General features: G+C 41.9%; 1 protein-coding gene and 1 pseudogene across 3 annotated transcripts; one reads left to right on the top strand and one right to left on the bottom strand.

Annotated features, from left to right (window-relative positions):
* Positions 1-18268: 18268 nt before the first annotated feature.
* KITLG (KIT ligand) lies at positions 18269-123660 on the top strand. Of its 3 annotated transcripts, none has more exons than XM_090042654.1 (10): positions 18269-18451; positions 55645-55758; positions 82846-82908; positions 89322-89492; positions 94736-94898; positions 98491-98574; positions 113627-113736; positions 114407-114483; positions 116715-116797; positions 119216-123660. In XM_090042654.1, the coding sequence occupies exons 1-9, from the start codon at positions 18437-18439 to the stop codon at positions 116752-116754; spliced, it is 837 nt and encodes a 278-aa protein (XP_089898780.1). In that variant the 5' UTR covers positions 18269-18436; the 3' UTR covers positions 116755-116797; positions 119216-123660. The 3 variants fall into 3 exon arrangements, with proteins under 3 accessions (XP_089898780.1, XP_089898781.1, XP_089898779.1); XM_090042653.1 differs by having other exon boundaries at positions 18270-18451; positions 119212-123660; XM_090042655.1 differs by lacking the exon at positions 82846-82908 and having other exon boundaries at positions 119212-123660.
* LOC149865913 (uncharacterized) lies at positions 72440-74791 on the bottom strand (annotated as a pseudogene).
* Positions 123661-129243: the final 5583 nt, after the last annotated feature.

Genomic DNA, 129243 nt, shown 5'->3' with positions numbered 1-129243 from the left:
TGCGGCCGGGGCTACAACTCCCACACACCAAGCGCCTCTCCAGCACTCGTCATGCTGTGCCCACTGTGACACTGCTCACTATGCCCCCGCTGGGCACCGGGAACCCCCAAGCTACTGGGGAGCCCCCATGAGGCCTCCTCGCACCCCTACAGCCTCACCCGGTTCTCCGGTATAACGATAACAAAACGATGAGCCAAGCAGCTGCAACATAAACAAGAAGCCTACCGGCTCATAGCACAATCATAAGCCCCCGAGCTCATAAACCCAGCTCCACTCTATGCTGGCTCTGTCTTACCTCCGTCAGAGTTCTCTTTACCCCTGCATCATTGCAGCCGGTCAGAGTGGTCAGGCTGCAACCATCGACCCGGGCTGCTCTGCTCTGCTCTGCTCTGCTCTGCTCTGCTCAGCGCCCCTGCCCCTGCCCCTGCCCCTGCCCCTGCCCCTGCCCCTGCCCCTGCCCCTGCCCCTGCCCCTGCCCCTGCCCCTGCCCCTGCCCCTGCCCCTGCCCCTGCCAGAGGGGAACTGCTACTCTGGCTCCGGCCTGGGCTGTTTATAAAGGCCCGGCCCTGCCCCCTTCTGGTCACCTGACCTGTCTGGTTGCTGCGGCAACCAGCACCTGAGCTGCCCCTGGTGATTGGCAGCTCCTTAACCCTATATTAGTCACAGGACACAATGACATAAACAAGAAAGGTCTAGAAAAATCAGGATTCTCAAAACGGGGAGCACAGTTATTAACTCCTTAACTTTAGTCAATATTATAGCAACTGTCCTGAGCTTTTCTAGTACCAACAGTCTTTATTTTGAACTACTTATGCAACAGAATCACCATACCTCCTGCCTCAAAGCTATGATAGCAATGGATTACAACCACAACTCAGCCTCCTTGCAGTTTATTATAATAGTCTCAGTCTGTGCAATTTACCAGAGCACAGCCATTTCAATCTTATCTCTTTTAAGCATTACATGAGGAATGTGATGGTTTTCTCTTGACTGGTCTATTTGTTTTCCTCATGTTCCAAGAGGAACCCTTAATGGTTAGGATTATTGATCTCATACAAATACACATACAATTGCTCAAAAAGGTGTTTAACACAAGAAAGAATGTAGTGTAACGTCAGTTACATGAGGGAGGACTCCAATTCTTTTAGCAGCCTGGACTTGGTCCCTCATATTTTGTCATCAGGTGGGACCACCAAGAGGGGACCACTGCAGTTTGTAAGATAACTGAATTTTAAATTTTACAATCAGTAACCACATCAATATTTCAGTAAATTCAGTGCCACACATGTGAGAGGGCCCACTTTAGTTACTATCCACATCAACCAGTAAAATGAGTTTGGAACTAGTAAATTTCTACAGGCACTGGTTTCAGTGGATCATCTGAATGAAATATTTTGTCTCAAAGGATGTCTTTACACATGCTCCAGGGTGTGTGTGTATGGGGGGTGGTGCTTTAATTAGATGGCTCTCGGGATACACTGTAATTAAGCACCCACAGCATCTCATGTATTCAGCAAACGACACTTCAAAATGGTGGCAGAGGCACTTTAATTAAAGCTCATTTGATGAGCATTAGTTAAAGCACCCTCATAACCATTTTGAAGTGCAGATAAGCTGAATATATATGATGCTGAGACTGCTGGAGCATGCTAATTAGCAAAATCTAGTAGACTCAATTAATTATGTCTGCTTAGACATATTCTAATTAGAACACATCAAACCAGGCATTGGGTATGTGTATAGGTGCCCAAAGTTCCAGAATCCCAAACCAGGTGAGCTCAACAGCTGAATCCCACGTGTGCCCAACATCACTGACCAGAACTTGCAGCCTTCATCTTGTGACTTAGCCCACAAGCCCATGGGCTAGGGAAAGAAATTACACATAAACTGGTATAAGTGATTGGAAACTGATTCAAATCTGTAACACAACAGAATTTCAGTGCACACAAACTGCTTTCAAAATGGCCTAAACCAATTTAAGATAAACCTGGATGAGTGTAGCATCAGATTTAGGTTAAACAGTTTATTAAGCTTCTGTCCCAGATCCCCTCCAGATTCAAGCTGTCTGTTGCAGCAGAGCAGGAAAGCATGCTCCAGTGCTTCCTGGCTTCTTGCCTGGGCTACTACAAGCAAGTAGCTGCGTTTCTAGCATCAAAGGTGAATGCCTGTTCACTTACTTATAAGTTTTAGCTGTGAAGCTTAAACTAACCTGTGAAGACTGAATCAATTCAGCCTTGGGCTTTTTGGGTGTCTGTACTTAGCCATGGTTATTAGTGGTAGATCAGGGCTGTGCCATGTACAGGTCATGGACTGCATGAGTTAAATTACAGCCTACAGGCTCCCATCCAGCTGTCATCTCCCGCCCCACACACTCCTGCTACTATCAGGGTCTCTGTGTTCCCCTTCCCTCATCTGCTTTCTTCTTCCCGATTCCACTGTATTGGTGTGGCAGGGTGGCACAACACAGCCCACACAGCAGGTGGGCCCACACAGCCTCTGTATCAGGGGAGCACATGGTCAGGGAGGGTCTGGAAAGTCCATGCAGTCTGTTCAGCATGCAGCCCAAGGGAGCTGTAGCCCCCACACAGCATGCAGCCCCCAGCCTTTAAACGGTTGGACAGATCTGTAGCAGATGATGCATTCACTCCTTATGTGCCTACTGCAGTGTACTACTCCTGATAAAGTTAAAGCATACATAGAAAGAGTACAAATCACTTTTCCTTTGACAGAAGTAGAGTGTAGAAGGACAAATAGTACTATTAAAGGGAAGACTACTTGAATTTCATTGTAACGGGATTAATCCTATCTAGTATAGCTCCATGCAGCAAACTACTCTAGAAGCCTATACAGAGAAATTACCTTTTTCCAACAAAAGTATGTCATAAGGGAGTGAGAGGATAGGAAACAGAAAAAGGAAGAACAGAAGAGTAGGCAGAAATAAATAGGAGAATGCATATAAATTATCCAACAAATGTTTTCCATTCATAAAACAGAAAACTAAAATATATGCAACAAAGAGTATTTACTCTATCTCACTCCCAGAAGTTTCAGGCAACACAAATCATTCAGGTCAAACAAATAATAACCAAACTATATTTTTATTTCTAGAATATTGTTGTTTAGTCCTTATTATAATGTATTCATTTGAACTGGAAATTTTGTGTTGCCTACCATTTTGCTTATTGGATGTGATATATTAAATAATGTATCTATTTTATTTAAATATTAATATGTCAAATATATTACAATATAGAAGAATTTTAAAATTGTCTTATTTTCAGTGGAATCAAAATTTAGGATGTGATAGATATACATGTGTAGATAACACGCAGGTTGCTTACAGTTCTTCAGAAATGTGTATATATAAATATATAAATACACACAGACACACAAACACACAAATGCATTTATTTGATATTTGAGCATTTCAGTCCAGCTAACAAAAGTATGTGAATAATGTCAGCCCTATCTACAGAACAGGAAACTGAGTCACAGGAAAGATGACAAATTCAAGTTACAAGATGAGTATGTACCACTGTAAGAAAATTAAGCATTTTGGTTAGTAGTATTCCCAGTAGGAACAATGTGTCTCTATTTGTTCATAAATATGCTTGACGTATCATAATACAGAAAATGTAAAATGAATTTTATTGCACAACATTTCATTAAGAAAATATAATAAAAGAATATGATAAAGAAGGGAAAATAGCCTGAGGGAAAGAAACTATTCAAATCACAAAAAAATAAATAGGCATTTTAAAAAACCCTATTTATTTAACTGAAATTAAATAATTACACTTTGCATTTATCTAGAACCAAATCTTATTGCGTAATGTGAAAATGAAGCTGGACTGCAATGAAGAAAAAGTATTCTCTGCAGAACTCCAGGTACTACACTACCTATTTAGAGGTATAACACCACAAGAGCTATAACACTCACCTGACAAATAGTTTTTAAAAAATACAGGCAGTCCTCGACTTACAATGCTTTGAGTTACATGGTTTCACACTTACGACGTTTATAAATTAACACCGTTTCAACTTTGTGACATCAGTTTTGACTTACAATGCTTGATCTGATGCAACTCCACGCCAGTGAACAAGTTCATTGTGTCACCATCTCTCTGGAGAACATCTATCCAAACTTGCTTGGACACTTTTTTTAAGAAAGCAGACAAGACGTCAGAAGAACTTGCAGCCAAGACTCCTGAGAAGACTCCAGCCACGAACCCTTCAAAAAGTCCAACCAAGAGCCCTTCAAAAAGTCCAGCAAAGTCACCTCAAAGAAATCCTTCCAAATCAATGTGATTGCTATTTACAATATAAATACATTAATGTAGCTATATTACTCATCTATAATTGATTAATTACAAAATTGCTGGGTATTTCTGGTGAAAATAGGGTATCAGGTCTTGGTTCAGGAACCAATCCCATATTTATAATAATTGTTTCTTATGAGAAAATTGGTTGCGAGTTACAATGTTTGACTTAAGACGCAGTTTTCAGGAGCCAATTGTGTCATAAGTCCGAGGACTGCCTGTAATCAATATAAGCCAATATAAGCATCAGTAACACAATATTCAATGAAAACAAAAGACAAAGTAAAATACAGACAATAGAAATATGTTGCTCTTCACTAAACAGCGTCCTGCCATCAGCATTTTTTCTCAAAAAAGTTCCCTCACGAAGATAAGATGGGTAGGTTACCACATACCTTTAAGGTTAACACATTCAGATTATTTCAGATAAGGGAGGTCAGGTCAGGAAAGAGCACATTCCAAAAGAAAAGGTTATCTCTGTCAGGATCTCATCTACATCATTCTTTTGTTTCTATCAAAGAGTTTTTAGTTTAAGTGTCTCCTTTACTTAGCTGTAGTAGTCCAACATAGGGTAGAGGCAGTCCCTCAAGTAGATAGATCCCAAGCTATTTAGAGCTTTACTAGCACTGTCAGCTTCAACTACAAACCCACAGGCAGGTAGGACAGAGCCCGGAGCATTCGTTTAATGATCTCTCAGTCACATTCTGTGCCAGTTTCACTTTTTTTTCCGAGAAGCGCAGTCCCAAATAGAATGCACTGTAGTGGTCCCAAATTAAGATCATGAAGAATGTATCTGGATGGAGAACTCCTTATCAGAAAAAAAAAAGTTGTAGAATAAAGCTGTCATTGGTAATGATAATACAGGGTCACCTAACAATAAGAAATTCCCAACATGGTTAACATGAGTAAAACACCTTTCCAAAAGGACAGATTTTTAGCTGATCTTCCTGTTATTTTACTGAACTTATCAACATTACTTCTGTTTTATCTGGGTTGAGGCTCAAGCTACTCAGACTGTGATCCCCACTTCTTTATTTTATTTTGGTGTAGAAATGGCTTTTTGGTGTTGTAGCTGTTCCTCGCAGAATGAGGTGCTACTCCATGAGTGTGAAAGGTGCTAACTGCATTATCTAGATTACTGAAGGCAGAGGCATGCATTTCGATACACATGGCTCATGAGCCTTCGTTAACTGTCCAATGGCCTCATATTTTCATCAAACCCAGGAATGAAGTTATGCAAAATCCCACAGGGGGAAAAAGAGGTATTATTGTCCAAAGCCACCTTTTGAGAATTCCCCAAAAGAAAAGTAAAAAAAAAAACATTTGAGTCATCCCATTAGCTCCTGCAGATGTCCACAAATAATAATTAATGATCAGCAGTATCAAAAAAACTAGATAAAGCTAATATTATCAGCAGTGTGGTTATCTGAGCTTCACACATTGTTAGGCCACCAACAAAATCAATATCCAAAGGAAATACAGTATTCATATCAATATCCAAGTAAATCTGAAGCACCAAGATGCATAATTGTCTAAGCACCTTTTCTGTCATATTTGATCTCAAGAGGAAGATCTGACACAGAATGATAACTGACCAGACTGTCAATGTCATGTGAGTTTCATGGACACAGGTTTTAACAATGGTTCTTTTAGAATAGACACACCCTGCCCTTCTTAGGGAGGCACTTCCAATCTCCATTAACTTTGGGCTGAACACTTCCCCATTGGCTTTCACTAGTCAGGAAGAAGACATGAGTCTGAATAGAAAAGGCTATCAAACAAATTTCCAGCACAACAGTCACTAGTTAAGAGAGTGTTATTGACTGAAACTTGAAACTGAGGTGATGATGACTTTGTCTCCACAGCTGCAGCAAGCTCAATTCTTCAGAAAATAACTAAAAATTTCTTGGTAGAAGATACAGCAGCACCTGAGTAGGGACACCAGAATTTAAGCTATTCTTGACTCAAACCAATGAGCATTTTAGGATTAGGATCCTAGTGTTTATTTAAAATTTGTACAGAATACAGACAACACACAAGCTGCAGTGATGTTTACAGGCTCAATTGCATTTATTATGTTACTTTTACTACCTTATTTGCACACTCCTGCTAATCCATTTCCACAAAAGTTTCTATTAATATTCAGAACATTTGACTAGCTTCAACCATGTTTCTTTTCTGTAAAAAACTTGTCAGAGAAACATCTCCTTGCTTCTCCACACCCCAAAATCATAATTCCTGACACAGAGAGCCAGCAAGTATTCAGTCCTGAAACACACCTAAGTATTGATATTTGTAAATGTCAGTATCCAGTTCATAAATATGTAATTTCAAAGAGCTTTTAATTAATTTATTACATTTTTCCAAATAATACTAATAAATGTATTATTTACAAAAACATTGTATATGTGTAAATGACATCCTTTGGCTACATTTATCTATTTTTTTTGCAATTGATGATCTATGTATACCTAAAGCTAAAGAAAAAATACCACAAAACTAAAGGTGCTGGATGGAGAACTCCTTATCAGAAAAAAAAAAGTTGTAGAATAAAGCTGTCATTGGTAATGATAATACAGGGTCACCTAACAATAAGAAATTCCCAACATGGTTAACATGAGTAAAACACCTTTCCAATATCAGACCAATGTATTTGTACACCAATGGGGCTGATAATTTGGCTAATAAATTCCCCCCTACAGCCACAGCACAGCATGGAGCAGAGCTGGCAGCGTGGAGAGCTGCCTCCAGATGGTAAGTCAGAAGGGGAGTGGGGAAGGAAGGGACATGGTGTGGGGGAGATCAACAACCCCCCCTGTGGTAAGGGAGTGGGCAGGGGCAGGAGCTGCCCAGCCAGGCCAGTGGGGGGGTGGTCGTGGGACAGAGCCTCGACTTGTGGGGTGGGTGTGGGTCTCGCCACTGTTTGCACCCAGGAAGGGTGGGGATGGGGAGGCACGTGCCCTGGATCTGAGCAGCAGGGTGCGGGCTACAGCTGCAGGGTGGAGCTGGAGCTGGATCTAGTGCTGCATGGTGCTTTTCTTGCTAGGGACCGGTCTAAGAGTGGGCTCTGGTGGCACTAGGAGGAGGCTGCAGCCACCCCAAATTTTGCCACAACTCAGCCCAGCCCTGCACTGCCACCCAGTGCAGCCCTGACTGAATGCCCCTCCACCACACAAGTACCAGGAAAAGCCATGGCTGTGGCAGGTGATGGCGTGGGGCTCAGAGCAGAGCTGCAGCCAAATTTGGGGTGGCTGCAGCCTCCTCCCAGTGCCACTGGAACCCACGCTGAGCCCAGCCCCATGCAGCACCTGCTCTGAGTCCACCTTGCAACTGCAGCCCACTCCCGCCCCCCACCGTGCATATCCATGGGCACATACCCCCACACCTCCAACCTCCCTGGGTGCAAGCAGCAGTGGGAACTGCCTCTACCCCACAAGGCGTGGCTCTGTCCCACACCTTCCTACCACCCCAGCTGGGCAGCGCCTGCCAATACCCCCTCCCTCAGCGTAGGGAGCATGGATCTGCACCCCAACACCCCTTCCCTCCCCTACCGTCACACCAGACTTACCACCAGGAGGCAGCTGTATCAGATATCAGATCAGTATCAGCCAATATGCCTCCTTAAATATCGGCTATCGGTATGAGACCCCAAAATCTCTATCAGTGTACTCCTAGTAATTTTACAATAAGTATACAGGTTGTATTTTACCAAATATGCTTATTAAATGGATGGTTGTATCAGAATCTTTTATTTCCAAAATAGTTGTTTGATTTTAATCTTCTCTACTTCAAATTGGTTTAACTTTGTTGACACTTCTGGAATTAATTTATGATTCACACAGTTGTCAGTGAAGTAAAATCTAAATCAAACAATATCTTTGTTCAGTGTTTAATCTCTCACACTAATGAAATCGTTTGAGGAAGAAGATGTATTGATTGGCTCCAGGAAGAATATATTAATTGTTTATTAAAACTGATCATTAAACTACACCCAGTAAAATAAAGTTGCTAATAATAAGACGTTATCTCATGTAACATATATGAATAACTATTATCTAAGTGTGGTAACTGTAATTTTATGTTATAAAGTCATTGCTTAGCCTTTCAGCATATAACTTATGTTCTGTATACACCTTATGATCAACTTGAATTGTTTAGAAAACTTGTGAAAACCTTTCAATTGTGACCCAGATAATCTTTGGACAGGTTTGTTAGGTTTCTTACTTTCAACTTTTAAAACCATCTTTAACTAAGATCCTGATGAAAACCGTTCCCTTTAAAATGCCTGCAACATAAACACTAGATTCTCTCTTGAATACATAGTTCTGGTCTAGTGTTAGAGATTCATTGCTGAAGCATAAATCCCTGAAATAATTCAACCAGAATACATTTTAATCTTAACCACACCTTTGTCCCACCTCACTTCTAAGTTGGATTCTCAGGACACTTTCAGGATAGCTACGAGTCCTTTTTTTAAATGCTATGGGAAGCCAAAAAAGAAGAAGAAAGAAAAGAAAAGAAAAGAAACCTACCTTGTACACTTTACTGCAGAGTAGACTAAATAGCTCTGCAGTTGTGTCACCATCTACACATGTACTGGTATTAGGGCACAGTAAATTCATTAGCTCTGCCATAAGACAGTGCTGTTGGATAGTACTACACTGAAATGCATATGTAGACAGTGACCGGGGATAACTGGGGCATAAGGGTGCTAAAGTGCGGGGGCTGCTTGCCACTTAGCCCTGCACTTCAGCACCCTTGTGGCCCATCCAGCCCCTTTGCTGCCTGATGCTGCAACCTGGAGCCCAGGGCTGACCCCCTGGGTCTCCTGACAACCCAGGGCTGCTCTGCCCCAGCTCAAAGTGCTGTGGTCCTGGGCGCACATGTAGATGTTGCATCTGGGAGCAGCTGACTCCAGTGCAAAATGCCCAGAGTTTATTGTTCAAAATTAATAGCACATGTAGATACACCCCTCAGATGTTAATTTTGTCATGATTCTTTTGTAAATGTCAGCTTTTCACTTCTAACAGCTCTGAAGTGCTTCCCAGAGCTCAAAACTTGATGCTGGCCATTTCTACTTCTGTGGTTCATACCAGCCCTCAAGGAGTAACAGTCTAAAAAAAGTGATGCATGCAGGAAATAGTATCTAAAATCATTAAAGCATGGATTAAATAAAATTAAACAATCTTAAAATTAAGATCATTAATCTCAGTTTTCAAGCATCACAGTGCAGGTTTTGGATCACACATTTAAGCTTTTCTTTTTTCTACTGGGGAAAATCTGCTGAGACCATCATTTCTAGGCTGAGAAACTTTACTTGTTTCCCTTTTTTCTCTTTTTTTTTTGCTAATACAGCTGAAGTAAAAGCTAATAAAGTCCTTATATGTTCCATAAAAATCTATCTTGCATGAAGATGTAAAAATAATACAGGGAATTCCACAAAAATATTGGCCCACAAAAATTCCAAATAGAAAGTCCTGCCCACTCACAGTTTCCTCTAAGGGCAGAAAATATATGTCCCTAAGACAGGGGCTTATTCAGGAGGCTGCAATGGCACAGTCAAACCTCCCTTTGTTTCTTGTGCTAGTGTAGGGAGGAGGATCTCAGCATCTCATTGGGACAATAAGGCAAGGTGGCTGTGAGCGAGCTGGCTTGACTCCCCAGGGCTTTCTCTGACTCCCTCCCCTAGGTTGTCCTTAACTCAGCACTGGGTATAGAGATCTACTTTTTCTCTTTGGGCAGAGTAGGGTGGGAGTGGGGGTCTCAGGTGGTCTCATGGACCACCTGAGACCCACTGCAGCATCATTACCTGACACAGCTTGAGCTTCCTGCACTGCTACTGTGGTGCAGGCAGGGGCTTGGACTCCTGCTGGGGGACACTAGGGACACAAGTGGGGTGTTCATTCCAGGAGCTGATTTGGAGGTCTGTGGAAATGAGGACCCTGTCCCCCAACCACAGCAACCAGAACCTGCATCCTGCATCCATGCCACAGCAGCAGTGCTTACCAACTGTGCCTCACCCCCACCAACCATCGTCTGAAGGGCAGTGCCAATGGCGACTGCTTCACCTCCTTTTTCCACATGCTGGATCCACCCATGTGCATATACATATGCTCAGATGCTTTTTGAGCTGGTTTTGAATTGCATCTCTAAGAGGTCTGAATGACAAAAACAGATGACATATTAATGACATTCATTAATGAATCAAAAGGGACCATTTGCAGGACCTTAGTGTAACCCTGTAGTTCACAGTGTGTGTATCTACACATGCATTATACTGGAGGGTTGACTAATTGGCTCCACAGTAAAATGTTACAGTCTACACGTGCACCAATATTAGGGCACAGTAAATTAATTAACTTCACTGTGAGGTAGTAATGTCGGGCACAGTGCTATATTACAGAAGAGTAATTAAGTGCAAAGAAATGCATGTGTAAGCAGTGACAGGGCCTGGTTGGGGCACAACAGTGATAAGTATGGGGGCTGCCTGCTGCCTACACACACAGCTGTGCAGGTTCTGCACTCTTGTGCCCCAGCCAGCCCCTCTGCCACTAGATGCTACCAACTGGAGCCTGTGGCTGCTCTGCCTCAGCTCAAAGTGCTGCTGTCCCAGGTGCATGTGTAGATGCTGCTCCTGGAAATAGTTAACTCTGACTACAATAGCTCCAGAGTTTATTGCTTTGCATTAATTGAACATGTAGATGCACCCAGTTTTTCCTAATTCTATAGCTCTATTTTGATTAAACATTGTCCCCTTCAGAGTTGTATCCAGCTGCCTCCCAGATATGTAGAAATATCATTCTCTTCCTTCCTATCATGTAAGACAGAGGTTCCCCAAATTTTTATTGCATACCCCATTCCAGATTTACCAGCTGCCCACGTACCCCTTCCAGCATATGGTTTATATTTTAATCCCTTAAATAACAATTATTATTATAATGAAAATTAAATCTTCCATTACACAATTCAAGGGTACACGTACCACAGTTTGGGAACCTCTGACATCAGAGAAATATCTTGATTACTTTAGGAGAGGAGAAGTGTTCTAAAACTTGTGTTTAAGAGTCATCGTCACTTTGTCTCTGAATTCCTATATCTTGTTTGACAAGTTATTTTTTCCCTTTCATGTATTGATGGCATTTTCATTCATTTAATTTATTTCAGTATATTTGTACCTCAACCCAAAAACACTTCCAATATTTTTATTCTTAAAGAGCAAAAGTGAAATTCTGACTCTCAACAAATTCATCTTTAAGCTTCCATTGACTGCAACAGGGCCAGAATGTCACTGTAAATTTTCAAGAAGAACAAGACAAACATTGGTGGAGTTTATCTGAATATACAAACTTCATATAAGTCATGTTAACTGCTCTTTTTCTTCTTTCCTAAGTCTGTATAATGCGGTAATTTTACTGTCTTCTGTCTTCCAATATCTTTGCTTGCAGAGATCCTACCTCAGCATGCAACCTGCCAGGTAATATTCTGCTTCTTTTGTTCAGAAGTAGAAAAATATATCTGCTAGAACATAGGTGCTGGAAAATAAGAAATAGTGTCATCTTATACCTTCTCTGCTATTGTCCTTACTGTACCTCTTGTTCTGTAGTTGATGAACACAGCATTCTATGAAGTGCAATGTTCTATTCTGCCTTTTCTCAGCTGAAAAATCATTTAATGGCGAAAGTGTACAAAGTTAAAAAATGAATCATGTTCCACTTACCACAGGGCGTAATGTTTAGTGGAATCACATAGTAGAGTTCAAAGTGCTCAGCCTGCACAGAGCATATTTAAAGATTTTTTTTCTTTTCATGAGGTGGAAGTGGAAAACTGAAAGAAAAAAATCCTGCTGTTTAGTTAAGCTAATAAAATCTGGAGAAGTACTTTATTTCCAAGAAACCTTATCTGATCTCATTCATCCTGACCCATTTGCGATTCTTACTTAATGAGGATGTGGTAGTTGTGACTTTTAGTTTGTTTGTTCCTGTTAACATTTCACTCTAATGAGTCTTAAATCATCCACCTATATGCTATAAATCAGTAGCTGTAACTCACAGCCTCACTGATTCCAAAAGAGACAGCTAAGGGATCTTACAGCCTCTGACTCTCTGATTCTCTGACTTCTGGGAATGACACAAAATTTGTCTGGAATGCAAAACTTTGTCATTTGATCCCCCCCCTGAACTAAACAAGATCTTGTGCTAGATGTGTCTGGCACTAGATTCCATGCAATTTTGAATACTTTTATTTTATTTTTTTTTACAGTTGTGCAGTTCTGAAGTTTTTCAATGCCCAGGGTATACTAAGGAAGAAAGAAGCATTTGGCAAGTATGTTTCAAGAAGCTTCTATATTGCTTTCTTTTGCTTTCACCCTCAACCCCATCCCTAGCTGAATTAGAACCCCTCTCTTCATAGATTTGAAGAAGTCAGAGGAAAGAGCAAATATAATTGTTAACTACTGTACATCAATACGTTCTCATTACTCAGCTGCTCTAATTCCTACTGACTTGTGACATCCTCCAGGGACTAGGAAGCCAGCTGGGAACTGTCAGAGAGCAGTGAGCTCTGACTGTGCCATTTCACTCTAAACATCTCCCATGTACCACCCATTCTAGTGCAGCTGAGATTTCTATCCTGCTACTGAAATCCAATGGAGGCCCATTTAGGATTATTTTATGTCCCCAAGAACAGTGTAAAGGAGTTTTCACGTGGGCTAGAATGTGGTAATTTATTTTTAAGCAGTTAGAAACTACTTTTACAGTGCCCAGGCACTATTAGAAGTTTGTGCAACCTCCTGTTTTAGCCATGTCCTAACTGGCAGCAATCTGTGTTATTACCACAGGATAACTAATGAACACTAACTCTTTTACTGTAAACCAGAGACTTGGGCTACATCTTCACTGCAAGAAAGGTTAGGTTTTTGAAGTAAGTTAATTAATGTGCATTAGATAACCTGCCCTAAATCACAGAGGAGACAAGGCTCTGTAGTTTTGCCGCAAAGTACATGGACTCAAGTACAGCATAGGTTTCAAGGTAAAAATCACAGTTCTTCATCTCAATTAGGATTTTAGGGCAAAATAACCAATGCAAAATGGTTACTCCACCATTTAAAAAAAAAAACCCAGCACACACCCTTCTTATTATGAAGACATAGCCTAATACTCTGTTTTTTTTTATTTGGTTTCCCTCTTCATTCTAATCCAAATGGGCATCACAGTTACAAAAATTTCTCCTAATTCCTTCCATGATGGCTATATAAGCAGTTTGGTTGCTTTTGCAGGCACCTGGATCTGCTCCCATTCCTTGCATCTATGATTTAATTTCTTCTTCCCATTTCTTAGCTGGTTTCCGCAATGCATGCCCTTTTAGAGAGTCATCATAGCATCCCCAGAGCTATTGAATTAGTCTGATCACTATTCTAAGAATTATATATACTAATATTATTAATCTTTTTAAAATTTTACTAGTAGTATTTGCCCAGAGAACTATAGCTGTTACCATTCAGCCTGAATTCTTACCTAAACTTAATATTAGGATCTTGGTGGTAGCACTGAAGTCATGGCTTGGACACAAATAGTCTGTTCTCTGAAGAAAGTATTTATCAGGTACAGCCTTTATAAATTTTAAGCCAGAAATAACAGAAAACTTTGCCTAAGTTAATACACAACAGAAACTTGCATAAGTCTTGCATGGGTTGAAGGGAGCTTGAGAGCAAGTAGGGAAGGAGAATAACCCCCACTGCCACCACAGCTCTGGGGCCATAGGCTCTGACTTATTTTTGCTGGGAGGTAGAGGAGAGTGGGGCCTAAGATGATGGACACATGGAAAGTTTTATTCATTTCAGGTGATAGCCCTCTTCCCAAGGGGAGCCAGGATCCTTGGCCCCCCATGTACCTGGCGCCTTTGTTCTTTACCAGTCCCACACTGATGTTTATGAACCTGCCCTTGCAATCAACCAAATCCTACTATATTATCCTTTGTGGATGAGATATTCACTTGTGTGTTCTGCAGAAAAACTAGGAGCCCATGAGTACCATTAGTAGCCCCTAAACAGTTTGAAAGCCTGTCATTTAAAAGCCAGCTATTATTTCAGATGTGAAATCCATGACTTAAAGTAAGTTATAGAGTTAGGACGTAGTTACACCATACATTTCTCACACACTAACTCTTGAACATTTGGGCAGTGTTAAAGTTAGCATGTGTAGCTCTGACCTGCCACTACAGAGCTGGAGAGCATAGACGCGACTAGGAGCTGACAAGTCTGCTTCATGTCTGCCCAGCTCACTGGCCCTCTAGCTGCAGTATATATCAGAGGGAATTGGGCACTGGGAGTAGGGGAGAAAAAGGGGTAGTAGACTGTTGTTCCCCCCTGCTGCCCAGATTGCTCCCCCGAGTACTTAGATCACCACCCCACTCATAGCAATGAGTCTGTGGATGCTCCAAAAAAAATTAGCTGGTGCTCAGCACCCACATCAGGTGAGCTGGGTTGAAGTAACATACTGCCTTTTCTAGGCATGTGCAGGGCTCAGTGTGGGAATGAAAAAAAAAATTTTGCCACTGGCAAAAAAAAAAGTAGATGCCTATGTGCAGTGTGTAGAACCAGTGTGGTGCACCCAGAGTGGGGAGTGGAGCTAACATGAGCAGTGCAGGCAGCAGGCAGGTCCAGTCCAGCGCATGGACTGCATCCAGCACTGACACTGGACTGACCCTGAATGCTGGATCCAAGGCCAATCTGGATCAGGCCCTTGGACCAGCCCTGCATGCTGGATCCAGTGGACAGGACCAATCTAGCATGAGCACCACATGCAGCATGTTCCCAGACCCATCCTGCCCACGGGCCCAAATTAATTTAACACTCCTGCTTTAGGGGACCAAATTTCCTTTGTCCTGCCATGGTTCCTGAAACCCAATCAACCAATGTTAAAACTGTCATATCTTCCCAGCTTTGTTGAAGGTATAACAAGAAAATAAAACCTTTGGAGAAAGAGAGCTGCTCATATAGGCTCACAGAAACCATTGAGGACATGCTGGGTAAGTTTACAGTAATTATTGCTGTAAAAGAAAACCTAAATTCTTTCCCCACTGCCCCATATTATTCCAAGATGGAGTGTGATGATACAGTTCAGTATGCAGACAAATGTAATTTTCTATAAGGTGAGTTGCTACTTTGACAGATTGTTCTTCCATATTTTCCACTGCTTCCTTCTAGGAGGCTAAACCTGCCATATGTTTTCAAGAGGAAATCTGCCATAACATTTTCATTTCCTGGCCCACAGTATTTGTCAAAAGTGTAAGCTGTAGATGCAACACTGACTGATCACCTCTAAGTGATCTAAGAGACACTTTCTTTCATCAAGCACAGGCATTGATATTTTATTTATAGGCTTCCTCTCTCCTACACTTTATCTTGTCTGTTTAGATTATAAACTCTTTGAGGCAGAGACTGTTACTATGCCTGTGCTTAGCACAACAGAGCCCCACAGGCAGAAGAATGAGACAAATAACAACTCTATGGTACTCATCACACTAGCATCTGACAAACTAAGACAGATAATGAATTTGTCCTCCATTCACTACTCTGAAGCAGAGTGGTAGGATTGAGAACTGAGGCCCAGTCTCTAATTAGATTATTTACCTAAAATACCAAAAAAAGCCCCCAAAACAACAACAAAAGAAGATGCAAATCTGGGAATAGATCCCATATTGCTTATATTCCAGTTCAATGCCATAACAGACACGTCCTTCTCTTGAAAAAATACTGTGCTTTCTGAAGGCTTGAAGTGAATTCTAGGTTACTACTAGAGAAACGTCTGGATTCTGTTACTTCCTCTGTAGTGGCACTTCTGATCTCCCTTGGAGAATAACTTGACTTCAGTAGGTTATCAGCATGGATCCTGATTTTCTCTGATTAAAAAAAATCCCCAATTTTAGGTTAAAAAAAGTAACACCAAATCCACATTTTTTCATATAATGGTGTTTCATTTAAATCATGAGAAAATGTGGAGGGGTTACTTTTTTAACTGAAAATTAGGGATTTTTTTTAAATCAGAGAAAACCAAGATCCCTGGTTATCAGCTAGTTTTATTTCTCTTCAGCTGATGCTAATGTGATCTATGGCCACCATTAAAACACATCTCAGGAAATGTTTATCCCATAAATTCTTCCCCCCTTCTAATGTTCAAACTCTGGGACCCATCATTCCAGATGGAAATTATGGGATGGAGTGCCCAGCGTCACAGACATTTGGCAAGAATCAATAGAGTGAGCTAGCATGCCAGAACTGATCCCATCATTTTAAAAACCTATACATTTTGGGTGTGTGTACATGTGCGCTTTAATGTGCAGTAACCTATTCTACTGTGCATTAAAGCATCACATCAAAAGCAATGCTAATATGCAGTAGAATTAGTCTACTGGGCATTTAGCATCTCTAAATAGGCATCGGCTTTTGCTACTGAACATTAGGGCAGCCTAATGTGCCTTTATGTATTCCATATTAGACAGTGCAGACAGAAGGGAGTGACAATTTTTGCCTATCTGGCCACAAAAAGCAGTTTATAGACATGACCAAACACAAATGCACAGCTGCAAACAGCTTAAAAAATGGCCAGTAAGGTGAAAATCTGACCTCCTCATTGCATGAGGTATAAGATAAACATGTTACAAAACATAGTGTCTTTTGTAAGGTGTGTCTGTGGAGCTCCCTGCCTGTCTCTGTTTCAGAATGGGAAAGGGGAAAGTGAGCAGAGAGAGTTGTCTGTGGGTTTACCAGCCCCTCCCTGAAACTGGAGCAGGTGTATTGTAGCTCCCCCAGGTTGCGGGGCTCCAGTTCACCTAACCCACCCAAAAAAGGTGTAGGGCCCAGGGCAAATCAGCACATCCTGCCCCCACTCCAAACCCATGTGCCCTGGACCACATTGGCGGTTGGGGGGTAGGGTAGCGAGTGGCTAGATGCAAAGCTGGTGGTGGTGCAGAGTCACCACAGCCACTCTGCCCAGCTCTGTGGGGCCCCCCAAAGCACGGGGCCCAGGGTGGTCCCCGATTCGCTCCCCCCACTAGGGATGGCCCTGCCTGGGAGCTGCACGTCTCTCTGCACCCAGCAGTACTAAACTGAATGCTCAGTAGCAGGACTTTGAAGGTGTATTCTGGACCTACCTGCAGGTTCCCCTAGAGATGGGCCTGCTTAATTCAGCGCTGCACAGCCTTTTTGGACTCCCAGCAGCCCTCGGAAAATGCCAGTTCTACTTTTCAGGAGCGGGAAAGAAAATAACAGAGTCCTTCTGACCTGGTGGGGAGGCAAAGAAACCACAACAGATCGGGTGGGTTTTAACCCTTCAAGATTCCTGCTGGAGACCTCTGGTTTTCTGTCACCACCCAGCCCAGCAATGCTGCCCGCGTGTGGCGCTCCTGAAAGAAGTTCAAGGCACCTCAGGGCACCTTGAGTATCGCGGGCTTCGTGACTTTTTCTGCCATGAGAGGTGGGCGAGGAAAGGGCGCTCGGCTTTTCTTATTATTAACTGGCTCGCTGCCTGGCTTCTTCTTGAGAAGGTCATTAAGAGCCGGGAGACGGCAGGCAGGGCTTTGCCAGGTCGGGACGGGCATGGGGCTCCTCGCCAGGCAGGCGAGTGCCAAAGCTGGGGGCAGCCCGGCTCTCCCGCGCCCGCCCTCAGCCCGCTCCTCAGGCTTTGGGATGCTCGAAACTTCCTGAAAACTTGTTACAAATTCGCTCCTGGGCACGGGGGGAAGGGGGCCCCGGGGCCGCAGGACAGGCGTGCACGCGCCCCGCGGGTTCCCGTCCCGAAAGGGCGTCGCTGCCTCGCGCTTCCCCCCGCCCCCGGTCCCGCGGGAGGCGGGGAAGGGCGGGTCTTGCCGGGGCTGCGGCGACGGCGGCGGCGGCGGCGGCCGGAGGCGGCCGGGGTATAAAGGGGGCGGCGCGGGCTGCAGCCGCCGTCTGTGCTGGCGCGGCGGGAGTGCGGGGCGCGTGGGCACGGGGTGGGGGGGCGCCGGCTCCGGGCACCGCCGATGCGTGGACTATCCGCTGCTGCAACATGCCGGAGCCACGGTTCCGCTGACCGGAGTTAGCACACGGCGAGCTGGGCTGGACTGCAGCGCTGCCTTTCCTTATGAAGAGGACACAAGTGAGTGGGGAGCGGGCGCACGTGCCCTCCCGGGGGCTGGGGCGGCGCGGGCCGGCCGGCGGCGGCTCTCCCGGGCACACACAGGTGGACACAGGCGCAAACACATGCACATGGACACACGCCCTGACGGGCGCGCACACAGGCGTGCGCGCACAGGCACACACCTAGACGCACACGGTCATACACGCACACAGGTACACGCAGACAGGCATGCACAGCGGCACACAGGCACACACACTGGCATACACACATCGGCGCGCACACGCACGCACACAGGTTGGCAGGCGCGCACAGGCTGACAGGTACACACACACACACACTGTGCACACGCACACAGGCGCACACAGGTTGACAGGCGCACACACCGGCCTGCAGGCGCACACGAGCTGACAGGTACGCACTGGCATACACACACAGGTGCGCACACGCGCACGCAGGGTGACAGGCGCACACAGGCTGACAGGTACGCGCGCACACACGTCGGGACGACTCTGTTCCCTGCCTAGGTCCTTGCACCGCCACCCACGCCGCGCCGGGTGCCGGGTGCCGCGCAGCTCCGCCCGCCTGGCCCGTAGCTGCGCCGCGTTCAGGCGCGGGACCATCACCGGGGCGGCCTGGCGGAGGCCCTCGGCTGTCCAACGCGAGGACGTGGGTGGGACCGAAGCGGCGCCTCCGCCCCGCGGGGCTCGGCAGGTCGGCAGCCGCGGGTGGGAGCTCGGCTAGTGCTTTCCGCGGGCCGAGGCGATAGCGGCACCAGGGCTTGGCCGGTCCTGGGAGCCTCGCGCGGGACAGAGCTGTTGCGAGGGCCAAGCACTCGTGTCGCTACTCGGGCTGAGATGGGGGATGGCTTGAAGAATTCCCTTCTCCCCGCTGCACAGTGCAGCTGGGAGCAAAGCTCCAGTACATGGGTTGGGATGAGGCTCTGATCGTTGAAGCTTTCCGCTAAGAACCTGACCCTAATAAATAAGTTACATATGTTGCCAGCCATGCCCTCATTAGATAGGTATGTGCTAAACACAGTGGACCTAAAACACCAACTAAAGAGACAGACATATAGCTCGGTGCTATTCTGATTAGCTTCATTCAAGCAGCTTGTACCATACAGCACTCCGTAAACATTTTCCATAGCTGTTTGGCATTCTTCCCCTTGCCCTTCCTCACCCTAGTAATAAAGGATTGCTCTGTACAGATGTGGGACTTTGTGCCATTAGGTTGTGCATGAGATTACAATCACTGCACTGTGTATATTTTCAAAAGGGGGAGGGGGAGCATAGTTGGTGAGAAAGGAGCAGGGAAATAATTTCACAAGCCCCCAGAGCTCTGTCAGGAGTAATGTCTGAGACTGTAAGATAACAAGTGCTTGTAAAAGTGCCACTGCCTTTAGTAAGCATCAAAAGTGCTCAATACCTCTAAACTAGTAGAAAAAGAGAGAGAAATACTAATAGTGCAACAGCAGCCCCAGTACGCCTAGGGGCTGCTTCTGTTCTGGATGTGCTGCTACCTATTTCTTCTTATCTGAATGTTTCCTGATTTGGTCCTGGTAGCTCACTTAAGGTGCATAGCTTAAGGTTTTGGTGTATAGCTAGGATTAGTACAATAAACTAATATTAAAGATGGAAAAAATAAAAGGAAAAATAACCAGAAATGTGCCTACCTGTTCTACTAAGCAGTCAAAGTAGTCTACCAAGCAGACCAAGTAGTCTTTCAAAAGGAGGGACTAGGAAGCCCTTGTCTCATGGGGCATTTAAAACAGGATTGGACGAAACCTGGGGAAATGCATTTCATAGAGAACACTTGTGTAGCAGCTCTAGAACTCAGGGGTCTGTAATTACTGCAACATCTTATCAAAATGAAAACTCATATAAAATGGATATCTACAATAAAATGATCAGCTAACATTGCTATAACTAACACTTGAGATGATCGGGGTGGCTTTCACCCCTTAGATATAGTTCCAGCCCTTACATACTCAGTACAGATGATTATTTGGAAGTTCCTTTGCGGCGTAAGGGTAGAAACTTTAAAAGTATATACCGTCATTTACATAGGAATTGCTAACAGCAAAACACTAATTGTAACCTAGCCCAGTTTACTCTTGGATGCGTGTATGGGGAAAAGGAGTGGTTAAAAACTACCAAGTAAGGGGATTTGTGATCCTTGTCCAAGGACATGTTTGACTTATAAAAACTATCAGTTATCACTTATAAATAAATATTCCTCCCCCCCCAATTCACAAATGCAGGGCAAAGCAAACATAGTGGTTCCACCCATTATACCGGAAAGCCAAGCAGTCTGGCATTCTGCACCATATGGCTTAACTCAGGGGTTCTAAAAAACGTGGTCTATCCAACTGTTTCTATCGCAGCAGTAAAGCATCTGTCAGCCTTCCAGCAGTTACACTTCCTGCTTGTTGGAGGTAGTTATACAGGTTTAGGTTTCTAGAGCCTTTTTCTCAGCTATCTAACCCTAAAAACAAATACAAGAATCATTAAGTCTCCTTCAGAGTTGTTGCATATTCCTTCTAACACTTTTTGTGATCTACGATGGGTTAGCAAACACACAAGAAGCCAAAAACAATGAATCATTCTGAAGAAACTGGAGTATGAGAAACTAAGCAAAATACTTTTCATAAGGCTGTGTCACATGAAGGAGAAGAAAGCAAATAACACAATTAAAGAGAGGGGGTGTAACCAAAGAGTAGAAATTGGTATCTTGATATTGCTTTATTATGACTGTGGATTATGTTTGTTGCAAAGAAAAGGAATGGAACTGGCAGTCTAGGAAGGAAGCTGCCCACTAGATCTTTAAGAAACAGATGAAATTCCAAAAAGTTTGAAAGGCGCTACCTTAGCGGAATAAATTAAACTGATCAAGATCAAATAGCCTTAAAAAACTATACTTAAAATGAAAGAATCCACATTTTTGTTGTTTAGGATAATGTTCTACAAGTCATTGTGTTTAGTTGTTGCAGCGAAATGACTGATGAAATGATGATACACATCTGCAAGTGAAGTCCTGAAGGACAGTGGAGGAAAAATAGGATTTTTTTTTTTTAAATATATGTAATAAGCCAAAGAAGCATCTTGATAGTTTAAATCCTGAAATTCCTTCAAAACATGTGCAGTTAAATAAAAATGTAATTCCCTATTGAAGTATAACTATAGCTCCTACCTACGTAAAAATAGAATAGCAGTTTCCTCGATTATTAATGGTATGATTAAACATTCATATTCTTAATAATAATATGATTAAACATTTAGGGTCTAGTCCTACAAAGTTTTTACTCATAGGAACAATCCCAATGAAGTAATCTCACTGAAGGATTACATGCATGACGGGGTGTGCAAGATTATGCATTTAGTAATTAAACCTTAATACTAGAAGTGAGTTTGTACTAATAAGCAAAAAAATTACTGATATCAAAGAAATCTTTGGAATTTGAGGGAAATAAGATAATTGATGCTGTAATGTTTCCAATTTCCTCATTCTTTCTTTGTTTAAATGGCAATCTAACAAGTGTTGCTCGGTTCATTCAGAAAAAATACTGCTAAGGGAGTCACATTCAGAACTACCTAGAAACAATAGTGAGAGTAGCATCAACCAGCAGCTCTTGTAATTGCTAATTGTTTTGGAAAAGACACCTGACATACTAGGCTAGACATACAGCTTCTTAGAAATATTAGATCTGGAAAAGGATTGAGGGGCAGAACATGGCTTTATTCACTGTTGAATGGATGTATTCGTTGCTGGTTACATGACCTTTTGGGCTTGTGTAGAGGGAATCCTTCGTTCTTGCCTCTGGACAGGAAAGGGAGTCTGTCTGGAAATTACAAACTATATATGAAGGAAGTCAATTGAGATCAAATTCAAGGAGAATGAAAATCTATGTATTTGTCTTGCATAGCAGAAGGTTAAAATAAAGAGTAAAATATAGAACTGTTGCAAAACTATGCATGCTGAGCATATGCAGGCACTGTCTTGATGTAAATACCAGCCAATGAAAATTAAATTCCAGCTCAATTTTCTCCTTCTCTAACAGGTGTTCAGGGGACAGTTTGAGTTGGATTGTGTAGACCAGTGGTTCTTATACTTTATTGATTTGAGGCACCCCTAGGCAACTGTGGCACCCAATTTCAAACATTTAAATTTATACATAACAGGACTCTGCTTTCTTGCAGAGAGGCCTGGGAGTGAGAATGGGGGACTGTCCAGGCAGGGACAGGCCTGAGCCTGGGCTTATCTGTTTAGTTTATCTTATCTTCTTATGCTGCACTTACCTCCTTACTCCCCACACCCTTCAAAAGATCTAGCAACACCCCAGGGTGCCCCGTCACCCTGGCTGAAAATCACTGATGTAAATTGTATAGGGTGCCACAACAAGAATTCTGTAAGCACAGTTTAGGCACAGATTTCTGTAAGCCCTGCTTATTTAGGAGAAAGAAGCTGTGGAAGCCAGAAGGATGCCATGCCATAACCAGTTAATAAAATAGGTCACTCCACAACCCTGCTTTTGTGTTTGCCTCTAGAAGATTAATTTGCTTAGTTTGAAATATTACATTTTGAACCTCCTGAAATGTGTAAAAAACCCCAAACAAACAAAAAAGCCCCTTTTAGAGGTAAAACAGTAGGATTGTCTAGATAACTGCAGACTGTGTGAGGTGGATTGGGCTATGTAACATGGGGATTTGTTCCTGCTTCCATTTCATGTATTAAAGATTTCTATATTTGTAGCTAGCATAGGGAGCAGCATTTTTGTAACTTGAAATGTGTCAGTAACCTATTTCTGATATGTAATCCTGACCTTATTTTTCCAAATTGTTGTCCTTTTTTGTATTGTATTTAAATTATTGAGATGCTACGTAAAAAGATGTTCTCCGATCAATGGTTTAAAGTTGCGCTGGCTTGCGTAGTCACCGGTTATGCAAAAGTTGGAGTTGGCCAGATGTGCTGGTTGGCTTAGAGTAGGCAATGCTAAGTATGTAGTATATAAACACAGCACCCATTTATTTGAAGCAGATCCTGAAAAAAATGTGTCTGTACAAGTCTGTTGGGTAGTTTTGGAGCTGACATAAAAATGAAAGTATTTTGTTCTAAACTCACCCTTTGGTATGCAAACCCCCATATAAGTTAAGTTAACTTTCCAGATCTGCCACTTTTCCTTGGTGTACGGGTAGAAGGAAACTGGGAAGAGGGGAAGGGATCACATTCTTATTTTTGTTGGCTGCTCATTAATTAAATTTGGGTATTTTATTTAATTACATTTATGAATCTTTATTTTTCAAGTTTTCATATATTGTCAAATCCCCAAGTGCAGTTCACTGATGTAGTAAATAAATTTACTATAAACCATAAGGTTATTGTACTATGAGGGTCTATTTTACAAATTGTAACTGTCAAAATTATCAGAAGTGTATTAGTTTAAGAATGGAAATTGGAGGTACAGTATATTAAAACTGACCAAGAAAAACATCTGGGTAAGGTGTTTAGTTAATTAAAACTGTGACCTTTAGAGTTACTTACTGAAGGCTGATAAAAGAATTATTTCCATTGAAACAAATGTCCAATTTGGTAACATAGTTTAATGGACATTTTGGGCCATGCTGTTACAGGTGACAAAATTTACAAGGTGAATGAATGGTTGTTTGCTTATGGAGTCTGCTCTCAGGTTCAATTTCTTAGGATCGGTGCACACCAGATGTTTGTTTATCTTCCGATTCCATCATTACTGCTAAAACTACTGTATGGGGAGAAAGTTAAAATACTTGAGTCTCCCTGACAAAGTACATTTCATCCATAAGTTCAGGCAAAAATAGCATGTGTTCCCAAATCATTCTGCATCCAGCCAAAGTATAGGCTGTAACAAGGTCCAGGAACACATTTCCCACAATCTATTCTTCACAATTAAAGAATATTTTAAAGGATATTGTAACCCAATGAAATGAGTACCTCCTATCTCTCTATCTGTCTAGCTATTAGGGCTGTGTGAAGCTTCGGTCTCTGATTCGATTCAGCAGAGATTCGGCTTGATTAGGCAGCCAAACCTCCAAATCCAAACTGAATCAGGAGACCCTTTAATTTCTCCGAATTGAATCGGACCCCCTGGCAGACCCGGAAGCACTTCCAGTCCACTTCCAGATTCACCATCAAGCACATGGAGGATCCCCCATGCTCCTGTGGGATGCTCCATCCTCCCTGCCATTGTTGTGTTCATGAGCTGCGCCTGGTACCTCAAAGTGTGTAGAACATTTTTTTAAAGCTGTGGCCAAATCACTGATTCTCTGAATTGGCATTGAATCTTCAGATTTGGATTTGGCTGAATCAAATCAGGACAGTGATCCAAATCAACAAATCAAATCACTGCCCCTGATTTGGGCTGAATCTGAATCGAATATGGCCCATTTTCCACACCCATCTGTCTGTCTGTCTGTAATCCAATGAAGAGAGCTCTAACTCACAAAAGCCTATGCATCTCTGATTAATTTAGTCTATAAGGTGCATTTCTACCTTGTTTTTATCTATCTGAGGTACATATGGCCCCCATTGCATGGGTGCTTCATGATCTTTTATTGGATATATCTACACAATATGAAAAGTAGGAATGAAGAAACAGAGAAGGTTTTTAGATTTTAAAGGTATATAGATGCCTAGTCTCATTAATTTTTTTTCAATTACATTTAATCACCTAAATAGAATTTTAAAACCTGTCCCTGAATTTTCTAGGCAGTCAAATCAAAAGTGATCTAGGCACTTATGTCCATACCTGAAAAGATACTTAGGAGTCTATATACATCTTTTGTGTTCAGAACCACCATGATACTGACATGCTTAAAACCATCACTTAGCTGCCATCTAAGCCCTATAGGTGCCTTGTCCATTAGTGGGCCTCTCAAGTCTGGTATCACCTCCCTAAGTAACAAATAATTCTGAGTTCTAATGCTAGTCAGTCTCAGAGCTATGTAGTGAATCTGGATTTTCAAGACTAACATTAGCCCGCCTATCATATCAGCAGGGCCCAATCCTGCTTTGAGCACACCTGGGTGTGTGTGCATGTGTGTCTAAGCACTCATTTAAAATGTGGAACACTCAGGTTTCAAATCCCTGGTCTGGGGGAGGGACCTGAACCATAGTCTTCCATGTCTCTGGAGAGTGCTCTAACTATCAGGTATTTGCTGCTCTAGGATGAATTGTAGGGTATGGACATACATAACACAATATCGTAAATGTTGTTTAACCTTGAAGCAGACAGACATACACCTCTGTAAAGCTGGTTTAAATCTTCTTGGAATGGTTCAAAGCTGCATCTAGAAAATCAAGTACTATTTTGAACTTGTTCAATGTGAACTGTTATGTGGACATCCAAGTGACATGAGTGTGGTCAGTCCTCCAGACATTTCCCTGCTGTGTTGCCTTTCCTTCCTGCCACCCAAACTGTTATAACTGGCAACTCTGGTATGTAGCCAGAACTCTACCCCTTTCTTCTTCATGTTAACATTTCTTATCAGTGATCTCCCTTGCATTGCTTTTCTTTCCCTCCCCACCCCAAATCAGGAAAGCATAGTGCAGACTCTTGTCACTTGCAGGCTATTGAGGTTTACTGAACTCATATTTAGAAAATAACAGAAAATTGACAATGCTTCAAACCACAGGGCATCCACCCCTAAGACTTCCAAAGCATGGGGCCCTTTCATGCTAGGCTTGCTGGGCTGAGTGCTCACTGCCACCCCCTGGTGTCAGAGCTATAGTACATCAAATAAGTGTAAGCTGGTTCCCAATCAGTGATGTTTCCGAATGCTTTGGTTGTTGTGTATGTCCACACCCTTAGTCATTATTCCACTTGGTATAAATAATTCATTGTTCACTGGGCCTGAGAGAATTAAAATAAAAGTTAGGTCATACAGCTGGTATGTGGAGGACTAAGGTTTGTGTTCTAATTCAAGCAGCTCAAGATATAACTTGGCTGTTAACCCAAGCCCCATTCACACAAACAATATCAGCTTGAATTTTTGTGGCCCTTTAAGGTTGAGCTAGATGGCTTGTTGGTCATATTGACTGAAGCTCAAGTGCTGCTGCCAGTTGCACAACAAAATGTTACTTCCGTCATCACCCAGAGGAATTCAGGTAAAGCTTTTCTGTGGAAACACTCAGACCCAGATTAATTAAATCCAGGTGCACAAACTTTGTTCTCATTTATTGTGTACTAAAGACATATCTGAGATGTGGATGTTTTCCATTCTGTACCATTAAAGACATAGGTCAGAAGGAATATTTGTATTATTTTAGTATAGTAGAAATTCCTAGCCTAACTTTGGTGTATTGAGCATAATCTTAAATAACCAGTTGTCTCTGGGAATTTACCTTCAGTATCACTATTTTTTCTGATGAAGACAGGAATTCAGTCTCAAAGTAAACTGTTAATTGAACTTTTTGAGATTTGAGAAATCCAGATAAAATATTCTTCAGTTTTTAAAAAAATAAGTTTTAGGATGATAACTGAACTGTAAATATTAGATCCAAAAATTGTCTTTGTCATCCTTTTAAACAAGCACAACGTTTATTTCTTTCCTGCCAGTAATATAACTTTGTTAATGGCAGATCAATACATGTTTGCCACATACTTGCAGGATGACCTACAGCTATTTTTTCTGAATATGTCCTTGGATTTATTTACTGCCACTTGACCTTTAATTAGTTAGGTCATATACTTTATTATAATTTCAAATATTTTTGTTTTATTCAAGCCATAAAACTGGTAGTTGTTTTTACAGTTTATTCCCCTTTTCAAACACCGAATTGACTCTGCAGACATTGTAGTATTATATAGTGTGTTCCAAAGAATATAACAGTAGCTTCTGTATTAACAGGGTGAACTTATATAAACAACATACACTGAAGCTCTTGGTGTCAAATAGGAATAGCCCATTGATATATCAGACTAGTGTTTTAAAATATAGTATCACAGTGCTATGAGCCTGTAGATTTTGGTGTATTAGATGTATATTTGTTAATTCTTTGTACTTATCTACTAAACTTCCCTGTACAAAGTACAGACTTCATATTTCTGTATAAAATGGGAATAAGATGTCAAAGAAACTAACACTGACTTTTACAGCACAGCTGTGGTAATGGACTGTAGTTATGCAGCGATGAATCAGATTTGGTATGTTTAAATTAATAATGTACTGCATACATTCAATGTAAATGCATAAATGAAAAGAGGTGCTTGAAAACTCAGGAGGCTGAGATTTTACTTTAAACGTGTTATTGTTTTGTTGCATACATGCCTTAAATCCTAGCCCCCATTCACTAACGAAAATGTAAACCCAGGATTTTGTCATGCATTTAGCTATGCTATTATTAAATGCAACATTATGCTTCTAGCTTTTCAACTCTTATGATCTGGATGTCAACTCTTGTTTGAGCTGAGTTATGTGAACAATTTTTTTTTAATGCACTTTGAGTCATATGTAGGAATGTGAACAATAGGCAGCCAACTTAATTTAGAAAGCTTGTATAACACTACTTGGCACAACACTCTTACTTTCTGAAAGCTTAGTTTTTATCCAAAGAAACAGTAAACAAAATTCCTATCTACAGACTCTCTTTTAGAGAGGAAAATTGGTATCTTTATCGTGTAAAATTGCTATCTAGTTCTGCTCAAGAAGTCTGTGCTGCCTATATTGCATGTCTTTTCTAACATCAAGAACTACCATTACACAATGAGATGCAAGCCTAAATGAGACTTGCAAATAGTATATTTTTGTACATGCATATTCATCTTTCTTATTTCCATCAAAATATAGGTGTGTACCTGTTTATGCTTTTAAAAAGAATATTTTTGTTTTCTTAAGTACAGTCTCTTTCTTAACTTGGTTTGATCCTATCTTATATTCGTAGTAAGGGAATACAGCCTAGGTTTGATTTCTAACTGCTAAAGCACCGGATTTATTTAACCTGGCTATACCATCTATGGTTAGTTCCAAACAGTATTGACTAATCACTTCAACGTTGGTTGATCTTAATTCTATAAACCTGGATTCTATAAACCTGGATACTAAGGGCTCTGACCTGATCCAGCTGAGGCCTTTCTACATCTTAATCTTAGGTGGCTCCTGGACCTCTTAACTCTTGGATTGGCTACACATTAACACCTGAAACTAGATTTAAGCACACTTTAGGTGGCTTAAAGTTACATCACTCCAGGGCAGGTTTAGGTCTGATCAGTGTTATCAACCTTGTGTTTCACTGATATGTAGCCACTCGCTCCCAATGAGCTGCCCAAGTTGCAGTCCTTTAGCATTCCAGGATACAGTGTCCCCTCCTCACCCTCATGTTGTGTGGACAAAATTTCTACTTCCTGAATTCTTCTGCCCAGGGGGAGGTTCCAGCACCAAGCCAACTCCCCCTCCTACCCCCGTGGGTGTGACCTTCTCATCTCCAGAGGTGCAACCCCATGCAAACACTCTGTAGAGCATGTGCCAGCTAGCCAAGTTGCATGGGTCTAGGAGGGGTTGTAGGGGAGGGGGACAAGATAGGGAGCCAGATTGTGTCCCCATGAGTTAGAACTCCCAGGCCAGATGCAGTAGGTAGCTCGTGAGTGCTGTCACGCACCACTCCCAGCTTTTAACCACTCTGGAAAGCATGACCCGTACATCTCATACTCCAATTCCAAATCCCAATGTCTTAAAATATGAGACTTGCTTTAATTTATTTCCCTTTTATTTCTTTTTAATTTTTCTTCTTATTTCACACTTCAATATCCTTCATTTCACCACCCTTCTCCCACCTCCATTTCCTATCCTCCTCCCATTTTATTACCTACTCCTATCCCATTAACTCTCCTCCTTCCAGCTTCATCTTCCCACCCCACTCCCAACCCATCTCTTGCACACCCCCATCTAGAGCAGGGATAGAAGTCTGTCCTGGCTCACCAGCCCTGTAGTGGCAACTCACAACTCTAGTTCCTAGATTGCCAGCCCCCAGTGGCAAGCCACAGTTGTGCAGATGGGGGACAGTCAGAGAAGGTTTTTAGTCTTAAGGTGTGACTGCTCCAAACTTGAGCTAGAACTAACATTGATTAACACGTGAGCAGCTCAGAATGCATGTATAACAGGGCCCTTACAGTTGGCAAAACTCTCTTTCTGTCTCTCTCTCTATCTATATCTATATCTATATCTATATACACACACACACACACACACTTGAATCTCCTCACTAGCTGCTGTTATATTCAGTTCAAGTTTCTCATCTTCAGTGACATCTCACACCTGTTATATCTCAAATGCCAAAGCCAACTTCTCTTTACTTCTCACTTGGATTTATGCTTTATTCATGTTGACTCCTGCAAGTAACCAGCTCCCCTCAGTCGTTCTTTGAAAACCCAGTTATATGATTTGCAGTCATTATGACTTTCTTACCAGTGTCAATACTTCATTTTGTCTGATCCATATAAAATGGAATAGTCTCAGGAAAAAGTATAACACTGCACACTTATAGAAGAATGTGCTTAGTAATAACGTTCTTATTTATTGTACTTATGAGGCGCCTGTTATCCTAGTACCGGGGTGCCATTTTTGTAGTTGACTTTTTTCTATATATATTTTTATTTATATGTGATACTGCAAGCTAATTTCCAAACAGTCACTTGCTAAGAAGCAAAAAAAACCAAACCATTTTAACGAATTTTGCATAACTTTTCTGTACTACTGTACTAGAAAGAATGAATTCAGGTTCCTCACTGCTTTCTTAAATCTCTTGAGCTCAATCTATTATTTTCTGAAATCTTATTTTTCCACACCACACTTACTTTAAATATCTTCCCACAACCAAGTTCTTGTGATTACTTGGAAAACTGCCAGTATTGACCAGATTGTCTACAGTACTTACAAGTATTTCCCACTATGACAAAATGGTGTCCAGTTTTACATGTCACCCTGAGACATAAAGCAGACTTAAAACAGTAGGTTACAAACTGGATTATTTGTATTGCTTCATGAAACCAAACGCTTCCTGCTTGGTGTGCTACCATCCAGGAATAGTACCCTGTATCTTGATCTGTGTTCTATATGCTTCATGTGCTAGATGTTGAATTAGTGTGCTAATTATCAAATTATTTGCTAAATGTCAAATCATGACTATATGGTATATGGTTATTAAATTGGTCGGGTTAACTCCTTTTTGCCTCTTATTGCATGTACTTCCAAGGCTAACATTCCCTATTTTCAAATGAGCAAAATTCCTAAATTTTAGAATTACAGAAGTTTTTCTTTTTTGTAGCATTTATCATCTTGTGGCCGAGTAAACACAATTAGAAAATAATTCCCAATAAAAATATCTCACTCAAAAGCCTTTGATATCTTACAGTGTATTCAATGGGAAAGTGCTTACTTTAATTACATTCAACACCATTTCAGTAGGTTTGTACCAGCTTTTTATACAATGGTACACTTTCTTTAAGAATATTTGTGGAAGCCAAGAAACTTCAAGATGAGCAAAGCACCCTGCAAGGCACTTAAAGGGCCTTAATAGTTGAACTATGGCCTTCATTAGGCCACTTTACAGTTTGGATCAGTCCTATTTAAAATAAGATTTCTCAACTTAGTATTATACCAAGATATGTATAATACGGGTGCTCTTGTGGCTGAATTAGAAGAATGGCTTAGAATAGATGCATCCAGCAACTCTTGTTTCTAGATGGGACATGAGTATATCTGATTAGATAGGGAAGCTTCAAAGATGTAAGTTCAGTAAGTAAGTTTAATTTCTGCCTTCTCTATAAGCAGAAATAGTAGCAAACATATATATATATATAAAATAATTTAAAAAATGACAATTGCAGATGCTTATATTTTTACTTTTGCTGTGATTTGTATCTCGCATCCTTTCTCAGTTATTCACCAAGCTGAAGTTACTATGTTTTTAACACAAAAATGACATAAAAACAGATACACTAAAAGGCTAGGGAGAGACATTACAAATAAACTGGTCTGAGTGATCAGAAACTGGTTTAAATCTGTAACAGAATATATGTTCAGTGCACATAAACCAGTTTGAAAATGGCTGGCTGAAACTGATTTGGCTCAAACCAGTGTATGCAATGTCTGTCCCATTGCTGGTTTAAGATAAACCAGACACCCCGAGCATCCTAGCACGCTCTCTGGGCTGGGCAAGGGCTCTCTGCTCCACAGCAGGGCTGGCCCCTCCCATCTGCTCCAGGGCTGGTGCTTCAGCACAGATGGCAGACTGCTCCCACCCTCTCCCTCACCACTCCCTGCTAAGCAGGAATTCCCCTGCCCCTCTACCTTGCGGAGAGGCCTTTGTGTATTAGCTATCAGACCACATGCCGGTTACAGTTAGCGCTGAATCAACAGGTATAATCAAAAGGTAGCTGGTAATATCCCTCTGCTGTTTTCTTAATGGGGTGATAAAGATGGAGTTAAGGGATGATGAACACTGTTATCAGTTTCCTGCTGGGCTAGTCAAAGCATCCTGCTAAGGTCTGGCCATGCCCCCCTCAGCTCAGTGTTGTTGAAGGGATGGGAGGGCTGCTCTAGCACCCCCTGGCTTCTAGCCTGAGCCACTGCAGGCATGTGCCTGCATGTCTGGGATGGCTGTGCAGTTACAAACTAGTTCAGCTTAGCCTGGCTAGACTAACCTACAAAGATTGAATCAATTCAGGCTCAGGCTTTTTCATAGTTTCATAGTTTCTAGGGTCGGAAGGGACCTCAGCAGATCATCTAGTCCGACCCCCTGCCATGGCAGGAAAGAATACTGGGGTCAAATGACCCCAGCAAGATGTTCATCTAACCTCCTCTTAAACACCCCCAGGGTAGGAGCCTGCACCACTTCTCTTGGAAGCTGATTCCAGACCCTAGCCGCCCTGACTGTGAAGTAGCGCCTCCTGATATCTAACCTAAACCTACCCTCTGCCAGCTTGTGACCGTTATTCCTGGTCACTCCTGGCGGTGCTCGGGGGAACAGTAACTCCCCCAATGCCTGCTGATCCCCCCTGACTAGTTTATAACAGGCCACAAGATCCCCCCTCAGCCTTCTCTTTTGGAGGCTGAACAGGTTCAGGTCCCACAGCCTCTCCTCATAGGGCCTGCCCTGTTGTCCCCTGATCATACAAGTGGCCCTCCTCTGGACCCTCTCCATGTTGTCAACATCCCTCTTGAAGTGTGGCGCCCAGAACTGGACGCAATACTCCAGCTGCGGCCTGGCCAGTGCTGCATAGAGGCGGAGGATCACCTCTTTGGACCTGCTCGAGATGCATCTGTGGATGCATGCCAAGGTGCGGTTGGCCTTCGTGACTGCCTCCCCTCACTGCTGGCCCATGTTCATCTTGGAGTCAATGATGACCCCCAGATCCCTTTCCGCCTCCGTGCTGACAAGAGGGGAGTTCCCCAACCTGTAGGTATGATGCCGGTTGTTCCTCCTGAGGTGCATCACCTTGCACTTGTTGAAATCCATCTTATTCTTGTCCGCCCACCCTTGTAACCTGTCTAGGTCTGATTGTAGCCTGTTGCATCCTTCCAATGTGCCCACGTCCCCCCACATCTTAGTGTCATCAGCAAATTTGAACAGGGTGCTTTTTACCCCCTCGTCCAAATCACTGATGAAGATGTTGAATAGTGCGGGCCCGAGGACCGAGCCCTGCGGAACCCCACTGCCCACGTCCTTCCAGGTTGAGAAGGACCCATCCACTACCACCCTCTGGGTGCGGCCCTCCAGCCAGTTGGCGACCCATTTGACTGTGTGGGTGTCTACACCACAGCCCCTCAGTTTCTTAATGAGAACGGGGTGAGAGTCAGTGTCAAAAGCCTTCCGGAAGTCCAGGAAGATTATATCCACTGCTAACCCTGCATGTAATGATCTGGTGATCTGATCGTAAAAGGCCACCAGGTTGGTCTGACAGGACCTGCCACTGATGAACCCATGTTGGTTGCCCCTAAGCATGCAGTCCCCTGCTGGCCCCTCCTGGATGTGTGCCAGCATAATTTTCTCAAACACCTTGCCTAGGATCGAGGTGAAAGTAACCGGCCTATAGTTTCCCGGGTCCTCCTTCCTGCCTTTTTTGAAGATAGGGACCACGTTGGCCCTCTTCCAGTCCGCCGGTACCTCACCAGAGCACCACGAGTGCTTGTAAAGCTGTGCCAGGGGACTTGCAATGACCTCGGCTAGTTCCTTTAGAACTCTAGGGTGAAGATCATCCGGGCCGGCTGACTTGAATACATCCAACCCCTCCAGAAGCTCCCTAACTAAATCCTCGCTAACCCGTGGCCCAAGTGTGCCTCCCCCAGGGCCCGAGGGGGGCCCAGCAGGGAGGTGGCTGTTCTGGTCCCTACTTAGGAAGACAGAGGCAAAGAAATTGTTAAACATGTTAGCTTTGCCATCTGGTGTGATGACCAAGTTTCCCATGGCGTCCAGCAAGGGCCCCACATTACCCAGGACCTTCTTTTTACCCTCTACATATTTAAAAAAGGACTTCTTATTGTCCTTAATCTGGGAAGCTAGCCCCAGTTCCATCTCTGCCTTGGCCTTCCTAACTACCCCCCTACATCCCTGAGCAACTACAGAATAGTCCTCCCTGGTGATGACCCCTTCTTTCCATTGGGTGTAAGCCTCCTTTTTAGCAAGGAGACATTCCCGGATGCTTTTGGTGAGCCACGGAGGCTTGTGTGCTCTCCTGCTCCCTTTGATCCTCATTGGGATTACCTTCCTTTGGGCTTGGAGGATCGTCTCCTTAAGGAGCGACCACTCTCCTTGGACACCTGGCTCCCCTCCCCTCTGGGACCTCAGCACTTCTCCAACTATCCTCCTTAGCTCTTTGAAGTCTGCCCTCCTAAAATCTAGGGCCGCTGCCTTACTGCATGCCTTTGCCACCTTGCGCTGGATGGTGAATTCCAGCAGGCGATGATAGTTGTCACCCAGGTGGTCAAGCACCCGAAGCCCCCTCACCAGGTCATCACCCATGGCCAGCACTAGGTCCAACAAGGCGTCCCCCCTGGTGGGGACAGTTTGAATGACTGTTCCTAGCCAAAATGTTCTGAGAAAAGTAAGGCCTGAAGTCATAACCTAACTGACCTCTAAACTGTCTCTACTTACGTGTTACCACATGTAAATTTTAAGCACCTGCCCTTGGGCAGTGATCCTAACTAATAGGGTTAGGTGCCTAGGCTTTCTGTGCCATGGATGGGGATTTCCAGGTGCTTCCCAAGGTGATCCAGTACACCTAGCAATAAAAATGCTAGGGAAAGAAGTGAAACTGAATTTCTGCTCCTCAGATTTACAAAGGAGGCAAGTAAAGAGTCCTGGATACAGGAAGTGAAATGCAGGACTCACCTCCCAAGGGAATGCTATGTAACCATTAGGATACAGGCTCACTTTACCTGACTTCTTGGATTTGCTGTCTCTCTGGAGTGCTTATGCATTGTGCAGACTGTCATTTGTTTTAAAAACCAGAAATAATCCTGGGGCCAGAACCCACAACTCTTCACTGTCAGTGTAGTGCACTCCTCACTGGGCAAAAGATTCAACTCCTTTTTACTCTTGCCTCCTAACTCAGGAAAAAATGTCCCATACAGACAAGCTTGATTGCAACATTGAATCCTCCACTTTCTTGAAACATTCTCTGAAGCAATTGGTACTGGTCATTCTCAGAGGCCACTAAACTGTGGATACACATATGACAGTTCTGTCCTTAATCACAGAAGCCAGATTTAGCCTAATTATAAACTCAGTTTCACATACTACTATTTGCCAAAATTTACCATCTGCAATAATTCAGTGCTTAGTGCAGAGACCAGGAAAAGCCTTTGAAATATGATATTCTATTTAATCTTCAGTTAAACTTGCAAGTATGCCTTCTGGAGTTTTACAGAGAAGCATCTCCAATTTAGTGTGCGTTGAGAAGAACTAGTTATAACTCCACAGTTTCTATAGAGATACTGACTTGAGGTCCAGGCATTTAAAGAAAAGGAAAAGTTCCATCATATAGAACTGATATATACAGAGAAAATACATATATTGCTTTAAAATAACACTAGTAAAAATAATTTTAAATAAAAATCAGTTAAACTATGGGTATCTAGGTATGCAGCATGGGAAATTCAGATAAAGAGGCACATGCACCCATTCACACACGCCAGCCTCTTTAGCTGAATTTTCCATGGAGCATCCCTGAATTCTAACACATATGTAGGAAAAATATTGATATTTCTTTTGAAAGGAACTTTTTTCAGGAAAGCCTTAATCAGTTATTTAGTCCATTCTGTTAAAACACAGAATTGTATAGTACAGCTAACAGTAATATATTTCTCCCCAAAAAGGGAAATATTTATTTTTGTCTGTGGTGGGGGAATGCAAAGGACTAGAGCAGGGGTTGTCAAGCAGGGGTATGCATATTCCTGGGCTGCCACTGCTCCTGAGCAGACATAGTGGGTATGTGGGGGAGGGCAGGGGAAGCTCGCATGTGGTGGCTACCGCTGCTGTGCATTCAGCCTGACCACTCTGCATCCAGCTGCCAGGAGTACAGTGTTCCACATCCAGCCGCCAGGGGTACACTGACCCAAAAAGGATGAAAAACCCCGGACTACAGTGAAAATACTCAAATAACAAATCTTTGTTTTGTGTGTGTTTCTGGAATCTTAAAAAAAGAAAAAATACAACCCCTTCCCCCCCCAAAAATAAAAACATGCAATTGATGTGCAACTCACCCTAACCTACAAGTTTTAAATGTTGTAAACTATGACACCATTTATTGGCCACTCCAGGCATCTGAGATAAATGGCTTATTGATTGCTCAGCACTCGTATTATCTTACTAGCAGATTTAAGTATTCTAAAGAGTAGCCTCTAATTTCAAGTGTCAATTAGCTGGATTTATTTCCTTTCAAGCAAGCTCTAGCTTTATAGCATCTGAGACTACTCCCATTTATTACCATATCACTTCAAATATGTATTCTTTTCTCATACTGTTAAAATTAAACTACTGAACAGATACACACACACAGATATTCGTCAAATAGCCTGTGCTTGTATGAAGTCTAATACAAAAAACAGAAAATCTTTTACATTTCTGTCTTTTTCATATCTTACCAGGCAGACTGTATAAAAATACATACATAAGAATATATGTAAATTTACATGTATACATAAGAATGCACATAAATTTATACAGCATATGAAGGGCAGAGAAGCTAAAGATTTCAAGTTAAAGTAAAAATAATTATTTTCTCAAATATTATTAAAGTTCTGAACTGATTTAAAATATTTTTCCAGCCTTAATTTTTTTTACAAATCCTGTTTTGTTTTAATGTATTTCATTTGGAGACAGCTAAGATTAACTTGCACACATCATACAGGCACTGCTTAATGCATTCTTAGCACACAGTTTATGCAGCTGTATATATTAATAAGAAATAGAAATCAAATCAAAATACACTGAAGTCTTGAAGATAAACAATGTAGATTCTCTATACCACTATATAAAACTTGGCAGTATAATTTTTCAAGTGCTTATTTTTATATAGCTATTTGGACTTGAAACATAGGAAACTGCATTTTAAGTTTTGAGTTTAAATAAATCAAAAAAATAAAGACTGATTAAACATCTATCACATATACATGAGAACACAATTTTGTATGAATTTGGCTTAGCTACAAATAAGTTTCATTTGCTTGAGGTTTTCATGTTTTCATACTTTTTTGACTGATAAGTATCTGATTTTCAGATAGGTATCCAAGGATGAAGCCAAAAAAATACTGTATGGATTTAGATTTTCACTGCAGTTGCTAATATTGTGTTTCAGGTATAAGGAATTTTTCCCTGTAATTTTTCCTTCCTGAAACCAATTAAACAGGAGAATTGTATGTAGCACAGATCAACAAATTACTTTAAAGTGTTTGCAATAGCTGTTTTGTATAAATACCCTGGCAAGTCAGGACTATCAAATGATTTGTTGCAAAGTTTTGCTAATTAAGATGGCTTATGGCTATCTGCAATTGCTGCTTTATAGTTTCCCCCCCTTCACAGCCACATCTGACAACAGGTAAGCTGTCTTTTGCTAATATTTGAGAGTTTGAAGTTTCAGTTAACAAAGGCTTAGAAATCCTCTCTTGAAACCTAATGGAAAAAAGACTCTGGCTATGCAAGAGTGTGCAAGGTTTCTTGCTTTAGGCTGTATCTTCATTAGTACACTTTGTCACCGTAATTTTCCACTGATGGTGGAAATAGGGAATGGTTTTGAGTATTTTTGTTTTCAAATGAAAGGGTAGTGAAAACACTGTTCTATCTATACTACAGCTTCTGTTGTCACTGGAGCTGTGGTGAATTCTAGCTACAGGGACAGTGTGCTAGTGCAGACAATGGGGTTAGGGACAGACATTCAAAAAGCCAGAGCCTGAATTGATTTAATCTTTGCAGGTTAGTCTAACTTGCCTAAATTGAATCAATTTGCAAGTGAATAGACATTCCCTTTTGATTCAGGAAATGTAGGCAAATTCCTGCAGTGGCTCAGGCCACAAGCTGGCGGGTGCTAGAGTGTGCCCTCAGCTGTAGGACAGCTGTGCTGGGAATGGGGAGGTGTGGCCAGGCCGTGGCAGTACCCTCAAGTGACCTGGCCTGGGAAGTGGTTTAATTCTCCCCCTCTGTCCTACTGGCACAGACTTGGGCTGGGGTCTGCCTGGTGCTTTGCCCACCCCACTCCTGCCTGCAGCATAGCCCCCCCATGCCAGGAAGAGGCTTGTGCTCCCAGGACACTATGACAGGGGTTGCTGCCTGACAGGGTTACTACCCACTCGATGCTCCAGGGGTAGGGGTGTGGCCAGAGGCTGCCCAGCTTGGCCCCCTTAGGTGAAGGGAGCAGAGAGAGGATTTATTTCCCCACCCACTCCCTCCAGCGCCTGGAGAAGGGGCAGGGAAGGGGCTTATTCTGCCACTTACACCACGCAAGGAGTGGTCAGTGAAGGTGGTGGCTGGGGCTGGCAGATCCCATCTGTGGTCTGAGGGGGCAGAGGGAGGAATTAATCCCCTCCCTGCCTGGTTGTTGGTGCTCTTCGGAGGTGGTGGCCTGGGCTGGGAAACCCCAGTTGCAGTCCTTGGTGAGAGAGGGGATGGAGGGAAGAATTAACCCCCTCCCTGCAGCCTTCACCTTAATGGAGACATGCCGGCAAGCATCTGGCCAAACCCCCATCCCTGCCACTGGAGCAGCAAGGGCGGGGGTAGACCCTGACAAGGGCTGCTCTGCATTACCAGCCAGACCCTGGCTGGGGTTCCTCCCAGTGAGACAGGAAAGGAAGGTGGGGAATAAACCCCCTTGCTACTTGTTCTCCCTGGGGCACCCTGATAAAGGTTGCTACCCTGTCAGTGTGTGTTTCCCCCACCCCCCACCTCTCTGCTGCAGTGGCAGAGGCAGGGGCATGGCTAGATGCCATCCTGGCATAGCCTCATTAAGGTGAAGGGGGCAGGGAGGGGGTTAATTCTCCTCTCTGTTTCTCCCCCCCCTGGACTGCAGCCAGGGTTTGCCTGGCTGTGGACAAGTGGCGGTGGTGGAGGCAGTGGCTGGGGCTGCCAAACCTCGGCAGTGGTCCCCAAGGGAAAGGGGACAGAGAAAGGAATTAACCCCCAGCCTGCCTGACTGCGGGTGGTGGTAATGACTGGAATAAACCCCCGCCCTGCCCCCTTTGCCTCAGAGGGTGATGGCAGCCCAGCATCCCCTACTTGGGCTAGAGAGCAGAGGGGCAGAACCAGCCCTGCTCTCTGGAGCAGAGGACACAGCCTAGCCCAGGGCTTCAAAGCATGCTGGAATGCTGCAGTATTTTTGGTTTAAATTAAACCAGGAAGGAATCTGGGACAGAAGTTGCATAAACTGGTTTGACCCAAATCGGTTAAGTTTAACCACATATACCTTAACCTACATTCAACCTCATATACCTACATTCAACCACATATACCTTAAACCAGGTTCAGCCATTTTTAAATTGGCTTTTGTGCACTGAACTTCTGTTCTGTTATAGGTTTAAACCAGTTTCTGATCACTTAAACTAGTTTATATGCAACTTCTGTCCTTAGCCATAATCTTTGAATTTTTGGTTCATAACTAGCTTTTCATGCATCATTTCTTAATATAATTGATTCCCTCTGGATACAAAAATCTTAACTAACCAACCAAAAAAAAAAATTGGTCAACAAATTAAAAAGTCAGCCTTTTCTATTGTGCTTTGCAAATTTAAGTTGTCTGTAAAATGTATTACATTTTGAAAAGTCACATTTTTCAGACAAGCATACAAATAGAGTTCTACAGATCATGGAAGCCTATAGGTCCAAAATATAAAATTAATTATGTACAGCAGGGGTCAGCAACCTTTTTGCAAACATGGACCACAGCTTGCAACCCAGCCAACACCACAAATGACCATTGCCCTCTGGCTGTTTGGGTGACCAGTGAACAGAAGCTACAGTGAGGAAAAGCAGCCCTCCATGTGGACTGTAGCAGCTGGCTGAGGAGTCCTGAGGTGATTGTCATGCCATTAGCAAGCAGAGACTGGATCATATAGTTGGGGAACTGGTATACCCTTAGTAAAATATGGTCCATATCAGACCTTAATGGACCTGATCTGTTATCTTTGCAAGGTGATCCAGCCTGCAAAACATAGGTTGCTAAATCGTTATGTAAGAAACTGGGAATAAATCTTCGTAGTTTCATCACTAAGGAATATGATCTGCCCCACTTTCTGTTACTAAATTAAGCATAGAAACTGTTAGAGCTAAACTATCTGTATTTTTAACCTTTCTACAAACTTCATGATAGAGGACAACAAAGGACTAAAAGTAAGGCAACAGCATAACTGGGGGGATAGGGGTCATGTGGGGCAGCAACCTGGGGTGCCACCTTTGTGAGGGATTGTAAAATTAGCCTTCCCTGCAGTGGTGGCTGACAATGCTGCCATCAGTCCTGTGGCAGCTAGTGCTTCCTTGTATGTCACAGCTACCCCAGATGGGGAAGCTGCCCTCTACATCTCTGTAAACCAGTAATTTTTTGAATGCTCAGGGATACATCTTTTTACTTATTTAGGCGTAAATTTTCTGAAGTTGAAACTGATTATAGGAAACTAAATTTGGAGTCTGTGCAATTTGAGTTACTAAAGATGTACTAGGTAAGGCACCTAAAACCATCCAATAACATTGGGAAAAATAAGTAACAAATTGAGCCATCTGAAAATCCTCACCATCCAAAGCCAAAATTCCTTCTGCAGTTTTCCCAAATTGCTTCCCTGCCCTTCCCCTCCCCACCTCACCCTGCCCAAGGGAAAATGGACAGACTTTCCATCCATGGAAGTTTTCAAGAATAGGTTAGAGAGACATTTGACTGGGATGGTTTAGTTGAGGATGATCCTACCTTAAAATGGGGCTGGACTAGATGAGTTTGTGAGGTCCCACCCTGCCCTACTTTGCTATGATGCTATATCCTGAGCTGAAATAATCAGGTTTTGGTGAATCACAGTAGAAGATTCATAAATCCATTCCATGAGTGAGAACTTTTCTGAACGTTCTGCCACTAGCCTCTATAATTGAGCATGGGAGCTGTAGTACTAGATACTTCTAGTGGTGTCAACTGGAGTGTTGGGACTGCCTGGAATAATGTCAAAGACTGGGACAGCTTGGCTGTCACTAACTAGGAACCATGACATTTTAAGTGTTCAAAGTTAAAACCATCATCTTAAATTATAACCTACTGGGTGCATCTACACATGCTATTAGCACAGAGCAATAAACTCTGGTACATATCACATTGGAGTTTATTGCACCTGGGCACCATATTTGCATGTGTGTCTGGGACTGCAGCATGTTCAGCTAGGTCAGAAAAGCACTGGCTGGCAGGGAGAATAGGTGGGGTCAGCCTGCCAGCCCGGGGCTGCTCTAACCCAGCTCAATGTTCTGCAGAGGGACTGGCTGGGGCACAAGGGTGCTTCATTGCAGGGCTAGCTGGCAGGCAGCCCCTGTACTGAAGCACCGTCATGCCCTAGCCAGTCATATCAGCATCTACATGTACACTGCTGCGCAGTAAATAATGTTGCTGCAGGATAGTACAGTTAAAGTTGTGTTATCCAGCACTTTATTAACTGGTATGCTCTATTAACCAGCGTGCCAACTGACATGGCAAAAGTGAAACCGGAAGTCCCACTATTTACTGGACTATTAGAGTTATTTAGGCACCTCTGCAGTAAACATCCTGTGTAGATGTGCCCACTGACTTTGTTGTAACCTCTTCTTGTCTTCACAAGAAACAATGACCACAAAATATGTCTAGTGTAATGCAGAAAATATAGTTACCAAAAAGTAAGGGAATCTTCTATTTTTATTTGCTGTACAGGAAAAACTGTGAAAATAAAAATACACTTTGAAGAACAAGTAAACACTAAAGAAAAAAGTGAAAGGAATAGATTTTTTTTCAATGTCTAATTTCCCTGTCTGTTCTTTACCTGTGATTAAAATTATACTCAAGGTTCCCTATGCTTTTTTAGCCTAGCAAAATGAAGTGTGAGAGGGGATCTGATTAAGTGCTAAACAACGAAGAGGGAGAACTCTTTAAGCAAAAGGACAAATTTGGTACAGATAAGTATAAACTGATTATGTATAATTATAAGCTAGAAAATTCGAAGAAAGTTTTTGAAAATCAAAGGAGGGAGACTCAGGAACAGGGTGCCAATTGGAAGGGTGGTGGGAAAATCCTAACTAATTTTATGATGGGACCTGAAAAGTTTTGTAATATAGCTGCCTGCAGTAGCAGGGAGTTTTAGTCTGTGACCTAGGGGGTAACACTCAATCCAGTGTTTTCAGGGTGTGAAATTTCAGGTGACAGACTTGGCTCATTCTTCAATATTGTTAAAATGTGTAATGTGAGATGCTATACCCATGGAAGAAAAAAACAAATGGACATACTAGTTTTCAGTAAGGCTTACCAGAAGGATTTGGTGGATTAGGCCCAACAGGAGTTAGCAGTGCAAACAGATGCAAAAAAAGCAAATGCAGTTTGGAGCTCTGTTAATAGTAGTGTATTGTATATCACACATGGAAGCTAATAACATTACTTTGTGTGGCAGTGATTAGGCTTTTTCTGGAGTCTAGGATCTACATTATGAGAAGGATGCAAAGAAACAGGCAAGGAACCAGAGTCAAGCAACGAAGAAGATAAAAGGGGTACTGGAATGCAAACCATATGAGGAAACTTTGAGAGGACTAGGTATGTTTAATTTGAATAAAAATAGGTTGAGGGGGAACACAATAGCAGTTTTCAAATATTTGACATGCTGCCATAAGAAGAGGGAAGAACAACAGTTCTCTCTTGCCACAGAGGGTGGGATACAAAGTAATAAGTTTAAACTATAGCACAACATTCAGTTTAAAACTCAGAAATTTCCTTACATTTAGAAAAGTAGAACCAAGGAACAAGTTGCTCAGGGAGGTTTCTGGATATTCTTCACTGGAAGTTTTCAAGAGGCTGGATAAACACTTTTCTGGGATGGTTTAGGGATAGCTTATTCTGCTTTCATGAGAAGGGTTGAGGACCCTTTGAGGTCCCTTATCTGATTCTTTGATTCAATGTATTAGTTCAGGGGTTGTCAAATGGGGAGTACTTGGGAAGGCCCTAGGGGGTATGCATGGGTAGGTGGGGATGGAGCACCACTACCCACCACCCGACACTGCTGTGTTCCAGGAGCAGGGCTGGTATGGGGCCAGACAACAGTGCCCCTCTGTAGGCTGGCTAGATGGGCGGGAGGGGGAACTTGCATGTGGTGACAACCACCACCACCTGCACTGTTGCCAGTTCATGTCTGGCTGTGTGCACCCCCACTCCCCTCTGCTCAACATCTGGCTACCAGGGGTACACTTTTTTAAAAAGCTTAAAAAACCCTGTCTTAGTCTAACAACATGGATGAGACCAAGCACTTTTAACAGGGCAGGAAAGATAAACTAGAAGTTTTTACCTCTATGAATATACTTGAGTTGTCGGGGGATGGAAGGGCAAAATTCATAATTTTTATTGTTCTGTTGTTCTGCTGGAGACATGTTTTCACCTCAAGGCTATGGTGAAAGGGCAGTGGTTTACGTACTGAAATTCATCCTTGAAACAAGGAAGTATAAAGCAGAAAAAAGGCCAGAGACCTTGTACCTGTACCAAAGATTTTTTTTTTTGTTCCTATAGTTCTTTTTCTACAAGCTTGAACATGAACAGAAAACTATGCAGTTTGTAATACAGTTTATTTTGTAACAAAGTTTATATAAGCCACAGAAGAGACTGAATATTCTTAATCATACTGGCTTCACTGAAATGAAACGTGAAAAGGATAAGAATATGTTTTAGTACCTGTAGATTCAAGCATGTATCTAGCATCAAAGAGGCTGGATATCTAGACTAGTTTAGCATCAGCTTTTGCCCGTTTAATAGTTTTTCTTCAAACTTTCTACAGCCTTCTAGCACAACATTAAGATTGCAGGTCCGGTTCTGAATTACATAAACCTCTTGGCTCCCGTTTAATTTTAGTGGAAATTGAGGTGTTAGGACAAAAGGATCAGGTTATGTTTAGGTGTGTATATATATATCCACATAAAATGTATTCAATAATCAATCTCAGCATAATTCTCTCAAAAACTAAATTAAAATATTGGATGATGAATCTTTTGTATTTACCCAGCAAACAAAGCTAGACAGCTGAAATATATCTTTTAAAATATTTAATTAAAAATACTTTACTTAATATGATGGTGTTTCCATTTGCTGAGGAAGTCTGTGAATCTACTCCCACATAGCGAAATCCTTGCCCTTCCTCTTAAGCTAATCCTGTATTGTTTTTAATTCTTGTTCTCCTTGAAATGATTTAACAAGGGTGTTTGTTTACTGCTAGGAAACTATGATCTGTCAGAATTTCTATTCCCTAAATTCATGAATAAAAATACCCTTTTACCTGTAGGTTATGGGAGGCTGTGTTTGAGTAAAGTAAACTCTATTCTTTCACCTATACCTAGTTGTTTATTGTAAATCTATTGTTCCTCAGTCATTATTTCTGTTAACTTTACAAGGAAACAGTCATCACATTTCAAGGAAATAGAAAAATGCATACATTTCAGTGTTAATCCTTGGTGATTATAATGGTACCTAAAATGGTTATGTCAGGGTGGATAAAAATCAATGATTTTTTTTAAAATAAAACCCACATTTAAAAAAAAATTTTATTAAGATTTTTTTATTTAATCATATTTTAAGATGCGTTTTTTAAAAAAAAGAAAACCTATATAAAGATAGCTTTTAATTAAGGTATGTTAAAGCTCAAAAGATATCATCATGGAAAAGGGATTATAACTTCTACTAAAGGGATTATACTACTTGAGACAATATATTAATGTAACATTTTTAGAAAAGTTTTATTAATAGGTCACAACAGTCCATGGACTATATCAGGGGCCCAATCTTATGGGGTTTCCAGGTGCTCCTCTATAGATTAGTAAAGATTAAGAAAAACCGCTCTACCCAATGGGACTCATTGCTCAGACTACAAAAGCCCATTAAGCATCTTTGTGATGCTTAGTTTCAGTTCTCAAACTGTGGATTTGTGTCTCCAGAGATAACATCCTTGTGAACAGCGGTAAATGGAGATGAGAGATTACCTAACCCATCATCCCTCTTGTCTTTGCCAGTTCGTGTACCCAGAGTCAAGCTCTGACCTCTCTTTAAAAGTGCAAAGTTTCAAGAAATAAGAGTAGAGGTGGAGTAGATCTGGGCAAGGAGGAGGAGTCTGGAAAGAAATGCAAGGAGGGAGGGGCAGTGGAAACAAGAGAGAAATATTTTGAGCAAAATATTCCAGAAGTCTTGAAGGATACATTTCTTGAGTATAGCCGCTATATTGATTTGAGATCTGGTGGGGGAATGGTATAGTAGAAGGGGAAACCTATCATGGCAGCAGGCTTGACAGGCCATAAAAGAGACCCTGTTTGGGAATATTTTAATTAAGGTTATATCAAACAACAAGAAGGCACTTTTTGTAGAAAACAATGAGGCTTCCTGACCAGTGATTTAAAGCAAGATTTAAATCAAATCCACCCTGTTACATGTATAGTTTAGGAGGACTGCAGCAAGCAGCAGCATATTTGAAGAGTCTTCCACTGATGATTATAATTTGGCAGGCAGCTTTCTTTTTAAAATGTTTTAATCTTTGGCTCTTTTAGTTAAGACTTTTTTAACAAATCAGAAATCTTGGTTCTTGACAGGACTTGAATGCTGTTTGATTAATTTAAATCAATAAATATTTAAATGGTTACAGTTGATATAACTTCAAGAGATCAGCTGCAGATCTAATAACCTGTCTCTCTTGGTAACTTAGTCTTCCAGTGTTTGGAAAGCTTTCTGGCTAGGCTTTCTGGCTGTTATCCAGAACATATTTGAGATACAAGGAAATTGCCTTCATCCCTGATTGGCATGTGAGACTAAAGAGCGGACGTGGAGCATTTCTGGGAACAGGTAGCAATTTTGTGAAGGCCACTCTAATATTTTGTTTTAGTAGCCTACAGAGAAATGAAATACTTTTAATACATTAATTGTGTTATATCATGAAAAATGCCTTGACAGTACTGACCTATAAGGAAAATTCTGTTTTATATTAAATTTAATCTTCTTCATGAGGTATATTAACAGGAAGTGAGGCACATGTACAGAACTGTACCTGTGTACAGTTCTGCAGTACCTCACTATGTATAGCAATAACAGATTGGCTGCAGCTGCCTGCTGCTACTGCATCTGTCAAGAAGAGCCAGAAAAGGTAGTTCCACTGAAGCAACATAAGAGCCTGGGGTTATGTGCCAAGAAGCACTTTGATTATACACAGATCCTAAACTAGGTTTAAAGCATAATACAATGTTTAGGGCACTGACTGATATCCGTGGTGCCTGTTATGAAGGGAAGAGGGACACATCTGTCTGCAGAGACCTGGAGAAACTAATGGCAGCAGTAAGGAAAGGAAGGCATCCCACAATGTAAAATATAGTTTTCCCTTTCCACCAAATAGGTTTTAGGCTGTTGTAATCCATTGTCTTGACCTGAGTTGCTCTTGATTTTAACACGGTTGTAACTTAAAGGATAATAATGTTCATAATCATGAAGTTAATTAGGCCACCATTATTTTGCAACAAGATTGTGGCAAGTTCCACTCTGACATCACACAGAAAAATGATTCAAAAGTAATTTCTTGGGTCAATTCCCATTATAGATCATAAACACCCCTAATATCTTCCAAAAAAAATTAATGAAATTGAGGAATGTTTAAGGAAGCAGTTTTCATATTATTACAAAGCTTAAACAAAATGTCTGTAGTCCTGCTGTAAAAGTAACAGATCTAAATAAATCTTACTGCTTAATGATAAATGCTTTATCTGTATTGTTATTACACCACTGTTGAAATATCCAAAAGTAAAATAATTTCTGGTGTTAGGAGAGTGTGTATCTGGTTTGGTTTGGTTTGGTTGGGTTTGGGTTTGGTTTTGTTTAATCAGTAGTACAGAAGCGTTCTATACATAGTCTTGGTTCACTGAATCCAGTGGAGTTGAAAAATGGTTCCATTAAATAAATAAATATTCCCCTTCCATTTTTTAGCATCTTCTAACTAATGGAGAAGGGAGCATGGCCCTGGGGAAAGGTACCAGCTTGGTACCAGTGAGACTCGGGTTCTGTTTCCTGCACTGTCACTGATATCCTGCATGACTGTGATCCAGTCACTTGGGGACAGATTCTGTTCCACTCATTGAGCATCGACGTGAACTTAGTCACTTAAGTATGATTCTTTCCAGTTTGCCCAAGTCCTAAAAATCCATTAATGCATCTTTTTTTTTTGTACCCCAGCATCAGCATACCATTAAGACAGAGTCACAAAAAGCAGCAAGTACAGAGTGTGCTGGGCAAAAACTGTACTAATACACTACTGTGCAGTAGTATTAGGCTATTGTGCAGTAAGCGTAACTAAAAACCTGTGCAGTGGTACAACTACACATTGATTTAGTACTTCGTTATCCAAGTACTAAACTTAATGTGCAGTAACTATGGCACTAATGAAGACACACCCAGTAAGCTGTACCAAATTACTCACAATGTGCCGTTCCTCTAATATCATTTACACCAACATTTTATTAATATGAAGGAAATGGAATGAAAGAACAGCTAATTGTCAATTATTTACAGAAAACTTTTCAAGGCCTTCAATTTTCCTTGGCTTAACTTAAGCAACTACCATGCATGCTCACAGGCTGTTCCCAGAGAGTAGAGATCGATGGGATGGCCTCATCGTAGAGGGCTGTCTCCAGTGGGGTCCCCCTGGGATCAGTGCTCAGACCAGTGCTATTCAATATATTCATTAACAATTTGGATGAAAGGGTAGAAAGTACAATGATTAAGTTTGCAGATGATACCAAGCTATGGGGGAATGTAGGCACACCAGAGGATAAGGCAAAGATCCAGGAGGACCTTGACAGGCTTGGACTTATGAGCAGAACAAAATCGGATGAGGTTGAACTGGGAGAAATGCAAGGTCCTTCACCTGGGTAGGAAGAACCCTCACCAACACTATACAGTGGGTGGTGGCTTACTGGTTGGCACAACATCTGAACAATGTTCTGGGCATTGCACTCCAAGAAGGACATGGATAAGCTTGAGAGGGTACAAAGAAGGGCCACCCATTTGATTAAGGACATAGAGGGTAGGCCCTATGAGGAGAAACTTTGGAAACCGGGCCTGTTCATCCTGAGGAAGAGAAGGCTAAGAGATGACTTGATAACTGCCTCCAAGTACCTTGCGGGGAGCATCAAGAACTAGGAGAGCAACTATTCAAGAGGGAATCTCATGGGAGGATGAGAACCAATGGGCACAAACTAACAGAGGGTAAATTCAGGTTGGATATAAGGAAAAAATTCTCTGTAAGGGTCACCAGACTCTGGAACTCACTCCCAGCAGAGATGGTGCAGTTGCCGTCCTTGGAGGTATTCAAGACTAAGCTGGACAGGCACCTTGCCGAGCTCATCTGAGCCTAATACTTCTAGCCCGTGGCAGAGAACCAGACTTGATAATCATATAGGTCCCTTCCAGTTCTGTGATACTATGCATGTGTAAAACGTGTTGTAGTTTCAAGTATTTAGCTGGCAAGTATTGTTAAGTAGCAAGCAAGCTATTTTAAAAATAAGAATAAAAAATAGCAGCTTCATCCTTTCATTCCCTATATCTCACTTTATACAGTCATAGTCTGTGTTCTGGTGTAAGATGCAGCATGTAAAAACTCTGGGAAACAAAATTAAACACTCAAAAGGTAGTGTTGGAATTGCTGGTTCATTTGTGTGTGGGAAGGTGAAAGAAGACCCACCAAATAACTATAACACATCCAGTACCCTAAACAATTTGCTATAGTGGTATATGAGTTATTGGAGAACTTTGACTCCTTTGGGGCTTCTATTAAGGAAAAATTGTTGAGAATTTTTAGATTGAGTTAGGTTTTATAGAAAGATGTTAATACAATTTCACCACTGACGTGAAGGTATGGGAGTTAGGGTGTCAAATATGACTTATTCTTCAGGGAATGCCTAGTTAAGCCATGTTTCTCGCTGCAGTGTCCCAAAGACCCTCATGGTTGTTTGTACTAGAACTGATTTCTTAACCTTTCTATCCCAGTCAAGTCAGTCCTCTGTATTCTAACTCCCCAGTCTTGTGTGATATTGTTGCCTCATGTTGTTCTATGCTAGTTTTCATAAAATGGGCAGGAAGTAAACTGTATGACCATCACAGACTGGGGGAGAACAAAAATAGAGAGCACCAAAATACCTGTAGAAGGGCATGAATGCCTTTTAACTTTTCTATGGCTCTTGAGGCAAGAGAGAGAAGTATGCCTACTTACCGGTACTCTTAGAAAATAAGGCACTTCACATGTTGGGCATTCCTCTCCTGTTCCAGCTAAATTCCTGTTCCTTTATTTCAAGCTGGCACCAAGGAACCAGCTCTGATTCATTCACCAGTGTCATATAATTTATCTCCTTCCAGGAGAGGGAGGATACTGCTCTCTGATGCTTTTATAAATGTTTGTGTCAAGGAATTGCACGCCCTACCCATCATCCATTGTAAAGTTAGGCACAAGTTAGGGGAGAGTGGCATCTTGGAGACTAATTGGCTCAGATGGGCATAAGTTTTTGTAGGCAACAACCTGCTTCATCAGATACAATGAAGTTATAGCCTAAGAATGCAAGCATGAACATCACTCCTAAAATAAACTAAACATTTTGTAAGAAGAATTGTTTTCATCTTCCTTTCTCTCTGTTATATTGCCTCTTCAATTTGTCTTCACATGGGAGTTACCATGTGTTTTTAAATATGACTGAGGCTAGGTACAGACATTACACACAAACTGGTAAAAGTAATTGGAAACTGTTCTAAACATGTAACAGAACAGAAATTTAGTGTGCATAGACTGGTTTAAAATGGCAGAACTCAGTTTAAGATAGGCCTGGATGGATGTAGTTATCAGATTTTATCAGTTTAGGTTAGACTGGTCTGTTGAACTTGCCAGAGATTCCTTCCCAACTCAAGTTAAGTTGCAGCCTCCCAGCATCCAAGGCACCATTGGAACCCCTGCTAACCTCCCTCTCGCAGGGTAGGTAGGTTAGCCTCTGCCCATGCTCATCTTCTCCAGCTGAGCCAGACTGGGCTAGCCCTGCCCCTGAGCTCTCAGAGCTGAGGCAGCAAAGCCTCTGCTTCCCAGCCTTGTGTCCTTCCTGCACCTGTCAGGTGGGTGGGGCAGTGAGGGTGAGGGTAGGCGAACATATTCCCTGCCCCTGGCTCTAGTCTGCTTCCCCCTGGGGCGTCTGCACAGCTGGAGGACCACATGCACTTTTCCCCCACCACTGCATAACTCCACCCCCTGTGAGTTGCTGCCTCTGGGGGGGGGGCTGGGGCCATGAAGAGGAGCTCCCTTCTGCCCCACCTCCTCCCCCCCCCACCTCTCAAAGGCTGCAGCTAGTCAGGGGTAGACCTATGAAGCCTAGCCATCCAGCTAGCCCAGCCAGGCAGGGGCAGCAGTGGGGGAAAAGCCACTGTTGTGTGGGCCACCTCAGCTTTTCTGGCTGGGTCTGGAGAGGCCAGGTCCATGCAGTGGGGGCCTGTGCTTTCCCCCTCCTCCCCTTGCTCTGGCAGGGCTGAGGACAGATTCTATGCTGGCTTCCCCCACTTCCTGCAGCTGGGTACCCAATCAGGGAAGGCTTAAGCTCAGCAGGGCTTGGCTGCCCTTCGCAATGTCTGGCAGGTGGGGAGGTGTGCATCCCCATCTTTTGGCCTCAGCCAGTGCACGCATCTGCCTGCCTCCCCCCGCAATGAAGGGTGAATTGTTCACTCACAATCCAATCTACATAGCTTAGAGAAACCTGCATAGATTGGTTCAATTCTGCCTCAGGCTTTTTGAATGTTTATATATAGCCTGAGGAATTAAATTAGCTGACCCTGATAAACCAGGCATTCTAGGGTAAATCATATGCAGCATTCTCAGTTAATAGGACTTGAACTCTTCCAGGAACTTGGTTAAAAAACTGTTAACTTATCCCAAGATTAACATGATTTGCTGAGGACAGGTCAGTAGAGCACTGTATGGTACTGAACAACTTAATCTGTAGACACTAAAATTATGTAGTGTATACCACCCTGCTTCTGCATATATATTTTTGCTGTTGCTGTTATCATTCTTTGCTAGTTGGTATCTGATTATTATTTTACCCCTATTGGCAGAATATAACATGTTGCCTGTGGTTATGATGAACTATGTTATCACTACAAGATACACTTTTGGAATTGTCTAGACTTTCCAAAGTTTAATTATTTGTAACTTTGGTATTCCCCTAACTTTTTTGTCCATTCAGGGATTGATATATATTTAACTAGCATAATACAGTTTTAGTGTTCTTATACTATGCAGGGGACATCAAAACACTGTGGCATGCCCATTCGTGTTCAGAGAAAGCTGTTTATCCTTCTTAAATATTATAGACCATTAATTTTCCTGCTACTGGAATAGAAGGTCCATCTGCACTTTGGGGCCCTAAGCCAAGTCTCTATGTCTTAGTGGAAGACACAGCTGTTTTATGGCATGAGAGCAATTAAATCAATCATTCATAACATGATCAAGTGTGTAACTTGAATATTTACTCTGAATGATCTCTTCTAGTTTGATTATTAAAAGCCTGCTCAGTGTTTTTTTTTCTCTTCTTACTGGAAGAATTTACATATTCAGGATACAAAGCTTTCAGAAGAAGGAAATAGAATTGCTCTGACTCTTAGATAAAAAAAAAAATAGGGGGAGGTCTAATGACCAAGCACAACAAAAAGTGAGAGTAGTCAATATTGAAGACTGATTTCATTAACTCTTTGTATCCTTCAAAAAATATTCAGAGAACATTTTTTTTTTCTGACAAAAAAGATAAGGATAGCAAAACAATTTCCCTAGATCAGTATCGTAATGCGTTATGGGTGAGCAGGGCACTAGTCCCAGGCATCAATTTAGAGAGGCTACCAGAATGGCAGCCCCCAGGGTGCCCACACTGCTGCTGCCACACCATGTTGGTGGAGCTTGCACTGAGACATCACATCCCACACTGTACCCACAATTACAGCAGACCCTCTGTCAGGAGGTAAGCACTTGCTCCTTAGTCCCCCACCTTGCCCAGGGTGCCAAAAATTCAAGTTTTGTGTCTGTTCCTGATACTTATTTGTATTTATTCTTTGTTCTCCCACCATACATATCTGTTACTCATTCTTGTGGCATCTTTCCAATATGCAGTTATCAGCAGGTATCCCATAGCTGACTGGTAAGTAGACAGCTGGAGAGCTTCAAAGCAGTGCAGGATATTTACATACCCCTTCCATTAAATCTAACAGCAGTAGAAAATGTGCAACTAATTCTTGTGTCTTGTACGTATCCTCCTCACCTCCAGAACAGAAGTAACTGCATATGGAAATCTGTAGGTTCATCCCGTCTAAACACAGCATATCTACACTAGCAACTTTCTTTCTTGCCTATATAAATATAAAAAAAGACCTGAAAACCTTGGAAGAACGTGTTTTTTGCTCATAGAAAAATACTATCTACTTAAGTAGTGATTTTCTTAATCAGAAGATAAAAGAAATTTTCAAGGGAAGACAGGATAAACAGGCACCAGTAATGAAGTGATTTGTCTGGAGTCATCAGTAAGCAAGAGGCAAAGCCAAGCAGAGAAGCTGGTTCTCCTAAATCCTAGTTTCCTGCTCTCCCTATTTAGCCATTATATTCTAATGCACAAGACATAGGACCACCCACTGTTACTGAGTCTTTTGTCTTCTCTTCAGTATTGCATCTCATGCCTTGATCCCACCTCCTGATGCTTTGGCATACTTATACATTGAAACCGGCCAAAGACAGAACATATAACAGCTGGAAACCTGCTTAAGCTGAAAATTTTCTGTGCTCCCAGCTTGAAGGCTGCCTTGTCCCTGATGCTGCTGGACTAGAAACTTCTTTTAAAATGCAGTTTAATTTGGCTAGAAAAGCTAAAGAGCACATTCCAAGACACCTGCATAGTCAATGATCGTATTCTGCTTTTTTTCCAGTCTCCCTCGTATATATTTGCATCACTATTTTTCATGTCTTATAAAGCAGTGGTTTCCAATCTTTTTTTGTACCAGGACCCATTTGTAAACATCAATGGCCGGTCCCAACCCAGTAAATAGTTAAAGTAGAAAACAACCCCCTGGCTTCTTTGGTGCTCCTCATTCCAACCTGTTGCCCCCTGCCTGCAGGCCACAGCCCCCACAGTGTGTGGCAGAGGTGAATGTATGGGGTAAGGGGGTGTGGAGCATGGAGGGACATGTCCATCCACAGTAGGCGTGGGGATGCAGCTTAGTTGGACCAGCATCGGCAGGATCTACCTCCATGGCCTAGTGGGTGGGACACGGTGCAGGAAGGTAAAGCGGGACAGTGAAACTCATTGCTACTGGAACCCCCACACCAGCCAGGCCTCCAGCAGTGCAAGGTGTAACCAAGGCAGGGGGATCTGACGCATCATCTATGCCCCCTCTGTGTCCCCCCACCCTGCCCTATAGACTTACCTGCAGGGAGCTGCAGGAGCTGATCTTCATACTGCCTGGCTGCCACATGGATGTGTGTATGCATACATGCATGTGGCACCCCAGGTCTTATCTCCCTCCTATCACTTCCCAAAGCCCCTTGCAGACTGGAACTCTGCCAGCCTGTAAGGGGAACCAACCATTTCCCATATTTTTCTCCTTTCAAGGAGAATTCATTTTTAAAGACTGTTGATCCATTTTTTAAAGTTTGTTCACAACCCTTTCATATATTACTGTGATCTACTTTTGGGTCGTAATGCATGGGTTGAGAAATGCTGCTATAAAGCAAATGGTTAGCTGACATTCCCCTCAAGTTAGTGTTTTGATTTTTTTTTTGTTGTTTTTTAAGCAGCCCTTTGTAAAATTGTTGCCATCATGATCTGATTTAGCTTCCTTTACTACTGTCATCACTCTGATCCGCTTCCAGTAATGAAGGAAACAAGTGCTTAATATTTCTTGTGTATAACCCATTGTCTTAGGTTTCTTGCAGAGAATATTCACCAGTATAGGGTTTTTCAACCCTATACTGGGTAAACATGGCTGCTTCAGGATAAAAATTATCTGGGAACAATCAGGGTTAGTTTCTTCCGGGAGAGTGAATGTCTGTATATGCCACGGCTTCTTTCAGAAGAGAACATCACCCTCCAGCATCCCTCTCTCCCACCCTCATCACCCCGCCCTAAGAGACAGTGTGTTACTTGCTGGACTCTGCTGCTCCAGCAGAGAACAGAACACACCTTTTCACAATCCCTACATTGTGCTGCAGGGAAACAGGTTGACTACGAGCAGTCTGGGTTGAACTAGGCACTGTGAGCAATCAGGGCTGAACTAGGCACTGTTGCTGTCTGTTTCTAGGCAGACTAAGGAAGCCTGAAGAGCTTGCTAAGATGTGTGCACAGCTTTGTTCCTACAAGAGCAAGACCTGCCCCCATGAAGCCTCAGTATCCTGCCCAAGCAGACAGTTTTTGCAGTAGATTATTCTATTGTACCAGCTGTCTAAGTCTCAGTCTGAATCAATTCTTTAAGTCTACTTGGCCGAATCACTTGGCATCTGAACATTAAGTACTAGAGTTTAAACATCTGGTGGCATTCTGCCTGAAACCAGCAAGGCAAACTGGGTATTGGGCTTGTGCATTCAGAGTAAGAGGAGGCAAGCTGCTGCATTCTGCACCACTTGGAGTTTTTTGATGGCTTTCTCACAAGGCTCAGCACAGACTACTTAGTATTCCCATGGTTGCAATGGTAATTAACTAGGGAATGTACTAATGCATGAAGGCCAGCTTTTACCAGTGCAGGACACAGTCTCCTGGATTCTTGGAGGAGAATAAGTATATTGTAAGTACATTACCATGTCAGCACTTGCAAGAGGTCCAGAAGCACCCCTAAACTTCATGGGCGTGATTATGCTTCTCTGTCTAGTGAAGACTATATCAGGGCTGTCAGTTTTTGTGAACATTTATTTTTTTTCAGTTGTCTTGCTGTACTTTAACATCCATTGACTACATCTTATACATGTACAGATCCTAGGCATTGGATAACTTGAATGTCAGTGGCATTATTATTATAATTATTATTATTATTATGTGAAGAAAATTGTCATATGTATACTGACATGAAAATCCATGAAGTTTGGTGATTTCACCTATTAGCAGCAGGTAACTAGTGAATATATTTGCATTAAGCCCAGTGAAACTTTGCCAAGGAGATGTCTGAGAAATAACTTCCCATTACTGCTCATGAGGTGCACTCTTTCAGGAGAGATTCAAATCAATTAAATGCATGAACCCAAGTCATTAATATTATGGGGCACAACAGTACAAGGAGGTTATATAATAAAGTTAACTGACTGACTCACACTCTAGTGCATTTAGAATCTGTGGGTTACATTAGCCTGATAATACACAAATAAAAATACCATTGCTTCTAAACTGCATACATGAAAGCTACTGTTGCTAGCTTTAATTAGAATGGTTTTGAAGACATTGCTTGCAGGTAAATATTCTTTTTCTCTTTTTTTTTTTTAATGCAGACTTGGATTATCACTTGCTTTTATCTTCAGCTGCTCCTACTTAATCCACTTGTCAGAGCTCATAGACCCTGTGAGAATCCAGTGACAGATGATGTGAATGACATTCCAAAACTGGTAAGTGGCTTTTCTTTTAATTTCTTCTTTAAATATTAAGCAACGGTAAGTATCTAAAGAAACCATGATATTAAGAAAATGAAACTAAGTAAACATTTTGATTAGAGCTAATTGGGAATTTTTTGACAAAACATTTTGATATATTGAAACCAAAATTACTTTTTGTGGTGAACAGGGGAGCAATTCCAAAAAGCTGGTGGTTTGCACAGATTAGAAACCAAATTCAAGTCTCTGCCAGAAGGAGTGTATTCCTTTGTTTTAATTTAAAATGTCAAAAAACCTCTTCTTGACATCAACAGCTTTTTTGGGATGAAAAAGTGGTTTCCCATCCAGCTTTAAGTTTTATACTTTTTGGGTGCTTGTACATGCCATGGCGTTTAATCCTCATTAATTTAACAAGCTTTAAAAATTTTAAATTTGGTTATTTTGGTGTATTAGGTTTGTTTGCATGCCATGAGCTTTTGAACGAAGGACTGTGTGCAATTCCCTAAAAATTCCAGCAGGGGGAGCCAAATACCAATCTACCCCCTTGCCTAATGAATTACAGCCAGAGGCACACGTTCACAAGTAAACAGGCCTCCATAGTCCCTGCCCCTCATCAGGAGCTAAGCTTCCCTCCCTGCACTTGCACCCACTTAGGCTCGGTCCAGTGTCCAGGAGGCAATTCTGTGGTGATGCCAACGCCAAACTGAGTGTATCATTCTCTCCTCTCCCTTTCCCATCTCCCCATGGGTCTTTGGTTTAAATGGGAATTAGATTGGTCATTGAAAGTTACTAAACTTTGCTGGAATAAATTATTCACAATTTCTGAAGAAAACTTGTCCACAAAAGTCACTTTACATAAGATGCTTTTGTGTCTTAGCAGACAGTTACTAATGATTGGATAGACCTTTTTCACTCCCAGATATGATCCTGGTCACAAGGGAGGTATAACTAAAGAGTAGCAGCCATGAAGAATAATATTTACTACCTTTCTGAATCTTCTGGTTAAGCAGGACTTCATTCTCAAAGGCTGCCATTTTATTAGAAATTAATTACATTAAACATAAAAATAATCTATATTTAATTATTCACAAATTCGGTATTTAGCTAAGGATATATAGAGGGCAGAATTCTGTTTCCCTTTGTGTTGTTGCCCTGAGGGGTCAGGCCAACACTCAGGATCTCAATATTGCGCTGTTGGGCAGGAGGGTGTGCTGTACAATTGGATATATACAAACACACAAATCAATTAGGTGCACACACACACACACACACACACACACACACACACACACACACACACACACACACACACACACACACACTATGAGCTCAGGCACATGCACATCCAAACCAGCCTAGATACATGCATACCTATCACCAATTCAAGCACATACACTATACACCCCAGAAGTTAGACACAGATCACTAATTCGTATGTCATGCACACAATGCCATATATATTATATATACATACACACACTAGCAACTCAGATACACATATGTTCAAAATAACCAGTCTCTAGGTTCATCAACACCTATCACTAGTTTAAGCCCATACACACTACAAACACCAAATTTAGACAGAATCAGTTACCAACACCTGCACATCCAATACACATATGTGGATTACTATTTCATATACCACACACACACAATGATATCTATATATATGTATTCACTAATTCACACACATACCACCCACCTACATGTACACACACACAATGAGTTCCTAAGTTGGGTGTTGTGACATGTATGTGCTTGGTGTACTTGGGATACCTGGGGAAAGGTTAAGGTAAGAAAGTAGAAGTATAGGGAATGAAAGTTGCTGGTTGTGAAAGTCACCAGGACCGGGATTAGAACTGGTAGACTAGAGGGGCCTGGGCTGAAGAACTGAGGCTGTGGGGAATTTTTGGTTAACTGATCTTAATTGATTAAAAGACAACACCCAAAGCCTACAAAACATAGGCTGGGACTGGAGCCAGAGCTACAGGGGAGCTGAAAAGGTAGATGGGGAGAGGGAAAATGGGACTAAGGGAAAGTGTGGGTGTTAAAGAGGGGCTCTGGGTGTGGGGAGCCAAAGGATGGCTCTGGGGCAGCTAGAGAAGTTGCAGGGAGTGGCAGCAGGTGCTGGGAGCTGGAGAAAGGCTCCAGCTGCTGGGGAAAACTGAAGGACAGCCACAAGGAGCTGGGAAGCTGCAGGGGCTGAGGTGGGGGGAGGCGGGGATGACTACAGAATGTGCAGGGATGCCTGAAAACAGAGAGACAGACAAACAGCAGAAAATCACAGGAAAAGTGGCAGGAGAGGCTGAAAGCCGGCAGGGCAGTGGGCAAGCAGAAAAAGGTAGCAGAAGGTCACAGGGGAAAGGCAGTAGATGGCATGGGAGGTTGAAAGGAAGCAGGAACAGCATGAAAGCAAGGGGAGGCTGAGAGATGGCAGAAAAGGGGAGATGAAATTTGGAGGAGACTGGGAAACTAGCGGTGGGGGGGCTGGAGCTGAGAGAGAGAACAAGGCTGGAATTTAAGATGGGGAAGGGACTGGGATTCAGTAAAACATGACCGAACTCAGGGTTGCAAATGACAGTGGTTTTATTGAACAGGGGAGATGGTGACACAATGCCAAATTGGTTCCCTTGCACTCACACACACCCACACAATGGCAGCAGGGGTTAGAGAGGCTTGGTGCAGGGGCTGAAGTCCAGGAGGAGAGAGAGAGTCCAAATTGTAGGAGGAAGTGTGCCGGTAATGTCTGCCTATCCAGGCTGGAAAGGGGTTCTTGTCCAGTAGATGTTGTCCAGAGGGGGGTCGCCAGCAGGGCCTCTGGGTGGATAGGTGGTATGGCATGGTGCTGGTCCAGATGGAGAGAGCATCCCACTGGGTCTGTCTTCACTGCCTCTTTTTATAGGGGCAGAACTTGTGTGACCCTAGTGACAGGAGGCATGCCCAGGCAAGGGTCAGCCCCTGGCGTACTGAGCATGTATGCTCCATGCAGGGATGTGCCGTTTTGGGTGTCTGTAATGGTGAGAGTTGCTGGTTCTGCAGGGTCTTTTGTCTTTCAAATGCTGGGTTCTTGTCTCTGTTCTTGGGTGAGGTCCATGGTTCCTGGGTGTATCAATGCAAGGTGATGGCCCAGTCATTACAGGCCATTCAGTAGGGACCTGCTACCATTGTATTTCAAGCATTCCCAATCATTCTCATTCATCGGGGAACCAATTTACATGGGAGGGGTACAATGAATCATAATGTTGCAATATAGGATACCCAGGCAGAGGACACAAGATGGAGGCTTGACATATAAAATGGAAACTTGACGTGACTTTGGTTCACTTACAAACACAGGCCTATACCATACAATACCCATATGAAACAATAAAAATCAATATGAAAATGATAATAAGAATCAATACAAACCTAATAATAATACAATATAAAACAGTGGATAGCCAAAACCAAAAACTTGCTACCAAAATAAAAATATTTAAAGCTTATCCTAAGTCTCAGCTCACTTATACATATCTATAGGGAATAGAGAGGGAGAGAAAAAGTCACACATGGTTGGGGAAGGGGAAAGAATGAATTTTAAAATAAAAAAAAAAAAAGAAAAACTGGGGGTTTTGCTACAGTGTATCTACAGGATAGTTTTCAATGTATAGACCGAGGATGCACAGTTGACTATGTACTTGCTGGTGCAGGTCCAGAGTTATGTCCACAGGCCCATTCTGGACATGTACGTTATGAAAATGTAGCTAGGCTGAAACCCATGATTTTACAGGTGTTAGATACTAGAATTAGAGGAGGGCAGCCCTCCTTTCTTCTTGGTTCCAACAGCTAAGGGTTATGCCACTTGCCTAGAAAGTGGGAGACACAGGTTCAAACCCCTCAGACAGGGGGATAGAACCTACATCTCTGATTTCCCAGTCCAGTCCTCTGTCAGTCCTACTGCCAGACTGTCAACACTGGCCTTCCTTCTTTGCCTGTGGAGTTGAGGAAGGAAGGCAGAGTCTATGGGATTCTGCAGGATCTATGGATCTTCTGTCCTTGTGCACATATAACAAGAACTGAAATGATTCAAAATAGTACCTTATTTCAAGCAGTATTATTTTGAAGCCTTCAGCTGCTTTTTGGAATATTTCAAAGGGCATGTATGTTTGTACAGCTGGCTCTTGGAAACATTTTAAAGGTATTTAAAACAATTTAGTTGTTACTTTTGTTCACACCCAAAGGCAGTGTCAGAAACATCAGATTAGACTCCAGTGTCACATTGATTTTACTTGGTGTCAGCACATCACAGATGACCTAATTTTTTTTTCTTTGGACATTTTTGTATTAATCAGGCACAAAGTGTATTCCTTTATTTTCTTTCCTGTAATCCTTTATAACTGTCCCCTTCAACCTAATTCCAAATTATTGATGTGTTGATTCAGGATAATAGTTCATCTGTTCAAAGAACATTTTGCTTTGTTTTCACAATTTTGTAAGAGTGACTTTAAACAGCAGAACTGATTATTGGGCTGGCACAATAAGAGATTATTTGGATGACAGCCAAAACCAGTTTTTATGAATTGTCATGTATTTTCAGATGGAGCAAATGTTTTTGGTCTTGCAATATAACAATATGTGGCTTAAAATTGATAAGTGTACATGATTATGTGAATAAATGTTTGTGCAGGGGAACATACATTCTGCTTTTCCTGCTAGTACTCATCTTAAAAGGAAATTTTAAGATAAAAAAAAATCAGCCTGCTTTTTTTTAAATAATGCCTTAAGGCTATATCCTGGAGATATATGGATAGGGTGCCTGTGTCTAAGAAATGGGTAGGTGCCTGTGTCTAACCAACAGATGGAATTTAACCTCTATTATTATAGAGAAACATTTCTTCCCCCTAGTCTCAATTTCTCTAGTTTGCTTAACTGTACATAGTCTTCAAAATTTCCAGTTTCATCATGCCATCTGGACATTTAGATGTCTGTAATTAGCTACACAGGCAAAAATTTGTAGCAGGACATAAAAATTGGTGTAGCCCTTCATCCTTAGATTACATGGTGGTTGTTCACTTCTAAAGATATTGTACCACTGAGAGCTGCGCACTGTTGCTATACTGAGGCTATGTGCTTGCATAACAATAGTTTAGAGCCCACGTACCACTAGCCTTACAGTAGTAGTATAGTGTTGTGTTAGAATAATCAGACATGAGGGCAAAGTTATTCAAATTTGTGCACTGATTGTTCAAGCTACTGTATTAATAAAGTACAGTATTTAATGGAAAATACTTGAAAACTCTACTGATTCCATTCAGTTGTAAAGTAACTTGTTCAGTGCATTATGGATGGCATCTTAGCTTTATTAAAGTTAAAAATTGGGGGTTAAGAATTTTAAATGTTATTTACCTTCCCTCCAGAAAAGTCTGAAAGACTTTATTTCAGGAGAGTCAGTGCTTCCATTTTGAAAGTGGCTCAGAGGTGGAGCGATGGCAGTTCTTTTGGAAACCAGAGCATTTTAATGATTTGTTGAATTTCTTTTATAGTTATTAACATTTTATGATCAAGACAGAGTATATCATTAAAGCATACAAATGTGAGTACTTCAAAGAATTATTGATTGGCTTTCAGTTCAGGCACAATTGCAACCTATTCATCTTGCACTTACTATAAATATTTGGCAATGTCTCTGTAGTTTGAAGCAAAATTATATTAATTGAAATGAGAAATCCCCTTCATTATTTGCAAGAGAAAAGAGAATTACAAGAATTATATTTGGGTAGAAAACTAGCCTAAATGATCAAATATGATGATCTGGATTCTCTTCTGGTCCAAAGGAACCTGTTAGAAAATGCTAGGTTATCCATTGGAACTTTTTCCTTTCCCTCAAGAATGAATTGTACTATCTAGGATGGCACAGAAGATAATACTAAATGTATAATAGGTGTATCCATTTTGCTCATAGTTCATCTACTGTTACTCTATTTTGATGCCAAGTTTTTATATCCACAATCACAACTTTGACTCAGTTTCCCTTTATGTTGAGAACTCACCAGTAGATATGTAATTTCTCTCTCATCATCTAATCTACTGTGTTTGCCTGTATTTTTCACATTTCATTCTGAAAGCCCAGACAACAGTTCCGTAAGGCCAAAACTGAAATCTTGATCAGTCCTTCAGACTCTGCCCTCCATCATTTTGGAGGACAAAGCCATTCTCCCAGTTCTGTAGGCTCATAATCATTACATCATCTTTGATTCCTGGCTAGAACCAAGACAGGATTTAGGCATCTATGGTGCACTTGGGTATTGCCATGTCCCCACCCTGCCAAAGCAGATTTTAGAACCCAGAATTAGGCACCTAGGGTTCCTATACTGTTCAGTGCTTTAGAAGGTGATCCGAAAAGTCTACCTGCTGTGGAATGAGTCGCCTAAAGTTGGTCAATAGAAAATGTTGACACCAGAGCAGTATCTAAACTCCTGCTTCTTCTGTGGCACTTTGGCCAGGTACTACTATCCACTCAGAATCCAGAGCTTGGTGTCCTTAAAACAGGAGAGGTGGTCACAGCTCTTTCTTTTCTGATAGCAAGATCTAGGTATCAGATCATCTTCCTGAGGGGATTTAAACCCGTATGTCACACAAGCATGCTGTAATCACCAGACTGTAGGCTAGGCCTGGCAGTCTCTACCTTTCTGGCTGAAGCTTGTATCACTACAGGGAAAAAAAAACCCACATGATTCACAGGACTTGGAAGAAAGAGCACAGGAGGGAACCTGATTCTGCAGCCCAGTCATGAGGACCCTCTGCTAGGAGAGGTATATACTGAATTCTGGCCAGTGGTCCAGGACTACTTCTGGTTTTGGTTTTGTGTCTTTTTTTATTCAACATCCACTTATTGTAAACGCATAAACAGTGGAGGAAGCAGAAACACACACACAGCAGCAAATGCAGGCACATAGGGGACCTTCAAGCCAAACAAAAAGGTGCCTCCAGGCTTAGGCAGTTTTGAGTGAGGATTTCTTGGATCACAGTTTTTGAACTTGTGGCTAAAGTCCAGCTAAAGTCTGTTTAAGGTATCTGAGTCCCTTTTGGATCTGACCATGTGTCCTTTCATTGAAACTTTATTTTCAGAATATTTGTAAATCTCTTTTTATGATTAACACCTCTAAAATCCAGTTTTTCTCCATCCAGTAACCTACATTTTCAGGTAAGACCTCTTGATAGCATAGCTTGGGTATTATTCTTTTCTGGCTTCAATTACTGAAACTTCACTCTTCTCAACGTTATTATAAATACTATTATAAAATGGTATTGCTAAATATTCTTGGCCAGTCCAGGACCCATGCTGCATGTGGCATCTGGTCCAGCCTGTGAACTGGTCTCATGCTACTCATTTGACCCACAGGGCCAAATGAGTTTAACACCCTTGTTATGTCTGAGGATATGGGATATTGGACCAAGCAAGTTTTAGATTCAGCAATAGACTCATGATCACATTTTATAGCGTGATTTTAATTTCAGTGGTGTTAGTCTGTGTTTACATCAGCAGACCAGAGCAGAATTAAACACTTGTCTGGAGAACACTTACCAGAGTTTAGGATTTGAAAGAGACAGATCCAGTAACACTGATCAGTGGATCTTTAGTCATCAGCCTCTCTGGAAAGCAGGGTCAGGCAAAATAGATTTTGAAATTTATCAAGAGCCATTTTGTCTAAGTAAGTTTTTCTTCGTTGTGGTATAGATATATTTTTGGAGTCAAAGTCTAGTATCACAACATAAAAATATATTTAAAAAAGGCTCATAGAATGAAAAACTAAATGAGCAAGAGCGCTTTTTCTTTTCTAGAGAAAACATACATTGAGCTTTATTTTATTTAAATAAAGTTTTTTCTTTTGGAATATTTTTATAGGTTTTTGTCTTGTTAAATCAGTGGGAAAAGACAGGGGAATTTTAAATCCATTCATTGAATCCAATCCATACTCATAAAAGAGTAATTCCATGGCTACAGAAACAATTTTTTAGACTTTTGGAAAATGTACATTCTGTACAGCAAATCACTTGGCTTTCTTTTCTTCTGTTTTTTATTTTAATAAGCTGACTTAAGGGAAACACATAGCTTTGAGTGGAAATGTTCCACACATAAGTGCTGACTCTGTGGGTGCTCCAGGTCTAAAGCACCCACTGAAAAAAAATTAGCGGGTGCTCAGCATTCATGGAGCCATTCTTGCAAATGTTTAAAAGACAAACAGCCCCCCTCCCCCCCCCCCGTGCAAAAAAAAAAAAAAAAAGCTTAACTGGAAGGAGCAGCACGTTACTTCTACCTGGCTCTGCAACATCTGTAAAGATTGAGCACCTCAGCAGGGCTTATTGGCCTTTTTAGCTAAAGCTGATTCAATCAGCTATTAAATGAAAGTGCCAAAAAAGCCTCACTCAAGCACATGAACTTTACAGATGTTGCTGAGCTGGGTAGAAGCAACGTTCTGCTTCTTTGGGGCATGCACGGGACTCAGCACAGGAACGTGCAGAGTTGAAAGTAAAGTACTGTGGTTTTGGGGGTGGGGGTTATGTCTGTAAGCACACACTGGCAAAAAACTAAGTCAGCCCCTATGGTTTCACATCACAAAATGGTAACTGCGCTGTCTGTCAGTAATGCCTACAGTGTCACTAAGCTGTTCTTTTTCACCATAGCAAGGCCACATAAAGAGATGGCATCAAGTTTTTTTTAAATAAATGTAATTAGTGATTTAACACACAAATCAAGAATCTGCTGAGTATAAATTTTATGCTGGACAAATGCCAACTCCAGGTCTGAACAGAATTTTCAGTTGGATCATTCTGCATTTATGAAAATAAGAGGCTCCTTCTGTTAACTCTAGCCACTTAAATGTTGTTTTCTGATTGTAATAGCTAACAAGCTAATTATTACTTTAAGGACAATAAAGTAATACCTTTTAACCATTGTGCAGATCTCACTTTGTTATCACTTTGCTCTTCTGCAAATTCCCAATGCTAGCATCCTAAATTAATGTCTTTACTCGAGGACTGGAAAAATAGACTTTGGCTGCCACGGAAAAATGAGTTTGACACTTTAATTAAAAATGGTGAGAACCAACATGTTTATAAAGCATACATCCTCCCCAAGGGTCACTTCAATCCCCTTTCTCTGCCTAAACAACTTCTGTGTTTTCTGCTTCCTGCCCCATTTGTGTGATGTAGCCCATACCTTCCCTGGCCTATCACATGCCACACACACAGGCTGTCTATACTCCTACTTACCAGCTTGGAGGCCAGCTGTGGCAATTGTGCTGCAGGTTGGTCATCCCTGATTTAAAACATACTTCACTTAGGGAACTATTTATTTATTTACTTATTTTAGGGAACTGCTTAACTGAGGTTGCCCTTGATTTGGTACAACAACATCTTCTGGGACTCAGTTATTACAGCAGACAGAAACTCAGGAAGTCTGGGTTTTGTTCCCAACTTTGCCAATAAGCTGCTCATTAACTTTGTGCAAATCACTTCACCTCACTCGGTGCATGTATACAAGATGTATACTGCACAGTAGCCTAATTATCTGTGCAATAGGCTTGTGCAAAGCAGCTAGTATTCATTTCAGATTCGGATAATTCAGGGGACAGTGATTTGATTTGGTGATTCAAATCACTATCCCGATTCAATTCAGCCAAATCTATTCAGCCCCAAATCCGAATTAGCCAGGCCCATCCTCTGCCCACTTTCCCAGCCCAGCAATGGCTGCCCTGCCTGCCCCAGTTCCTGGCATTTCGGGGAAAAAAAAAAAATGCCCCACCTCACCAGGTGCTGCTTGGCAGGAGGTGATCCCCGCTGCTCCCCACTGCCCCAAACTGCATGGGGGCTCTGCATGAGCACTTTGACCCCGCCCCGCTGTCTCAGCCCCACCTGCAATGGCTACTGCGCCCACTGGAGAAAAACTGCTGGTGGGGGGCAATCCCTGCTGCCCCACACCGTGTAGGGGACTCTACATGAGCCCCCTGAAGCCCCAAGGCTGCTGCAGGAGTGGTGTGTCCTGGGGCTTCTCTGTTTTGTTTTGTTTTTTTTCTTAAAGGTCCAGCGCTAGGGTGGACAGGACAGCCATGGCAGGGCTGGGGGAGCGGGGGAGGGATTGGGGGGCTTGCAAAAGAGCCCCCCATGCAGCATGGGGAAGTGGGGAGCAGCAGCAATGATTGCCCCTTGCCTGGCAGTACCCAGTGAGTCTGGGCTTTTTTTTTTTAAGCACTGGGAGCTGGGTCAGGCAGGGCAGCCATAGGCGGGGGCTGGGGGTGCAGGTGGGGGTCAGGGCCTGGCAGGGGTCGCCCCATGGTTCGCTGCCCCCCTCAGCCCCCTCTCCCCTACCCCTACTTACCGGCTTGGAGGCCAGCTGCAGCTCCCTGCTGCAGCCACCGGGGACTGTCTGAATTATCAAAGCTCTCTGAAACTTTTCCAAAGAGAGCTCCCAATCGATTCGGACCTTTTAATTGGTCCCCTTATTCGATTTGGATTCAGAGATTCAGCCACTGAATTAGGCCAAATCTCTTCCGAATCAAATCACCATGCAAAGCTTTATACAGCCCTACTGTGCAATAAATTCTCTGCTTCTAGATGTGTACCCCTATTAGGCTGGAGTAATCTAATTTTATTCTACAGTAGGATAGTACTTGTAAATACTGCTGGCTAGCCCCATGCTGAAGCATCCTCTTGCCTCAGCCAACCCCTCCACAGCACACTGAGCCAGGAGGAGCAGCCCCAGGCTGGCAGGCTGACTTCTGGGGCTCCCTGATCGTTGGGGCTGCTCTGACCAAGCTCAATGTGCTGCACTCCTGGGCACATGTTCAAATGGCAATAAACCCCAGAATTTATTGCAGGGCGTATTTGATTTAAATCAAATGGATTTAAATGACAATTTAAATCACTGGACAGAAAGCCTTGATTTAATCATTGTTTTCTACAAAAAATGCATTCTTGTTGTTTAATATCTTGTATTCATTTAACTTTCTTACACTTTGAACTCCTGGAGAGAGGTAAGGGCTTGACTCTGTGTATACAAACTTGCAGAGACATGAAAGGCCTGATGAGAGATAACATACCTGACACAAATCCACAGTTTGAGAACTGAAACTAAGAATCATAAAGATGCTTAATGCAATCTTCTAGACTGAGCACTGAGTTCTATAAATTTAAAACTATCTCTATATAGGTTGTTTGGGGGGGGGTTCTTTTTTTTTTTTTTTTTTTTAAGCATTTTAACAAAACAATACAATTTAAATTTGATGAAGTTTTATTTTTAAACTATTAATTCTTATTCACTGTGGTTTATTGTTCTGGAGTCTATTGCTCCCTGGTGCACCGTCTGAATATGTGCCCTGGAGCAATGGTCTCCAGAGTTTATTGCTTCACGTCAATTATATGTGTAGACATGCCCACTTTTTCAAGTTTAAATTTTGGATAGGGATGCTCTTTGCTGTAAATCATCTTGAGATTGACAGACACAAAGGCCATTTAAATGCATACTTTTCTGTCCCGCAACACTGGAGATCCGCCGCTTTGGAACAGACTCAATTTACCACATGCGAGCTGAGACAAACTGAAAAGCGCTTGGTGCTGCAATGCTTGCAATTCTATAAGCAACGAAATGTGCATCTGCACACAGAAAATGGCGGTGGTACACTTCTGAACTAAAGCACTTTCAATGTGTTTTGGTCCAAAAGCACACCATTGCCATTTTCTCAGCACTGATATGCATTTCACAGCTTATACAACTGCTGGTGTTTGCATGTGTAAAAATGCCCAAAGGCTACAGGGAAACTAGGTGTAAATGTTTATTATTTTAATCAAAGACTAATAGTGGTATTTCTACTATTGAAACTACTACATTTTTGCTTGTTTGTTGAACTGAACTGCATATTTAATCATTTAAACCACAACACCACAATATTGGTCACTATTATCTAGCAGCTTTTGCCTCAAACCCCAAATAAAATATGGATCAAAATTAAGTAAAATTTTACTTGTGTGAGCTTCTGATCACAGTGGGCACATCTACACGAGAGTTGTACTGTGCAGTTGACTAACTGTGCAGTAAATGTCTTGGTGGATGCACCTACACTAGATGCTAAAAGCACAGTAGATTAACTTTTACTGAGCATTAGGAATGTCATGGCAAAAGCCATGCTAATGTGCTAGTGCTCAGTAGAATTAGTCCACTGCACATTAGCACCATCTAAAAGACATGGACCAGTGCTATTGCACAGTAGCACTGATTATAGCACAATGTGTAATCAGGTACTAAACTTAATGTGGCATAATCACAGTGCATTAATGCATGCGCAGATGTGTCCAGTGTCTACACGTGCCCCACTGCTAAGGTGCATGAAACTAATAGACTCTGCAGCAGGTTAGGATTTGTAAATATGTACAAATCCTACCCTCCTGTGGAGTTTTTTTGTGCACAGCAGTGCAAGTGTAGATGCTGAGCCAGCTGGCTAGGGCACAAGAGTTCTTCAGTGTGGAGGCTGCCTGCCAGCTAGCCCCATGCCGAAGGATATTCATGCTCCAGCCAGCCCCTCCGCAGCACATTGAGCCAGGATGGAGCAGCCCTGGGCTGGCAAGCTGCTGCTGCCCCGCTTCCCCCTCCCCTCCCAGGCTCCCTGCCTGGTGGGGCTGCTGTGACCTGACTCAATTTGCTGCAGTTTGGATGCATATGTAAACTGCATGCCATGGCACCCTGGCTGTGAATCACATTTAAGAATGATGTAGGGGAAATGGATCAGGTGAGCAACAAAGGTAGATGACAAAAGAGTTGAAATAAAAGCCAGAGGAAAAAAGATTGAGGGAAGTGTATATGTTTTGTTTGAAGCAAGGGAGAGTGAACAGGGGAATAACTGCTTTTTAAACATTTGAAAGCTGATGTTCGGCATTGGAAAGTAGACACAAGACAATGATCTTAAACTACAACAGAGTAAATTTTGATTTAATCTCAGGAAAAATTCCTAATTATAAGGACCATAGGACAATAGAATAAACAGCCTAGCAAAGCTATGGCATTGTTCTATATTTGGAAGTCTTCAAAAGAGGCATCTATCTGGAATAATTTGGAACAGAGAATTCTGCAGGGGTTGGGCTAGATGACCTTTAAGACCACTTCCAGTCCTAAAAGTCTATGGTAAAACGTCGACTGACTTCACTGGGGCCTGAATGTCACTAAAGATTCTTGACTCTTGTTGGATCTTTTGCAAAATGATCTATGCTTTGAATCCCAAGTCAGAAAGAGAAGCAACTCTAAGGCACTCTGCAGAGGATCCAGACAGCAAGATGATCTTGAACAAACAGGAAGTCCTGGGCTCAGAGGCCTTGTAGCAACTCACCTCATTACAGAGTTCAATGCTGAATTTTTTGTAACACCATCTTCATATTTCATGGTTTTGCCCAAACTCATAGGGAACTATAATAACTTTTAATTGCAAAAGTGATTTTTACATGGACCAGGATTATTAGTCAGCCTACATCTTCGATTTCCTGTGTTACAGCTTTAAAATTGTTTGAATACTTCTGGAATTTCCTTTCAATTTTTCATGGTTAATCATACCAGTATGAGAGCTAGACTGTTTTGTTACATTTAAGTATACATTTCATAAGTGTATGAGTCAGTTGCTTGCAAACAAAAGTTCAAAATAGGTTATTTTTAACAATTAGCCAAGAAACTCTATATTATAAATTAAAAACAGATATAGTAATATGTCATACATATCACTCTAGCTTTCCAGTATGATTTTGAAGATGGAAAACATTCATATTCTTGGATTAATTTAAACCTTGACCTCCTTGCCTAAAGCAATGCTACTACTGAACACAAAATTATTAATCTACTAGTTTAATAATAGGGTTAAATCTCTCTTTTTCTACAAATTATGTTTAATCCAACTACTAGAACTAAATTGGCCCGAGTAATTCCCTGCTAGACAACAGGCAGTTTCTGAGACAGATGGGCATCTTGTTTTCCTTTGATTTGAAGGGCTGGTGCAGACATGTGTAAATGAGAGAAGTGTTAAGAAGTCCAGTCACAACACAGAGAATCCTTGTAAATTGAATAAAGCTGTATGTTTGTTACAATGACAAAAAGCAAGTTTGGAGGGATTTTTTAGGTCTTCGTAGTCTCCTGCCCAGCCAGCCTGGTACTTAGCAAGACATCACAGGTTTTTATTTTTATATATCTTGATCTATAAATAGACCAATGTGTGGTGTTACAGGGGACTGACACTTTTTTAAGGGTTGTAACATTTGAGTACAAGGTTTGTCCCTTTCCTGTAAGTTCTTTTTACTTGCAGAAAGAGCTGTTAGTCTAAAGTCAAGCAGCAGGTAGGTCAGGGTCACAGCTTTTAGGGTACTTATACATGTGCAGAGATGCTGCTCTGACGTGCTGCAATTACAGTGCATCAAAACAGACTTGATTTTGCTGGAACTTAGTAATTACTGTGTTCCAGCAGACTCCAGTGACACGTGACTCCATGCTGAAAATGGCAGTGGAAGTGCTTTAACTAAAGCTCATCAATCAAGCTTTAGTTAAAGCACCCCTGCCTCCATTTTGCAGTATGGGGATGCTGATACACCTATCACTCCAGGTGCTTTAATTTAAAGCAGCTCTCAGAGCTGCTCTAAGTAAAGCGTCCCCTCCAACCACCACCACCACCCCCAGAGCATGTCTATAAACACCCCTGGAGACTAACTTGTCCAGAAAAGCATAAACTTTGTTAGGCAACAGCCTACTTGTCAGATCCTTTATTTCTTTCTACTGTGTTTTCAAGCAATATCTATGTCCTTGCCACCTGCTTGTCAGGGAATAAAGACCCCAAGGTCACGGTGGGCCAAGGGTTCGTATAGGGAACAGGCGGGATTAGTGGCAAGGAGTCTGAGCAATACGCAGAATCTACTTACACTTCTGTAGCATAGATAGGAAGTTTGCTTCAGTTACAGTGCTAACAAAATGAACAACAGAGGGGTCTGTTGGCCCACAAGGTTCCGGAGTGAGCCCTTGCTATCAAGCCTGCGAGGGATAGGGGCGGCTGCCCACTCCTTAAGTCCCAGGGCTGGTCAACAGCTCATTAAGGGATACGAACAACAAAACTGTAACACGTTGTGACGCCAGTCCAAAGTGGAATCCATGCCGAAGTTGATAGATAACGATGCTGAGGTCAGTGCCGGATACAATGAGGTAAAGCCGTGATCTCAGTAAGTCGGGTTGATCGAAATCGTGGTCAGGGTCGGTGCCAGAATCAGTCTGGTAGCCAAAAGATCAAGACAGGAAACGAAGAGGAATCGAAGAGCCAAAATCGCAGCGAGGAAGAGACCAGTAGGCTAGAAGCCCTCCTTAGGAGTAGCCCCTGCACCCGCAGCACCTACTCTAAGGATTGTTCTCTCCCTGTGAGACAGTCCCTGCAAAGGCAGCCTCTGCTCACAGGTCGAGCACAGTCTCTCCTCCAAAACACACACACACCACCTCACCACCCTGGAAGTGGGGGTTCACAAGCCTTTTATATGAATTTAGTGGCCAATCAGGCTGCTCGCTTCATAGAAATTTCTAGTCCAATTACATCATGCAGTCAGTGAACTGAGCATGTGCATTAGATCAGCTTACCTCATGCTCTGAGTAAACTGAGCATGTGCGTTATGGCAGTCTTGATTAACAAGCCTTGGGGTTGAGCAGGGGGCACATGCTGGGCATGCAGTGGAATTTTCCGCTTGCTAGGTTTGTCTGCGCATGTTCAGATCTAACTCTCTGTGTTATCAGCATACATATAAAATTTTGCTCTGACATGCCCCCTTGCTGGTAACACAGGAGTTTTATATTTTGATTTAAATTTCATCTTCGTCTTCATTTCAGAAATTTTCATAACTAGGTACAATGGAATATACATAAACCGATGGATTTGACAACTTACATTTAAGAATTTGAAAAATACAACTAACAACTGGAACAATTATAATAAAAGAAATTAAAACGATAACAGATTTGAGTGATCAAGCTCAGTGGTTAGTTCAGCCAATTGTCCACTGTGGATCCGTTGGTGCAAGAGATGTAACATCTCTCGGTGATTCAGGTATTTGGACAGTCACCTGGTCAGATCACGCGCTCTCTTTCAGCAACTCGGTTCTGAAAAATAAAACAAAATGGGACAGAACGAATTCCACAATAGGATTATTTACATTACTAACTAAGGGCCTATTGTACAGTGCCTTTGATGGCTCGTCTGGCCATCCAGTTACGGTGGGCCAGTATGGCTTGTCCACTGTCCTTCAATTCAACGAGGTAAGTATTTGGGCATCGTTCGGCAGACTTTATTATTCCTTTCAGAATTTTCAGGTGGCGGTTCTTGGGGTCCGGCAGAGTGACCCAAACAAGTTCTGAGGGTTTAAACTTCGGTATCCAAGACTCAACAAGTTTAGGCTCTCTTTCAGCCCAAGGTTCCTTTCCAGAATTTAGGTTCATTAGGAGTTTGTAATTATGTTTAGTCCATCCTTTGTAGCTTCCCCGTCCTTTTAGGCGTAGGGCCTCCTTGTACAACCCGACTGCTCGTTCCACCATCCCGTTCGACTGTGCATGGTAGGGTAGATGGTGATGCCAGTCTATATTATTCAGTCGTGCAAATTTTTCAATAGCCACAGACGTAAACGGTGGTCCCCCGTCAGATTGAATGCTGGTCGGCGTCTTCTAGATGGCGAATATGCTTGTAAAAGCTGTTATTATTGCCGTCGTGTGTGTCTTTCTAAGAGGTACGACAGTGATTTGTCGGGTACCTAAGTCAACTACGATTAAACCTTTATTTGGGACTGAAGCTCCGGGTAAGAGACCTAATAGGTCTACTTGCCATGATTTTCCTGGTTCGAATGTATTCCAGTCTAGGGCGCCTTTCGTGTTTCCTGTGGGATGACATTTTTCTTTTGCGCAGGCTTCACAAGCCTGGGTCACCCGTTTCCAATCCATTTGAGAACCATATTTCAGGTTATCTTCTGAACCTTGACACCACTTTTGGTGACAGGCTCTGGGACCTGGATGGCCCCAGTTCTTGAGAAGCCATGCCCACTTCATCAACCTTTTGGGCAACCAGCATGTACTTGGTGTTGTCTGGTTCTTCTAATAATTTATCTATGGTACTGTGTACCGGGTCGGTGTCAGCTCTATGCGATCGCGTGTGCTTTATTAAAGGAAGTATTGTAAATGCAGCTAGTAAATCATAAATTTTTTCTCATACTTCCATGTTCTCAGTTGGTGAGGCCATACCTGTGATGATCTTGTAAATGTATTGTGAGTCTATCGCCATTACAGGAAGAGTCTATTGCCATTACAGGGAGAGTTCCATCATGGTATGTCAGGCAGTGTAGTATGAGTTCTTTAAATCGTAATAGCTCGTTTCTCTGGGCAGAGGTTCCTCCAGGGTAAATGTCATAATCGTGGCACGGTTTACAGTAGTATCCATATTTTCCTCCATGACGTGTGGTGCCATCTGAGGCCATCCACGCGGGCTCTGTTGTTCTGTAGAAGATGATTTTTGAAGTGTCGGTGACGGTTAATGTGGGCAGTGTGTCCTCGTGCTTCCAGTTGTGCCACTGGTATAGATGGTTTAATACCAGGGCACTCCAGGTGGATGGTTCTCCTTGGAAACACGGGTCAGGTCTATCGTGCACTAGCCGAGGCAGTAGGGTTGCCCCCATTGCCCTCAGTTTTCCTCTCCTGACGGATAATGACTCCGCTAACTGGGCTGCTAGAAGAACTTTTCCCACTGAGCCATAGCGATGTTGTGCTGCTTGAATAGTGCAGTGTGCGACATAGACGAGGCTTCCCTTAGAATTCCTTACGGTGGTAGAGAGGTGCTCCTCGGTGAAGCCAACTGTCACTATCAAGGTCGTGGCCATATCGATGGCACTTAGGGAGGTGTTTTTTACAGCAGCTAATAGCTTACTCAAGGCCTTCATGTCGCTTGAGGTCTACAGGGTCTTCTGATGTGTCTTTTCTCTTATCTGTCGCTGGATTTGCGAAAGGATCGGCAGGTATTCCGGTGTAATGTAGTGCCTGAACCAGTTTAGTTTTCCTAGGAGTGACTGGAAATCGGCTTTCGTTGTTGGGATCTTATTTTCCCAGTTGGTAATATCGATTTTTCCGTGGGCTATCCCATGACGCCTGCCTTCAACAAAGGTAGTTCCCAGGAAACTAATGTTAGGAGATGGTTCTAGATGAGATTTCTGTGTGTTTACGACCCAGCCGTCAACAGTCAGATATTTTACGAAATCTTCAGTGACTCTTTTTACAAGGCCTTTTTCTCACCCCATGATCGCGGTATCGTCGATATAGCTCCATATCTTTACTGCTCCACTTTCCAAGTCACTTTCGTGGAATCTTCCCAAACTATGGTTTAATGGCACTGGTGGCCAACGCCAGGGCATTGCAGTATCCTTGCGGACATACGTTCCACTTATAAATCCTCCCTTCTATACACATATTTAGAATTCCCTTGAAGTCGTTAATGGGGATAGAGAAAAACATATCTTTTAGGTCCAAAGTTGTGCCTACCCACGGGTCAGCCTGATATTCTGCCATCTCACATAGGCTTTGGAGTAAAGTACATGGTGTTGCTTGCGTCAGGGTCGCACAGCGTTTATTCACTTCTCTATAATCTACTACCAATCATACTTCATGTGGTTTCCTGGGTTTCGAGATTCCCCATCCTGGTGACAACCTCGTGCTGACGTGGACTGGGGTGATGGATTTTTGGTCCACTAGCAGTTTCAGTAATGCAGCCAGAGGTTCATGGAAGTGTGCCTTCATGGGGATGGGAGTATATCGCCATGACGAAGTGGATTTTAACGTGGGCCTATGCTGATCTTCAGTTGCAATGATGTTAACTGGCAAGGCCTCCAATACTTGATACTTTAAGTCGAGAGCCTTTATTCCAGGTACTCCAAGGAGGATGATGCCCCCTAGTACTGCATCTAGCTGTTTTCTGTGGCCTTCAACTAGGAATTTCACACAAGGGGTCGCGGTTGCTGCATTCAGTCCCTGTACCATCATCACCCCATTGGTTCACAGGTGAGGAACTGATGGCTTGATTACATTGACCTGTGCCCCCATGTCCAATAAGAACCTCATGGGGTTTACTTCACTCAGTTCGTCAGGGCTCTGAATGTTGATCGTTGCATATGGTCGTAGATCGTCATAAAAAATCCCCGTATCATTGGCGGCTACAACAGCATTCGATTTCGGGTGGCTTATTAGTTCATTTCCAACTCCCTCCTGCACTCCTTTAGTCGATGAGGTTACGGTTGCTTCGAGTTTCGTCTTTCGCTTGCTTTGCTTCACTTGGTTTTGATTTGATTTGGTTGGTTTCGGTCCGTCTTGTTCCGGTTCAGCTCGGTTCAAATTCGATTCGTTTCGGTCTGTCTTGTTTCAGTTCGTCTCGCTTTGGTTCAGATCATTGTGGTTCATTTCGTTTAAGCTTGTTTGGGTGTTCGTAGTCCATAGGAAATGTGTCACCGGTCACCTCGTCAGTGCCAATGGCCGTTACTCGTTTTTTGATTTGCTACTTCCATCAAAGCCTAAGGCCCTCGCGAGGTCTTGTTGACCTTCATCTCCCAATAGTCGTAGCTTCTCTTTTGATAGACCAGACTTTGTTAGGAGAAAACCAAACATCACCCTTTCTTCTGGTGTTCTTTGTGGTGGCAAGTACTTAGCTTGGTTTGATCAGTTCCTGATTTGTGATGGTGGCGAATTGTGTGGATAGTATTTCTTAGTCGGTGGAGTGTTCCAGGTCGGTCTCCGTTGATGCATCTGATTTTGTGATTTTTTTGTCTGCCCAGTGAGAATGGGTGGCAGAGCTCTCAATCGGATATGCATAAGTGGTTTCATGTTCTCTATCAGCGACGGGGTACACACTCTTCTGAGGCCTCGGTTTCATTGCCCCTTGCAGCTGATCAAGATGTCCTAACGTGTGGATCGCAGGGCCATTGATGGAGGGGCTCAGTAATAACCTTGCGGTGATTCTTTGACTCCCTCCATAAATCTCTGTTGCTGCCTCAATAGCTTCGGCAAGGCAGGGTACATCTCCTGGGTATGTTGCAAACCGTTGTAGCCAGGCTTCTTGCATTTGAGCTGGTGTCAGATTTAATCCCTGTTGTAGGGGGCTCCACAATGCATATGATGTTCCAATTACAGCATATATCAATGCGGTTGCATCGGCATGTCCTGGCGCTCCCTCGTGCCATGTGTGAACCTTTCGTTGTAGGGCTTCGGCAGCTAGAGCTGGTACTGCTATTAGCCAGTAATAATTTGCCAGCACTGGTACCGGGTCTACAACCTTTGCTTGGCTCCAGGCTGTGCTTCGTATCAACTGCAGGGCTTCATCCTGATCTACAGTTTCGTTGCCAGCTTCAGCCACTAACCTACCAAGCCATGCGATTGGATTTTCGTCATTGCGAATTCCTGTTTCTTTCTTTAGCTTGTTCATCTCTGAATGGGTTCTTGCTTGTGAGGTTACTGTTATTTGAGTACCTTGGCCTTGAGGGCTAATCACTCTCTTTTGCACTGCAATCGGATACGCAGTTGCTAAATCAGACAGTTGCGGTTGTTCGAGTTTGCATTCGGGTTCATTGCTTCTCATCATATTCATATTGTTTCTTATGCTGGTTGATGTGTTTATGTTGATCATGGATGCATTGCTTCTTATGGTTGCCTTGGTTTCGTTTTCATGCATGCGGTTACTCAATACGTCCTCCAGGTGGCGCTGGGTTGCGTACGGCGGTGATGATGTAACAGCGACGGGTGGCGCTGTTGCGGGAGGCAGGTTTCAGGTGGGTGGAACCATGGGCGGTGCTAGGTCTGGAGGCGGTCTCTTAGTGAGTGGAGCGAGCGGTGATGTCAGTGCGGCTCTCGGTGCACTCTCTGCTTTGCCAGCGTCATCTTGTAATGGCCGCTCGGCTAAATTTTCATTCACAGCTCTAACAGCGGTCTCGAGCTGCACCCCCATATCTGAGAGTTCTCGCAATAAAATGACATACTCTCAGAACAGGACGTTCATTATTCTGCCCTTCTTCCATTTCGTGCCCGACCACTTGGCCTTTCTCCCGTCTCGTTCCAGACATTCCCGGAGCTGGGTCAGGAGCTCATGCCCCCTTGATCCAGCCGTGAGGGTTGGACAGTTAAACTTATCCGGAGGGGTGTCTTCTCCTCCCTCCTTCATATATTTCACGCACCGGGCAAACTCCTGGGCCGGGCTGGAGCTTGCCACACCCGAGGGCTTCACGCGAACCAGGGCCATGGACCTGGTCTCTTCCCTTGGGTAATAAATGGCCTGGGGGTCCTGCATAATGCAACCCAAAGCTCCCGGGGTAAGCCGAACAGCCTATTCCTTCCCGCTTGTCCTGCGGAGGGACAGGTACCCATTTATCGATTCTGCAGCCAGGTTGGCGGCCTGGTGGAATACAATATGATCCCACAAGTCGTTCAGGTAATTGGTCAAACGAGCTTCGCTGTGCCATGGGCAGCTCTGAAGCAACTCAGACTCCATGCCTCCTGTGCATCCTGTTCATGACGCCATGTCGGGGAATAAAGACCCCAAGGTCACGGTGGGCCAAGGGTTCATATACAGAACAGGCGGGATTAGCGGCAAGGAGTCTGAGCGGTACGCGGAATCGTGCGGTTTCAAAACTAGTTGAATTTTATCTACTTACACTTCTGTAGCATAGGTAGGAAGTTTGCTTCAGTTACAGTGCTAACAAAATGAACAACAGAGGGGTCTGTTGGCCCACGGGGTTCCGGAGTGAGCCCTTGCTATCAAGCCTGCGAGGGATAGGGGCAGCTGCCCACTCCTTAAGTCCCAGGGCTGGTCAACAGCTCATTAAGGGATATGAACAACAAAACTGTAACACGTTGCGATGCCAGTCCAAAGTGGAATCAATGCCAAAGTTAATAGAAAATGATGGTGAGGTCAGTGCCGGATATGATGAGGTAAAGCCGTGATCTCAGTAAGTCGGGTTGATCGAAATCGTGGTCAGGGTCGGTGCCAGAATCAGTCCAGTAGCCAAAAGATCAAGACAGGAAACGAAGAGGAATCGAAGAGCCAAAATCGCAGTGAGGAAGAGACCAGTAGGCTAGAAGCCATCCTTAGGAGTAGCCCCTGCACCCGCAGCACCTGCTCTAAGGATTGTTCTCTCCCTGTGAGACAGTCCCTGCAAAGGCAGCCTCTGCTCACAGGTCGAGCACAGTCTCTCCTCCAAAACACACACACACCACCTCACCACCCCGGAAGTGGGGGTTCACAAGCCTTTTATATGAATTTAGTGGCCAATCAGGCTGCTCGCTTCATAGAAATTTCTAGTCTAATTACATCATGCAGTCAGTGAACTGAGCATGTGCGTTATGGCAGTCTTGATTAACAAGCCTTGGGGTCGAGCAGGGGGCACATGCTGGGCATGCAGTGGAATTTTCCGCTTGCTAGGTTTGTCTGCGCATGTTCAGATCTAACTCTCTATGTTATCAGCATACATACGAAATTTTGCTCTGACACTGCTCAACAGGAATCTTTCTTCCCTCCTTGTTTATTCTTACCCTGCCTAGAAGTCCAAGTGAAGAAAAAAAAAGAGGTGAGGGCATCAATGATACCATACCATCTTGATGGCTTCTCAATTACAGGCCTTCATGGAAGTTTCATACGCCTTGCCTGGACAGGGTAGGAACTTGTGATGCAGTTCTGCAGACTTTCCTTGGGCAAGTGCAGCCATGTGTTCACCACCTCTTATACAGACATATACCCCTTTCTGTCACAGCAGAGACCTAAGTTATGCTAACTTACACCAACAAACGATGCTGTCTATGGTATTAAATCAACAAGTCTTAGTAAAAGCTGTTTCTTGTCAATGGAAAAAATAGGTGCTTTTTGAAGCACTATTCTACTTCTAGTAGCAAATTCTCTAATGTTTCTTTTTTCAGACCTGCAGTCAATCAAAGGGGAAAAAATGTGCAATATTGAACTCTCACCTCCAGCTTTTCATTTCGAAGTTGTTAGAGCTCCCAGAGACTCTAATCTTGCCCACTTGTATTTTCCTAACTGTGCATGAAAAGTGCTTGACAGGCTTTGATGCCAGTAAAGTAGATTGTATACATAATGTATGTCAATTCTTGTAGTGTTCATTGATCTGGAACATATTTAATCTTCCAGTGACCTTTCTTAAAGGAATATACTGGTGCTGACACTGCTAAGTATTGAATCCCTGTGGATTAAATATGGAAAAAATTGCACCTCCAGCAGCATCTTCAGTATCATTGCTGCTTAAAGTCTGCTAGGGCAGTGATAATCCACGAACATAGCAAATAAACCAGAAAAGAAACTAAATTATCTTTTAATGTGTTGAGGTACATGGCTGTGCTATAGGAAAGAAGAAAAAGATGTAAAAAATAAGTGGACAAGTGTACAGAATAAATTAACCATTTTAAAGAGAAAAGAAAAGTTCCAAGTTTTTTAGTTTGAAAAATTATTAAGATAGATATACTATAGCAGTATTTTTCTATTCTGGTCTAAGAGTCCGTACTCTAGGATCACATGTGGCAACTGACATGGAAATATCCACAAAGTGTTTAGTCCAAAACAGTAAAAGTAGTCAGAGGATATGTATAGAGGCATGTACCATGGCACCTTATAATATACAGTAAAAGCTGCCTTAATTGGCACCTTACAAGCTGGCATGCTGTATTAACCGGCATGCCCACTTGTAAGGTAAAAGTGAAACAGAAAGAGCCCGCTTCTGGTTTCACCAAGCCCCCCACAGCCTGAGGCAAAGCATCCTGTGCTGCCAAGCCCCCCACAGCCGAGGGTATAGCAGGCTTCACGTGGCCAATGGGAGGGGAGGCAATGAGGCAGGAGGTGCGGTGACACACTGGACATGGAGGGAGAAGCATCAGTAAAGATGCCTGTTTGGGCCTCTCAATTAACCGGCATATTTTGTTATCCGGCACCTCCCCATACCCTATGGGTGCCGGATAGCAAAGCTTTTGCTGTATTATCTGTTTTTCACTTGTTCAATCCTGGAGAAGCTCTTTGAGAAGATTATCTAGGAGCACATCTGGGAAGGACCAGCAGGGGAGATGATGCTCAGGGGCAACCAGCATGGGTTCATTAGGGGCAGGTCCTGTCAGATCAACATTTGCCTTCTACAATCAGGTTACAAAATAATTGGACGCAGATGTCGTGGTGGATGTAGTCTTTCTGGACTTCAGGAAGGCCTTTGACACTGCTTCCCACCCCATTTTCATTAAAAAGCTAGGCAACTGTGGCATTGATGCCTACACAGTCAGATGGGTCCCAGATTGGTTGAGGGATTGAGAGTAGTGGTGGACGGGTCATATTTGACCTGAAGGAATGTGGGCAGTGGAGTCCCCCAGGGCTCGGTCCTCAGGCCTGCACTGTTCAATTTCTTTATTAGCGACTTGGACGAAGGGGTGAAAAGCACCCTGTTCAAATTTGCTGTCAACACCAAGATCTGGGGTGAGGTGGGCATGCTAGAAGGGAGGGACAGGATACAGCTGGACCTGGATAGGTTACAGGTGTGGGCAAAATGAGAATAGGATGGGATTCAATACTGACAAGTGCAGGGTACTGCACTTGGGCAGTAAGAACCAGCAGCATACCTATAGGCTGGAGAACTCCCGTCTCGAAAGCACAGTGGCAAAAAGAGATCTTGGAGTCATTATCAATTCTAAAATGAACATGGGCCGCCAATGTGGGGACGTGGTCAGTAAGGCTAATTGCACCTTGTCATGCATCCACAGATGCATCACAAGCAGGGTCAAGGAGGTGATCCTTCCCCTCTATGCGACAGTGGCCAGCCCACAATTGGAGTACTGCATCCAGTTCTGGGTGCTGCACTTTAGGAAGGATGTGGCCAGCATTGAGAGGGTCCAGAGGCGGGCCACTAGCATGATCCGGGGACAGCAGTGCAGATGCTATGAGGAGAGGCTATGGGATCTGAACCTGTTCAGCCTCAACAAGAGAAGGCTGAGAGAGGACCTGGTGGCCATTTATAAATGTACCAATAGGGACCAGTGGGGAATGGGAGAGACCCTGTTCCCCCAAGCACCTCCCAAAGTAAAAAGGAATAACAGCCATAAGCTGCTTGAGTAGGTTGAGGCTGGATATTAGTAGGCACTACTTCACAGTCAGGGTGGCTAGGAACTGGAACCAACTTCCAAGGGAAGTGGTGCTGGCTTCTACCTTGGGGGTCTTTAAGAGGAGGCTTAATAATTACCTAGCTGGGGTCATATGAGCCCAGTATTCTCACCTGCCCAGGGCAGGGGGTCAGACTTGAAGATCTACTTAGGTCCTTTCCAACCCTACATCTATAAATCTGTGAATCTAAGGAATTACAGAATCAATTTTGAAGGCTCTATAGCTCAGCATACGGTGAGTGCATCCATGTGTGCACTTTACTACACAGTAGACTAATTTGCTACTCAGTAAAGTGTCACCATCTGCATGTGCATGGCAATTAAGCTGTTATAGACCAGTTTAGTACACCTTCGGATAGTCCTGTTGGACACAAGTGCAGTAAATTGCTGCACTTAAATGCACATGTAGACTGTGATGTCTGGATTAGTTTACTCTGGGGAAATTGCACTGGAGTTTATTCAGTTGCATTAGTTGCACATGCAGATGCAGCCAGTCTCAATGTAATTTTGGAACTATATTTAGGGGTAAATATTGTCCTTGACCATTTCAGGTCTTTTTAATTTAAATTTTCCAGCTTTTCATTTTGCAGTAGCATTTTTGTTTATATATGTTAAAAAAGAAGAAACAACTGCAAAACAGAACTTTGAAGGGTTAACCCAAATTTCTCCTTTGTTCCAAAACCAAATAGAGCTCTTAGTTTTATGTCAAATGAAATATTTGGAGTACATACACACTTTAAATAAATATTTATTTACCAAAAGAAAAAAAAGACAGGGCAGGAAGGAATCATTCAGTTCAATCTGATACTTAATTCTATTTATTGGTTAGGCTACCAAACAAACAAACAAACAAAAATCCAGCTCTGTGGGATATAGCAGCAACTGAACAGATTTTTCTTTTGAATCCCAACATCCACAATAGAATAGCTTGGTCACAAAAATTGGAGATTTTGTTCTGAACAAAGTATAGATACTAGTTCAGAAAAACTCTTAAATATACTCTTAAATCTCATTAACTTAGTGCATCCAAAGCACATTCTCAAAGTTGAATATATGCATAAGTGTTTTGCTGACTGGGAGCATTAGTGAGCAGAAGTCAGGCAACAGCTTGCTTTCTTAGATTTACAGTTGGATTTTTTTTTTAAACGGATATTTGTTATTTGTAGAGGACAAATTGTTCAAGGTCTATTTGGGAATACCCTGTTTGAACGCTTGTCCACGTTACACCTCTCCTGTTACCATGTTACACTTTTCCTGTGTCCACATGACAAAAATTATCATGTGGACAGTTAAGTTAACTAAATCACATCTGTTTATCCACATTATCAGCTGATTTTATCGTTTTAGGGTTTTTTTCTTCACAGTAATTTAGAACACCTCTGAAATGTTTTATTTTTAGCTCCTAAATTTCTTCCATGGGGATTATTTTTATCATTTTAAATTTGTAATGTGGATCTGACTTATGCTTGGGTATACCCTGTTTGAACCATTATGAGTTACTTAAAGAATGAATATCTTGCTTCCCATATATGCTCCAGATATTTCCAGATAGGAGAACAGAAAAATGTACAGACATTCCTGCAATAACTAATTGAACCTGCCTCTCTAACTCTGCTCCTTCACAGCATCAGCTTCTTGGATACTGCTGAGAGATGATAATTGTGAATAAGATCAGTTCGGTTCTACAAAGAGTTGGGAAATATGGAGAAAGATATTTGCCTTTTAAGCAAATAAGAGCCAAATATAGGATCCCTAAACCCTGAGTTTTCAGGTGTTACTTACAACTAATAAGTAAATTCTAGAAATTGTCAACTGTTTTATACATTTTATGTAAATGCAGTGATTAAACTGAGCCTCGATTTTCTTAATAACATTAATATTTTATTACTATTTGTTTGTTGGTTTAGGTTGGAAATCTTCCAAATGATTATAGGATAACCCTTAAATATGTCGAGAAGATGGAAAGTCTGGTATGTACAAGCACTTGAAATCAATCTTAATAAAATAGTCACTGGAGATAATGATGGTCATATCTTTTTATACCTCTTATATGAAAGCTGCAGTCACTTAAAATCCTATTAATTAGAGGGTTCTTGAAAAAACATTACTTCACATTCAATTTAAGTATTTTATTATGAAAGTACTGTATTTACTTGAATAGAAGATGAGGTTTCCCCCCACCCCCCTCCATAAGCATGGGGGGAACCCCTCATCTTACATTTACATACTAAGTAACACCATAAAATACACTGTGTATCATTAAACTGCTGGCAAAAGCAGCACGTGTTCAGTAACAGAACCCAACTACGGAGCTGATTAAATGCCACTTGGCTCGTATTGGCCAACCTTGTTGTTTTTGTTTTTGTTTTGTTTTGTTTTGTTTTTGGCACCGGTCCTGGAAACACTGCAATACCAGGTCAATACATGGAGTGGACGGAGCACGCTTCACTTCCACCAACCAATACCAAAAAGAATCTGCTCAACCACATGGATAAGTTAGTGCAGTCTAGGTCATATTGGCCAACCACAAGAACAGATTAATACAGTTCATCTGAATATGATGTTACTGTTCATTGTGGACAGCCCCCCCATTAGTGCCGACTGTTTTTCTAGTCATGGTGAGCCAATACACTGAATACATTTCAACTTCCTCTTCACTTCACAGCTGAGCTGTGCCTTTCTTTCTCATTTGTAATCATTCTTGTTTCTTCACCAGACTGAGAGGCCAAGCAAACATTACCCAGACTATCTCTGTCATCCCCTCTCTCAGCATATGATTAGTGTGGCCCTGCCCTCCACAAGGAGGACCCAGACCAGGTTGCCCTGCACCTCAACTGCATATACTGACCAGGTTGCCCTACACCTCAACTGAATAGGAATAACACTGTTGCTTATATGAACAAAGAACTTCTTGCTAATTAGGTTTATGAAATGTATCATACCCATATATATCATACAATGTCTTTGTGACAAGATCTTGAATTTTACTGGTATTTCCACAACATGAATATAGATTCATAGATATTAGGGTAAGAAGGGGCCTCAGCAGATCAGTGAGTCTGACCCAGTGCCCTGGGCAGGAAAGAACACTGGGGTCAGATGCATGTCCAGTCTTCTCTTAAAGACCCCCAAGGTAGGGGAGAGCACCACTTCCCTTGGAAGCCCATTCCAGATTCTGGCAACCCTTACTGTGAAGAAGTTCTTCCTGATATCTAACGTGAATCTGTTCTCTGTCAGTTTGTGGCTGTTATTTCTAGTTACTCAGAGGGGTGCCCTGTTAAAAAAAAGCATCTCCCATTCGTTGCTGTCCCCCACCCCCCTCATAAATTTATAGACCGCCAAAGATCACCTCTCAACCTTCTCTTGTAAAGGCTGAAGAGATTCAGGTCCCTCAATCTCTCCTTGTAGGACCTAACCATATGAGTGGCCCTCCTCTGGACCCTCTCAAGGTAATCCACATCCCTCTTGAAGTGTGGCACCCAAAACTGGATGCAATACACCAGCTGCAGCCTCACTAGTGCCGCATAGAGGAAAAGTATCACCTCCCTGGACCTGTTTGTGATTCATCTGCTAATGCAGTTAGCTTTACTGATTACTTTATCACATTGAGTCATGTTCATTTTGACTCTGAGATCCCTTTCTGCTACAGTGCTGCTGAGAGGGTCATCCTCTAACCTGATAGCCTGCTAAGAGAAACCACAATATAGAGCAACTGATTGTTTCAATAATTATTTCCTTAATAAAGCTAATGGGGAGTAAGGACTATATTTTATTTCACTTACATAATATAGTACATGACTTATTTTGCCTGGATAATGCTGTAGTTCATAACTTAAAAACAATATTTTTCATAATTTTGCAGACTCTTTAAGTTCCATAAAATGACCTAATATTAGTTCTGGTTTTAGAGCAGTTAGCTTTCTTTCAGAGTACTTTAAGAAGAGGACCAAAATTCAACATTAAAAAAAGAACTATTTTCTTTGAAAGCCTTCATGTTGTTTGGTAGAAACATTTTGAGTGGAAGAAATGCCTAAGTAGAAATTACTTGGAGTGAAGGCAGGTGAAGGGGCAGGATTATTAGTAGAAGTTCAAGTCTGCCACCCTCCTAACTCCTGGTGATGATAGCTCAATGATCTATGTAAGTCAAATCATTCTTTACATTATATACTATCTCTAACAGAATTATCTAAGTAATGGAAATAGCAACAGTAAGCTGCTCGTAGCCATTGTTGTACAAAATTCATATTATAGAAATCAAAATCATGTATACTGTATGCATAATACAGGACTAATAATGTATTTTTGTCTTAATGTATTGTAGTCTTAAAACTATGAGCTGTTTTAGAAATATTCACATTTTGATATTGGGGAAACTCATAGGAAATAATATTTTCTAAAAACAGGTGACCTTCAATGAAAGAAGCTGATTGAGATAAGAGGGGTGGTAGCTTTTGCTGATAGGAGGAAACCTGGATATTTGTAGCAAAACCCCGTTATGGACCCCAGAAAAAGCCATTTAAATTTGCTGTTTTAAGCTAAAAGGATTCAGCAGAACTCTGAATCATATATGATACAATACTATTCGGTAAATTACATTTTTCCAAAGGAGTAACTGTCCAGCAACCACAGATGGTAACAATTTGCTATAGCCATAGGTCTGCAGTGCTCTTTCACTTTTAAGACATCGCGTCTTCCTTCATGTCTTCCTTTCTCCAGATGGAAGCCTCAGAGGATGCCGTATTTGAAACAAAAATTTTAACCTCTCTCATCCTTCCAGATCAATAAGGCACACTGAGGCACTGAGGGAAGCTGCCTGTCTGTGCTGCTTTCCCTTTATTAGCCTTAATTTCTGTCTGTGTAGTACCTTATGAAATAAGTTAACATAGGCTGCTTGCATACATTAAAACAAACAAACAAAAAAAGTAATTTACCAGAAGAAGCAGCATGTTACTTTGACCTGGCTCTGTAGCATCTATACAGATCAGGCACTTCAGCAGGCTTTTTTGGCGCCAATTTAATTGGCTCTTAGAGAAAAGCACCAAAAAAGCTCCACTAAAGCACCTGACCTTTACAGATGCTGCAGAGTTGGGTAGAAGCATATACAGATGTCAGGTGAACCAGGTCCAACAAAGATGCTACCTTTTCTGGGCATGTGTGGGAATGTGGGAGTGTACCAAGTTTAAAGTAAAGCGCTTTTTTTTTAAATCATCTACAAGCACCCTGAGAGTCTAAAATATCTTGTTTAAGAACTGTATTTTAAAACGCATGGTAAAATAACTTTAAACTAACCCAAACCAGAAATTTCTCATTAATTCCATGTTTGGTAAACTGATCAGGAACTTTACGTTTGTAATTATCACAGCTGTGTATGTACTAAGATCATATATTGTATGTAGCAGTTTGTTTGCTTGTTTGTTAATTAGTTCAATTTCCTTTGAATACATAACTAACATATAAGTTTGGGAGGGGGACTGGCCCAGTAAGTTTCCTGGCAGCAGTATGTGCAATTGGTAAAACATGAAACTTTCATGTCCAATGCATTAATGTCTTTCAGTAAAGTGTAATGTTTTTATTGTCATCATATCTTGTTGCCTCACTTCATAAAGACTAACATCCCATCGAACAGCAAGAAAGAAGTGGGAAGAAAAAGTGCCACAGTTTAGGATCATGTGGCAAAGGGGCAACTGAATAAATGGGCTTTGCACTGGGTTCTGACAGATCCCTACCCAGGCAAGGAAGAACAAGGAAGACTCCAGCAAATTCCCTGACTTCAGTTCAAAAGCCCACATCGAGCAACTGAGAACAGTGTCTCACTTGATTCCAGTCTTCATACTTGTCTAAATTGGGAAATGATAGCTAGGATAACAGGTCCCATACTTTATAGATGATTAAAAGTAGCAAGGTAAATTGCATCTGAAGCAGATGGAAAACTAATGTAGTGCATGTAACATGATGAGACTGACTCACGCCATTAAGCAGAAGGGTTGATGCATTATGCACTAGATGAAGCTTCTGAGTAGCTTTAAGAGTAGATTCAAATAGAGTGCTCTGCAGCAGTCTAACATGGAGGCTAAAAGGCATGGATGATTACAACAAGGTCTGACTTAGTGAGGAAAAAAGGCTGCAGTCTCTTAGCTAAGTGCAGAGAGAAAAAAGGTGAGCTGGGAGTATTAGGACAGTCAGGTAATAAGTACCAGTAGATATAAACCTGTTCAAAAGTTAGAATGTTTGTACCAATGGAACCGTAGTAAATTCCCTAAGTTCTTTAGCTGTTTCTTCCTGCTAACCCTCATCACATCCACATTTTTGCCACCTCATTCATCTCCCTTTCATTGCTAGGTACTGGGAAAGCAAGAAAGGTTTTGGACATAGCTGTGTGATTGGACTTGCCTTGAAACTGGGAACTTTGAGGCAAAAGCTAGAGGTAATTGCTGTCCTAGGCAGAAACTACCTTGGCCCAGTAAAGAATTACCCTGGATTAGAACCAGGGTAAAATTTCCTAGATCAGTGCAGATCTACTATAGTTCAAGGAATTTTGTCATGTAGCTGCATTTTTTTTTTCTTGGGACAGTTGGAGAGTCGTCATGTGTTCATGACCCTGTAAAACTTAAGAGTTGACTGACATCAGCATGGTAACATCTCTGTAGATCCAAACACCTCAGGTGTTCTTAAAAGACCTTGCCCATTGAACAGAAAGGACAACAAAGTGAAGCCCAACTGAAGCAAAACTCAGAGCATTAATCTTACACACTTCAGGTGCATCTATACATCACTCTACTGCATCGTAGCAATGTGCTACATCACCATACAGCATGCTACAGTGACATAGCACCACGTGTCTATAGCTATGTCACCATAGTGTTGTGCTCCCCAGGTATAGCATGATGCTACGATGGCATGGTGGTGAGAGCTAATCATGCACCATGCACACAGCACAGTAACTGCCCATACTGCTCCATGCTAGTACATCTCAAAAGGAAGGCACCGTAGCAATGTTGCCACACAGTGATGAGAAGACTGATAGAAAAAGGTAATTTCTGAGCCATGTTGGGAGGGTTGGAGGGGCACAGTGCCCCCCCCACCAGTTCCAGGGAAGACCAACACTGCTACTAAAAACACATCTTTCACAAGGGATGCCAAACCAAAGTTTGGTCAGTTGTAAACATTAAAGATCCCATGGCATTTATCAAGATTTGGGATACTGAACCAATTCCAATATTTTAAGTTCTATATACCTGTATATAGGAATCTATATTGCTCTTCACTTTCTTTTTAATCTTTTCTACCATGCTGTTATTATAAACTGTTATATACACTGTTATACACTTTAAAAATCTATTAATGTTATGAAGAAACTTCTATATACAAGTTAAATTGGTGTGTAAAGTCTCCCCCTTCCCCCTGGATAGGTATACTATGTATGTATATTCAGATAGACTGATTTATAGGGATTTAGATTTTCACTGCTTTTTACTTTGTTAATCAGATCCAAAATTTCTAAGTAGAAGTGTGCTAGATTTTATTACTTTGTATATGTGAATAAAATGATCTGGGAATCAATCAGCTATAGCTATACAAACTCAGTGACTTCATTGTGGTTGCATGGGTGTCATTGAGGGCATAAATTAAAAACGTTATCATTGTACTGATGTAACAGAGTTCATAAACTGTCCACCAAAAGATTTTATTAGTAAGGATACATAAGAAGGAAAAGTTTCAGATCAGTTTTCAAATCTAGAGTGAGTTTGCAGGGCTGGCATTTAGTGAGAATATGGGAAAGGAAGAAATTCCTTTCTGATAAATGGATCGAATTTGTTCATGAATGGATACAACACTAATGAAATCCTAAAATATCAGTTTTACAAATTTACTTTCTAGAACATAATTTTTACCTTAAAGAAAGAGCCTTCTGGATTAAGGATGCCAGATTAGTATAAAACACTGATAGTGGTAAAATGAAGATTAGGGAGATTTTTAAGAAAGTCTGGAAAACAATTGTGAGGAAGTTGTCATTAAAAAAAACTAGGTAAATGGCCAAATCTAGTATGGAAAGAGATTAACAGTGAAGCATGCCAGAGTTCAAATAGTCGAACTGGTGCCTACTTTTATTAGCAACTCACAAGAAGGAATAAGTTTGAACTGCAGACATTGCTGATAATATAACTAAGTCAGCCAATATTAGAGAGGAACATAAAGTTCTACAAAAGGACTGAAGAGAGAATCAGAACTACAACAGCAACTACATTTCAATTTAGACAAATGTAAGATAATACAGATTGGAAGAAACAATTTTATCTATTTTATCTTGCACCCTGTTACTTAACTGTTTTTTGTGCAAGTGTGGTGTTTAATCTACCTCTTTTTTTTTTATCCTCCTTGACAGCCTAATCATTGTTGGTTGCATTTGATGGTGCCTGAATTTTCAAAGAGTCTGAATAATTTGCTCCACAAATTTTCACAAATATCTGAAGCTTTAAGCAACCACTCAATCATCAATAATCTCACAAGGATAATTAATGATCTTATGGAATGTCTAGCATCAGATAAAAATAAGGTAAACTTCTAATACAGAATTTTCCCTTTTGTGCTGGATATTGTGTTTGGATTATTTGTGAACCAAAGTTCACAGTTGTGTTTTAAGAAAAAATGACTATTAGATCCTATATACTTTGTTCAAATGTTTGTGCTAGTTAATTTTTTATTCCTGTTTAGCTAACATCATCATGTTGTACTAAATGAACCTCTATGGCCAACCTAGAGATAAAACAATAGAAAAAAACCCAAAAAACCACTTACATGACTTCAAAGGGATGACCGTACAGGATAGTCAAACAGTCAGATATACTCAATAGTTTCTCAGTAGAATAGTCCAGAAATGCAACTCTCAACCTCAAAATAATTTATTCTGGTCTTTGCTTAGTATTAATTCTACACCAAGTAGTATATAAGCATTGATTCTCACTATACATCTAACTGAATGAATAATTTTGCTGAGTATCTCAATATAAGTTTAAAAGATGGTATGGTAAAAAAGACTATATTGACCTTACTTGTATATCACAATCAATGAACATCAGAAACCTTCATGATGGGTTTATGGACCTTCACACAAGGACAGACTATTTAGTTTAGTGAACATCATCTCAGCTTCAACTGACTGCTCTCCTGATGCCAATAGCTGCTGGAAGGACTCCAGGATTTTCACAGTAAGGGTGTGAGTCTAGCTCTGTTCCATATGAAACAAATAAAAACAATTAGCTTGTTAATAATTTTAAAATCCAATGTTACCGTAACTAATCACATTCATTATATAGCCCTAGGTACTTTGAGAAAATGGTTTGTATTAATATTAGGTTTAATCTGCAACAGTGACAAAGCTTCTATTGACTTCAAAAGGGCCAGGACTTCACTCTTTGAAATACCTATCTTTGAGTAGGTCTTAAATCATTTACAAAGGTCCCCACCTGTAACCATTCCCATTTCACAGAGTGAAACTGTGGACAGAGAAGTGAAGTTATTTGCCCAATGTCACAACATGAGACTATGGCAAACTCAAATCTACTGACTTGCAGTAGATTGCATTATCCCACTACTTTGCTACTAATAAGCTAATTAGTTAGCTCTGATAATCATGCTGTGGTCAAACTTTTGTTTGTTTTCATTTCAATCTTAATTTTGTTTGTCACTTTTATCAGTCTTCAATTCATCTATCTAAAATGTTCATATTTCCAGGTTGCCAATACAAGTCTTTTTTTTTTTGGTTTTTTGGGGTTTAAAATGTTGTGATTTAAAGAAGTTCTGTTAAGAACAATGGATTAACAAAAAGGAAATAGCATGTCTAATTTGAAGGAACTACTCTTTTTTTCCTGGCAAAAGAATAAGCCTACATCTCTAGGTGCAGCAAGGAAAAAAGAAAATAAACCAAGGACCCAACGATTAGAAACACATTCTTGGAATCATAGGGTACATCCAGATAATTGTGGTTGTGAGGTATATGGCACCGTAAACACATTTGGAGCCGCACATACCACACAGGCTGGTGTTCTTTGTGCTGCAAGGGCACATTGCCCAAGTATCTGCTGCTCCATTTTTTTTTCCTTTTTCTGTGGGTTTTTTTGACCCCTGGATATCTAGGGGTTAAAAAAAAAACAAAAACTGGGGGGGGGGGGAACCCCAGAGCAGCACACACTTGGGCAGCATGCACTGCTCAGAAGCAGTGCCCAGCCACCCGGAACCACACTCTGGCTGCCAGCCAGGCTCTGCCCTGCAGGATTGCCACAGCTGCAGCCCTGGGAGGCCCCCAAGCAGCTACGAAAGGCTGCTGGGGCCAGCACAGTGCTGGTACCAACCTCCCCTACTCCATCCAGGGTAACTTGCTGCACACCAAAGTGCGTATGGTATGAATGTTCTTCCAGGACAAGTAGTTGTGATGCAAGGTGCACTGCTGCTACTTGTCCCTGGGGAAACAAACATTCACAGATGTCTGGATGTGCCCATAGTGCCTAAATGCCATGCCCCAGGAGAGTGAACTAGATCAGGGTTGAGTGCTTAGGATCCCTGTGCTGTTCATAGGAGAGCTGGGGCCCTCCCAAGTGTTAAGCACCTAGGGAGGCATTTACAGCTAGCTACAAATAGGAATCACTATGCACAGAGGGGTGTTTGAACTCCTCCTCCTAAAGGTATAGGCATGTGTCTCAAGACAGCACCTGAGATGCATCCAGCTTTTTTAGCTCTCAAGCACAAGAGTGGAGGCATCTACTTGAACTAGGACACCTAACTACCAGCAGCTTTGACTTCAGTATAAAACACAGCCACCTCACAACTACTTTTGAGCATAGCTTCTGGTTGTAGTGCTTGCCTTTTTTACCATAGCAAATGGGTCTCACTCAAGGAGTAGGAGTTTCATGGTTTGGGGGACTCAAACCCACATCTTATATTTTCCAGGAGGGTACCCTGAACACTAATACAGCTACCCTGAGTTAGGATTTTTCCCCTACTTTTTCTGTTGAAGTGGGGATGACCACTAGGAAGCCAAGCATGTTCTGCTCATGGAACCTAAGGCTTCAATTTGTAAACGGAAGAGGAAGTAAAAAGAAACCTTAATCTGTAGCCCAGTAACAAAGACACTACCTGGAAGGGGGGAGTTCTGGGTCTCAAATCCAGCTAGCTACAAACTGAATAGTTTATATATTTTGCAGACTTTTGCTAAAAGCAGACATTATTCTGACAGCTGGACTAAAACCCAGGGGCTCCTAGGAGGCCACTTTCCCCAACAGCATTAGGCTTCCTCTTGTTTGCTTTTCCTCTGGTCCTAGAAATCTTATACTCCCACCTTTCTAGTGGGCCATCTTCAATAGGAGAGGATGAAGGGGTCCCCATTTATGTTAGCCAATGGCTTTTTGGTTAGAGCACTTGACTAGAAAGTGAGAGAGTTGAGTTTGAGTCCTCTCAGAATAAGGAGGACCTATAACCCAGGCCTCCCGTTTTCTGGGCAAATGTTCTAACTACTAGGCTACTGGGCAAAAAAATGAGCTCCATTTCATCCTCTTTCAGCAACATTTTGTATAAATTACATGTACACTGTCACCATCAAAGAATCATTAGGTATACTCTGGTCACCATAGGAATTTGGAACTTAAAATATTATAGTGATCTGGATTAATTCAGATGTTAGATGAGAGTTATGTGCTTAAGTGGCTGATATAGATCACTAGCCTAAGACAAGACACCCTGGTATCTTTTCAGGCCAAAATGAAAATACCTAATGAGTTTAAGTAACCGTATGGCTTTGATTAATGTTGAACAAAATCACTTTTGTGATTTACATACTGAAATTTCACCTAAGTCATAGTTAGATACCTACAAGGTTGATTTGTTTTACCTGTGTTCTTAACTTCCCTATCCTTATTTGGAATAAAAACTAGCCTAGGCTGAATTTGAACTGGTGTGATAAGCAACTGCCGTCATAACAGACAAAGTTGTTGTAAAAATAAAAATAAATAAAAAAAGAAAGGAAAAACTAACATATTCAGTATTATCAGTCAAGAGTCCAATGTTTTTACTGAACATATTTTTTCAATAGACATTGCAGTAACTGGGTTTCCTCAATTAAGGGCCCTGCTCTGATTTGCAGACGCACCCCAGAGAGGCAGACTGGTAGATCTTAGGGTGTAGTTACATACTACAGTTTGCACATGCTAACTCTAAGAAATGTTAGGCAGTATGAAAATTAGCATGTGCTGTGAGCAGCTGCATGTTATGAGTTTATGCCCATTAATGTGCAGAGCTCTGACCTGTTGCTGGCGAGCTGGGGCATGGCTGGGAGCTGCCAATTCTGCACTGTAGCCACCCACCTGGCCAGCTGTCTAGCAACAGTATAGCTTCCACTGTATAAGCAATGCAGGTTCCAGGATCAGGTCTATGCCACCCCCACTCAGTGGAGCCTGTGTGGCCCCTTCCTGCTCAGGTTAGGTTTATTGCAGGTCCTCACTCACTCACCTCCCTATTTACCTGCCACCCCACTGCTCTCAAAGTTCTTCACTCACCTGTGCTGCTGGCTCCATCTCAGGGATGAAGGCTGCTCCTGTCTTGTTCCAGTGCTGCATGTGGGGCTCGGCTCAGCCCAGAGAGCAGCAGCAGCAGATGGTGAGTGGGCTCCCCCTCCTTGCCTTTTCCCAGGCAGAGGGGGGACACCCAGGGGAAGCAGGCAGGGAGGGAGAGCCTATTCACTGCTGCTGCTCTCCCAAGCTGAATCCAGCCCCTGCATGTTTCCTAACAGCTTTGGAAGTAGCAGGGGCAGGGAGGGGAAACCTTCTTTCCCACCACTGCTGCTCCTCTTAGGGCTGAGCCCAGCCCCTGCACAGCACCTGGAGTGGAACAGGAACTTCTTTTGCCTCTGGGACAGCATGTGCAGTAATGTGAGTGGGGAGCCAGGAGCTGGGGAAATGCCCTGAAAAGGAGGTGGGAGGTGAGCTCAAAATGAAAGTGGAGGGGGAAGAAAGAACATGGTAGGGGATGTGCCTCTGAGTGAGGAGGGGAAGAATTCTACCTGCTATAGGACTCCCTCAGGTGCCAGCTTTCTCTGGCTGCCACATTACAGCAGTAGCACTCCAGAGGATAGATTGTCCACCTTGTGGGGGAAGGAGGGACTTGGAGCAATGCATCCTGGGATTCTGAATTACTGCTTTCAACCTATATTGGCCCCATGTTGCAGTCTAATGTTACTGCAACATGAGCTACCTAAGATGAGCTAGAAAGAAACCTCATCTAAAGAGAAGTAAATTGAGATGCTCAGATCCCACTTAGCTTGACTTTTCCTGCCTTAACTTTTGGATACTCCCTTTTTAAAAGCCCTTTAAAAGTCCAACTGATTGTATTTCATTGTCCAGTATTGTCATAATTATAGCTCCTTATTATAGTTGAGTATCATGTTCACATTAAAAGGATCAAACATACCTTGCAAAATTTCAAGTGCTTCAGACAGTTTCTAACAAGGAATTAAAACATAATCTTGCATTATCTGTTATGGTGGGAGACGTAAATGTACATTTTTGTGACACATATGCAAAGGCTGGATTGAAAACATTAGCTTTTAAAAGCAACTCTTGAGTTTAAGTTTTCAGTGCTAAGTTTGAGATTTCTGCAGTTAATATGGAACTCCACAACCAAAAATTTTAACTGCATTCTTGTTACCTGTTAATATTCTTTTTATAAAAAACCTATTGTCTATATAGTAAACCACAATGCTTGAAATAAGTACTTGGACCTTTTAATACAGAACTCTATATTTTCCTCTAGAATTTTAAAAAAGAAAGCGACCACCTCTATAAAGAAGGCAAGTTCATTCCTGAGGAATTCTTTAGGCATTTTAACAACATCATTGAAGCCTTTAAGACATTTTCAGAAATATCAGATTATGATGACTGTGTTCTGCCTTCAACAACAGAAACACCACTTAATGGTAAGATAGTAAAATGAATCCCATTTTAGTTGGGCCACATTTCCAGCTGCTCTAAATGGGCATATTGTCTTTTACTAAAATATTAGAGGATCCCATTTGTTATCTTCAGATATCATAATATCAGTGACTACCAACTCTAAGACTTTTACATCTGCTATGAATACTAAGGAATTAATTATAGTACCCAAAAAACTATAATGAATAGTGCTGCTACTATAGTAATACAATTTAAATTATTTAAGTGTACTCTCTTAAGATTGTGATCACTTCAACAAAGACAATATCCCGGGTTTTGTCTTTACAATGCTATAACAGCTGTATTTATCTTGTGCTTAACTTGAAGAATTAATTGATCTTTATGAAAATGACTTACGACTATTCAGAAAACTCAGAATTGAATATAAGGTAGAAAGTAAGTCCAAATGATCCTACCGGACCAGAATAAAGTATAATTTTGTACCTTATTAAAATCATCTCTTAATTTTTACTACTCTCCCTGAAGAGGGGGTGGGCAAAATCATGAATATATGGTACTGAAAATTTAAGAAGCTTGTCTTAAATTACTATGGTTTCATACATGTATCCTCATTGTCATTCTTCAAATTAATGGATGCCTAGCTGCTTAATTTTTTTGGATCTCATGATGGCTCTTACACCCAATGGAAAAAAGGGGTCATCACCAGGGATGACTATTCTGCAGTTGCTCGGGGATGTAGGCGGGTAGTTAGGAAGGCCGAGGCAGAGATGGAACTGGGGCTAGCTTCCCAGATTAAGGACAATAAGAAGTCCTTTTTTAAATACGTAGGGTGTAAAAAGAAGATCCTGGGTAATGTGAAGCCCTTGCAGGACGCCATGGGAAACTTGGTCGTCACACCAGACAGCAAAGCTAACATGTTTAATGATTTCTTTGCCTCCGTCTTCCTAAGTAGGGACCAGAACAGCCACCTCCCTGCTGGGCCCCCCTCGGGCCCCGGGGGAGGCACACCTGGGCCACGGGTTAGCGAAGATTTAGTTAGGGAGCTTCTGGAGGGGTTGGACGTATTCAAGTCAGCCGGCCCGGATGATCTCCACCCTAGAGTTCTAAAGGAACTGGCTGAGGTCATTGCAAGTCCCCTGGCACAACTTTACGAGCACTCATGGTGCTCTGGTGAGGTACCGGAGGACTGGAAGAGGGCCAACGTGGTCACCATTTTCAAAAAAGGCAGGAAGGAGGACCCAGGAAACTATAGGCCGGTTAGTCTTACCTTGATCCTAGGCAAGCTGTTCGAGAAAATTATGCTGGCACACATCCAGGAGGGGCCAGCAGGGGACTGCATGCTTAGGGGCAACCAACATGGGTTCATTAGTGGCAGATCCTGTCAGACCAACCTGGTGGCTTTTTACAACCAGATCACCAGATCGTTAGACACAGGGGTAGCAGTGGATATAATCTTCCTGGACTTCCGGAAGGCTTTTGACACTGTCTCTCACCCTGTTCTCATTAAGAAACTGAGGGGCTGTGGTGTAGACACCCGCACAGTCAAATGGGTCGCCAACTGGCTGGAGGGCCGCACCCAGAGGGTGGTAGTGGATGGGTCCTTCTCAACCTGGAAAGACATGGGCAGTGGGGTTCTGCAGGGCTCGGTCCTTGGGCCCGCACTGTTCAACATCTTCATCAGTGATTTGGACGAGGGGGTAAAAAGCACCCTGTTCAGATTTGCTGATGACACTAATATGTGGGGGGACGTGGGCACACTGGAAGGATGCAACAGGCTACAATCAGACCTAGACAGGTTACAAGGGTGGGCAGATGAGAATAGGATGGGTTTCAACACAGACAAGTGCAAAGTGATGCACCTCGGGAGGAACAACCGGCACCATACCTACAGGTTAGGGAACTCCCCTCTTGTCAGCATGGAAGCGGAAAGGGATCTTGGGGTCATCATTGACTCCAAGATGAACATGGGCTGGCAGTGTGGGGAGGCAGTTAGGAAGGCCAACCGCACCTTGGCATGCATCCACAGATGCATCTCGAGCAGGTCCAAAGAGGTGATCCTCCCCCTCTATGCGGCACTGGTCAGGCCGCAGCTGGAGTATTGCATCGAGTTCTGGGCGCCACACTTCAAGAGGGATGTCGACAGCATGGAGAGGGTCCAGAGGAGGGCCACTCGTATGATCGGGGACAACAGGGCAGCCCCTATGAGGAGAGGCTACGGGACCTGAACCTGTTCAGTCTCCACAAGAGAAGGCTGAGGGGGGAATCTAGTGGCCTGTTATAAACTAGTCAGAGGGGATCAGCAGGCATTGGGGGAGTCCCTGTTCCCCCGAGCACCACCAGGAGTGACCAGGAATAACGGTCACAAGCTGGCAGAGGGTAGGTTTAGGTTAGACATCAGGAGGCGCTACTTCACGGTCAGGGCAGCTAGGTTCTGGAACCAGCTTCCAAGAGAAGTGGTGCAGGCTCCTACCCTGGGGGTGTTTAAGAGGAGGTTAGATGAACATCTTGCTGGGGTCGTTTGACCCCAGTATTCTTTCCTGCCATGGCAGGGGGTCGGACTAGATGATCTACTCAGGTCCCTTCCCACCCTAGAAACTATGAAACTATAAACTCTGAAACAGTTAGAGGGGCCAAAGTCTGGAACGGGCTCCCAAGGGAGGTGGTGCCCTCCCCTACCCTGAAGGTCTTCAAGAGGAGGTTGGATGGGCATCTGGCTGGGGTCATCTCACCCCAGCCCTCTTTCCTGCCTATGCAGGGGGTCAGGCTCGATGATCTATTGAGGTCCCTTCCAACCCTAACATATATGAATCTATGATTCTTCATCACTGAAGAACTCATTCTTGATCTTGAAATAAGGCCTAGGGCAGCATATGCAGATGCACAGTTACATTAATAAAACTTGAAGTAAGTTATTGCCATAATCTAAGGATTTAAGGGTTTGTCTAAACATGAAGTTATTCTGGAACATCCATAACAAGAGAGATTCTGGAATAGTTCCATATATGAACACACTGGGATTGTCAATCAAACCTATCTGGCTATCTAGGGCTACTGCCAAAGAAATGACCATTGCCCATTCACTTTCACTCTGCAGACAGCCAAGCCTAACAATTAGATAAGGCAAATGACCTTAGAGCCACTCACAATGTGTAGGGGATGCACGCGGGTGTGCTGCCGACACTGCTGGCAGTGTCTGTGAGAGGTCGCCATGCACCCCCAGCCTCAGGAGGCATGAGGCATTCATGCTTAGAGCAACTTCAAGTGGCTTCAAGGATACACCCAAGCACCAGTCTCAGGCTCTCTGCCTAAAGAGAATGATACTGGGCTGTACACCTTGGGTTTCTGAGGGCTTCTGACTGCCATCTACTATAACTAATTGTCATGCTTACACATATACAGAGTAGGAGTGAGTTGGTAGGGTTTATTTCTTTGGTGCTGTTCCATATTAGGTGATATAAACAAGCCTACTTATTGCAGTATACATGTCTTTTGCTCCAGCTTCGCTTTCTACTTTCTGCATAATCAGAGCAAAGTAGCCACCTTTAGCCTTTTTTATAAAGGAAGCTATATTTTGTTTACAGTTGTATTATACTGACACACTCATTTTCTATTTAGATTCCAAGGTCACTGAAACAAAGCCATTTTCATTACCTCCTGTTGCTGCCAGTTCCCTTAAGAATAACAATGATAGCAGTGTCCGTAAGTACTACGACTGAACTAAATTAATGCATATCTCCATTTAACACAAATAGTTAATTTTTTAATGAACATTTAAGAACAAAAGAGTCTTAATTGTGCAACTCAGATGGATCAGATTAATATCCAGTGGTAAACTGCATACAATGTATTACACCAAAATAGAATGATCTGATCGTCAGACTCCAGCTGTGCTTTGCAGTGGGTTGGAGAAATGAGAGAATACAGGAAACCCTCACTATTTGTGGTTTTGGCATTTGCAGTTTCAGATATTTGCAAATCCCAAACTCGCATTTTAAATACACTTTATACATTTACAGGAGCTCCTCTGGAGCTCCGCGCTTGCTGCTGCCAGGTTCCCGTCACCTCTGCCGCACTCCTGCCATTGTCGCCAGAGCCGTGCCTCCCCCGCTAGCTGCCGGGGCACTGCATTCATGAATGCAGTGCCTTATTCATGGATTTCACCATTCACAGGGGATACAAGAACATATCCCCTGCAAATGGAGATGGTCACATGTACAAATTTTTTCACTGTCATTCACTAATGTCAGGATTCACTAACCACAGGCCCTCAACAAATTAAGCTGCTCCAAATGTATTAATAGATACAGGATAAAAATATTTCATATTGTTAGCTTAGCTTTCCTGAGTCAGCCTTATGAAATTAAAATAGTTGCTTTACTATGTCAGGCTCCATTCAACCTAAACCAGTGAGTGTTTTCACATAGCATATTTGGCCATGTTCAGATAGAAAGAGATGGAAATTAGCTTGACATGAGTATAATGCCCTGTTTAACTTGCAAGAAGCAAGGCTTTTTTAGGGTGATATCTTCTATTGAACCAACTGCATAGTTGGAATAGAATTAGACAAGCTTAAAAATGCAAGATATCTAACTTGTGCATTTTTGAGGGGTGAAACATAAAAGTATTTAAATATAAACTTTTGGGCCAAATCCTATTTCACATCTAAGATACTTCAGTGCAGTCTTATTCCCCTACTCAAATCCCTAAAAAAAATAATTAAAAGAATCCCTAAAAAAAATAAAGAGGTAAATTCTTTCCTCACTGCTACTTATGACTTAAGATTAAGGTTAAAATGAAGGCTCCTTAGAAACATAACACATTAATTTTTTAAGGTAGAACGGGAGTATGTTTAGGCCTTTGGATTGATTTTTAACTTGTTTTAAATCTAAAACAATTTTACTTATCTCAACTTTAAAATATACTTTAGATCTAGTAAGCCCTCAGACCAAACAATTAGACCAGATATAAAATCACCAATTCCTTTCAGAGTCAGAGCCCTGTCCATGTCCGAGGTGTTGCTGATATTTGTGGGAGATGTCTGAACGGGTCCTGAATGGACCATTTCCAGGCACAGAGGAGGAACGTATGTTCTGACATCTTGTATTTTCTCTCTATGGGGGAGGCCCTGAGAACATCACCTAATTTGTCCAATTCTGGCCATGTCTACATGAGATGCCAACTGTGCAGTTGTTACTGTGCAGTCATTCAGTATTTGCATACCCAAGTACTAAGTGACTGTGCAGTAACTGGCACAGTAGCATCTCCACATGGCTTCCTGGTGATGCTGACTCTACAGCAGCCCATTACTACTGCGCAGTAGCTTTGCGTCTCAGTTCATGCCCCACGATGATACTGCACAGTACTAACGTGCTACTGTACAGTAAGCATCCTGTGTAGATGCTGCCTCTGAGTTGGAGTGGACAAAGAAGACATCAGAAGCTTGAAGGAACATGGTGTGCAATGAGGGAAATAGGAAGCAGACAATTCTTAGCAAGGAAAGGATCTTAGGCAGAACAAGGAGCAAGGGAAGCTTAGGTTGGATATTAGGAAAAACTTTCTTACTAGGAGTGTGGTGAAGCACCTACAGAGGTGGTAGAGCCTCCATCCTTGTGTTTTTTTTTTAAGGCCCTGTTCAAAAAAGCCCCTGTTGGAATGATCTAGTTTGGGATGGTCCTGCTTTGAGCAGGTGTTGGACTAGAGGTCCCTTTCAATCCTAATTTTCTATGATTCTGCTTAGTTGTTCTTGATACTATGCCAAAAGTAATTTCTTTCTCTGCCAGCATCTCATCTTAGGGTATAATAGTTTCCCTTGTTCCTTTTTCCCAGAATCAGCCATGGCACACTATACATTTCTTTCTAACTTACTCTACGTGCTTCATGTGTATCTGATTGAATTATGTGTTAGTACAGTATAAAGCCTGTTGCTGCTTGTGCTGAAGAAGGCAACATGTTATAGTCTGCTGTGATGAAGGGAAAATGTGCAGCTCCTGGCAGTGAGACAGGAGAAGTTACTAAGAACAAGATACTTCCCCCCAGTATTGTGCCAGCGGGGATTAGTTAACACAGCACTTTCTTGCCTACAATTCTGCTCTTGGCTCTGTCTCCTTCTGGCTCAAGCACACCAGCTCTTCACTTTCTCAGCCTTGGCTCTCATTGCCCTGCCTGCTTCCAAGTCTTTAGAAGGGATGATTGGGTAATACGTGACTTGGAGCAGTCTCTGCCTACCTCCCTACATAGAGGTACCCATCACAGAGGGGGCAGTAATAGCAACTAACAGTTTTCATTAAAATAATTTTAAAATGTGCGCACAAAAAGCTTGAGAGGAAAACATTGAAAACATTTGAAAAAGCACGCAAAGGGGGGAATCAGGAAAATAAATCCCTCTACTGAAACCACATTAAGACAATGGATAAATTACGTGAAAATTTTCACGAAAAACATTGCCAGAGCTTATGACCATTTCTCTCTACAATCCGATATTTTTAAGAAGAAAAAGGTTTCAATAATTTTAGACTATTTTTATAGAAATTCTTTGTGTTTACAGTCGTACTCTTCCAGGTGAATGACAGATTATGCATATTGCATCTATTAATAAATCTGCTTACAGGAAAAAAATGACTTGGAGACTGCTTTGAATTCTAAACAGCACTTGGTAAAAATGTGAAATGCAAAAGAATAATTTAAAATGGAACTCTGTGTATCGTATGAGGAAATTAGCTTTATTTAAGGGTTTTTTACATTTTGAATCAATGTTTATTTCAACAGCTGTGTTTAAGAACTTTTCTGCAGCTTAATAAAATTAAAATGTAAGTAAATCAGTGTGCTCTCAGAATGCAGAAAGGAAAAAATTCCATCAGTCATCTTAAGCTCCTTTCCTCCTCTCTTTTCTGAACAAGATTTACACTAAATATATCCTACTTAAACTAACCGAAGAATAAATGGGAATCCAGGCAATTGATCCCATCCTCATTTTGTCTGGATGATAGTTGTGCTATATTAATCAGGTTGTATAGGATGTGGGGCTATTATATGTTTCAGTATACTTCTCCTTCCGCCTACCCCTAAATAAAATTGTTTACTGAAAAAAGATAAACTCATCTTGTTCAGAATGGTGCTTTACTTTTGTATTTCACCATCTATCTTATTGAATTTTTTAAATAAATATTTAACTTGCAGTACTGCCAATTGTTCAATTGTTGTGTACAAAAGGAGGGCAGAGAAAGTGCTTCAAGGATGTCTTCAAGGTCAACTTGAAAAAATTGAGTCGGGACCCTCCGAATCAATTTGGAGAGAGTCAATGATTCATACATAGACACAGCTTTATATGTTTTTTCTACATATCTCAAGGTACCAGGTGGCTCACCAATGCTCAGATGGTGGGGCAGATGGAGCATTGAATGGGAGCATGGGAGGGAGGGGGTCCCCAGCTCACTCAGTGATGGACCCAGAAGTGGACCAGAAGCATGTCCAGTCCACTACCATGTCCACCATGGAGCGTGCAGGGGACCACCTGTGGCTCAGCAACTGATACCTCCTGGGTCTGGGGGGCATCTGGGGTCCCCCCATGGCCGATCGCTGAGCCGGAGGGGGTCACCTGTGAGTATGTGGGTCCCTCCCCTCCCCCGCGCTCCTTTGGGACAGTCCATCCACCCCACCAGTCATGCCTGGTACCTCAAGGTATGTAGAAAAAACATGTAAAGGTGTGTCTGTGGCCAAATCACTGATTCCTGAAACTGGAATCAAATCTTCAGATTTGGATTCAGCCGAACTGAATCCAAACAGTGATCCAAATCAACTAATGGAATCACTGTCCCCTGAATTGGGTCAAATCTGAATCCAAATAGAATACAGCCCGCTTCGCACACCCTACTAAGGACCCAATACCGTGAAGTGCTAAGTCAGAACCAATACTTCTGAGTAGTATAAGGAAGCTTCAATTCTCACTCACTTTAATGAGGGTTAACAGTGCCAAAACCTGTCAGCATATGCCCCTTAGTAACTTACTGTTACAGAGCTTTCAAGTTCCTAATGTACTGTGTAGGGATTTTACAAAGACTGCAAACTACATGTTCCATTCAGACCACACTGACCTCCTCATGGGGCTCTCAGTCTTAAACTCATTTGTGCTTGCAGATTACCTCCTCTGGATCCTACTCCTAATGTTAATTATAATAAATCTTAAATTCATTTCAGCTTGATAGAGTTCTCAAGTTCACTCCAGTAAGATGACAGACTTTCTAATCTCTGAGGAATTCATTTCCGAGTATTCATTTTATTTGTGTAAGTCTTGGAAGGAAGGAAGTACCCCTGTCATGTATCAGCTGCTTCTATTTGAGTCTTGAGGCATCAGGCTTGTACTGATGCGTACATATAGATCTTAAAGAATTTATAGACATATTCAGAGGAGAACTTTACATTCTGAGAGGGAGTCAAAACTATGTCTATATTTACTATGCTCTGTCATAACAAATTCTGACTTCAGAATGCAGCCACCATGACCGCCAAACCATTAGAAGGCACTGGTGGCTGAAGGGACCCAGAAGTCAGCTGGTATGACAGTGTCTACTCCTGCCTGTTCCCAGGTGGCAGCAGAGGCATTACTCCACTTGGTAGAGGGAATATAACTCTGCCATAACAAAGAAGATTTTGATGTAGATGCACTGAGAGTTCTATCAGCAGACCTGGAGTTCTTCTAGCATCACTAGTGTAGTGTAGACAATGCCCAGCAGTAATAACTTGTGGTAACTGCAAACCCCACTCACAATACCAGCACAATTTGTACATTCTCTAAAATCAATATAACTGGTTGTCAGAATTTACCTTCATGGAATGCAACTTTATATAACTTTATACTGTTGACCCTAAGAGGAATACCATTTGGAGTCTTCTACACTGATAGGGTCTCCCATTGCAGTAAGGTCAAAGGTGAGGTATCGGAGGAAGAGGAGTCCAACATAACATAAAGATTTTAATGGTGGAGCAGGCAGATGAAGAAAGCATACTTCTCAGTGGCTGCAAAGATGGATGAAGACTGCAGTGGAAGAGTAACCCCTGTCCACTTGGATCTCCTTGTCATTGGACACAGTTTTCTCCTCCACCAAGATCCATGTTCTTGCCAATGTGCAACAGCCTCGTCGCATAAAACAGGTCAGGCACAGGCACAGGCTTCTCCCACTGGATCCAACATCTATCACAGTCAGCAACCACCAGTACCCATAACCTCTACAAAGTCTCCTGACAATGGATGAGTGGTGACAAGTACAAAATGATCACCAGGAGTCTCTACTCATGGATCCACATGCAGGCAGCTTTACCCTTGGAATGGGACAGGAGGGTGATTTGGCAGCTGCAAATCCAACTGAGCAATCCTTTTTAGGATTCCCTCTACTCACCCTGTATTGGGAGGGGGCTTGAAAAGGTGCCCCAAACATAGGCTGTCCCGCCTTATCTTACCCCACTAGATAGCTAGTTCCAGGGGATCACTTGAATTGCAGTCAAAACACAAAAAAATCCTTTGAATCCTGGAATGTACGAACCCTAATAGATGGCCTGAGCAGCGATGGACCAACATGTAGAACAGATATTGTCACCTGAGAACTCTCATGATACAACACTGATATCATTGCTTTCAGCAAGACCAGATGTGCAGACATAGGCCATTTGATGGAGGAAGGGGTTGCTATGTGTTCTTCCAGACAGGGAAACCTGCAAACAACAGGCAAATGCACAGAGTTGGTTTCACCATTAAGAACTGGATTGTCAGCCAAATGACTGAATTTCCTGTTGGCATTAATGAACGCCTCATGACTCTCCACCTCCAATGGACCAACAATTTATGTGCTACTGTCATCAATGCATATACCCCAACACTCAATGCCCAGGAAAAATAGAGAGGCTTTATACTCACCTTAATGAAATCCTATCATCCTGAAAGAGGATAAAATCCTCCTCCTTGGAGATTCCAATCCAAAAGTTGGCTGGGACTTTAACATGTGGAAAGGCACTGTTGGGAAGGAAAGAGTGGGCAAGGCCAATTCCAACAGCATCCTCTTACTCAGTAAATTTGCAGAGCATTACCTTTGTCATTACTAAAACTATCTTCAGACAACATGGCAACACCTCCATTTGAAACAATGGCACCTCCTTGACTATGTCATTATAAGAGTGCATGATGTAAAAGTTGTTCATATCATGCATTTTATGAGACAAGCCAATGACTGCTAGCCTGATCATCACTTAGTGAGATCAATCATGTCCATTTAGGTTTGTTTTGAAATGTCAAAAGCAACCCAAATAAGTCTGAAGACAGTACAATATCAAATGCCTTCAGACCCCTAGACACTGCGAAGCCCTCCAAATATATCTCAGCAAGATGAAAACAACACTGAAATCAAAGCCCTTCTAGATCAGAAGAGAAAATCTTTCTTTGACCGGCAAAACCATCCTACATCCAGAAGCAGGGAATTTTTACTGACTTAAACCTGAAGCCCAGAGGAAGAGTCAAGAAATCAAAAACACGTGATGGGAAGAGAAAGTGAAAGAAATCCAACAATATGTTGAAAATCATGGAATGTAGAGTGTCTTCAGAGCAATTAAGGCTGTGTACAGACCAGGGTCTTGCAGATTCACCCCACTTAGATCTGACCATGGCAGTACACTCCTCAAAGACAACAAGTCCATAAAAAACCACTGGAAGGAGCACTACCAAAAGGTCCTGAACTGAGAATCAACAGTGACTGATGAAACTGTCGAATCCATCCTGCAGCATCCAGTAAAGGAAGCACTTGCCCATTCACCAACCTCTGAAGAAGTCCACTAGGCAATAAGACAGATGAAGAACAGCCAAGGGTCTGGCCCTGATGGCATACTAGCTGAAGTCTTCAAAATTGGTAGGAAAACTATGACCAATGCGATCCATACACTGGGTGCATTTACGCATGTGCTTTACTGTGGAGTTGACTAACTAGCTCTACAGTAAAATGTCACAATCTACACATGTAAAATGTACATATAGATGGTGACAGGGGCTGATGGTGACAAGGGTGCTAAAATGTGGGAGCTGCCTGCCACTTAGCCACATGGCTCCACATGTTTTGTACCCTTGTGACCCAGCCAGCCCTCATGCCACCACCTGGGGCTGACCCCCCCGACACCTACTATCCCAGGGCTGCTTTGCCCTGGATAAAAGTGCTGTGCAGCCCCGGGTGCACATGTAACGCTGCACCCAGGAGCACTTTACTCCAGCTCCAACTGCTCTGGAGTTTATTGCATCACTTTAATTTCACCTGTAAATGTGCCCACTGTTTCTCAAAATCTGGAAAATGTAGGAAATTCCCACTGACATAAGAATGCCAGTATCATCACCATATTTAAAAAGGGAGATGAATCTGACTGTGGAAACTATCAAGGTATCGTCTTCCTCTCCATCACTGGGAAGATCCTTATTCAAATTCTGCTGAATTGTCTGTTTCATCTTGCTAAAGAAATACTTTTCAAGTCTCAGTATGGCTTCAGACCATTAAGAGGCATCATGGACATCATCTTGCAGCGTAGCAGATCCAGGAAAAATGCTAAGAAACAACACCAGGAGCTATATATGGCCTTTTATTGATTTGACCAAAGCCTTTAATTGTTAACCGTGAGGCTCTATGGGAGGTCTTATTGAAGCTGGGATGCCAGGGAAATGTATCACCATCCTAAGATTCTTTCATGACTAGCTGACTGCTTCCATCCTATGCAATGGCTCCTCTATGGAGCTCTTTGCTATTTAAACTGGTGTCAAGCAGGGCTCTGTGATTGCACCAATTTTGTTTTCAATCTTTCTTGCAGTCATCAAGATACTCATCCATGACTGTCTGCTGCATGGCATTGGCACCGAGTACAGGAGGGAAAGGAACCTTTTCAATCTTTCCCATCTCCATGACAAAACCAAAGTTACTTCAACCTTGATTGTGATTCTTAAGTATGCTAATGATTGTGCTGCCAGTGCTGATACAGGAGAAGACCTACAAATGGCCCTTAATTGCTCTCTTAAGTATACCAATGACTGTGACTGACTCTTAACATCAGACAAACAAGAGTGCTTCACCAGCCTGTTCCAGACCGATCTTCTCCTGGGCAGAGATCCTCACTGATGGACAGGAGCTGCAGAATGTTGAATGCTTACATACCTTGGCAGCCATCTCTCAGAGAAGGCCAACATCGATGAGGAGATCCTACATAGGATCCAATGTGCTAGCTCTGCCTTTTGAACACTGAATCATATTGTGTTCAATGGTCAGGATATCAAGATTCAAACAAAGCTCCTACTATATAAGACTATGGTAATCCCAACTTTTCTCTACAGCTGTGAAGCTTGGGTGACCTACAGGGACCACCTGAAAAGTCTGGAACAACATCAGCAGCACTACCTCCAGAAGATCCTTGGCATAAAGTGGGAGGATCATCACACAGTGCCAATGTCCTCACTGGTGTGTACATACCTGATGTATGTTTACTAAAACAACTGTGTGCCCTTCTCCTTTTGATGGTATGTTCTCGCATTGCCTTTGCCTGGTCCGCTGCTCTGGCCAACCAGGAGCCTTCATGTAGGCCCTGGAGGGTACCTCGGTTGTCTTCAGAGCGACCCCCAAACTCGCCTGCCATGACTTTGAGTATTACTTCAGTGGAGGGGGTCACCTCAGATGATGCCTGCAGTGCGGTCCTGCGTCTCGGGCATTCACAGGGCTCCAACCTCCCCTACACCGTGGCCATGTGCCAACCTTGGAGATGGGCCTCCTAATCCTTTCTTGCAGCCACCTCCTGCTGATATCTTCCCTGGGCCTCTGCCACTCCTCCTGCCAGCAAGGACCCCTGGACCCTGGCTGGACCTGGAAGGTCTGGTCACTGTCGGCCCTTGAGCCTGTCTTTCTTGATGCCTTGTGCTGCCCACATCTGAGGCTGTTAGCCTTCACAAAGGCCCCTTGCCATTGTGTCCTCGTTATTAGATGGAGTCCCATTTGTCTTGGCCTAGCGTTAAGGGCTATGCTAACCCACTCTCACTGGGGCGGAAAATGGACTGTCCCTAAAGGGGAATATGAGTAACACCTTCACCACAAGCCCTTCACTCTAAGGTGACCCGGCATAAAACCAAAATCAAGATGCTGCTACCGCAACTGCCAAGGGAACTTGACAACAGAAAAAAAGACTAGACAGGGAACTGAATATAGGCACGGGTGATGAATTGCATGGGCGGTTCCCTGCTGTGCATTTTCCCACTCTTCCCAGTCCTTGCAACAGGTAAGTTGTTACTTTTTCTTCTTTCTGCCTGGGGTTTGCCTCTGAGCAAGGATTCCCCCTTTTATGGGCCTGTGCCTCTGGAACAACTGCTATACTCACAACTCAACCAAGGACAAGGACATGTGGGGGCCAAAGGAAATGCTTTAAGGACACCCTCAAGGTGAACATTAAGAAGTGCAGTATTGACACCACAAATTGGAAACAACTAGACCGTGACAGGGATACCTGGCTACATCTTGTGAGAGAAACCATCCTACCCTGGAGGCAGAAAAATGACAGAAATGGAAGGAAAGGAAACAACACTGAGAAATCCATGGTCCAACCCTCCCAGTAAATACCACCTGTGGTGTTTCCCAGAGAGTCTGCAGCTCTAGGATCAGCTATTAGTCTATCTATCAGTAGACTAATTTACAACTTTTCACTTGACCCATGAGAGTGATCATTCTCTACCGTGAGGGATTGCCACTGCTACCAGTGACAATTTACAAAAACCCCTCAATTCTGTACTCTGTCAATCAAGTTCCAGAAATAAACTATATTATAACCTTCAAGTTCATGCAAATTCTAACATATATCATGTTCAAGACATGTAACTTTTGCTATTACTGACTACAGTGCTCCAGCACAGCAAAGCTCCCAGAACTGCTTGTAGTTATTGGAAGGTAAACCTGGTTCCACAAGGGAGGATTTATTCTCTCAGATTCTCTTTCTCTCAGTCCATGGCTAGGTAACCAAAGGAGAACTAAAGACTTTGATGAACATCAAGGCTAGGGACAGACATTACACATAAACCAGTTTAAGTGATCAGAAACTGGTTTAAACCTGTAACAGAACAAATGTTCAGTGCACACGAACCAGTTTAAAAATAGCTGAAATCAGTTTGAGATTAACCTGACTGAATGTAGTATCAGACTTAACTGATTTGGCTGAAATAGGTTTATGCAATGTCTGTCCCAGGCCCCTTGCTGGTTTAAGATAAACCAGAGTCCCACAGCATCCCAGCATGCTCTTTGGGTTGGGCTGGGTGGGGCTCTCTGCTCCACAGCAGAGCTTGCCCCTCCCCTCTGCTCCCTCTCTGGAGCTCCAGAAGAGACTGCATGTACAGTAGGGCCTGCCTGGCTTCCCCCTGCCCTACTTCCCCCTCGCTGCTTGCTGCTCAAGCAGGAATTGGGCCGTCACTCCCATCTCCCACACCACAGACCCCAGCCTCATGTACCGTAGGCATGTGGTATGCTAGCTAATGCGAAGGTGTCTTTGTGTGTCTCCAATTTACTGGGACAGATGACAGAACAGTGATCACTTAAGGCTTTTTGGAGCTAATCAACAGATCAGCTGGTAAGCTGTTTAAGAAGAGTTTGGAGCAATGGAGAGAAGCTGTTGTTTTGCTGGTGGCGTGATAACCACTGCTATCAACCTCCTGCGGGCTTGCTTGCCTGTCAGTTTGCTGCAGACAGTATAAAGAAGCAAGGAGGGAGATTGAAAAGCTCCATATCATCAACAGATGTATGTACTGCACACCCTCCCTCTCCTCCCTGCCTTGCCTCCAGAGTGCTAGCAGGGAGCTGGAATCTCGCAACAGTCCAGCCACTTGAGCAGCCAGTGGGGAAAAGCCTGGGATGCTGCAGGCAGACCTCCCTAAACAGAATATCCTGCCAGGGCCTGACCATGCCCCCCTCAGCTCACTACTGTGGAAGGGAAGGGAGGGCTACTCTAGTGCCCCCCCGTTTCTAACCTGAGCCACTGCAGGCATGTGCCTGAATTTCCTCAGTCCAGAGAATGTCTGTCTGGTTACGTACAAGTTCAGCCTAGCCAGGTGAGACTAACCTGCAAAGGTTGAATCAATTCAGGCTCAGGCTTTTGAATATCTGTCCCTAGCCTGAAAGCAACTACACACTAGTTATTTCCACCATTTGAAATATCTAAAGGTTATGGGAATGTAAGCCTATTAGTGATTACATAAAGGGAAGGTAAATGTAGAAACAAATAAGCCCTAAATCTGCTGAAACCAAAACCTTAATTCAGTGATTCTTTCCACATTTGGGGGTTGAAATTTCTTTTATAATGAAATAAAAATTTCAAATAAAAATCAGAATGACTGTAATCAACCTCTGTCTCATTTCTCTCATGCCATGGCGCCTTCTGCTCTCCCAGTGTGAAATTTAACCGCTCAGATCAGCCAGTCACACAAAGCACTCTGCCTTCATGCCATCCCACAAGCACTAAATACCCATACTGAGCGTATGTGCATGGCTGCTTTCTACTCTGAAAAAGATTCCTGCTTTTAAAGACCTATCTGTGCTTTGTGATTCATATGAGAAGAGTTTACATATAACCTACTTAACATATTTAACATATAAGTATATGAATGTATTATTATATGTTCTCAGTGGTGGCAGATGACAGAACAAGGAACAATGGTTTCAAGTTTCAAGAAGAGAAGTTTAGGTTGGATATTAGGAAAAACTTTCTCACTAGGAGAGTCATGAAGCGCTGGAACAGGTTACCCAGAAAGGTTGTGAATTCTCCATCCTTGGAGGTTTTTAAGACCTGGCTAGACAAAGCCTTGGCTGAGATGATCCAGTCGGGGCTGGTCCTGCTTTGAGCAGGGGGTTAGACTAGATGACCTCCTGAGGTCCCTTCCAACTCTCATTTTCTATTATTCTATATTGTACCAGTTGCTCATTCTTGTTTTCTGATCTATCTTTAGATTTCCTTGGGCGCCAAACTTCTTCCTTTTTAGATTACCTGCACCATTTTAAATGTTATCGGAAATAAATGGCACATGATAATACAATTCATGGTTAATTTCAGTCTCCCAACTCTTGGCAGTTCATTACTGTATAAACCTCAAGTAATCTTTGAAAGCATTATCAAATAGATAAAACTTTTTCAGGACCTGATTAGTCGTGTGTATTTGTTTATGTTTGTATGTTTTACATCCTATATAAAGCTAACCAAATAGTCCTTTTAAGATTTGCGTAAATCTGAAAGGAAAGAGAAAATGAAATAGACGAATTCTTGCCAAAAGGAAGATTTTCTGAATTTTTGATATGTGATTTTAAATCAAATTTGTATATGGTGTAATGACTCTCTGAAGTACATATTAACAAATTTGAAAATATAGCAATTGCCTGAATACCTTTATAACTCACTGTGTTGAATGATATTTGCTAAAAGTGTATGTAAATGTCTACATACCTGTCATTGCCTGCTGACCTTGGCAATATAGAGTAGGTGGTCAGATTTTGGTAAGTTATAGACGTTACCTCAGGTAACACACTATCAAATAGCTTTTCTGCTCCATGTCACCTTCAGAAATACATGCCTTTCTTTGGAATCTTGTTCACTTTTTTTCCCCCAGTATATACTGAGTAAAGCTTTAAAAATGGGAGTACCTACAGCCTGAGGTAATTACATATTTTAGTTGTGTAACTGATAGATGTTGTATGTGGAAATATGACTGGGTAAAAGGAATTCAGAATTCTTTCTTCCACAAGAACCATAAGTCAAATGCTTCTAAGAATATGATCTGGCTGCATTCAGATAAAATTATAATACAGATTCATTTCTCGATTATTTATGATGCCTCATTTGGGTCATAGCTCCATGATGCTCAGATACCAAAGGAACCATGGCCCTAAATTTTCTAAAATACAGGTCAGCAAATCCTCCTATGCCTAGAGAGAGAGAGAAAGAGAGACCTTCCCACTATTCAAATAGGTCACAGTAAATATATATAATCCATTTGAATAGCGTGAAGGTGTAATAAAAGATGAGTTTTATAGACTGCCTGTTAGTTCTTTGTTTCCTGTAAATGCTTTGGAAGCAATACAGCCAAAGGCAAAAGAGACCAGATTAACAAACGCCTCTATAGGAGACAGGGTTGGGTGGGACCTTATAGACTAGCTCATTCATGCAGCCTTCTCCGTGAGGGGATGTGAATGGACTTCTCTTTAAAGTCTTTTCCTCTGTTCAGCTTTCCTAATGTGTTTAGCAGTCTTAATCACCTTCCACACAGAAAAATGTATCCTTTCAATGTTTCCAATAATCAGTTATTTATTCTGCTTAACCAGCATTTCCCTTTAGTGTTGATGGACCTTCAGAATCTTTGTAAATTTCAACCCATCTTAGGACCCAAACTTTGTAAAACCATACATTATAGTTAAAGTGTATTTACACTGGGGCATGAAAGATGGAGTAGGCTAGAAACGATCTTTGTGGCAACTGTAAAGTAAAAACCAGTAGGTCAGAAAGGCCTTAAAGTTGATCACCAATCAAAAGTGAGAAGACTCCTTTCTAATTTAAGTTATGCATTTTAAAGGCTGCTTAACAATATATCATGTATACCCTTGATTAAGGCAGTATGTCTTAGCTACTTACTCCCATAATTTGCTCTTTGCATGCATCACTTGCTCAGTAGTTTCACATGCTGTCAACACTGAGTTCCAAATTGGTTATCTAACCTCAGTGATTTTTTTCCACTGCTTTTAGAGCTTTCCCTTTTATTTTGATTATGTATCACTTTAATTGCAGCCTCCAGCTCCAGATATGAACTAAAACTAGGTAGGCACTAGGCAGCTATATAAAAAATGTCCTGTGTCTTAGTTTGCATTTTATAAGGTGCAAGTAGGTCTATACTCCATAGGGGTTTCCACATCCTTCCCTTGATTAAGCAACTGGGAGGTTAGATTTTGGCTTCAGCATGAACACAACTCCTGCTGAGGTCAAAATGCTTGTGTATTTCAAAGGACAGGAGTTGGGACCTCCTGCATAAACCTTAAAGACAAACATTACTACAAGAAATGGTAACTACAAACTGGCACACCACCAGACTTAAAAAAGGCCTGGTCACATTGAGATCAATAAGTTTCCCACAGAAATTTGAAGGGAGGAAAGCCTGACCTATTGTGACAGTTTTGTTAAACTAACTTCTCTTGAGCAGCCCCAGTATCCTTAACCAGCCATCTGCCAGCTTGGATCTCTGGGCAGACTGCCAACCTACCACAGCATTAGGTCCTGCAGAAATTAAATAATAATATAAATCTATAGAAGTAATATACATCTGTTTCTCTAATGAGTTACTTTCAGTTTATAAAATAAAACCTTGCAAGATATTATGGACTGAATATCCAATAAATGGGGGATGGAGAGAGTAGAAACTTGTTGAAGTATACTTTACCAATGACCAAAAAACCCACATTAATGATAGAATTAATAGGCATAGATTTCAAAGCTCTGAAAAGTACCTTTATGCAATGGTAACAAATTTCCCTGTAAAATACTCGCATGAAGAGTACATCCAACAAACAGCACTTTGAAGGTGTATCTTGCAGGGTTTTTCTTTGCTAGCAGGGATACTGAGAGCTACCATGTTATATAAGTGGTACATAAATGTAGTTTTGTTGATAATGATACCCTGAAGATATTTTTTTCATAAATCTGTGTTCACTAACCAAATTGTTTTTAATTACAGAGGATACACTTGACTACACTAGCAGCTCTAGCCTGCAAGGGATAAGCATAGCATTGCCATCATTGTTTTCTCTTCTTATTGGCCTTGCTTTGGGAGCAGTATGCTGGAAGGTGAGAAATACTAGTGTTTGTATAGAGGCACTATTTAAATTACTCCTGTAGGAATTCCTGATTTTCATAACTAGAATCATCTCATTATGATGTGAAATACGTACCATTCAAATTTGTATTTCTTCGTTCAAACTTTCTTTGTTCTTCTAATCTCCCCACCCCACCAATTTTATCCTAGCCCCTCCCCCCACCAATTTTAAAATATCTTAAGTGGTAGTAAACTAACAAAATACCATTGGACCAAAAATTAAGGAACCATGAGCCGAGGTGTCCCATTCTGACCTTATGTGCCAGTCCTTTTACTTCCATTTATCATGGAATATTATCCCACACACACACACACACACACACACACACGCCATGATAATAAGTAGCAGTCTATATACACACAAGCACACACACTAATATATAAAAATGTTATATGTGTATATATTTTGTGTATGTATATACACCCATACTAAAATGTACATACCTATAATAGCTAAGCTCTATCACACATGCATTCTAACATGCATTCAAGCAGTCATTTGACATAAGAAGTGCATAAGGATCTTACTGCTGACAAAATTTGGTAAAATGTCTCATTTAGTATGGAAAAACATAACTGAATATTTCTAATTGTTAATACAACTATAAAGTAACATCTGTATTTAATGGACTTTGCTCCTAGAAAACACATCCCAAATCTAAACCAGAAAGTGAAGAAACTGAACGGGATAGTGGCTGTCAAGAAGAAAATGAGATAAGGTATTTTGCTCCACTTCAATCCTCACACATAATTTATCTTTAAATAATAAAATATAATTTGAAAGAAATGTTAAGAACTGGCAATCTCAGATAGATGTGCTTAGAGCCAAAAGAAAAAAAAAGAGAAAAGAAAAAGTAATGTCAAGATTCTTTGTCAGTAGGAAGAATTTGTGCCCAAAGCATGTTCCTTTAAGCGTGCTTCTATTTTAATTTTAAATGTTATGTTTTTTCTATATACAAAAATTCCATTAAAGGGACATTACTATTGCAGAGTTAAGCACTCAGAAGCCGGAAAGTTCTGTGCCTGCGTGTGATATTAAGGGAGGGAATTCTGCTACAGAATTCAGAGTACATTGAATGGCAAAGTCCACCACCTTTTTTTCCCAGCTTTCACTGAAATTACTGTTGAGAGCATGGGAAGGAGCTACAGACTACTTCTTCCTCAACAAATTAGAAATGAAGACTGAGGAAGACTGGCTGGGATCACATTCCTTCAGGTTATCAGAACTGTCCATCATCGCTTCTGTTTTTCAGTACTGGAGTAGAGAACTAACTTCCTTTTCTTCCATCAGTAATTTTCTCGTGTGACAGTGGCTGATAGAGAAATTATACCATTTTCACCCTATCCCTCATAATAGGTCCCTTGTAGGATTCCCAGATTCTTGTCCAACTGCAGCTATAAAAGGACTAACCAGGTACTGCAGCATGAGGAACGAGAAAGGCAGATAGTGGCGGCCTGTCTCCCTTTGGGGGTTTTGATATCAATGCTAGCTGTAAGGGAAGGCTAGATGCTAGATGCAACTGACTTCCTTCTTTCTGTACTCACTGCTTCAAGATGAAATTTGCTAAATCAGGAGAAATGTCCAGAGGTAAAACATAACAGTACTGAAGCACTCTGCATTGAAGGCAGTGCATGGTATAGAGCCAATCCCAAATATGATTAGACCTATATGGGGATCAGCAAATAGAAGGGGATTTTTTTCATTTACTGTCCTGCATAGACCTGGATTAATATTGAGCAGGAACCAACTCTCTATAACAGTAGTTGTAATATGTTTAATATGGGTTTTTTTAAATATGTTTAATAAACTTTTCTATAAATGAGAATTTGTTGTCACCTCACTATAGGATGGGGACCATATAAGTACCTAGAATTTGCTTGACTAGCAATAACAACCACAGTTAGTATTATGAATACTCAGATAAGTATGTTCGAAATGCCATCTTGAATCTTTTTGCTTCCTCTAAGGTTTTTTTTTTTAAAGTTTAATGCATTTGGCAAGAAGAAAAAATCTATGTGCTTTAAGTACTTACATATCACTAATAATAAATAGTTTAAGACGTTCAGAGTAGCCTTTGGAAATTGCATAAGCAAAACTTTAAGGGAAATTCAAAAAAACAAGTAAGTAACAGGAATATCCAGTGTTATAATAACTCATTTTTAAAAGTTTTGGAAGGTATATTATACCTTGTACTTGAGGTCTTACTTCTATCCTTAACTATAAGAGATTAGGATAAAAACTATTCTTGGAGTCAGAATTTCCAAAATATGCCCATTATAGGCTTTTTACACCTTTCTCTGAAACATCTGATGCTGGCCATTGTTCTAAAATCTTTTGGACTAGATAGTGATCCAACATCCAATTCCTAAATTCCTAATTTTAATAACTTGTGAACACTTATACTGAATTTATTAGTATTTTTTAACCAGTTTCAAATAGCTAATAACGTTGTAAATGTCAGCCTATTCATGCAACATTCATTGAAAGAAGAAAGACTATATAGTCATAAAATATAACTGTTACTACAAATAACTTTCCCAGCATCTGTACTGTGACTCTTGAAACTGAGCTTCTATAATGGAGGCAGTTTAAAATCTTGTTTCAGGGAACAAAAGATATGATACCATTTAGTTAAATGCGAGAGGCAACTGTTTGAGGAGGTAAAATAGGTTGTTTTCCCTATCAAAAGTATTATTAAAAATGTAAAATATTACCTCTTCTTTCCCTTCTCCCACTAAGAAAGTGTAATATTGTACTATAACTAAGCATAACTTAACAGCATATATGTCTTAGGGGTGTATCACTATTACTCTCAAACATGCCAGTGAGGCTTATAAATATGAGGGTAGGGGTAGGAGAGGGGTGACTAATACATGAGGCCTTTCTTTCACTGCTACCATGCCTTGGAAATGTTATCATTATGGAAATGGGGGGTTTTTTGTCTTCCAGTATGTTGCAGCAAAAAGAAAAGGAGCTTTTACAAGTGTAGCCATTGCTTTTTTTCTCCAACACTGTTACTGTTTCATGTATTGGTAAGTTCTTTTATAGGATGATTAAGATTCCAAATGTAACCTTCATAATTTTTGGCTAATGAAATAGATAGTGACTATAAAGGTGGAATAGGGATAAACTTAACAGGTATACACTGGGTCTAGGGACAGACATTCAAAAAGCCTGAGCTTGAATTAATTCAATTTTGCAGGTTAGTCTAACCTAGCTAGGCTAAATCACTTGTAACCACCAGACATCCCAGAAATGCAGGCACATGCCTGCAGTGTTTCAGGTTAGAAGCCATGGGGGGTGGTGCTAGAGCAGCCCTTTCTTCCCTTGCACAGACTGAGCTGAGGGAGGCATTGCCAAGGCCTGGCAGGACACTGTGATTAGGGAACTCCCCCACCCCCTTGATAACAGAGCATTTATCAGTACTTTAATCAGCATTTAACACCCCATCAGAAAACAAAGCCTCACTCTGTACTCACTGCTACACAGAAAACAAAGGCTACAGTCTGTGCTGTGGGAGAGAGCAGGAAGGGATCTGTGCTTAAGCAGCGAGTGGTGAGAGGGGGGTGAGAGTGGGGCACAGGGAAGCCTGCAGTACCTGTTGTGCCTGCAAGTCTCTGCCAGAGCTCCAGCCAGGGAGCAAAGGGGAGGGGCCAGCCCTGCTGTGGAACAGAGAGCCCTGCCCAGCCCAGAGAGCATGGCAGGATGTTGGGGGTGTCTGGTTTAGCTTAAACCAGCAAAAGATCTGGGACAGATGTTGCAAAAACCAGTTTGAGCCAAATTAGTTAAGTCTGATACTACATTCAACCCAGATTTATCTCAAACTGGTTTCAGCCGTTTTCAAACTGGTTGTCTGTTCTGTTACAGGTTTAAACCAGTTTCTGATCCCTTAAACTGGTTTATGTGTAATGGCTGTCCCTAGCCTAACTGATTAAGCTTTTCCACTTTAAATGTTCCATCAGTCTGCTCTGTTCCTCAGTAAATTGAAACTAAACTGTGGTAATTTAATGGGTGTTTCATTCTGGTATAAGCTTTACTTACTTCAAGATAGGAGCAGACACACAAAACAGTTCCAATAGCGAATGCACTCATGAACAATATGTCTCACCTGCTTTTAAAAGCAGCAGAATTATTTCATATGTCCCATTCTTAGCTTACATATAAGGTGTTATTACTGACTATATAGTTAACCTTGAGTTAGTCAAGTGACATGCAGCTTAAATGTTACAGCCTGAACATAACAGATTAATGGTTAAAAGGCAATGAGTAAGGGAATATTTTCCATGGAGAAGAAAAAATAATTCTGATTCAAGATATAGGAGAACTACTATTAAAATATTAAATTGTACTTCTGATTTTTATCAGGAACAAAAATTGTAGACTTTTACCCTCACAGAGACCTTGTATATCACAAACTGACATTTTTATTTTCACAACTTTTATTCATTGTGTATATACAGCCTCTGGGGGAAAACATAGGTTACACAGTTTAATGGCACCAATCTACAGATGATCTTTCAAGATAGTAGGAAGTAAAGTGTGTTTAGTAAACCTCAGTAAGATAAAAGTGATGCTAAATCCAAGAGAAAAGAGATGTGGGTAAACCTTGTGTTAGATTTATGTATGCAGCATTAGCCAGCATGGTCTGCAGCTTTCTTGGTGCATTTACTTCTCTTGTCCCTAGACATTTAAATGATTCTATAGTCTATTGTCATTCTTCATTTCACGTGAGCCTGGCAGAGAAGGGTGGTCCTCTCTGATGTAGAACTTTTTACAGTGCTATCATTAACTTGAAATGTGTCTGGAAAATTCAACTGGTGCTGAATATTCTTTACCTCTTAATGAGATGGGCCATTTTGAGAATATAAATAGGTGATCCATGTTTTATAGTTCATACTTTTGTGTTCACTTCCAGATGCAGGTCAAAGTGTAGATTCTGATTCATTTAGCCATAATCAGTCCAGGATTCAGAGATCAATTCTTTCCACATGTTCCTTGTCTTTTAACAAAGAAGGCAACTGTGTGCCAGAGTAGTTGAGCAAAAGTCTTTCAAAAAGTTACAGACAGTACCCATAAATGTTTGCTGATCTAATGATAATGGGTACTGTTTGTAACTTTTTGAAAGACTTTTGCTCAACTACTCTGTACCCAAAGACAAGAGTGTAGCAATCCTGAAAACACATGTGGGTGAGTAGTTCCACTGATTACAACAGGGCACTTTATAGGTGTGCTTGCAAGAATGAGGTATGCCATTCCAGGTATTGCAAGGCCTAATACATTGCACATGAAACTGAAAACAGGTCTCTTAAAATATTTTGCAGAGTGCTTTGGGATAATAGTGTATTCTCAAAAGGAGATGTGTACTCTATTTTTATATGATTCACTCGCTAGCAAGTAGTAATGAGAGAAATAAAACCTTCAAAAATCACAATTTCCTTTTTTCCAGGCAGATAACAGTTCCATGTTCGCTTCATAAATGAAGCAGCTTTAAGCACATTCATATTCCTTCTGGAGTGACAGACTGAGTCTGCATCTGTTGTTGCTGCCTATAACTCCACACTCATGATACAGAAATAAGGACAGTGTGTGTGATTGTTACTGTGAAGCCAATACTGAATTAAACAACGTTGAGAAGAGAGTGTGCACTGAGCAGGACTTTATTTTACGCAAACAACTACCTTGTGTGGCATTTTTGGACTTTAATTGTATTAGTTTCAGCTGAGTCTGGCAAACAAATACTCTGAAAAATGTTCTTTGAAATGCCTCCAGATACATGTAATCAATGAATGTCAGGGGGAAGAAGGTATTCCTAATTCACAGTCTGTCCTCTTATTTTACCCTGGTGTCTTCACATGGAGTTCCCGAAACTGACAAGGAATGCAGAAATGGATACAAACAACATATCTTCAATACTGCTTGTAAAACTTGCAAGTAAGATGGTGCAAAGGACCATTTTTCATCTATAACGGGCCTGGGTTTGTATCACGTCTAAAATGAGATGTGGTTTCTCTGGCACTATGTGAATGTAAGCCCACTACAAAAAGCCTCCACAGTTTTTAGCAGGGCTGGTGGTCTCTGTTCAGAGAAGCAAATACTGGATCAAGAGCAGGTGAGGGCAACAGGATGGAGTTTTGACATTTGGCATAAATACTGGATATGTGACAACTCCAGTTAGGCTTTCAGTCATTGAAAGAGGACAAAAAGCAAAGAGTCTGAATTGCGTTCAGTGTCTGGCATAAAAACGAACTATTGAAACCTATTCTGAATGTTGATGATCCATGCCACCAATATGTTGACTTTTTATATAAAATTTCAGAAGTCTGGAAGATACTGAGGGTGAGCTTAGCTTTTACTGTATGTCAGCGTATTTGCATTGTATTTTAACTGACTAATAAGCTTTTATAATCTGGCATTCTCCATTCTTTTAATGTTAATTATATTTAAACAAAAAGATGAAGGCTTTATTTCCAATTGTCTTTGGTTTCTATTGCTGTTGTTGAATATATGTATTACAGATACAAGACTGATAATAAACTAACACTTGTCAGGCATGCATTTTCAAGTTGGCACTAAAAATATTATACTAGCACTTGCAAAGTATGCTTTGTGCATCCTTTTTGTACAGGCTGCTTCTGGATAGTGGACAGTAAATATTTATCTGTATTAAGGATTTCTACTGCAGAAAATAGATGTGGGTCAACCCAAATGACAAACTGCTTAAAAGCTGACTACTAAACCAGTAACAGTTTAATTAAAACTGACTAAAACAAAAGCTCTTGCTTTAGCAAAGCAAACATTATTTTAATTTTTGTACAAAGTTAGCTAACTTTTCTAAATACTTCTATTTAAATCTTCAAACAGCAATTGAGATGCTTTCATTATTATCTAAATTTGCTATCAATGATATGTCAAAGGAATATGCCTTATATACTGATCTGAGTGCTACATTACAAAAAGTATTATGGCTAATTATGAAGCTCAGGGCTGCCCAAATTCGGGGGGGGAGGGGGCGGGCCCAGAGCCCTAAAGTACATGGGTCACACACCATAGGGGGCAGCCCTCCTAGGGTCCACCTACTACTCCCCACCCTCACTGCATGCAGCCTGGTTACTTTCCCAGCTGTGTTTGCAGCCTGGCTCCAGGCAGCAAAGACCTCTCCCTTTCCCCTGGCACCCCTCACACTGTGCCACCCTACTCCCAGGAAGCAGAAGCTGAAAGAGGGGAAGTCCAGAGCTTCCAGCCACCATAGCAGCAAGAGCAATGGGAAGAGCAGTGGTCCGACGGGAGCCTGCAGACTTCACATTAACCCCTTGTGAAGGGGACTAGACGCAGCCAACAGGCTGCCAACTGGACAGCCTCTATAAAGGTTTTTGATGTTTACAGACATTTTAAGATGGCATAGCAAAACCACAGTTGACTTAAGTGGGGCCTAGATTTGATCTCATGGATCAAACTTTCCCGTTTCCACTGTTTTGGCAACAAAATAAGGCTTAAGAGTCTAATCCCAGCTAGTGAAAATTGTCCCAGCTCTGTTAAGATCAATGGAGCCATGACAGGTGACACCAACTGCAGATCTACCCTTAGATTAATTCATGATAGCTTTGATGTGAGTCAGAATAAGACACTGACATCCTGGGTATTAAATGGTGCAATGTACCCACCAGTTCACTTGAAATAAAAAATCAGGTATTAGGCAAATTTTAGAACTATTAAACCAAATAGCAGAATTTTTCCAACAGCAGTTTAGTATAATATGATTATTAGACATGCCTATATTAATTAGTCCCCCAGACACTGCATTGCAAATCTACTTTAAGAATTACTTTTAGAAGTTCAGCATGACCTCATGTTTTGGACTTGCACCTTATTTATTGAGAGTTCTTGAATGCAGGTTCTGACAAAGAGGGAAAACCCAACAATAAAGAAATGACTAGAATTATTCCTGAGCACTTTACTAAAATGTTAAATATTTCACATTGCCAAAAATCTGCTATATTTTCAAGGAAACTATGCACTTAAAATCTTATAGCAATTTCCTAAGCTCCCACCATTTAATAATACTCCAATATTTATTTTCTGCTCATAGGGATGCTAATTTTCCTAAGTAATTATCTTTCAAGACAATTAAATGAATAATAATATAACACTAAACTTTTAGAGCAATACATGGTGATGTCTCTCAAATTAGGCTTCAATGTCCTAATTACAGTTTTGTTCTAAGTTTAAAATATATCTTGTACTCTGGATAACAATGGTGTAAACCAAAACACAGTTAATCCAGAAACACGTTACTGCAAAAATGTTCCAAAAGCAACAGTCCGTAAGCTTAATTATATTACAGTGTTTATACTAATGCCACATACATTCATCTTTGCCACAGAACAAGACAAATTTAAGGCTGAATAATGGAAGAACCCCCACATACAACCCTTTTGAACTCACAAACGTTACATAACCACCACTGTTCTCATTTTGAATGTAAATAACATCCATTAGCAGAAAGTGAAATAGTATCACATGTACTCTGAGCTGCATAATCATTTTGACAGCTCCTGGTTCTTCTACACTCCCTTTCACCCTCTCCTGTCACTTCAGAGATTTGAACTAAGTATTTGAGCCTTTTAAAGTGAGGGCCACAAAGTTGAAATACACCTTTAGGTAGCTCAAAATACAGTAGTTTTTTTTAGTGTTTGGAAAACTAACAATTAAGATTTCCACAACTTGCTTCTACAGCCTGCCTGAATTTGCTAGTTGGTGAGTAAAACCTCAGACAGAATGTCATGCATCTTCTGATTTGAGAGACAGCTGAAATCAATGCTAATAATAATGGAGTTTAAATTTGCTATCAATAATGGAGTCTAAATTTGCTAGCACTATTCTATAGGAGTAAAGGGTCAACTGTTTCTACTCCCATAACTACTTTTTCTTTCCAGGTTTGTAAGCTGCTGTATAATTCCTGAATAAAAATCATTTTTTAAATCTTCCATTTCAGGTAGGGGCAACCCATGCATTGACATGATTAGAAAATTAATGTCTTTTTATTAAAATGGGGGAGAAAGAAGAAAATGTTCTGTTATATTAAGGTCAACCCAACTTAGTTATCAGATCTCTGTGGATTTTGTGAGGAACTAACATTTTTAAGCTTCCTTTGGAGTGGTTGAACTTTGCATGCTATTAATAGCAGGCTTGTGAGAATAAAAAAGCAGCTAACAGTATGCAGCAACATTTAATGTGCTATTTTAGACGTGTGTTTACTTGAATAAATTAATGGTACTTATTTCCTCACCAGGTAATTTTATAAGCAAGCTTATAAAAATTAATGTGCAGTACTATGGAACATAAGTAGAAAGTCTTATACTTGCACGTTTTCTAGATTCTGACACTTACCAGCCATGTCTTTTCTGTTGCTATCTCTTGGTAATATGGTGAAACTGTTCAGAACACATTACACCACTGTTGAATTGAAAAGCTAACAGTTGTTAACTTTAGCTGTTTTGAGTTATATTTGTATTTAAGAATTATTCAACAGTTTTTCCAAATCAGAATTTTGATTCAGATATATATTAAGAACAGGTATATGCTATGGCGGCATGTTGCTATATTATCAAACTTATGGAACGCAGAATCTTCAGACTCTTTAGAGACAGAGGCACAAACATTTGCTGGTGCATCATGGGTGAGTTTGTATATTTCACTGTAAATGTCAGCACAATCTTGCATAGTTACATTCTGACTGAAGGTTAATCAACAAAGTTTATAAAATGTGATGTGTTTGTATATATGTGTCCTCTTAAAAATAGATGTATGCTTTGATCCTTTTTTATACTGGTTTGAATTTGGAATTACATTAAATACATATACTTTATTGTTCTAAATAAAGATTTTATGCACTGCCATGTAATGAGCATGTTGTTTTTGACTCAGTCATGGTGATGATCTTTCATAATAATTGCACCTTCTTAAAGGGGACGTGTGGGTATTCTAGATATCCTCTTTAAAGTATCGCAAATGTTTAAGAGCTGCAATTCTAAGAAGTCAAGGTATGTCATATGCAGTACTTCCAGTACTAATACATTTTATATTTTCTGGTCCCACATACTCACAGTTTGAGTCAACCTGGGGTTTTGGTTTCTACTGCTGCTAAAATAATCAAAATAATCATTGAATAGATAGCATTGCCAGCTTTCAGCAATTACTTACAAGTAACAAGATTTTGGCTGGGCTTACAGCCAATTTTGTGATGTTGCAAGAAACTCCATTTTGTGAATGTTAATTCTACAGAGTGGAAACCCCCCTATGGTATTTCAGGACCTAACTCGTGACCTTGGTTCTTTTAGAGTTGGTAATACTGTTTAAATCTATTTCAGAAACAGGTCATCTATCCTCTTAGGTTTGAAATGTCTTGAAGAATTGAAAACTTATATTTTACATAAATTGTAGGTGTCCAAAGAAATGTAAAATCATGTTATGTTAACAATAAATGAGAACAAAATTGCTAGCTTCTCCCAATCTCCCCCAGGAAAAAAAGTCCTCTGCAGATACAAATACCACTGGGATAGCAACCAGTCTAGAAGAAAAATAATACTTAGTATAGATTAACAGTATATATTAACAGTTTATCTCTATTAACTTCAATGAAATTACACTGACAAAAATCAGCCAAAAATGTAATCAGAATAACTCCTATAGAAGCATTTTCCATATGCATTATTAAATTTATATTTTTACAGAAATTTCCTTAGTGAAAAAACATTAGAATTTTTATTTATAAGGATATGGGCAGTTCAGGATTTCACTTTACATTAAAACTTGCAGATATAATTTCTTACCTCTATCCTGTAACTATTAGCATTAGACATTCTTCCAAATTTCAAAACTCCTTTCGAAGAAATGAAATTTTTTCTATAACTACATTGAGTCATGTGCTAACACAATCAAGTTTCAGACTGTTATATGCATAAAAGAATCTATATGTTGTTAGTAGAAAACAAAGCTAATGTAAGACAGATGTCAGAAATTTGAAGAGCCCGGTCATGGAAGAATTTCAGTCCTCTATTCCACCCACCAGGCCCTTGACAAAATTATTTCAGCACAATGCAAGAATGACCTTGTAAGCAATTACTGTTCCCCTGACTTGTGGCCCTTTCTGCAAAATCCCACGATAAGTGAGCAGGAACTAAATATATGGATTTGACTTTTTCCAGATGGACATGCAACTCGGGCTTCAGGCCAAACATAAAAACAAGGACAATTTTCTTTCTTTTTTGGAAAATTAGACGTTTTCTTGAGCTTACAGAAAAATGTACCATGGAGATCACAGAAGCCTCTTTGTTTGTTACCCTTCTGCCATGCAGAATAAAAGCAAAATCTGCCCAATTAGAATAAAGCAACTGCAAAGCTGAATGTGTAGCTTTTGTCCATTTTCATAAGTGCCATAAATGGCAGTGTCATGTCAGATATTTCACCCTATCATCTTTTACAGTGTGATTGATGATTATTGGAACTCGCTGTTATCAGGACTTGTTGTTTATTCTGCCATGTCCTTAAAGTTAAATATCTTAGACCTTCCTTTCATTAGACAATGCTGTCATCATTAGGAAGACAGATAACGACCTTTACCTTTGAAGATGACAAAATACAGAGGTTTTCCTAAGCCAATTAAGAACCTCACCTAAGAGAGAGAAGCAGCATCTAAATGTCTTGAATCAATCCTGATAAACATTGCAGTAAACTTTCTTAAATAAGTCACTATACTAAAGCTTGGCTAAAAAGTATCTCAGGAAAGTGTTCATGCTGGAAACATGTGAAGTTAGATTACTATTGTTTCTTATAGCCCCACAAGAGGTCAATGCCTGGTGTTTTAAAATTTGTTTTCTAGATTTAGGAATATTGTAAATTAAGCATTGGACGAGTGATTGTACAAATTAACAGCATAAGTAGTGTTAAATTGTTAAACTTTTTAAAAAGGTCACTGCTATCTACCAACACATAAAGCTAAGATACTAATGTAGCTAGTAAAAAAAGAGAGAAAGAAGGCTGCATTTTGGTTTAGCAAGATGAAAAGAAAGACACCCTGGACCTAGAGCAAATCCCTTTAAGAACCTCTGTGGTAGAGTGTCTGCCTAAAGTTCGAGGTGCTTCAAGCACCTACATTGAACACCTTCAAGAGTAAATTAGATGCTTATCTTACTGGGATCCTATAACCCCAGCTCACTTCCTGCCGTTTGGGCAGGGGGCTGGACTCGATGATCTCCCGAGGTCCCTTCCAGCCCTGATGTCTATGAAATCTATGAAATCTATACAATAGCATGATTTTCTGAACTAGATGATTTTTGTAACTGACTTTCCATTAACTATTGCATGGGCCATCCCATCTCACTTTTATTTCTAGAGCAACTACAGCAATTACTTAAAAAATATTAGAAAAGTACTAGTTTAAATGCAGCTGTCTAGAGCAAAATATTTTGGTTTATTTGGGGATTTTTGAAGAGTCAATGACAGCATCTGCCTTAATACTCCTTCCCATCTCCACACCCCACCTATTTTCAGATGCTTTTCTGCTACATAGTTCTTTCTTTCCCCACTACACTTTTGGCCTTTTTACCTGTTAATCTATACACATCGATGTGGCCACTAGTACCAGGGAGCTCAGGACTATTTTAGCAGTACTAGTACCCTCTCCAACATAACAGCAACTTTTAGTAGAGGAAACAAAATGTACTCATCCTGTCTTGAGCTGCTAGATTATAAGAGCCTCCAAAGTCCTCTTTGCAATAAGACATTGAGATCTATTAATGTCAATTGGAAATGAGAAGTGTCTGTATTGTCAGCTATTTTGTTGCAGTTTATTAGTAGTACTCTACAGGCTGCAACTCACATTTTCAGAATATAATCAGTATAAAACTCAGAGGAAGCTCACTCTACAGTGATGTATTTAAAGAAAGAGTATATAAACAAGATGGACACTGCATTGTTTACACAGACTGAATAATACATTCAGCTAGGATCCACACCCTGGGCATCTACATATCCAGGTACATGCATTTGCACCAAGTCATATAGCATCACAAATTTGTGCTGGAGATTTATGCCTCAGCATACGTGCCTGAACATGTACTTTGGAGTGGGACAAATTGCACTGCTTGGGACAAAGTGACTGCCCAGGTCCCCCTGGATCTTCAGCCTGGGAGCACCTTGCCCTCAGGAGCTTCTGAGGCCTGGCAACTTAGTATCTGGGAACACTACCCTTTGTGCCAGTTGGACTGCTGAAGCAGCCCTAACTTAGAGTGGCCCCTGCACCCTATACTCATTGTAGTAGTCTGGCAATGGGGGATGCCTGGTTGTGATCTGCTGCTACCTGTGATAGTATCCGCCCTCTTGGTCTTGTGGCCCCATGACTGCCAGACCTGGACAGGGACTGCATGACCACCTAGGCTGTGGTATGAGCACTGGGCCAGCTGCCAGTGGGGCCATGGCTGCACAGTTGGCTTTTGAGCAGCACTGCTGTCATGTCATCTGTCATCTGGGCAGCTAGTAAAAGCATGTCCTCTTGGCACCCAAATGGACAGGAGGTCAGCCACCACTTCCACCCTCCAGTGTTGCTCCTGGACAAGCTTCTCTGCCTGGGTCGCACCACTTGCCTCACCAACAGAGATCCTGGTGTTCCATGTTTAAAAATTGTGAATTCCCTGATAAGAGGACTGGAAGAGGGCCAACGTGGTTCCCATCTTCGAAAAGGGGAAGAAGGAGGACCCAGGAAATTATAGGCCTGTTAGTCTTACCTCAATCCTAGGCAAGCTGTTTGAGAAAATTATTCTGGCTCACATCCACAAGGGGCCAGCTGGGGACTGCATGCTTAGGGGCAACCAACATGGGTTCATCAGTGGCAGGTCCTGTCAGACCAACCTGGTGGCCTTTTACGATCAGATCACCAAATAATTAGAGGCAGGGGTAGCAGTGGACATAGTCTTTGTGGACTTTGTGTTGAAGGCTTTCAACACTGTCTCTCACCCCGTTCTCATCAAGAAACTGGGGGACTGTGGTGTCAACACCTACACAGTCAAATGGGTCGCCAACTGGCTGGAGAGCCACACCCAGAGGGTGGTAGTGGATGGGTCCTTCTCAACCTGGAAGGACGTGGGCAGTGGGGCTCCGCAGGGCTCAGTCCTCGGGCCCGCACTGTTCAACATCTTCATCAGTGACTGGGACGGGGGGTGAAAAGCACCCTGTTCAAATTTGCTGATGATACTAAGATGTGGGGGGACATGGGCACACTGGAAGGGTGCAACAGGCTACAATCAGACCTAGACAGGTTACAAGGGTGGGCGGATGAGAATAGGATGGGATTCAACACAGACAAGTGCAAAGTGATGCACCTGGGGAGGAACAACCGGCACCATACCTACAGGTTGGGGAACTCCCCTCTTGTCAGCACAGAGGTGGAAAAGGATCTTGGAGTCATCATTGACTCCAAGATGAACATGGGCCAGCAGTGTGGGGAGGCAGTCAGGAAGGCCAACTGTACGTTGTCATGCATCCACAGATGCATCTTGAGCAGGTCCAAGGAGGTGATTCTCCCCCTCTATGCGGCGCTGGTCAGGCCGCAGTTGGAGTACTGCATCCAGTTCTGGGCACTGCACTTCAAGAGGGATGTGGACAGCATGGAGAGGGTCCAGAGGAGGGCCACTCGCATGAGCGGGGATAGCAGGGCAGGCCCTATGAGCTGAGGTTACGGGACCTGAACCTGTTCAGCCTCCACAAGAGAAGGCTGAGGGCGGATCTAGTGGCCTGTTATAAACTAGTCAGAGGGGATCAGCAGGCATTGGGGGAGTCACTGTTCCCCCGAACACTGCCAGGAGTGACCAGGAATAATGGTCACAAGCTGGCAGAGGGTAGATTTAGGCTGGATATCAGGAGGCACTACTTCATGGTCAGGGCGGCTAGGATCCAGAACCAACTTCCAAGAGAAGTGGTGCAGGCTCCTACCCTAGGGGTGTTTAAGAGGAGGCTAGATGAACACCTTGCTGGGGTCATTTGACCCCAGTACCCTTTCCTGCCATGGCAGGGGGTCGGACTAGATGATCTACTCAGGTCCCTTCCGACCCTAGAAACTATGAAACTCAGATTCTCTCATTGAAATATCCAAAATCTATGTTCTTCCATGAGTAAAATGAGTTGGGCAATGTTTTATTGATAGATTTACAATTTTAAAGCAATTTGGAAATCTACCAGTGCCTCTATCATCATAATAAAATAAATTCTAAATACTGATACAGTTCAGCAATTGGTTTTGTTATTTTTATCATAGAAAAATCAGAGCTGCCCCTGCCCCCTTTGCTCACCAGGATGTAGGGCGCTGAGCAGCACTGACCTGCCGGTACGCTGCCGCTGCCCTTGCCCCTCACTTCTAACCCACAGCCCCCACCCCATCCCTAAGTGCCCCACAGCCCCTGCCTGCCCCCACTAGCTACCTTCTGGC

Source organism: Crocodylus siamensis, chromosome 4 (assembly GCF_052110815.1).
Source record: "Crocodylus siamensis isolate JL-2025a chromosome 4, ASM5211081v1, whole genome shotgun sequence".
Classification (NCBI taxonomy): domain Eukaryota; kingdom Metazoa; phylum Chordata; order Crocodylia; family Crocodylidae; genus Crocodylus; species Crocodylus siamensis.
This window is presented reverse-complemented; position numbering and strand designations above follow the sequence as displayed.

Bases quoted from the DNA above. Each gene is read 5' to 3' on its own strand.
- KITLG (XM_090042654.1), top strand. The intron at 89,493-94,735 runs GTAAACTTCTAA...ATTTTCCTCTAG, and splicing joins TAGCATCAGATAAAAATAAG to AATTTTAAAAAAGAAAGCGA. The intron at 113,737-114,406 runs GTGAGAAATACT...CTTTGCTCCTAG, and splicing joins TGGGAGCAGTATGCTGGAAG to AAAACACATCCCAAATCTAA.